General features: G+C 41.2%; 1 protein-coding gene across 1 annotated transcript; it reads right to left on the minus strand.

Annotated features, from left to right (window-relative positions):
- Positions 1 to 41912: 41912 nt before the first annotated feature.
- Positions 41913 to 112924, minus strand: GPAT3 (glycerol-3-phosphate acyltransferase 3). Its single transcript, XM_032147540.2, has 13 exons — positions 112782 to 112924; positions 112225 to 112484; positions 104209 to 104275; positions 66891 to 67161; positions 61373 to 61447; positions 60422 to 60511; positions 58429 to 58522; positions 53425 to 53540; positions 51159 to 51214; positions 50557 to 50642; positions 49878 to 50006; positions 49332 to 49411; positions 41913 to 43115 (listed from the first exon to the last, which is right to left on the minus strand). Exons 2-13 carry the CDS (start codon positions 112363 to 112365, stop codon positions 43016 to 43018), a joined length of 1305 nt encoding a protein of 434 aa, XP_032003431.1. The 5' UTR covers positions 112366 to 112484; positions 112782 to 112924; the 3' UTR covers positions 41913 to 43015.
- Positions 112925 to 131249: the final 18325 nt, after the last annotated feature.

A 131249-nucleotide genomic window follows, 5' to 3' on the forward strand; every position in this document is an offset into this window, starting at 1 on the left:
CTGTCCCACAAAATGCTCCCTTAGAAACGTCTGGCATCCCTCAGGGTCAAATGTGCACAACTTAGTGACCATTTCATCCTCTAAATCCGTAGGTGCCATCCTAGTCACACACTACACTATCACCCTTAACTTGGTCATTCTTCACTCTGCCTAGACCAGAGCAGGCTTTTAGAGAATCAAAAGTACAGCCCCACTGAAAATGAGTAAAACCCTACCCCCCAAATAAATGTTTGGTCAGATGGTGTTATCCATCAAGGCTGAAGGGACATGAGGCCAGTCAAGAGAAGACTCTGGGCTGTATGTTAATGCTGACCTTCTCTGGAGCAACGTGTTCTCTTTAGCTTCACACATGTCTAATCGCTAGGGAGTTGTCTAACTACACGAATTTTTCACATTTGTCAGCTAAATCAGCGCTCCAAATGCACAATGCAGCACTTAGAAACATTATGTGAATTTATTAAATTCTCTGGAGGACTTTGGGTCCATAAAGCAGTAAATTGATTACAGAGAACTGAGGCCATAATATTTTCATCAGCAGCAAAAGCTGCCGTGCTCCCATATTGTGCGTGGCATATGAAGAGAAACTGTTCCTCACTTCACTTGAGCTGGCAGGCTGAGAATCACACAGCAAACAAGGGGAAGGCTCTGGAATCCATCAAAATGATGCGTTATTTAATCAGTTTCTTTCAGAATGCCAGCTTTCAGGTACGCCTCTTGTAAGAAAACTAAGGAAAAATGTAAATAGCCTCTCCCTGCTTTGGATTTGCCTATGAATGCTTTCAGAATTAGCCCTCATGATCATAGCTGTTCATTGACTTTACCATGAAAGAGCATATTGACATTACTATCAAAATGAGGGGCATTAGTAGCAGGCCAGGAGGAGATGATGGGTCTATGTTGATGACATGGCTTGGATACTAAACGTGCTTACATGTGGTTTCACGGTCACATAACTGAATACCAATATCCCCTCCAAAGAAGGAAGGGAGAATTCTAACACTTTCTAGGATGCCCACCATGCCAGGAATTATTATAGGTGCTTTCCCATCGATTATCCTATTTCAAATTTTGCAATGATCTTAAGAGCTGGGAATGATAATTCCTGTTTTTAAGTGAGAAAGCCAAGGCTTAGTAAATTGCCCAAAATCACAGGGCTGAAAAATTAAGTTGGAATCCAAACCAGGACTGTATGTTTCCAAAGACACCCTTGTTCTTTGACCCCATTTCAAAATCTTTGATGTTCCTGTCTTCTAAAAGATTTCACTCCTCCAGAAAGTAATTGGATAGCCTTCTGCTGCTGCATGGGAAAACTTTTGTCGTCTCAAATGTTTCTGGAGGGAGAGGAAGGCACAAATCTGGGGGCAGTCATGTTAGTGTCCTGGCACTAGAGCTGTGATTTTAGAACCTGCTAGAAGACTAGAATATTCTAGGCTAGTCCTAGAATATTATTTTGGCCATTTCACTGTGTCTTTGAGCCTTCTTTGGGCATCCTGGAAAAGGGAGTGATTATGACATTTAGGTATGATGAATGATAATCTTTTTTAAATCTATTAACTGGATTTTGATAAACATCTAAAATGACCATAGTTCTTCCCTCTGCATTGAAAGGAGTGATGCAAGAGGAATAATCAGTGTTTTGGCAATTCTTACTTCTTGGTTGCCTCCAGACAAAACAAGGTCTTCGTATAGAGGAGCAGAGACCTTGCTACAGGAAGACCATGGAGGCAGGGAGCAACCACTCGTCTCCTTGCACCACAGCTCTTGGACTGAGTTCTTTGGCTGTGATGGAAAAGAAGCAGTGTCTCTATAAGGCCTAAAAACCCCTGGCTAAAGGCTAACCTCGAAGGGAGGGCTCTGTCTTACTAAAATCTGTGGATTCCCAGTGCTTGGCAGACTGCCTGGTACATAGTAGACCCCCAATAGGTGTTTATTAGATTCAATTGAAATATCAAGACAGCTCAGCAGTTTGTCAAGTTATAAATACAGGAGTATGAGAATTACTTTGTGAGCTGTTTTTAAATATAGTAATTTGTGAGCATAATTGTATTTCATATGTGGTAGTTCACAAAGTTAAGCCCAGCACTTCCCAGTTCATCTTAAAGCTATCTATTCAAGCAACTCTTGACTCTATAACAAAAACTATCCACTATCCATTATATCTGAATTTTTCTCAGCATATGTGCCCATCCAGATTAGTCTTTCAAAACTGGAATTATCCAGGCCACACTGGAGCATATAATCAACTCGGAATTAGCCCTTTTTTTCTATTTTATTATTTCTTCCCCATATTGGCTGCAGTTGTATGAATTACAGATTTTTATCTCCCTCAGACTTCTTTGCTTATGGAGTGGGGTGACTGATTTTGGCGCTTTCTCTTTTATTGCCTGTCTGACGTTAAAAATCCTATCAATCGTTCAGAAACTAATCTAATTCATTTCGAGAATAATGTTGTGAACTCTATTTACAGAATCCAAAGCCATAAAGCTTCTAATGCTACGTGAAACAGCACCACCTACTGGCAATATTGTCACATTACATCATCATATCCTCAGCCCTGAAATCCATCTCTCTCCTGTTGAGAAACTTTGACAAGTAACTTCACAAACAGAACCTATTTAAAATACTTCAGATAAAACAAATCTCTTACTCTGTTTTACCTTCATGGAAACTATTCCTTGCTAACAATTTTTTCTAAGAAAGGAAAATATCTGATCTCCCTTTTTCTAGGACCATAAAGTTGTAAAAGGCAAGTTTCCTTCAAACTTAACATCAGGTGGGTCCAAACCATGCACTTCATGTCTCTGTGTTAAATGGGTTCAGCAGTACAATTCTTTGTATAGCAAATGTACTTTCTTACAAAACACCAAAACTAGCTTTAAAAATAATTGCATATGATTTTTTCCACTGTGACCATTTATTCATTCCTGACCACAGCATTCATTCAACAAGTAATTTTTTTTTTTTTTTGAGATGGAGTCTCACTCTGTTGCCCAGGCTGGAATGCAGTGGTGTGATCTCAGCTCACTGCAACCTCCGCCTCCTGGGTTCAAGTGATTCTCTTGCCTCAGCTTCCCAAGTAGCTGGGATTACAGACACGTGCCACCACGCCCAGCTAAAATATATATATATATATTTGTATTTTTTGTGGAGACAGGGTTTCACCATGTTAGCCAGGCTGATCTTGAACTCCTGACCTCAAGTGATTCGCCTGCCTCCGCCTCCCAAATTGCTGGGGTTAGAGGCGTAAGCCCCTGCCCCCGGCTACATTTAACAAATATTTACTGATCACCTAGGCTTGAGAATACCACAGTGAATAGCATGCATCTGGTCCCTGCCCACATAGAGCTTACAGCTGAGGTGACAGAATAAACCCATCCAATGCTGGATTTGACTAAGGAAACAGCTGTGGAATCACAGAGCAAGGTACTAGCATAGCCAATGGGAATTCAGAGACAACCTTATCGCTGGCACTGTGAGTGCCCCAACCATTCCCCAGGACACACTGAGAGTTACTTGGCACTTCAGTAGATTGTTCTCATCTTACTCTTGGTTTCCCACATCAAACACCTGCATTTCTCTGGCTGAGGACTTCTGCTAGCCACAAAATGGGCAAGCTAAAAGTACCAGAGAATTAAGCAACCCTCAGCCAGTGAGGGACAGGAGTTGGTGGATAGACACCCTAACTCCCTTGCCCTTCAATAGATAATTCTGAAGTGTATTCCACTCAGGCTCTTAGAAAGTCCCCGGCCAGGCACGGTGGCTCACACCTGTAATCCCAGCCCTTTGGGAGGCCAAGGCAGGCAGATCATGAGGTCAGGAGTTTGAGACCAGTCTGGCCAACATAGTGAACGCCGTCTCTACTAAAAATACAAAAATTAGCTGGATGTGGTGGTGTGTGCCTGTAAACCCAGCTACTCAAGAGGATGAGACAGGAGAATCTCGTGAACCGGGAGGCGGAGGTTGCAGTGAGCTGAGATTGCGCCATTGCACTCCAGCCCAGGCGACAGTGCGAGACTCGGGAAAGAAAGAAAGAAAAAAGAAAAGAAAAGAGAAAGAGAGAGAAGGAAAGAAGGAAGGAAGGAAGGAAGGAAGGAAGGAAGGAAGGAAGGAAGGAAGGAAGGAAGGAAAAGGGAGGAAGGGAAGGAAAGGAAGGAAAGGAAGTCCCTAGTAGAACGTGCACAATTCATTGTTAACAGGACTGCTGGGATTTCAACAGGCTTGGTAAATGACATCCGTCTTTCTCACAAATGTTGTGAGGCAATTGAGAAATCCGACCAAAGAATAAAGCAGCTAGGAGAGTAGATATCACATTGTTAATATTGAAAAATGGGGCTAGGTCTCTAGGCAAGTAGATCACATTGCACTCAAGAATTAAACTGCTGGTCTTTTTAAATTTTTATTTATTTTTTTGAGACCTGGTTATAAGACTGGCTAATTTTTGTATTTTTCATAGAGATGGGGTTTCACCATGTTGCCCAAGCTGGTCTCAAACTCCTGAGCTCAAGCAATCCATCTGCCTCAGCTTCCCAAAGTGCTGAGATTACAGGCGTGAGCCACCGCGCCCCGCCACTGCTTATCTTTTGAATCCCAAGTAGCACTGGACTGGGGCAAGCATCTGAAAAACAGGGCCTGCCTGGTGCATTTATGTCAAGGAGGATCAGAGTGGAATGCAAGCTTCCAGAAGACAGGCTCCTCCCCAGAGAAAAAGGGAAGAAGCCGAGCCATTTGGTCACAGTTTTATTCCTTCCACATTCACCAGTCAGATGAGTGACTTATCTTCCAGAAAGGAGCAAGGAAGGGGCATAAAAACACCAAGGAAGGGACCTAGAGAAGACGCTGTGTCTGAGCCTAAGAGAAACACACATCATCCCGAAATCCTAGACTAGCGGAGCTCCCTCCCCCAGAATAAAACCTCAATAGTGGGGAAAAGGGTCCCCACCACCACACACTCCATCCCATGTCAAAACTTTAAGAGAGTTTTGCTAGTCCAGTGATTCCCTCATACCACCATTCAACATAGTAAATAAAAACAACATCTTTTGTAATTTCCATACTGTCAACACTCTTTCTGAGTGACATTGGTCCCCAATTAAGAGAGCAGTAATCAATTATATGAACAAACAATAATCAATTATATGAACAATAATCAAGTCTCCATAGCATTAATAAATGGATTTTAGCCATGTAGTGCCTACTTTTAAAAGGCACTTAAGAAAGGCTTCACTTTTTTCTAATTATTCTTTCAACATGTATATAGCCCTCACTATATGCTAATACTGTGACATATTTATTTAACACTCACAATGACCTTACAAGTTGAGTACTAGTACAAGCTGAGTACCACTACTTAAATGAGAAAACTAAGAAAGCTAAGACTCTTGCTGAAGGTCACAGAGCTAATAAGAGCAAAGTCAGGACTAAATATTGGTGGCTTTTTTTTTTTTTGAGACAGAGTTTCGCTCTTGTTGCCCAGCCTGGAGTGCAATGGCGCAATCTCAACTTACCACAACCTCTGCCTCCTGGGTTCAAGTGATTCTCCTGCCTCAGCCTCCCGAGTAGCTGAGATTACAGGCACCCACCACCACGCCCAGCTAATTTTGTATTTTTAGTAGAGATGAGGTTTCTCCACGTTGGTCAGGCTGGTCTTGAACTCCTGACCTCAGGTGATCCACTCGCCTCAGCCTCCCAAAGTGCTGGGATTACAGGTGTGAGCCACTGCGCCCGGCCCACCTTGGTGACACTTATGCCAAAACTCATGCTCTGAAATACTATCCAATCCTTCCCTCTAATCATTAAGCTAGATGTTTGTCTTAGGAGCTCATTCAATGTGTTTTAAACTAGAAATGCCAGTAGGACAACTAGTTAGTGAATAAAGCAAATTGATTCAAATATTCTGCTTCATGAGTAATTGGCCCTCAAGTGCACAAGCCAAAATTTGCTAGAACAAAAGTCCACATAAACTAGAAAAAGGAAGAAAATGGTTCCATCATTTTTGACAAACTGTTGCCAAGTATTTTCCAACTTAAAATTGGTCCTAATAATAACTCTAACTCTTTGAGGTTCTGTTTATCCCTATTCTCTGTATCAATGGGATTCTCTTATTTTTGTGGTTTCAATTTTTCATAAATACCACTTGTAAAATACATACAATTCTGTAAAAATGGTACAAATAGAACATACATGCAATTCATACTGCAATTACAGCCCCTTACTGCTTAGTTATTTGCTCATGTCTTTAAGTTCAGAGAAATGAGGGGCATACTCCTAGCACCTAAAATGATACCTGACAAATATTAGGGGCTCATATAAACACTTACTCAAAATACTGATTTAAAAGAATATATAGCTTTCAAGTGTTTAACTCAATAAAATACGACACAGGATTTGTCTCTTTTGGAAATCTTAAAAGGTATGTTAAGTGAATCTGAAATAGATTAAATAGCTGGCTTTGTGGTCAAGTTTTTTTCTTAATGGAAATAGATTATTGGACCTGGAGTAGACACTACCTGTAACCTAAGAGGAACACACATCATCCAGAAATCCTAGACGTGGTGTTGAACACATCAATTCAATGTATCTTTAATTCCTCTTGGGAAGAAAATGAGTTTGTACTGTGTCTACTCAGGAAAGTTACAGCATTTAGGCACTTTGGGAATTGCATGCATGGGGAGAAAGGTATGGATGTGTTCTGGTGTCTCAGTAGCAGAATGTAGTAGGTTGTGGTTGCTCTTTTTAGTTTGCTCATTTGCCCAGCAAGCCTTCCCACTCCCTTCCTAAGGTAACATATTCTGTCTCTTCTTCTCCACCCCCCAACCACTGAGGATGATCACCCAACTCAAGCTGGCTGTTCATAGTGTCCCATTCCCCAGAATACATGATTGGTACAAGGCTTGGCATGAGACCCAATCAGGCCAGGGTCCTTCCTTGAGATTCTTCTGCTTGTAGCTAGCTGAGTCATAATGTGGAAAATTATTCAAAATCTGGATTTCTGATCAACCTTCCTTGAAGCAAGATGGAATAAAACCAAAGGCCCTGGTTCCTACAGCAATTCCTTCTTTTGTGAGAAAACCCCTTCTTGCCGAAGCCAGTTTGAAATAGGTTTCTGTCACCTGAAGCTGAAAAAGACCTGACTAATATACCAGGTCTTTGCCATAGTAGGATAATGTAACCTCCCTTTGTGACATTGGTTCTATGGAGAGATGTATTCAAGTCTCAACAGCCCGAAAGCCGTCATGAACTTTGTAAACAGTCTCCAGCAAGTTGAGGATGAGTTGAATTCAATGCATTCATAATGCTGACCACAAGATGGCGCCTAAGGCATTCTTTCAAAGGCCACTCATGCCCTACGTAAAGATTCTATTAGGTTGCAAAATCCTTCCATTCTAGATTATTCTATAAGCACTCTGGTAGTTACAATGTAGCCTTCAGAGTATCATGCACATAATGGTCTTCAGTGAATGGTCAAATCACCAAAACACTGAACAAATATGAAAAGATGATGTCTGGTCTTTTCTTACAGGATAACAAATCAACCAGCAACATGTTCAGGAAATTTAGTCAAATAAAAATGCTCTATGACAGCTGAGATCAGCAAACCCCTATTATGCATTCATTAAATTAACCTGATTATCTTCCCTGTCTTCAAGGGTAAACAGAACTTTACACTATTTTTAAGTTGTTTTCCCTATTGACAACTTAAGGTCACAAGTTCATGTCCCTGTCTCTCAACCAGGTTTAATGTCCATCAACTGGCCCAAGAAGTCTCCTCAAAGCTTGCCTTCAGTTTCCAGATACAACCTACAACACATAAAGTCAAAACCAAAATACGTTACATCTTACAGATTCTTTGAATTACGTTTTAAGGTGAGCTCATGAAAACGGAAGGAAAAGGCCTCTTGGGTAAAGTACAAGGCTCCTACTACCATAATAAGTTTTTGAACTTTCTTTATGAAGAAAAGTTTTTCCCTCTTGTCTCTCCTTTGGTAGTAAAACACCATCACATGTTACATTCTATTCAAAGCCAGCAATTTTCCTTTTGAGCACTTGGCACACATTTTGTAATTATATATTTCTACTTAATTGTTTATTTTTCTCTCCTCCACAGTTATCTATCTCCATGAGGGAGGAACAATATTTTGTACTGCTATGTACTTAGCACCAACAACAATGACCAGCACTCAATAAATATTTATGTAGGCATCCAATAAAGTTATTGAATGAATAAACAAATGAGAGTGTCAAAAGTATGTCAATACAGAAAATTACTATAAAACAAGTGCAACTATTTATCAAGATACAATCCATGTCTTGATAAATAATGGAAGGTACAGAAAACAGTCTCACATGCCAACACTTTTGGGATGGTAGAAAAGCCTTAGTCAGTCTATTAGTCTGTTCTTGCATTGCTATAAAGAAATACCAGACAGTGGGTAATTTATAAAGAAAAGAGGTTTCACTTGCTCATGGCTCTGCAGGCTGTATAGGAAGCAAGACTGGGGAGGTCTCAGGAAACTTACAATCATGGCAAAAGGCAGAGGGGAAGCAGCATGTCTTACATGGCCAGACGAGGAGGAAGACACTGGGAGGTGCTACACACTTTTCAACAACCAGATCTCATAAGAACTCATTCCCTATCATGAGAACAGCACCCAGGGGAAATCCACCCCCGTGTTTCACTCACCTCCCACCAGGCCCCACCTCCAACACTGGGGATTACAATTCAACATGAGATTTGGGCAGGGACACCGACCCAGATCATATTGGTCAGACAGCCCAGGATCACTGGTATTCAACTCATCTCCAGCACATCCTCTCCTCTAACTAATACAGAGGCTGACTACGAACTTCTGGATCTATTTCTGTCCCCACCAGAGTTCTTCCTAAACTCTGAGGCATACATAGATGAAATCTACCCCGGTCTCCAACCCTAAACAGGGTTCTTGTCCAGTCAACATATTTCTAGCCACCCTCTCATTTGTCTTTTTCTCTCCTTGTTCTATTCACAGTTTCCTGGTCATCGCTCAGATTTTCCTATTTTTATTAACTGTTCAGCCAAGTTCCAGCTTGTCTTCTGTCTAAAAAGTCCTTTTTTCCCACAAATTAGTATACGTGCAGAAATATCTGCATAGAAGATGGAAACTGCCCACAACAAAGGGGATATTGAACAACGCTTTACTGCCTCTGTACCTGTTAGGGTTATTTAAGAAACAAAAATTAACTCTGGGTGATTTAAACTAGAAAGTAACAGAAGTAATTTATAGCATCAAAATTTTAAAAAAGGCTAAAAGTGGTGACTCACACCTGTAATCTCAGCACTTTTGGAGGCGCAGGCGGGTGGATTGCTTGAGCTCAGGAGTTCAAAACCAGCTTGGGTAACATAGCAAGAGCTTATCTCTACAAAAACAAAAACAAAAAATTAGCTGGGCATGGTGGCACACACCTGTGGTCCCAGCTACTCGGGCGGCTGAGGCAGGATGACGGCTTGAGCCCAGGAGGTCTTGGGTGCAGTGAGTGGAGATCGCACCACTGCACTCCTGCCTGGGCGACAGAGCGAGACCCTGTTTCAAAAAAAAAAAGAAAGAAAATGGAAGGAAAGGAAAGGAAATAAAAAGGCATAGAAGCAGGCTTCAGGGAGGATAGAAATGGCTGCTTTGAGGATCTGGGTAGCAGGAAATAATGAACAGGTTCTCTCTTCAAGATGCCTTCCACAAAGGCAATGAGTTCAGTCCATGTTCAGTCCTTATGGACAATTCACTCCAGATGCCAGTTTCAGAGAGAGTATCTGATTGGCCTAGAGTAGATCATTGGACCAACCCTTGACTGGAGGTGGGGCACCTAGATTGACAGGCATCCTGTACAGTGCAGACAGAACGACATCATGGGGCAGAATTGCTACCCCACCCTGCCCTGTCTGCCTTCACATTAAGTGAGCAGGGTATAAATTTTACCTTGTTTAATCCACCGTCATTTTAGGTCTCTGCCCTTTCCGGACGAAGCCTAACAGTGCACCCACCTGAACCTTACTTATGGTTAGAACACAGATAAGGATAGAAGACAGCTGTGTCAAAAGGAAAGTAATCCCTCCTGATGGAAATCAGGAGAGGAAAAGAGGCATTCTTCTCTAATTAGTAATAATTTCTGCCTGATCTGGCATAGGTATTGAATAATACCTACTTCATTCATTCTCTAGGGCCTAAGGACCATGGAATTCAAAGGATCCATTGTCTTACGCGTCCGTGTGAAGAGACGGCCAAACAGGCTTTTTGTGAGCAACAAGGCTGTTTATTTCACCTGGATGCAGGCCGGCTGAGTCCGAAAAGAGAGTCAGCAAAGGGTGGTGGATTATCATTAGTTCTTACAGGTTTTGGGATAGGCGGTGGAGTTAGGAGCAATGTTTTGCAGGCAGGGGGTGGATCTCACAAAGTACATTCTCAAGGGTGGGGAGAATTACAAAGAACCTTATTAAGGGTGGGGAAGATTACAAAGAACCTTCTTAAGGGTGGGGGAGATTACAAAGTACATTGATCAGTGAGGGTGGGGCAGAAACAAATCACAATGATGGAATGTCATCAGTTAAGGCTATTTTCACTTCTTTTGTGGATCTTCAGTTATTTCAGGCCATCTGGATGTGTACGTGCAGGTCACAGGGGATGCGATGGCTTAGCCTGGGCTCAGAAGCCTGATATCATGAACTTACATGGGGGAAAAAGTTACATCTTTATTTTCACTAACCTCTTAACTGAAATTTAAAATTTGTTTCAATTAAGAATTTACAGTCAGGCACAGTGTCTCACGCCTGTAATCCCAGCACTTTGAGAGGCCAAGGCAGGGGAGGATCACCTGAGATCAGGAGTTTGAGACCAGCCTGGCCAACATCGTGAAACCAGCTAACAAAAAATTAGCTGGGCGTGGTGGCAGGCACCTGTAATCCCAACCACTCAGGAAGCTGAGGCGGGAGAATCGCTTGAACCTGGGAGGCAGGGGTTGCAGTGAGCCGAGGTCATGCCACCGCACTTCAGCCTGGGTGACAAGAGCGAAACTCCGTCACAAAAAAAAAAAAAAAAAAGGGAATTTAGGCAACAGCCAGGACGGAGTGTTTACAACTAATTGATTACAGCCAGTTACAGATTTCTTTGTTTCTTCTCCACTCCCACTGCTTCCCTTGACGAGCCTTTATTTCTTTTTCTGCTTTTTTTAGACGGAGTCTCGCTGTCTCACCCAGGCAATCTTGGCTCACTGCAACCTCCACCTCCCAGGTTCAAGCAGTTCTCCTGCCTCAGCTTCCCAAGTAGCTAGGATTACAGGTGTGAGCCACCACACCCAGCTAATTTTTTGTATTTTTAGTACAGACAGGGTTTCACTGCACTGGCCAGGTTGGTCTCAAACTCCTGGCCTCACACGATCTGCCTGCCTCGGCCTCCCAAAGTGCTGGGATTACAGGCGTGAGCCACCACGCCCAGCTGACTAGACTTTAAAAAACAAAACCAAAACAAAGAATTTAGGCAATGAACCAAGTATTGTAGTACTGGCCAGAACCTGTTGCTTACTCAACCAAGTAATATCGTAGTTTTGTTTGTAATACTTTATAGTTGCTGCAGATATCATAAAATATATACACCCATCATTATTTTCAAATTACAGTAGTTCTTAGACCTACATGTATGGAGGTTAACATGTTACTAAGAAGCACACGTGTTACAAATTTTCTCTTTTAAAATAACTATTTCAATATAATTGGTTTCTTTAGTGATTCTATTTATTTTATGTTATGCATGGAAAAATATTTCTCTGAGCTTTACTGGACTAGTCTACGAACATGTGGCACAACAAAGGTTTCACCATGTTGCCCAGGCTGCTAATTTTTTATTGTGTAGAGACAAGGTCTCCCTAGATTGCCCAGGCTGGTCTAGAACTCCTGGGCTCAAGTGATCCACCAACCTTGGCCTCCCAATGTATTTCAATCCCTGTTCTACAAATCACCCCATAAAAAAGGAGCAAAGGACATGAACAGGTACTGCTCAAAAGAAGACATCCATGCAGCCAACAATCATATGAAAAAAAATATTCTCATTATCACTAATCACCATCTCACTAAACCACATGAGATAGTCTCTCACACCAGTCAGTGGCTATTATTAAAAAGTCAAATAATAACAGATGCTGGCAAGGCTGCAAAGAATAAAGAATGTTCATACTCTGTTGGTGAGAATATAAATTAGTTCAGCCACTGTGGAAAGCAGTTTGGAGATTTTCAAATAATTTAGAACTACCATTCAACCCAGCAATCCCATTACTGGGTATGTGCCCAAAAGAAAATAAATCATTCTACCAAAAAAAGACACATGTACTCACTCATATGTTTATTGCAGCACTACTCACATTAGCAGAGACATGGAATCAACAACCTAGGTGTCAATCAATGATGGATTGGATAAAGAAAATGTGGTACATGTACACCATGGAATACTTTGCAGCAACACAGATGCAGCTGGAGCCATTATCCTAAGTGACACAAGAACAGAAAACCAAATACTGGCAGGGAGTGGTGGCTCACGCCTGTAATCCCAGCAGTTTGAGAGGCTGAAGTGGGCAGATCATTTGAGGCCGGGAGTTCAAGATCAGCCTGGACACCATGACAAAACCCTGTCTCTACAAAAAAAAAAAAAAAAACACACACACATACACACAAAGTAGCCAGGCGTGGTTGTGTGCACCTATAGTCCTAGCTACTCAGGAGGCTGAGGTGGGAGGATTGCTTGAACCTAGGAGGTCAAGGCTGCAATAAGCCATGATTGCACCACTGCACTCTCCAGCCTGGGTGGCAGAGTGAGGCTCTGTCTCAGAAAACCACGCGCACACACACACACACCACATGTTCTCACTTATAAGTGGGTGCTAAACATGGGTACTCATGGACATAAAGATGAGAACAATAGACACCAGGGACTACTGGGCAGGGGAAGAAGGGGGGAAGTAGGGGGGAGGGGATGGGTTTTAAAAACTACCTACTGGGTACTGTGCTCACTACCTGTATGAATGATGGGATCATTTTCACCCCAAACCTCAGCATCACACAATATATCCATGTAACAAACCTGCCCATGTGCCCCCGTATCTAAAATAAAAGTTGAAAATATTAAAAACCCTTTAAGGAATAAAATACATTAACTATTTTTAAAAAAAAGAATTTCTGCTTTTGGTTTTTTTTTTTTTGAGACAAGCCCTCATTCTGTTGCCCTGATTGGAGTGCAGTGACACCGTCACAGCTCAGGCTCACTGTAGCCTCTATCTTCCAAGCCCAAGGGGTCCTCCCACCTCAGCTTCCAGAGTAGCTGGGACTACAAGCACCTGCCACCATGCCTGGTTACTTTCTTGTTTTGGGGTGTTTTTGTTTTTGTTTTTGTAGAGACAGGGTTTCTCCATGTTTCCCAGGCTGGTAATTTTTTATTTTGTAGAGATGAGGTCTCCCTATGTTGCCCAGGCTGGTCTGGAACTCCTGGGCTCAAGCAATCTACCCATGATGGCCACCCAATGTATTTCAATATATTTGGTTTCCTTTGTGATCTTATTTATTTTATGTTATGCATTGAAAAATATTTTTTCTGAGCCTGAGCCTCTGCACTCAGCCAAGAATCCCTGTTCTAAGGGCAGTCAATACAAGACTTTTAGCTAAATGACATGATCATATTTGTCTTTCATAAAGAGAACTCTGGAAACCTTCATAGAAAGATCTAGAGTTGGGGGAAATTAGAATGTCATACAAGGCTCTCTGCAGGCTGGCCTCCACATCCCTGTCCTGCCTCTTGTCCTGCCTTTCTCTCACTTGTATCTGACCTTCTGGACATCTGGGCTTCTCACTGTCTGCCATATGTTTCATGCTCTTGACCTCTCTGGGACTCTGAACATGTTCCCTCTCCTCCGAATGACTGCCTCCCTCTTTCCCACGGCATGAGCTTCTTTAAAACCCAGCGTACGTCATTCTCTCTTTGGGGCTGCTTACTCCCTCTGTCATATTCCCATAGCCACAGCACCTTGAACATAATCCAGAATAATACACAACACACGGTATCCCTTGTCATTCTGAATACCTGTCTCCCAGCTAAGCTGTTGCTTCTACTGTCCTGGGGTCTGCCCTCCTTGATCCATCTCCTCTCATGCTGGTTTTGTTGCTGACACAATTCATTCCCTCTTTCTTTGATTATCAAGACTCAGTCGCCACTGCATGCAGATGTATCATATCCCTGTCCCCTTTTGCTTCAGTCACCAAGCCCTAGCAAGACAGCCTGGGTCCTCCTCATTCTGACTGCAAGGTACCCCCACCCCAAGTTCTCTAGTCAGGGTCCCGGTCAATTTTATGCCCCTGTGGGGAACTCTTCTGTGCAGCTTCATGTGCAGGTGGGTGGATGGGCAGGGGGACATGCTTGCTACACCTGCCACACTACCACTTATGCCCTTCTTCAGCTGCATCATGTTGGCAAGTGGGCTAGGATAGAAGGGCTTCTCGTCCTTCTGCCATGTTTATGTTCATTTCATAAATAAGTAAGTGGGACTTACAGAGGCCAGTTTACTGGCCCAAGGTCATGTAGCTACTAAATGGAAAGCCAGTTTTCAGCCTAATGGTGTTTAAGGCCAAAGCCCAAGCTCCTAACATGGACCTACTATGTGTCAGACACCATGCCGTGGGCTGGGAATACAAGGAAAAATAAGATACAATAGCTGGTCCTGCGCTGCTGGGTCTGCTAATAATACAAACTACTGTTTGCTGCTGCTGCCTGCAGTGATATTTCTGTGAGGTGAGAAACAACGATTTATCCTTTGAAATCTGCTTGATAAATACTTACTCATCAGCAATGTCATTTACTGCAAAGATCACAGGACTTAGGGTCTAAAGCTTCTGGTTCTAGCCTCCTCTGCTACCTGTTAGTAATCAGTTCAGTGTGGGCCTCCATTTCCAATCTGAAAAAGAATAAAATATGTGCACTGATAAGCTCACAGGGATATTGTGAATTTCACAGACTTAAAAACATAAGGCCAGGCTCAGTAGCTCACCCCTGTAATCCCTTTTGTATCTCTACAAAAAATACAAAAATTAGCCGGGCATGATGGCACATGCCTGCAGTCTCACCTACTCGGGAGGCTGAGGTAGGAGGATCACTTGAGCCAGGGACGTTGAAGCTGCAGTGAGCCACGACTGCACCACTGCACTCCAGCCTGGGTGACAGTAAGACTGTATCTCAAAGAAGAAAAAAAAAAGAAGAAGAAAAAAGCAGACTTGAAAGCCTTCAATATAAGGTTGAGGATTATTGTTAATACCAATCTGAAGTCACATTGCATATTCTCCCACTAAGATTTTCAAACCTTTTCATAAATAGTTATAATCAGTTCATAATAATTTTTAAAAGTAAAGGGCAGTAGTGGTTCCTAGTGGGAGGGGAATGACAGGAGAAGCAAGGAACTGAGCAGATGAATACAATGCCACTGTTATTGTTCTGGCTCTTGAGTTGATCAGTGGTTCCACAGGTGTCCAATTGATTAGTATGCTTCTTAACTTATATCTGTGTTATAAGTATTCTTTTTCATATATTAAATATTGAATAATAAGTGTTTGGATTTTTAATTTTAAAAGTAAGGCCTTACTGGGGGGAAAAAGCTGCAAAGCAAGAGGTTAGAAATACGGAAACAATCTGCAGGGGAATTCTTGTGTCTGGGATTCTTGTATGAAGGGAACGTAAAATCACACAGATTTTATGGGTGGAGGGGAATGAAAGCAACACATCTACCTATTAATTTTTAAAATTCAGATCCTACCAAATTTCAGCCTTAGAACAGAGTTTCATGCCCACTTTACACTGAAAAATCTATCCCTCTTTGAATTGTAGGAAGCCATTTATTTCTTTTTCCAAAAAAGAACTCTCAGCTAGTCTAGAGAGATAACACATTTGTTGTAGCTATAAATTTATTTGGAAGAACAACTGGGCTTTATTTTACACAGGCCATCTGGAGAAGACAAATGTTTCATGGAAGCATGTGGGAAATTTCACTGACAACATATGTAGCTAAATGAACTGTCTTTGGCATCACCAAAAGGAGAAAATTCCATTACACACAAGGAAGGTATTTCAACAATCACATCAAACTAAATATACATTAATCTTCTAATTTAACCAAAACACATGTAAGGTGAAGCTATGTTTCTCTTCCAGGTACTGACAACTGAACACACAGCCTCTGCAGAGAGAGGATTTGGTTCAACTCCACAGGGACACTTTTGAAATCACTGTATTCATGTGCACATGTTTAAAGAAATGTGTCTTCCTGCAACTCCCCCTTCCTCTGCACACCTTCTACTCCCCTGAGCCCTTGTGTGATGTCATGGAAGTGTGGAAGAATATTAGGTAGGGAATCAAGAGAGATAGTCCTACCCCTGTCACTAATTCAGAGACCTCAAACCAGCCACATAGCCATTTCATGTAGTTTTATCACCTATAAAATGAAGGAATAATTCCTTCTCTAGTTACATCACAGGGGTTTTGTGAAGACACTATTAACACCTCATATTAGGATAATAGTTTACAATTTGATAAGTGTTTTAAACAGATTGTTTCATTCATGTCACAACAACTTTATCCCCATTTTATAGATAAGAAAATTAATGTTACATTAGGGAAACAGTAATTGCTACAATAAAAAAAACAGTCAGCACTTAACACAATAGGGTTATTTCCTGCTCATGTAACTGTGTACTGAGGGTGTTCCTGGTCAGGGCGCAGTTTTCCTCCATGAAGTAATTGAGCCCTGGCTCCTTCTGTCTTGTGGCCCCACCAGACCCTACAGCCTTGGAGTCTCCTGCCTCGAGCTGGCAGACAGGCAGAGAGGTTGGAGAAAGCACACCTGCTTTTTAACAACCTCATGCTGGAAGTGACCCAAATGACTTTCATTTACGTCTCATTGGTGAGAACAGTCAATGCCTCCACCCAGATGCAAGGGGTATTGCGAAATGTAGGCTCTCGATGGGTGGCTGCTTCCCAGTGATAATGCTGTTCTGTGGAAGAGGAAGCATAACTTTATGGTGAACAGTTAATCACCTCTGCCATGACAAAGCAGTTATGCTATTAACTCAAGGCCGCACAACTAGTAGATAGTCTATTAGCTATCTATTTCTGCATAGCAAATTACCATGAACTGAGTAACTTAAAATAACAAACAGTCTGATCCAGGAGTCTGGACATGGTTTAGCTGGGTTCTCTGCTTCAGAGTCTCACAAGGCTGTAGTCAAGGTGTTGGCCTGGGCTAAGGTCTCATCTGAAGGCTTGCCTGGAGAAGAATCCATTTTCCCACCCAAATAGTTCTTGGCAACATTAAGTTCCTTGGAGCTATAAGATTCATGACAACTTTCCTCTTCAAAATCAGCAATGGAGATGGTGGAGGGGGTAAGGGAGCAGGCGGTTCTGGAGTGATATATAATATAATGAAATTTTAAGGGCAGCATCTCCTCACCTTTGCTGTAGTCTACTGATTATCAGTAATTCACAGGTCTGCCTACATGCAAGAGAAGAGGATTATATAAAAACATAAACACCAGGAGAGGAATCACGGGAGCCACCTGAAAGTTTGCCCATCGCAATAAAAAACTCAAACCCAGACTTTCTGACTACAAACCCAGTGTCCTTTCCATTTAATCATTTGTCCATCTTTGGACTCCACAGTTCTAATCTGTAAAATGAAGATAATATTTGCATATAACATACCCAGTTATTATGAGGAACAAATAAAATAGTGGACATGAATTCATTCTATAAACTGTAAAGTACTCTGTAAATTTGATGGTTTTTTATTTTTATTTTATCCCCTGCCAATGATGTTTCCCTACGCTTCCTGACCATCTAAATCCTATTCTTCCCTCAAGGACCATCTCGATGCTACCTCCTCCATGAAGCATGTGTATCACTCGGGATGAGGTTCAAATTATGGCTCAAATAATTTTGAAGCCAGAGCTGATAATACAAATCCACAAAATCACTGAGGATCAAGACATCTTCCAGATCTCTAACCTAGAGTGTGGTCTCTATTCTCAAGACCCAAGATGGCTGCTAGAGCTCCAACCATCACATCCCCAAACCAGACAGCTAAAAAGAAAAAATACTTTCTATAGATACTTCCCAAAATTCCTGCTTAAGACTTGGATTCAAGTCCTTTTGACAAGAACTAAGTCCCATTCCTATACCTGGTTGCAACAGAGCCTGGGAAATACAGTTTCTAGTTGGGTATGCTAATATCTCGAGTAAATGTAGGGTTCTGTTACTAAGACAGAGGAAGAGAATGAATTTGGAGAGAGTAAATAGTCTCAGTCATAAGATGTTTATTATTTATTTATTTATTTATTTTTGAGACAGAGTCTTGCTCTGTCATCCAGGCTGGAGTACAATGGTGCGATCTCAGCTCACTGCAACCTCCGCCTCCCAGGTTCAAGCCATTCTCCTGTCTCAGCCTCCTGAGTAGCTGGAACTACAGGTGCACAACACCACGCCCAGCTAATTTTTGTATTTCTGGTAGAGTCGGAGTTTTACCATGTTGGCCAGGCTGGTTTCAAACTCCTGATCTCACGTGATCCACCTGCCCCGGCCTCCCAAAGTGCTAGGCATGAGCCACCATACCAGGCCTCATAAGATGTTTTAGAAATATCAAGTATACACATCTACTAGAGGAAAGGGAACAAATATGAATATCAATAATTTGGAAATACGTTTGTAGAGAGCTTAGAATTGCAAGCTAAGGAATTAGATTTCACTTGGTATCTAATAAGGAACAGTGACATGATGAAAGGGGTGAGTTAGGAAGCTGAATGTAACTGCGGCTTCAGGCTTAGGAATAGTAGTTCTAAGACTGTTACGATCTAGCAAGAGATGAAAAGATCTGAATGTTACCTGAATAGGGATGACAGGGAAGAATGAAATTAGAGAGCTATTTTAAAGAAAAAAATCCAATTATATATAAATGGCAGGAGAGAGGACAAAGAAGCCAAGTTGGTGGAGAGAAAATGAGACAGGAAAACCTAAGGAGGTACCATGTCAATAGAACAGGAGGAGCAAGGAGAACTCTCTGGCTGACTGCTAGAGTTAAGGAAGGAAAATGATAGGCCTGGTAGCAAATTTGAAAACCATAGTAGTGAAATATTTATAAGAGAAATAACTTAAGTGGCTCCATCCCCCACAACTTAGGCAAGCCTTGGCTGGGCAAGATGCTCAGGCTCTGTGGAACTCAATTCTCCTCATTTGAAAATGGGGATAATGATCCCTACCTTGCAAGATCAGAGTTCCTGGTATGCAGAGTAAACAATGGCCATTACACCTAATTTTGCAACTAGAAGGGGGAATAGAGGCATACCTGGCACTTCATGGCATGCCCAGCTGTGTGGCCTAAACACATCCACCTGTTAAAGCAGCAAGTAGATGAAGTTCCTTTCTCTTCCAGAAAATTACATGAATCTACTAGCTTTAATATAATAGAAAGCCCAATCATGGGGGATAAGCAAAAAGTTTCCTTATTTGAACTCAGTACTCTCGAAATGCCATCCACCTTTACCAGCCATCCGCCAATCTGAGACATGTGCATGCACCAGCCTGGGGCTGCATCCCACCTACCCATCACTCCTCTTGAGGAACACCAGTAGCCAGCCTCAGGAGCCAGCCTAACTCACCAGTTACGCCCCTGGCCTGGCCCCCTACCTCAAGAGGCTAGAGACAGCTAGTCCAAGACTACAGAAAGGTCTGCAGATAACAGATCCTGCCCCAAGACCACACCAGCAGACAATCTGAGGTTGCCCCAGACAAGCCATCATACAGATAGGCAAGGCACCCAACGTGGAAAAACAACATTCATTCCTGCCCAGATAGCAGGTTGTCGGGAAAGGCTCTGCTTCAATGAGCACTGATTAAATGAATGAATGAATATCCCTCAAGCTTTCATTAAGAAAGATGGGCTACAGAACAGATTTATCTGTGAAATATTTTGAACTGCTGCCAGCAGATCCACTCTCTTAATTTCATCCATAAATATAATGTGACAATAGCAGAACAAGATCCTCAGAATTGGAATTTATCAGAAAGCGTAGAGAAAGAAATTTAAATGTATCACCATGTAGCAATGCTTTGCAATTTCCCATTACAGAGAAAAGCTGCTAAGAGGACATTGTTTTACTTTGTTAGTAGAAGTTGAACTTCTTGCCTAAGACTTAGGTTTTATGAAAACCTAAGTTTTCATAAACTCAAAACTTTCCTAAAAATTTCAGTTTTTAGGAAAACTGAATTTTCCTTTAATGATGTAACCAATTACATGATGAGACCACTTTAGAAGGAAATAATATCAGAACTAGGAAAGAAAATGCTTCTTGCTCCAAAGTAAATCTGATAAGAATTCACAGATCTACTTGGAAATGCTACACTTAAAAAAAAAAAAAAAGTCTGATTTGGATGTCACCTCAGTGATGATTATGCCTTTGTTAGTTGAGTGACTTGTGCTGCCCAGATACATGACTTTGAACTCAAACTACCTCCACACAGTGTTTAAAAATAGCAAACCCAGATGAACTGAGCATAGGTAACCCGAGCCAGACATGCGCTAGAGCCACACTATAAATAGAAGGAAAGACAATCCAGAGAAAACAAGGTCAAAGAAACAATCAAAATGCTTTTTTAATACAGACCGATTCTCTTTCCCAGAGATAATGAGAAAATGGGTTACTTCCTACATTGTTTTATTGAAGGCTGACATGGTTTATGCAAGCTCCTAAATGCTAAGACTAGTGTTTCTGTGAAACAGTATCGCCTCCAAAAAGCAGTGTATGTTCACGGAAGAAATACGCTGCTGGAATTTTCACCTGCTCGCTTCCCCCTAAAAGAGGGACTGCAGCATTGCGGAACCTCTAACTACTAGTGTTTATAAATCCCTTCATAATTCTGTTAGAGTTAATTTTCCCTTTTATGTTCAGATTTGAGAGTGGTGTGTTCTATGTCAGAATTAACCACTCTGCAACATTAAACAAATGTGTGTGTTTAGCGTTGAATATGGGGATTTCTTTTGGGCTATAGGGAGTAGAATCAGATGTAAATTAGCAATAAGAGATACTGACAGCCTCAAATGCTCTGTTTTTCTCTATCTCACTCATAAATTGGGAAGGAGGACTTTTGGAAACTCTTCCTCCGGGTTCCTGTAAGTTTGCAATACTCTCCCCGGCTGTCTTTCCTGGCACTCACCAAAGAACGTGCGCTATACAGCTCCTGGAAGAACCCATGCACTTCTGAGGCCTCTATTGCCTGGGGAGCACCCAACAGTGGCTTCTCTGCCTCAGACATGAGTGTAGCAGCAGGTGGGAAACTTCCAAAGCCTTCTGCGCACAATTGCCTATCTCAGCTAGTGTCCAGTTTAATTAATATTTAATTTAGCTTAATAGACATTAGATTCAATAAGCATTCAACAAAGTCTGTTGTGAATATTTTATATTTAAATCATTAAAATTAGGTACTACAATAGAGAGGGGAAGAATCTCTTAAAGTAACATATTTCTTGCTCTAAGGCTATGTTTTAATGTTTGCTTTGCAGAGCCTCAGGGTTTAATAAAGTGCATTAGAGACTATCAATAGAAGCAGAAGGATGAGGTCAGGCGTTCGAGACCAGCCTGGCCAACATGGTGAAATCCCATCTTTACTAAAATACAAAATTAGCCAGGTATGATGGCGGGCGCCTGTAATCCCAGCTACTCGGGAGGCTGAGGCAGGAGAATTGCTTAAACCTGGGAGGTTGCAGTGAGCAGAGATCACGCCACTGCACTCCAGCCTGGGCGACAGACCAAGACTCCATCTCAAAAATAAGAAAGAAAAGAAAAAAAAAAAAAAAGAAACAGAAGGAGACCAAGGGAATGGGGCTCTGAGTCTTTGGAACCTCATCACTGATTCAATCAAAGCATTATGTAAGATTTCATTGAGGAAAAACTTCTATAGTGAAAAAAGAAAACGTATGCGTGTGTGTGTGCACACACATGGAGACATAACACACTTACGTATGTATAGATATGCACACATATATACTATACATACATGCTTATAAAACTCTTCATTTTAGGACTATTTCATTTGCAACTCACTATAGCTGTAAATTCAATTAACTAATTGCAAACCCAATTCTCTCTAGCTGAAGTATGTGGAAAAGATTGGATTAACTATTATATCTGGAAAGTCAAAGGGTTTTCTGGCTTCAAGCATTGATGAATGAAGGGTATCAAGCTATATCATCAGCATGGGTCTCTCTCTTTTTTCTCCACTTTCCTCTGTGCTGGCTTCATTCTCAGAAGGTACTTTCCTTGTGGCAGCAAAGATGACGCCCATGATCTCTGGATCTGCATAGTTCTTACTATTTGCAGTCTAAGAACCTATCTCTTTGTGTCCTTATTGCTCTTTCAGGACTCTGCTTGACACTCTTAGATAATGTGTCCACGCTTGAGTCAAAAGAAGTTCTCTAACCAGCCAGTGTGGGGGCATGTGCCGACCTCTATGGAAGGAGAAGATGCTTGCCCAATAATATAACATACCAACAAAAGAAAAGAATACATGGAAGATAAAAGGTAACACCCCTTATATCACTGAAATAAGGTAGGATGACCTTGTTTCATGGTAATATCAGACCTCCATTTTCAAAATGAAATTTGAAGGCATAGCCCAAAATATACTAATATTCTTTGTTTATTAAAGCCAAATTGAAATTCACTCAGTGTATTAGTTCTGCTCTCACACTGCTATGAAGAAACACCCAAGACTGGGCAATTTATAAAGGAAAGAGCTTTAATTGACTTACAGTTCTGCAGGGCTGGGGAAGCTTAGGAAACTTATAATCATGGTGTAAGGGGAAGCATGGTGGCAGCTTCACAGGGTGGCAACAAGGAGAAGTACAGAGCAAAGTAGGGGGGAAGTCCTAATAAAACCATCAGATCTCAGCCAGGCTTGGTGGCTCATGCCTGTAATCCCAGCACTTTGGGAGGCTGAGGTCAGGAGTTGGAGAACAGCCTGGCCAAAATGGTGAAATGGTGAAATGCTGTCTCTACTAAAAATACAAAATTAGCCAGGTGTGGTGGCACACACCTCTAATCCCAGCTACTTGGGAGGCTGAGGCAGGAGAATCACTTGAGCCCAGGAGCAGAGGTTGCAGTGAGATGAGATCACACCATTGCACTCCAGCCTGTGCAACAAGAGCAAAACTCTGTCTCAAAAAAAGATAATAAAATAAAAAATAAAACCATCAGATCTCATAAGAAGTAATTAATCACGAGAATAGCATAGGGGTAACCATCCCCACAATTCAATTACCTCCCACTGTGTCGTTCCCATGACACATGTGGATTGCAAGATGAGATTTGGGTGGGGACACAGTCAGACCATATTATTCTATACCTGGCCCTCCCAAATCTTATGTCCTCACATTTCAAAACACGATCATGCCTTTCCAACAGTCCCTGAAAGTTTGAACTCATTCCAGCATTAACTTAAGAGTCTTAGTCCAAAGTTTCATCTGAGACAAGGCAAGTCCCTTCCACCTATGAGCCTGTAAAATTAAAAGCAAGTTAGTTTCTTCCTAGATACAATAGGGGTACAGGCATTGGGTAAATACACCCATTCCAAATGGGAGAAATTGGTCAAAACAAAGGGACTACAGACCCCATGCAAGTCCAAAATCCAACAAGGCAGTAATTAAATCTTAAAGCTATTTCCTCTCCTTTGACTCCATGTCTCACATCCAGGTCATGCTGATGCAAGAGACGGGTTCCCACAGCCTTGGGCAGCTCTGCCTCTGTGGTTTTGTAGGGTACAGCCCCTGTCCTGGCTGCTTTCACAGGCTGTTTTTGAGTGCCTGTGCCTTTTCCAGGTGCATAGTGCAAGCTGTCGGTGGATCTGCCATTCTGGCTTGTGGGGGATGGTGGCCCTCTTCTCACAGCTCCACAAGGTAGTGCCCCAGTGGGGACTTTGTGTGGGGGCTCCAAACTCACATTTCCCCTCCACACTGCCCTAGCAGAGGTTCTCCATGAGGGCTCCACCCCTGCAGCAAACTCCTGCCTGGACATCCAGGCATTTCCATACATCCTCTGAAATCGAGGCCGAGGTTCCCAAACCTCAATTCTTGACTTCTGAATACCTGCGGGCCCAACACCACATGGAAGCTGCCAAGCATCGGGGCTTGCACTCTCTGAAGCCATAGCCTGAGATCTACCTTGATCCCTTTTAGCCACAGCTGGAGAGGCTGGACACAAGGCACCAAGTCCCTAGGTTGCACACAGCAGAGGAGCCCTGGGCCCAGCCCATGAAATCATTTTCTCCTCCTAGGTCTCTGGGCCTGTGATGAGAGGGGCTGCCAGGAAGTTCTCTGACATGCCCTGGAGACATTTTCCCCATTGTCTTGGTGATTAACATTCAGCTCCTTGTTACTTATGCAAATTTCTGCAGTAGGCTTGAATTTATCCCCAGAAAATGGTTTTCTTCTTTCTATTGTATTGTCAGCCTGCAAATTTTCCAAACTTTTATGTTCTGCTTCCTCTTGAACACTTTGCTGCTCAGAAATTTCTTCCACCAGATACACTAAATCATCTCTCTTAAGTTCAAAGTTCCACAGATCTCTAAGGCAGGGGCAAAACATGCCAGTTTGCCAGTCTCTTTGCTAAAGTATAACCAGAGTCACCTGTGCTCCAGTTCCCAAAACTTTCCTCATCTCCATCTGAGACCACCTCAGCCCAGACTTTATTGTCCATATCACTATCAGCATTTTGGTTAAAGCCATTCGACAAGTTTTTAGGAAGTCCCAAACTTTCCCACATCTTCCTGTCTTCTGAGCCCTCCAAGTCTCTAGGAAGTTTCAAACTTTCCCACATTTTCCTGTCTTCTTCTGAGCCCTCCAAACTGTTCCAGCCTCTGCCTGTTACCCAGTTCCAAAGTTACTTTTACATTTTCAGGTATCTTTATAGCAGCACCCCACTCCTGGTACCAAGTTACTGTGTCAGTTCCGTTCTCATGCTGCTATGAAGAAATACCCAAGACTGGGTAATTTACAAAGGAAAAATGTTTAATTGACTTACAGTCAATTACAGGGCTTGGGAGGCTTCAGGAAACTTACAATCATGGCAAAACGGGAAGCAAACGTTATTCTTCACATGGCAGCAGCAAGGAGAAGTGCAGAGTAAAGGAGGGTGGGAGAAACCCCTTATAAAATTATCAGATCTCGTGAGAACTCACTCACTAGCAAAAGAACAGCATGGAGGTAACTGTCCCCACGATTTAATTACCTCCCACTTGGTCTCTCCCACAACACACTATAGGCACTACAGTTATAGGCACTACAGTTCTAGGCACTACAGTTCAAGATGAGATTTGGGTAGGGACATAGCCAAACTATATCATTCAGGAAAGTGAACTGGTTATTAAAAGAGACTATGTCTTAAATATGCGTGCTTATCTATGTGTAATTTAAAGAAACATGTACAATTGAAAGTAAAGGTTGAATAAAAGATATACTCTGCAACCACAAATCAAAAAGAAAAATAAAAGCCATACGTGGTGGCTCCCACCTGCAATCTCAGCACTTTGGGAGGCTGAGGCAGGCAGATCACTTAAGCCCAGGAGTTCAAGACCAGCCTGGGCAACAGAGTGAGACCCCATCTCTACAAAAAATACAAAAATTAGCCAGGCATGGCAGCACATGCCTGTGGTCCCAATTACTCAGGAGGCTGAGGCAGGAGGATTACCTGAGCCCAAGAAGTTAAGGCTGCAAGTGAGCCAAGACAGTGCCAGTGCCCACTCCAGACTGGGCAACAGCCAGTGGCATGATCTCTTTTTCCCCTTCCTTGAATACTTCAGTCCTAAAGCCATAGGTGGGCAGAGCAAGATGGGCCTCCACACTGGTGATGGGAAGCACTGGTGGCCCAGAGCAGGATCTGTGCATGGTGGAGCCTGTGCATGGTGAGAACATCCTCAGAGGAGGGCTGCCCAATGCAGGGCATTGGAACCCAAACAGGTGAGGTGACACAGCCTGCACTAAGTGAGGAGGATATCTTCATTGGGAGGGGAAAGCCTGGTGTGGGGAGGCAAGCCTAGAGCAGTAATGGGAGGATCCACAGGAGGGAGTGGCCCCTCCTATGCAGAGTAAGAAAGGCGTTCATGGAAGGGGATGGTCCTCCATACAGTAGACACTAAGTGAGGTGAGGAAGGCATCTACATGGGGAGAGTGCAAAGCCACTGAGACTGGTTACAAATAAGTAAATATATCAAAGATAGGGAACCAGGCTCCTCACTGTTTGACAGGGGACTTACAAATATAAAGAGAGAGAAAATTAAAATGAACCTGTAATATTGGACTGGAAATGGACAGTATGGGGGAAACCACTCCCATGATTAAATTATCTCCCACCAGGTCCCTCCCACAACACGCGAAAATTATGGGAGCTAGAATTCAAGATGAGATTTGGGCAGGGACGCAGCCAAACCATATCAGATACTTGTGTAGTTTCAAAGTATCTCCCTCCAAAAGACTCATTCACTAATGAATGAGAAAAGAGTAAGTTTACCATGGAAAAGCCAGGCAGATACCCCCTATTATGTGCTGGATTGTGTACCCCCAAAAATTTGTATGTTGAGGTCCTAACTCCCAGTACCTCAAACTGTCACTGTTTGGAGATAGGGCCTTTAAGATGGTGATTAAGGTAGAATGAGGTCATATGCATGGGCCCTAATCCAATATGACTGGTGTTCTTGTAGAGATTAGGACCCAGAAAACACACAGACTGGGGGACAACCGTGTGAGGACACAGCAAGAAGATGAAGTGAAAGGGAAAACCCTTTTTAAAACCATAAGATCTCAAGAGACTTACTACCAATCCAATCACCTCCCACCAGACCCCACCTCCAACATTGAGGATTACAACTGAATATGAGATTTGGGGTAGGGGACACAGCTCCAAACCATATCACCACCTTAATCAAGCACCCAGAGTACTATGCTTCAGTCATGGGGCAAATCAAAAGTATGCACCTCCTGATAGGAAACAATGAAAAGGACACTGAGCATCAATCACTTCTTGTTTTTCCTGTCAAAGATGCATAATCTGGAACTAACCATGAGAAAACATCAGAAACATCAAATTAAAGGAACTACTAAAAAAATGCCTTGGCCTGTAATTCTCAAAATTGTTAAGGGCATGAAAGTCAAGGAAGAATTGAGGAATGATAACAAATTTTCCTGTTCTTTGGCAAATATTGATCAAGCTTATAGTGTGGCGGGGGTGTGTAAAACTAACAAATAATGTTCAAAAATAAGTACTAATGGGAAAAAGACAGGATGGGGGATAGGGAGTGGCAGGGGCTGTTCTTTTAGGTGGGATGGCCAGGGAAGTCCTGTGAGGAGAGGGTATTTTGGCAGACAAATGAAGAAAAAGGAGTTTTGCAAATATCTAGGAGATCATTCCAAGCTGAAGTAGCAAGTGCCAAGGCCCTGAGCATAAAAATTCATAGTGGTTTCAAAAAAAGAACAAAAAGGCCAGAGTACTGCAGAAAGTTGAGCCAGGGAAAGCATGATAGAAATCAGGCTAGAAGACTGATCAGTGGTCAGATTGTTTCAAGGCTTCAAATACTGGGGTAAGGAATTTAATCTTTATCCTCTGTGTAATGGGAAGCTACTGAAGAGTTCTGAAAGTGGGAGCAAAATGATTCAATTTATGAGTTGAAATTATCACACTAGCTTCTATTTACCAAATAGACTATTTGGGGAACAAGAGAAGAGACAGGGAGATCCATTAGAAGAGTTACTATAGCCCAGTAAGAAATGATGATGGCTTGGGCTAGGGTGGTGATGCTGGGGAAGTGGTAAATGGCTCCAAAATAAGAACATGGGGTATTTAGGAGTCAAAAAGGTCTGCGATTATAAACGACCCTCTCCTATTTGGTTTTGTTTTGTTTTGTTTTGTTTTCTCCAGGGTATGGGGATTGGGAAGGACAGTACATGTACAGAACAAGGAACCACCTGCACGTTTCCTGACTTCACTGGAGAGCACTTAGTCATTCTCCAAGGCACACTCACGTCCTCCCTTCTACATATCTTCCACCCAACATTAATCACTTCTCCACACTCCCACAGCACTTTGTTCTTGGGCTGGAAAACAGGGCCTCGCCACTTCCTCTTGTGGTTAGTGGTGTTTGTCTCCACTTCCAGATTTTTCTAAGCTCCTGAACGGCAAGTTCCTGTCTTGGGCAACAAAGAGCCTCAGGACTAACAGAGCCTGAATTATAGTATGCATTTTATAAAATATGTGTAAATGTCTAAAGAGGATAACTGTTAAACAGAAGCAGTTTCCAAAGAGAGCTATTGGACCAAGGAATTTACTAGGTGAAGCTATGGTATTTCATTCATCACTCCATTGGTTAACCAAAAATCTGGAGAACTGACTGGATAGAACATGATTTCCAAAGTCGTTTCTCTGCCTATCCTAAAAAAAATTGTGGTTCTGCAGGAATAGTTTCAGAACCTGCCTTACAAACAACAGCACTGAAAATTCCTTCCAGTTAGGAAGCTTGACAGGTTCACTTGTGCTTAATTTAGCAACAGACATCAGGGCTGCCTGTATCAAAGAATGATTGCAATGAGAAACAGGCTTTGAACCAAGGTCAACCCCACAGGTGACTCAGCACATGAGCACTGTCACGTGTGCATTCCATAGATGTCAGCTCCACTCCTGGCTCCTAGTCACAGAGCTTGATTCCATTGACACTATACTTCAGTTGTAAAGGAAGTATACTTTTCTGTAAACTCTTTCAAAAGAATGCTTAGGCATTTACTATCCCATACTTACATGAAAAATGTTCAAAGCCACTCTAAATCCCCTATGATGTTTTCATCCAAACATGTTTCTTGATTTTGTTTTTATTTTCCACCTGCTTCAGTGGATTTCCATAGCCCGGAGTTTTTGTCTTTGTCATTGCTGTGTCCTCAGACCGAGAACAGTATAGGAATTGTAAGCACCAAATACAGGTGTTTTCCTTTATAAAGCTAGAGAAACAATGATTTGAAAACTTGCCCAACTCTAACCTGTGATCCCTAATTTATTTGTGTAATCAGCAAGGATATATCTTAACTGAGCCAAGACATACAATTGTCAAAGGTTCTCAAAAAAGTTTAAATTCACCTATTTGTATAAGAAATATATATATTTCACCTTGAGAGGAGACTAACTGGTTCTGCTCTTTCAGCTATCCACTCCCTGATCACAGCTTAGAGGGCAAACAGATTTGAAATGTTTTAGGTCACCAAGATAGAGTATACATTTTTTATTCTCAGAGTTCCCCAAGACATCTTTTCCAGACATACAGCCAAGAGGCCAGCAAGTAGCCAGAATTACTATTTGCATCTCACAACAGCAGGGAGTGCTCATAACAGGAATTTATGACCATGGAGGGCCATCGAAAGCCTTGATGGGATCCTCAGCCTAGGCTGTAACATGTGCAGCCTGAAAACTCACCACCCACCCACAATGCCAAGAACACCACTGACCTGGTAGCTTCTTTCAGCTGACTTCCTGCTGTCGGGTTTTTGTATTCTCTACCGACACCAAAATCTTCCAGTTTTCCCTGTTAGTCCAGATCTCCTATAAATCACTTTATCTTACAAAAACTTTCAGCAAAACATTTAATTTGCAAATGAACAGTAATGATTCTAAAGGAGAGGCTTTTCTCCTTATATTTAAATAATGGCTTTAATCTAGAGTAAAACACTCAGAGAAACTTCTTTTTAAATTTAAAGTTGTCTCCTTCTAGAACTTTTATTTTTAGCAACAAGTACTCACTCTCTTCCTATATGATAAAAGAAAATGATTTTGAATGCTTCCGTAACTAGCAAGAAAGTTAGGACTACTCAAGTCAAAGACTAAAGGAAGATCAGTTCCCAGAGAAAAAAGCAAAGCAGAGAGCCCAGAAGTTGTCATTTACTTTGCAGGCATTGGCTGAACCAGGCAAACTCTAGCATTGGTTTCTAGAGCCTTAAGGGCCTAAGGGACAAAAAACAAAATTGAAGTCCTGCTCAAGATGGAAAGTCTAACTAGAGTCTTCCTTTGAAGGTGAAATATCTGTGTAAGGGTAAAGTAGAAAGGGCCAGGTGCAGTGGCTCATGCCTGTAATCCCAGCACTTTGAGAGGCCGAGGCAGGCAGACCAGCTGAGGTCAAGAGTTCAAGACCAGCCTGATCCACATGGAGAAACCCCGTCTCTACCCCCAAAAAATACAAAATTAGCCGGGCATGGTAGCGCACGCCTGTAATCCCAGCTACTCTGGAGGCTGAGGCAGGAGAATCGCTTGAACCTGGGAGGCATAGGTTCCGGTGAGCCGAGATCATGCCATTGCACTGTAGCCTGGGGAACAAGAGCAAAACTCCATCTCAAAAAAAAAAGAAATCATCCATCCTCCACTCTCAAATGGAAGCAAGGTAAATTGCTTGTGTCAAACCTTACTGCTAAGTGAAAGAGAAAAATAACTTTCCCCTAAAGGTTTAAAACCAATTGGCAATTAAAAAGAATGAATTACTTATAAACACAACATGGATTTATCTAAAAATAGTACACAGATCATTCAAAACCACAATGGCTCACATTTGGATCTACAGGCTAAATTCTCACTATTTCCATAGCCCAATAACCTCAAGCCAATAATACAGTTTAAAGTAGTACCAGACTGATAGTGCCCTAGAGCTGGGGTGAGCAAACCATATCAGGTGAAGAAACAGATAGTAAACATTTCAGGCTTTGTGGGCCATGCAGGTCACTATAGTAACTACTCAACTTTGCTTTTGTCATGCAAAAGCAGCTATAGGCAATATATAAACAAATGCTGTCTTCCAATAAAATTGTATTTACAAAAACAGACAGAGGGCAGGATTTGGCCTACAAGCTTTGGTTTGCTGATCCCTGCTCTCCAGGTCTAAGAGAGGATAAAATTCCAAAGATGATAATTACGAAAATTCTCTAAACACAAAAAGACTGTATGAACAAGAAGCAGCAGAAAAGATAGACCCAGACCCTCAAAAGATATAAGATTTTGGAGTTCTTGGGAAAAACATAAAATCAATAAGCATAAGGTACTTCAAAACTATGTGAGAGTAATCACATTTGAAAAAGAATTAGTTATAACTCTTACAAATGAGAAATAAGGCTGGGCGCAGTGGCTAACGCCTGTAATCCCAACACTTTGGGAGGCTGAGGCAGGCGGATAACCTGAGGTCAGGAGTTCGAGACCAGTCTGGTCAACATGGTGAAACCCTGTCTCTACTAAAAATACAAAAAAAAATTAGCTGGAGGTGGTGGTGCATGCCTGTAACCCCAGCTACTCAGGAGGCTGAGGCAGGAGAATCGCTTGAACCCAGGAGGCGGAGGTTGCAGTGAGCAAGATTGTGCCACTGCACCCCAGCCTGGGTGACAGACAGAGACTCAGTCTCATAAAAAAAAAAAAAAGGGAACTAAAGGACATCAACAAAATGGCTGACTAGAGTTGCCTGCACATATCCCTCCCAAAAAAAACAACCAAAACAACAAATAAACAACTAACATTCAACTGTAGTGTCTGAGGGACAGCACTGGAGTGCAGAAAGGGACTGGTGAAATCCCTGTGGAGCACAGAAGCCCAGGATGTCAGCAAAAAGAGGGCAGCAAGGCACCCCGCCCCTGCCACCCCATCTCTCCCATTGAGATTGGCTCAGATCCAGCAGGGACTTCCCCATATGGGGAAAAGGTAAGCAGAAGGCCCTCACCTGCCCAAACTGCCACTGCAGATTCCTGTAGTACTTACTATAGGAGAATCCCACAGTCCTTAAAAGCCCTTAGCCCAGTTTGGGGAGCTGCTTGGAATTAACTGCATTACTCCAGAGTAGGAACACAAGGTCCCCACCCCAATCAACCCCTGTGAGCCAAGCTACTGCAGCACTGTGCCATCTTGAAATTGGAATCACTGCTAGAGTCTACCCTGCTCTGGGGTCCAGCAGCCACTGAATGTCTCCAGCCTTGAGTCTCTGCCATTATTTTACTAAGTCCACACAAGTGGCTGCAATACCACAATGCTGTGTGCATGGGACCAGGAACAGCCATGACTTCAGCACTGCACAGCAGGAAAGCCAACCCTTGGCTGGCTGAACTAAATAGTCCAATGGACCTTCCCCCAGAAAGTCCCCCTTCTTGGCACTCCCTACCAAAGAAACAGCCTGACAAACCTGCCCCTGAGACAAGCCACCGAACTACTGCACACCCATGTCCCAGCTGGAGAAGCAACAAGGTGAACCCACCTCCAGCAGAAACATTCCTGGTGGACCCACCCCCAGGTCCACCAAGCATCTGTGTCCCCGCACCCATGGCCAGCAAAACTGCATGGAAAATTCACCCCCAGCAAGCCAGTCACCAAACCAACCAACCCACTGCACACTTATTCCTCTGGCCAGAGAAAAAGCTCAATGGTCCCATCCCCGCAAAGATGCACCACTGCCACCATAGATTCTCACAGCCTAGGCCACTGAGGTACTCGCAAAGATCATTAACGTGGATTATAGCCAAAGAATCTTAACAGATTAACAGACTACACTACTGTGTCCACCCAGAACCAAGGCCAACTCAACTTACCCATTGACACCATATGACTCACCTACAGGAATGACTCTCCTTACCAAAGGTACTCCATAAAATTGGAAGAGGCAATTGTTTCAGCAGATACACAGGTATCAACATAGAGATACAAGAAAATGAAAATGCAAGGAAACATTATGCCTCCAAAGGAACATAATAATTCTCCAATACCAGCCGCCCCCCCCCCCGGCAAAAAAAAGTACAAGATGCCAACAAAGAAATTCAAAAAAATGAGTTTAAGATAACTTGGTGAGATGCAAGTGGTTACATATAGACAATTCAACAAAATCAGGAAAACACTTCGTGATTTGAATAAGAAATTTAACAAAGAGATAGATAGAATAAAAGAAACAAACAGAAATCATAGAGCTTAAGAATTCAGTGAATGAAATAAAAAATACAACTGAGACCTTCAACAAAAGAACAGAGCAAGCAGAAGAATTTCTGAACTTGAAGACGGTCTTTTGATATGACCCAGGCAGACAACAACAAAAACAAAAGAATAAAACAGAATAAAGAAAGACTACAGGATTTACAGGGCATCATAAAGCAAAATAAAAATTCACATTATGAGAATTTCAAAAGGAGAAGCATATAAGTCCATTTTGCATTGCTATAAAGAAATACCTGAGGCTGGGTCATTTATAAAGAAAAGGGGTTTATTGCTGTAAAAGAAGCATGATGCCTGCATCTACTTCTGGTGACAACCTCAAGAAGCTTTTACTCATGGTGGAAGGCAAGGGGAGCCAGCACGTCACATGGTGAGAGAGGAAGCAAGACAGCAATGGGAAGAGTGCCATGCCTTAAACAACCAGCTCTTGTATGAACTAATAGAGTAAGAACTCGTTCATTACCATGGGAAGGAGACCAAGCCATCATTCATTACCACGGGAAGGGAACGAAGCCATACATGAGGGATCACCCCCACTAACCAGACACCTTCCAATAGGCCCCACCTCCAACATTAGTGGGGATGGGTCACATTTCAACATGAAATTTGGGAAAGACAAATATCCAAACTATAGCAAGAAGAGATGGGAAAATACATAGAAAACCTATTTCATAAATTAATAGCTCAAAACTTCCAAGGTCTTGGGAGGGATAGACACATCCAGATCCAAGGAACTCAGAGATTCCCAAATAGATTCAACCCAAAAAGGTCCTCTGCAAGGTGCATATAGTCAAATTGTCAGAAGTCAAAGACAAAGAGAATTCTAAAAACAGCAAGAGAAAAATGTCAAGTCACATATAAGGGAATTTCCATCAGACTAATAGCATAGTTATCGGCAGAAACCTTACAGGGCAAAGAAAATAAGGCAACATAGTTAAAGTGCATTAAGAAAAAAAAAAAAAAACTTCCAGCCAAGAATACTATACCCAGGAAAGCTATCCTTGAAAAATGAAGTCCACAAACCCTTTCCCAGACAAGCAAAAACTGAGGGAATTCATTAACACCAGGCTTGCCCTTAAAGTAAATGCTTAAGGGAGTTCTACATCTGGAAGCAAAAGAACAGTAACTACCATCATGAAAACACATGAAAGAACGTGAAAGCATAAAACTCACTGATACACCAGATATACAAAGGAGAAAGAGAAATAAATCAAATCTTATCACCACATAAAACCACCAAACTTCGAAGATAAATGATAAAAGAGAAAGAAAAGAACTATACAAAGGGGCTATACAAAGCAATTAGAAAACAATGGACAAGATAACAGGAATAAAGTCCTCACCTGTCAATAATAATCTTGAACTTAAACAGATTAAATCCCCTGATCAAAAGATATAAACTGGCTGAATGGATTTTTTAAATGGCCCAACCATATACTGTCTACAAGAAACTCACTTCACCTGTAAAATACACATAAACCAAAAGTGAAGGGATAGAAAAAGATATTCCACACAGAAACCAAAAGTGGGCAGGAATAGCTGTAGTTATATCTGATAAAAAAGGCATTAGGTAAAAAAACTATTTTTAAAAAAGGGACAAAGGGCCAGCCATGATGGCTCACTCATGTAATCTCAGCACTTTGGGAGGCTGAGGCAGGTGGATCACGAGGTCAAGAGATCAAGATCATCCTGGCCAACATGGTAAAACCCTGTCTCTACTAAAAATACAAAAATTAGCTGGGCATGGTGGTGCGTGCCTGTAATCCCAGCTACTCAGGAAGCTGAGGCAGGAGAATCACTTGAATCCGGGAGTCAAAGGTTGCAATGAGCCAAGCGCAACTGCTACACAACAGCCTGGCAACAGAGCGAGACTCCATCTAAAAAAAAAAAAAAAAAAGACAAGGTTATTATTTACTGATAAATGGATAAATTTTGCAACAGGATATAACAATTATAAATGTATATGTACCCAACACTAGAGTACCCAGATATATACACCAAATATTATTAGATCTAAAAGGAGAGGTAGACTCCAATAAAATAATAGTTGGGGACTTCAAGACCCCACTCTCAGCGTTGAAGAGATCATCTAGGCAGAAAATCAACAAAGAAACATCCAATTTAAACATACTACAACCAAAAGACTTAACAGACATTAACAACATTTCATTCAACAGCTGTAAAATACATATTCTTCTCATCAGCACATGGAACATTCTCTATGACTGACCATATATTAGGCCACAAAAAAAGTATCAACAAACTTTTAAAAACCAAATCTCATCTAGTATCTTTTCTAACCACAATGGAACAAAACTAAAAATCAATAACAAGAGGAACTTTAGAAGCTGTACAAATACATGGAAATTAAACAACATGCACCTGAATGACCAATGAGTGAATGATGAAATTAAGGAGAAAATTTAAAAATTTATTTAAAAATTAAAAATGGAAACACAACACCCAAAACCTATAGGATACAGCAAAAGCAGTATTAAGAGGGAAGTTTACATCAGTAAACACATACATCAAAAAAAGTAGAAAGATTTCAAATAAATAACAATGCACCCCAAGGAACTAGAAAAGCAAGAACAAACCAAACCCAAAATTAGTAGAAGAAAATAAATAATAATATCAGAGCAAATATAAATGAAATTGAGACCAAGAAATGCAAAAAAAAATTGATGAAACAAAGAGCTGCTTTTTTGAAACAATAAACAAAATTTGAAAAGGAATAGCTAGACTAAGAAAAAAGAGAAAAAACCCAAATATATAAAATCAGAAGTGAAAAAAATAGACATTACAACTGATAGCACAGAAATACAAAGGATCATTAGAGACCATTATGAACAACTCTACTTCCTAACTTCTGTTAGAAAAACCTAATGGAAATGGATAAATTTCTGGACACATACCACCTACCAAGACTGAACTAAGAAGAAATGAAAAACCTGAACAGAATAATTACAAGTAATCAGATTGAACCAGCAATAAAACATCTCCCAATAAAGAAAAGACCAGGCGCAAATGACTTCACTCCTGAATCCTACAAAATTATTTAAAAAGAACTAGTATCAATGCTTCTCAAACTATTCCAAAAAGTTGAAATGGAGAGAATTCTTCCAAAATCATTGTATGAGGCCAGCATTGCTCTGATAATAAAGCCAAAGTCACAATAAAAAATAGAAAAGTATAGGCCAAAATATCTGATGAACAAAAATCCAAAAATCCTCAACAAATACTAGCAAACCAAATTCAACAGCACATAAAAAATATATACCATGATCAAGTAGGATTTATCCCAGGAATGCAAAGATGGCTCAATATATGCAAATTCATAAATGTGATACATCACATCAACAGAATGAAAAACAAAAACCATATGATTTTTGAGGAAAAAGAACAAAGCTGTAGGCATCACACTACCTGACTTCAAAATATGCTACAAAACTATATTGACCAAAACAGCATGATACTGACATAAAAAGAAAAATAGACCAATGAAACAGAATAGACAATGCAGAAATAAATCCATGTGCTTAAAGCCAACTGATTTTTTATAAAGATGCCAGAAACATTCAATGAGAAAAAGACAGTATCTTCAATAAATGGTACTGGAAAAACTAGATATCCATGTGCAGAAAAATGAGACTAGATCCTTAGTATAAAAATCAACTCAACACAGATTAAAGACTTAAATGAAAAACCCAAAACAATGAAACCACTAGAAGAAAATAGAGGGAATGTTTCAGGACATTGGTCTTCTTTAAAAACCCAAAACTATGAAACTACTAGAAGAAAATAGGAGAAATGCTTCAGGACATTGTTCTGAGCAAAAAATTTACGAATTAGACCTTAAAAGCACAGGAAACAAACGCAAAAATAAACAAATGGAATCATATATAAATAAAATGCTTCTGCACAATACAGAAAACAATAAATGGATTAAAGAGACAACCTGCAGAATGGGAAAAGATTTTTGCAGACTAATCATCTGACAAGGGATTTTTTTTTTTTTTTTTTTGAGCAGGGTCTCACTGTCACCCAGGCTAGAGTGCAGTGATCATAGCTCACTGCATCTTCAAACTTCTGAGCTCAAGTGATCCTTCTGCTTCAGCCTTACAAGTAGCTAGAACTACAGATATGCACCACCACACCCAGCTGATATAAAAAAAAAATTGTAGAGATGAGGTCTCACTGTGTTGCCTAGGCTGATCTCAAATTCCTGGCCTCAAGCTATTCTCTCACCTCCACCTCTCAAAATGCGATTACAGGCGTGAGCCACTGCACCTAGCCACTGACAAGAGATTAATATCCAGAACATACAAGGAACTAAAAAACTCAATAGCAAAATAATAATAATAATCTGATTTTAAAATGGGCAAATGATCTGAATAGACATCTCTCAAAAGAAGACATGCAAATGATCAAGTTTACAAAAGATGTTCAACATCATTAATCATCAAGGAAATGCAAATCAAACCCACAATGAGATAGCATCTCACCCCAGTTAGAATGGCTATTATCAAAAAGACAAAAAATAACAAATGCTGGCAAAGGTCCAGAGAAAGGGGGACTCTTATACACTGTTGGTGAAGATGTAAATTAGGACAGCTATTATAGGAAACAGTATGGATGTTCCTCAAAAACTAAAAATAGCACCACCATATGACATGGCAATCCCAGTACTGAGTATTTATCCATAGGAAAGAAAATCAGAATGTCAAAGAGATATCTGCATTGTCGTGTTTATTACAGCACTATTCACAGTAGCCAAGATATGGAATAAACCTGTGTCTATCAACAGATGGATGGATAAAGTAAATGTGGTGTATATACACAATGGAATACTATTCTGCCATAAAAAGAATGAAATCCTGTCACTCACAGCAACATGGCTGAGGCTGTAGGACATTAATGGTTAGTGAAATTAGCCAAGCACAGAAAGATAAATACCACATGTTCTCACTCATATGTCGACGCTAAAAAAGTTGATCTCATAGGAGTAGAAAGTAGAATAGTGATTACTAAAGGCTGAGAAGGATAGGAGGGAGGGGAGTATAGGGAGAGATTGGTTCACAGATACAAAATTATAGACAGATAAGTGGAATAAATTCTAGTGTTCTATATAGCATTGTAGGTGGCTAGAGTTAACAATTTATTATATATTTTCTTTTCTTTTCTTTTCTTTTTTTTTTTTGAGACAGTCTCACTCTGTTGCCCAGGCTGGAGTGCAGTGGTGCGATCTCGGCTCACTGCAACCTCCGCCTCCCGGGTTCAAGTGATTCTCCTGCCTCAGCCTCCCAAGTAACTGGAATTACAGGTGTACGGCATCATGCCCAGCTAATTTTTGTATTTTTAGTAGAGACGGCGTTTCACCATGTTGGCCAGGCTGGTCTCGAACTCCTGATCTCCAGTGATCTGCCCACCTCAGCCTCCCAAAGTGCTATGGTTACAGGCATGAGCCACCATGCCCGGCTTATTGTATATTTTCAAATCGCTGGAAGACAGGATTTTGAATGTTTCCAATATAAAGAAACGGTAAATGTTTAAGGTGATGGATTTGCTAATTATCTTGATCACTACACATTGTACACATGTATCAAAATACCACACTGTACCTCATAAATATGTACAATTATCTATCAATTAAGAATAATTTAAAAGTAGGTATGCTAAGGCTGATGTTGCAAATATCAACAGAGTCTAATTAAAACTTTCAGAAATTATGTGCCATTTGTTCATTATATAAGCTCCCAAGCTTTCACAAGCCACAAATTAACTTAAATATTACTTAATGTTCCACATTTAATATGAATAGCCTGATGATATATTTTGCAATTTCTTGATTTTCCTTACATTTTGGGCACAGCCACCATACATGAGGAAAGAAAACAACAAAACCAGAGGAAAGCCCTTTCCCTAGATTGTCCAATTTTGAAAAATAGGCCTGCAGGACAGTGTTGTGGATGACTTAAATTATTTTATTTGGGAACAAGTGCTGATTCTGAAGGAAAAGACACAGGATTGAGAAGTTACAATCTATCACCTATAAAAAGGGGTATGAGTATAAAGGATTATAAATCATGCTGCTATAAAGACACATGCACACGTATGTTTATTGTGGCACTATTCACAATAGCAAAGACTTGGAACCAACCCAAATGTCCAACAATGATAGACTGGATTAACAAAATGTGGCATATATACACCATGGAATACTATGCAGCCATAAAAAATGATGAGTTCATGTCCTTTGTAGGGACATGGATGAAGCTGGAAACCATCATTCTCAGTAAACTATCGCAAGGACAAAAAACCAAACACCGCATGTTCTCACTCATAGGTGGGAATTGAACAATGGGAACACATGGACACAGGAAGGGGAACATCACACACTGGGGCCTGTTGTGGGGTGGGGGGAGGGGGGAGGGATAGCATTAGGAGATATACCTAATGCTAAATGACGAGTTAATGGGTGCAGCACACCAACATGGCACATGTATACATATGTAACAAACCTGCACGTTGTGCACATGTACCCTAAAACTTAAAGTATAATAAAAAAAGGGGGTATGAATATGAACTGAGCTAATAAAGACACATGGCAAGTAGAAGACATTATGAGCCAATCACCAATGCTTGCTTACAGCAGCAGTAATAATAATAAATATTTACTGAGCATTAAAAAAGGAATGTGTAATAAAAAAAATAGAATTGGCCAGGTGCAGTGGCTCACACCTGTAATCCCAGTACTTTGGGAGGCCAAGACGGGCGGATCACCTGAGGTCAGGGATTTGAGACCAGCTTGGCCAACATGGTGAAACCTCGTCTCTATTAAAACTACAAAAATTAGCTGGGCATGGTGGCGCATGTCTGTAATCCCAGCTACTTGGGAGGCCGAGGCAGGAGAATCACTTGAACCTGGAAGGCGGAGTTTGCAGTGAGCCAAGATTGCACCACTGCACCCCAGACTGAACAACAGAGTGAGAGTCCATCTCAAAAAATAAAGAAAATGTTTTGCTTTATGACTCTGTATCCCATTAATCCCATTATCTTAACTTTTTTTTTTTTTAAATCATAGCTAGTATCAATCCACTAGAAACAGCTGTCAAAAAACAAAAGCAAACACACAGCTTTTGTGAAGATACTTATTAGGGCCCCTAGCAGTATCAATCCCAGATCCCAGCCTTGCCCCCCACAGCCCCCACAGCCCCCACAACACCCTTCCCCACTTCCCTCCACCCCACCTCCAGCCCCAGCCTATCCTCCTATCATAACCTACCCTTTTCTATCATGAAGCAGTTTAGGTTAAAAGTGCCACATTGAAGGAAAAAAAAAAAAAAACCCGAGGGCAGCTTTGGCCAAGAAGCAGTCCTCATGACTACAATACATTATTTGTACTCACAAGAAACCAACAACCCTTATCATGTAGGTTAAAATACCAACACGGCACATGTATACATATGTAACAAACCTGCACGTTGTGCACATGTACCCTATAACTTAAAGTACAATAAAAAATCAACAGAAAGTGCAAACTGCAACATATGCACTGGGGTCATGCAAATCACCAAGCAAAGATGGCTACGCCTTGGAAAGTCTGTTGACGCAAGAAAACTTCCCCTGAGACTGTTCTTTGCCCCAGAGTGGTATCTGAAACTATTTCCCCTGCGCTCCGGGTATTTTTACTGTTTCACATATGGCTGCTCATCCAGTCCCAGAATGTGGCATATTTTAGAAACCCTTGGCATTCCTAGAACCTGCTGTCTATAAATATGACCGCAGGACAAAGAATTGAAATAAAAATAGGGCAACCTCGAGGCTCAATTAATGAATGCATGCAAGAGTTCGATGAAAGGTCTTACTTATCTGATGAGATTTTTCTACCAAATCCTGCCTTCCCTTCATATTGCCTTACATACAATTAGGGAAGACTCAGGAAAACTAAACTCTGGACACAGTATTTCTAAAGTGGGTACGGAATAATATTAGGGAAAGCAAACATAAAAGGAGTTCTAAGGAGCATACGCTAAATCTGAGCAATATCAGCTTTCCAAAAACATGGTTTCAACAACATGGCAATTCCTCAAGCAACCTGAAACCTAGTTGTGTAAATCAGACCTACAAGACAAAAGTTCAGATTGAGACATTATTAGGTTATCTAGTGAATACACGATAGCATTATTATTTTTACAGTGCTCTTGGAAAGATACACTTGTCTGAGAACTGGGCTAATGAAATATATTTGTTAATTCAAGGCATAATTAACATAGAATTTAAAAAAAAAATTGCACTCCTTTTTCTGAGGAAAAAAATTAAGACAAAAAGTCACCCAACATACATATTTGGATTTGCTAATTTTCAGTCAAGATCACTCCTAATAGAGTTTGTGGGGCAAAATTTCACCAAACAACAAAGGGAAAGTGGGGAGAGTGAGAACAGAGAGGTGGATGGCCATGAGAGTAACCTATCTGCAAGTTTTCTTTTGGGATGAAATCCAACTAGCTAGATAGATAAGAAGAGTATATACTGATAGTGCTATGCCAGGCCTACCTAGATAGTTAGATATAATTGCCTTAATTCACCTGCAAAATAACTGTAGTCTGCGACATTGCTCAAGGTGGAGTTCACAGGGCCAGAGTCCAAATAACTAGACTGAAAAAAAGATTTAAGCGGGGGGAGGGGAGGGGGAGAATCAGTGGCTCATGTTCTTGTTTCCCATTTGTTCCAGTCCAATAAAATCTAACTATGTCACTGAAATGAAAAACAAACAACCCTTGTTTGTAATAAGAAAGAATTTAACTTACTCAAAACCAGAAAAGGGGGGAAGAGAAGGGGGGATAATGCAACACACAATTAGAAATATAGAATTTATTTACATTCATAAGACAGTTTCACATTCTGTACATGGTTACCAGAACAGATACAATACTCTCAGTAGTTTACAACGGTATTATATTGCTGTCAAACATTGCTTACGCTGTGTGAGTTGGGGAAAACTTTTTTCCCCCTCTAAAAAAAATTAAGGCTCAGTTTCCAAAAAGTAATTATATCAGTCATTTTTCTGTTTAAGAGACTGGGAAACTTTGGGAATAAACCACAAAGGGATGGAGGGTGAGGGGTAACTCCACACATTCTCATTCATTCATACTGTAGTTACTCAATGTGATTTCTTTTTTTAAGGCTCCTTCTATCTGAAAATGTGTTTGGTTACAAAAACAAACAAGTCAGTAGATGGGAGGGGTACTAGGTATAGATCTACAGCATTCACACAAGGAAAACTAAGCTCTTTGTTACCAGTCGCTGGCTAAAATGTGGTCTACGAGCTGCCTACATATAAATGCACACACATATTAACTTTGACTCACTTTTCTCTGGCAAAGCTTACTGAATAGTATTTCTCTTCCAACACACTAATAACATTAATTTACATTTCCTTTTGACTTTCAGAGCAGGTGGCCACAAAGTTGTCCCTTTTCCTAAATACAATCCTCCATTTTTCCTTTCAACCTTGCAGTAGACCATAACCATAATGGTCATCTTGCACTGATGTGTAATCCCACCATTTAAGTGACTGAAGAAAGTGGCAAGACTAATTACAGAAAGAGAGTTTGGGCATTTTTGGAGAATTACCCCATCAATGAGTTCCAAACACACTTTACAAGCGCTTTTTTCTATACAAATATTTCATTCGGTCCACAGTGACGCCGTCATTTTACAAAAGCAGAATCTGTTTTAACTCAGTAAACCACCTTAAAATCCATGGGGCTAATGTTACAACAACAACAAAAGCCAAAAAGGGCACCTGTAGGTTCTGCCTCTGGCATAAAGAGGTAGAGACAATCATTCTGTAGAAAAGATTAACAATAATAAAAACAAAACAAAAAATAAAGCCATTCCATTTCTAAGGGCTAGTTCTAGATCTAAAAGCTGTCATCTATCCTCTTAGCTGAGAGATCCATTGCCCACAATCATCTTGCTGTAATTTTTCTGCTGCTCTTCCTTAAAGATGTCCTTCACCTTTGCTCTCTTTAGTCCTCCATCCCTGCGAACAGAAAGACAAATACATAAAAGATACTTTACAGCGGTGATTTAAAAGAGTTAACTTAATAATTACATGCTGCACGATACCATGATGCTTAGGCAGCTGGGATGAAACAAGGGAAAGAACACTGGATTTGGAAACAGGAAGACCCAGGTTTCAGTCTCTGCCCTACCACTTGCCAAATATACATTACTTTGAGGAAGGAACAATCTCTCTGATGTTTGGTTAAAATAAGTAACAATATCCCCAACTCAGTTTCTTTAGAAGTTAAGGGGTGGTGTATTAAATATTTGGATTGGCCAGGCACAGTGGCTCACATCTGTAATCCCAGCACTTTGGGAGGCCATGGCAGGTGGATCACCTGAGATCAGGAGTTCGAGACCAGCCTGGCCAACATGGTGAAACCCTGTTTCTACTAAAAATACAAAATTAGCTGGGCATGGTGGTGCATGCCTATAATCCCAGCTACTTGGGAGGCTGAGGCAGGAGAATCACTTGAACCTGGGAGGCGGAGGTTGCAGCGAGCCGAGATCACGCCATTGCACTCCAGCCTGGGCAACAAGAGCGAAACTTCGTCTCAAAAACAAACAAACAAACAAACAAAAATTGGATTGAAACAAGGATTATTAAAACTAGGATTATTTCTCTATATGGTTCCTTAAGGAAAACAAAATACTGGTTTTCCATCTACCTATGTCTTACTAGAAAACCACAGGAAAATTTAAAATATACACAGAAGAAACGGTAAGGGTACTGTATATGTGTGGGTAAATTTCTTACAGATAAATGATTATTCAAAAAAGATAAATCATTGTTCAAATATAACCCTATCTATGTTTAACAAGTTGTATTTTTTTTTTTTTTTTTTTTTTGAGACAGAGTTTTGCTCTTGTTGTCCAGGCTGGAGTGCAATGGCAATCTTGGCTCACCGCAACCTCCACTTCCCGAGTTTAAGTGATTCTCCTGTCTCAGCATCCCGAGTAGCTGGGATTACAGGCATGCACCACCACGCCCGGCTAATTTTGTATTTTTAGTAGAGACGGGTTTTTCCATGTTTGCCAGGCTGGTCTCGAACTCCCAACCCCAGGTGATCTGCCTGCCTCGGCCTCCCAAAGTGCTGGGATTACAGGCGTGAGCCACCGTGCCCGGTCTAACAAGTTGTATTTTCATTCAAAGCACTATATTTCCAGCATTTATAATCTTTTATATTCCAAAACAGACTCAGAATAAAACACCAAAATCATAAGTTGCATTCAACCAGAAGTGCCTGTGTAAGCAGCATTTCGTCATTCAGAGCCTGTAAATCTTTGAACTCTCTGCAGGGTGCCTGCCTGGGTATAAGAACTCTGCATGCTTTTCCTTCTTTGGACTACACATAAAGAAACAACAAACTGGAGTTACTGGGAGTAGTTTGGACTATCATAGGTCACTATCTGGCTCCTAATCTAAAGTTTTAGATTTTAACTGCTAGGAGAGCATGGATTAAGAACTTGCTTACTTTATACTCTGACTGTTTAATTTTAACCCAGTTAAGCAGACATGTTTACCAAATGCTTTCTGATGATGATGAATGATCATAGGTTAGCCAGTGAACTCAATGCCATGTGGATAGAACTTGACCTCCATAGAGACACCGGCTTGAGACAAATGCAATGTTCTGGCATCTAGAGTCAAATCTAAGACACAGCAATAAGTCCTCAACTTAAAAACAGACTGTGATCCACAAATCATCCAGGGGGTCAGTTGTGGGAGGTTTTCATGAAACAAGATTATAAACTGTTGTTAGGTCCACAGAATTGTCCACATAAGCCTCTTTTATCCAATGAGCTTCTTCTATTAACAGCACTTACCTGAATTCTGAATAGTGAGAACTAAGAAAACTAAAGAAATAAGAAAAGCCTTTCTCCTTTCACGAGATCCAAGCCCAAAACAGGCAAAAATTTAAGTCTTGAGCAATCTGACATCATTTTGTACAATTCTCCTTCCCAAGCACCCAGTAAACCTCATGCTGTTCTAAGCACTTAAACTGTGACTTGCCACCCCTAGAGACTTCAAAATTTTATCCAATTCCCATTTGCAATGGCAGCAGGTCTTAGTTCTTAAGAAAGGGAGCAGCCATATATAAGAGCCAGTTTAAGATCATAAAATTATATTTTCACTCAATCTATGAAAAAACAATCTAGATATGTTAATTCATAACCAATAGGTACATGACAAACATATCTAGAAAGGCAATGAGGCCACTTTCTTTTTTTTAAGAGGCTAGGTAATTAAAAGTAATTTTATTATACAATTGCATATGGCCTGAAAAAAGGAAACTGGACTATTCCGAGGATCATTTTTGACGGATTTAGTTCAGCCTCTCTGATGGAGAGTCAGTACTTGGCTGACTCCCCTAGGTTGTTCTTGTCCCTCAAGGCTTTCTTCCCTTCCTCTGTGTCTGAGACTACAGACACTGACTTCAGGGTAGGAGCAGGAGGGCTGAGTGTCAGGTAAGATAAAGAGTGAGTAAAGAGATTTTTTTTGTTTTTGTTTTTGTTTTTTTTTTGAGACGGAGTCTTGCTCTGTCATCCAGGCTGGAGTGCGGTGGCGCGATCTCGGCTCACTGCAAGCTCCGCCTCCCGGGTTCAAGCAACTCTCCTGCCTCAGCCTCCCAAGTAGCTGGGACTACAGGCGCCCGCCACCACGCCCGGCTAATTTTTTGTATTTTTAGTAGAGACAGGGTTTCACCATGTTAGCCAGGATGGTCTCGATCTCCTGACCTCGTGATCTGCCCGCCTCAGCCTCCCAAAGTGCTGGGATTACAGGCGTGAGCCACTGCGCCCGGCCAAGTAAAGAGTTTTAAATAAGGAAAAGGAACCCAGTTGCACATATGACCACGGGTTATAGGACATTTGTGGACCAAGGTCATTTTATATAGTTTTGTGATGCTATCATTCTGTCATTTAGTTTAACATATTCCAATGTAGACAGTGTAATACAAATGTTTAGTCTTAACCTATACCTTAGGACTAGTCAGTTTCATACTCCAGGGTGTATGGAACTCAAGTCATACACCTTGTTAGTCAAGAACTCATACTCCAGGGTGGTCAGCTAGCATTTAATCAGAAGGCCGCCTTTCAGAGACGCCACTAATGGCTTCAGCTATCTTTATCTTTATTGCCCATCGATTTCTCAAGCTTTGTTAATTAGCATAACAAATTTTATTTATTTGTTTATTTATTTATTTGAGACAGAGTCTCGCTCTGTCACCCAGGCTGCAGTGCAGTGGCACGATCTCAGCTCACTGCAGCCTTGACCTCCTGGGTTCAAGGATTCTCCGGCCTCAGCCTCCCGAGTAGCTGGGACTACAGGTACGTGCCATGGCGCCCAGCTAATTTTTGTATTCTTTTTGTAGAGACAGGGTTTCTCCATGTTGCCCAGGCTGGTCTCGAACTCTTAAACTCAGGTGATCTACCCACCTCAGCCTCCCAAAGTGCTGGGATTACAGGCATGAGCCACTGCACCAGGACGTTGCATAACAAATTTTAGAAATGAGTTTTCACTGTAGAAATTAGTGGTTTGTTAATTTGCATAATGGATATCAGAAACTGGTTTACCTGGACGCAATTAGTTGTATTCATGCTACGTGAATGGATAAATATTTTAGTGATATTCCCCACCCTTGCATAACGGAGTACAGTAAGTCCTCCCTGAACATTGTTGATAGGTTCTTAGAAACTGCAACTTTAAACAAAATGATGTAAAACAAAACTCAATATTTTTTCTCATCAACATTATAAAGAAACAACATTGAACAAAATGATGTTATTTATTCAAGAACCTACTATAAAGTCATTTTGCTTAAGGTCACAGCCTACAAGAACCTATCAATGATGTGAAGTGAATGCTTACTGTATCGTATCTAGCCAGCCCTTCTTCGAGAGGCAGACACCTTAAACCATCTTCTGCTGGTTCAGGAGGGTCCTTGGTTTCCTGGCTGACAGCCTAACTCAGTTGGCCAAATCCTGCTCCTAGAAACATTGCTACAATTGCCTCAAATAAACTGTTCATGCAAAGTGTTTTTGAAACACCAAAAAAGACAGCAGGGACTTTATTAACTGTATAGGGCTTGAAGTATAGACTGTTTTGTAACAGCCTGCTAATTTAACATCCTGTATGTAAGTAAGAATCCAATCTCCCGGCCAGGCTCGGTGGCTCACGCCTGTAATCCTAGCACTCTGGGAGGCTGAGGCAGATCACCTGAGGTCAGGAGTTGGAGGGCAGCCTGGCCAGCATAGTGAAACTCCATCTCTACTAAAAATACAAAAAAAATTGGCCGGGCATGGTGGTGCATGCCTGTAGTCCCAGCTACTCAGGAGGCTGAGGCAGGAGAATTGCTTGAACCCAGGAGGCAGAAGATGCAGTGACCCAGATTGCAGCACTGCACTCCAGCCTGGGTGACAGAGAGGACTCCATCTCAAAAAATAATAATAATAATTCAATCCCCCATTATAATGTAGGTATAGTTAACCTTCACTGATATAGACTGAATGTTTTTGTCCCCCCCAAAATTCATATGTTAAAGCCCTAACTACCAATGTGGTGCTATCTGGAGATGGATCCTTTGGGAGGTAATTAGGGTTAGATGAGCTCATGAGGGTGGGGCACTCATGATGGGATTAGTGCCCTTAGAAAAAGAAACACTAGAGAACTTGCACTCTCTCTTCATGTCTGCACAAAGAAGAGATCATGTAAGCACACAGGAGAATGCAGCTATCTGCAACACAAGAGGAGAGCACTTATCAAAAACTGACCATGCTGCACCCTGATCTCAAACTTCCAGCCTTTAGAACGGTGGGAAAATAAATTTCTGCTGTTTAAGCCACCCATCTGTGGTACAATAACTCCCCCCTTATCCAAGGTTTTGCTTTCCATAGTTTCAGCTACCCACAGTCAACCATGGTCTGAAAATATTAAGATATTTTGAGAAAGAGACAGACCACATTCACATAACTTTTATTAGTCAGTGTACTATTATAATTGTTCTATTTTATCAGTTGTTATTGTTGTTAATCTCTATTACTAATTTATAAATTAAGCTTTATCATAGCTATGTACATATAGAAAAAACATAGTCTATATAGGATTTGTACTATCCATAGTATTAGGAATTTACTAGGGCACTTGGAACATATCCCCCATTATCCAGAGGGGACTACTGTATTTTGTCTGGCAGCCCAAGCGGACTAATACATTCACCTACATTCAATCTTCCTCAAACAAACAAAAACTAAAGCCATAGCGATCCATAACTAAAATATTTCACTTATTTCCCTTTTCAAGTTGTTCAGTTTTCTTAAAATATAGTTATAGCTAGAGTTAAATATGAATGAGCCTGTAAGTAGCCCCCTGCCTCCCAATGCCCACCCCACTCGCAAATCCATTCCCCCTTTCTTCATCAGAAAAAGAACCCTAAATGTGAGATAGGCATATGGCCACCCAGAACAAAGACTACATTCTCCAGCTTCCTTTGCAGCTAGGTGTTATCACATGACTTGAGTATAGCCAATGGATACAAGTATAAGTGGGATATACAACTCTCAGCTTGTGCTCTTAGAGATGGGTGTGTCCTTTTTAAAATTCCTTCCTCATAGCCATTTGCTGTACACACTGAGTAGAGTTGGAACAGCCATCTTAGACCATAAGAGAAGCACAAATTGAGGAGAGTAAAGCAACACAGACTGAGCCGTTACCAGCCTTGACTGGTTATGTTTAAGTGAGAAATAAACTTCTATCTTACTTAAGCCATTGTTATATATAAACCATTATTACTTTCAGCTAAACCTATAACTGACTAGAATAATAAATGACATTATTACCAGTGATTTTTTTAATTAAAAAAAAAAAAAAGGCCAGGAACAGTAGCTCATGACTGTAATCCCAGCACTTTGGGAGGCTTAGGCAGGAGTTCAAGCCTGGGAGTTTGAGACCAGCCTGAGCAACACAGGGACACCCCATCTCTACAAACAATTTTAAAATAGCTGGGCATGGTGGCAAGCACTTGTAGTCCCAGCTACTCAGGAGGCTGATATGGGAGGATCCCTTGAGCCCAGGCGGTCAAGGCTACAGTGAACTACGATCATGCTACTGCACTCCAGCCTGGGTAAAAGAGTGAGGCATTCTCTCAAAAAAAAAAAAAAAAAAAAGTGATAGTACTTCTGAAAGATCTCTTACCAGGGAAGTTCAGTCAGGCCTCCTTGTATAGCAATAGCAGACTTAACCCTGTTAGCAAACTGGACTGCATCTTCTCCTTCCTGGTTTAAAAAAAAAAAAAAATTGCAAGAATATCTTAGTTATCAAGTTTTTAATACCATCTCATAATCATTTGTATTTGTTTTAAAATATAAGATTCATATTTCAGCTCAAATGCTTTCTATTCTTAATCAATCATGGCAAATATCATTTGTTCTATCAAGAAAATGCAGTGCTGTATTGTTTAATTTTTTTACCATGTGCATATATTTATTACGCTCTTTATTAGTCTTACCCAAGATAATATCTATAGGTTCAATAAACCAACAGCAATTATAAAACCATCATGGAAAATAATCTCTAAATATAAAATGGTCTGATTTAAAGTGAGCTAAATACATTATTAAAAAAATGACTCATTTGCTGAGAAAGCAGAAAAGCATGACATGGAGAAGGGAGACACCCAGATTTTCAGGTGAAGGTCTCCTTGCCTCTACCTGATTAGATAAAGTATTAGCTAAGGAATACCTCTCTGGTCATGGGGGGCATGTACCACACGTCACAGACGATGGCCCAGCTGGTCATCATTCGAAGCAGGTAGCTCACCATGTTGTATTTACTACTGTTCCAAAATGCATCACCAAACTGAGGGTTATACTGAGAAAAAAGAAAAGAAAATACATCTCAGTTATGAACTAAGGGTGGTTTCTCATCCATGCCCAATGTTTTAAAGGTGGTAGGCCAAACAGCTTTATCAGACTCTAAGGAAAAGAGAAGTTATTTCACTTGATAGAATTTATCAAAAAAAAAGAAAAAAGAAAGTAAACTGGGCCAGCTAACACGTCTGACTAGAGCTGACTGCTTTTCTAAATAGAACCAAAGAGCGCACCAACAAGAGTTATTTACATGACTATTAAATATCTGTCTCCACACTTAACTAGAAGGCTGATGAAAGCAGGAACAGAGAATCTGTTTCACTTAACACTAGAAGCAAATACAACGCCTGGCACAGAGTCACCCAGTACACGTCTATCTGCGGATAGAGAGCGAGTGCATGAGAAAGAGGGGAGGCAAAGTGCGGAGGACTGGTGCATCCGAAAACTGGTGTTCCTCGTTCTTGCAAATTTTAAGTTTGAAATGCTACCAAAATAAAATTACCAATCAAATATCTTTATAATAATTATTATTCTTATGGTATCTGTTTTACCTTAATTGCAACTGGATGTATGGTTCCTCCAATTTCAAAGCTCCCCTTTTTAAACATCATGACTGAAGTATTGTTGATGCAAGTTCCTGCAAGGGGGTGAGGGTAGGAGCGTGAATATTTTTAAAGGCAGTCATTTTAAAAATAAATTTTTAAAGAAATTGTTTTGATATAAAATAATTTAAAATATCAAAATTACAGGCATCGTACTACCATATCACAAACGAACCCCTGCCAAGGTAGTAATCCGATAGTTCTAACTAAGCAGGTTTAACAACAAGCTTTTACTTTTCTACTGAACACTCTATGGGCCTATGGGAACAACTCCTCAACAGGTGAAATTTCAATACATGCAACCCTTAAAGTCATGGACAATTCTGCTCTCAGTTCACTACCCAGAAATGACTTTTGAATTAAAAAGGTAACATGACTTCTATCAAGTCTCAAAAGAAAGCAAGGAATTAATAACTCAGAGAATGCCATCTCATTCCTCTAAAGGCAGAGATCTGGGCTAAGGTTGCCAATTCCATGGCGGTTCTATTCCTCACACACTTTTGATGGTTTGTTGTTATCAACTACAGCTCGGTAGGCAGGCCCATTCTTACCTTCAGGAAAAATTAGTATGGGTAATTTCTTCTTATCAGCAATATGTTCTTTTAGTCTATGGAAAAAAAAAAGGATCAAAATTCTGCCTTTATAAAGAGAGAGATGGATGTCCTTTTTGATATTCTTTGCACTTTACTGACACAATTGTGAAGCAACAAGGAGAAAATAATTGAGATACAGGTAAAAGAAATACATTTGAGTTGTTTCCTTTCCAAAAAAGTATAAGAAGATCTGCACCATTATAATTTCTCTAATTTCAAAGTAAGTCTTTTTTTTTTTTTTTTTTTTTTTTTTTTGAGATGGGGTCTCATTCTTTCATCCAGACTGGAGTGCAGTGGCATGATCTCAGCTCACTGCAGCCTCCACACCCTGAGCTCAAGCAATCCTCCCTCCTCAGCCTCCCAAGTAGCTGGAACCACAGATATGCACCACCACGCCCTGCTAAGTTTTTGTATTTTTTGTAGTGATGGCATTTCACCATGTTGCCCAGGCTGGTCTCAAACTCCTGAGCCAAAGCGATCTACCCGCCTCAACCTCCCCAAGTGCTGGGATTACAGGCATGAGCCAATGTGCCTGGACTAAAGTAAGTGATTTTCAGTGTCTTCGCCTATTCTTAAAAAAGAATATTAGACAGTCATTTGACATGGACTCTGGAGCCTCTCTGTCATGAGCTTTGTGCTCTTCTCCATGTACTTAGGTTTCCTCATCTGAAAAATGGGAATATTGGGTTGCTGGACCTACCTGCATTATGGCCATTAAGTACAAGACAATCCTTAAATGATTCAGGTTGAACTTTCCATTTGCACACCATGAAGCTGAGAAAGACTGACATTCTTCCAGGCTTAGGTCCTGTCCTCCCTGCAACCAACCCTGTATTCCCAACTGTTCTCTCCAGAGCTGGTAAGGGCTGAGGGAGCCAGACTGCAGCTGCCAGAGTGTCCCACTGCCAAATGATCTCAAGATAGGGAATCATTTTTATAATTTGAAGCAGATTCAGCAAGTACTTTTCATTATATTCTTAAGAGTAATGGACCACCTTTGTGTTTATAGAAGCGATAACCAACGTGCCTTCAGTTAAAGGCCTCGGGCCAAAAGCTGTTTCCTAATAAAGGTTTCTGGTAGTTCATCTCTACCGTAAACCCCAGAGGTTCCTTCTCCCATTCCTCTGCCTCTAGCTGGATCTTCTTTTTTTTTTTTTTTTTTTTTTAAGACAAGGTTTCCCCATGTTGCCCAGGCTGGAGGGCAGTAGTGTAATCTCAGCTCACTGCAGCCTCAACCTCATGGTCTCAAGTGATCCTTCCTCCCAAGTAGCTGGGACCACAGGCATATGCCACCACATTTGGCTAATTTTATTTATTTTTTGTAGAGATGAGGTTTCACTATATTGCCCAGGCTGGTCTTGAACTCCTGGGTTCAAGCCATTCTCCTACCTTGGCCTCCCAAAGTGCTAGGATTACAGATGTCAGCCACCATGCCCAGCTTCTAGCTGGATTTAAGTGATAACAATCATTCAGCAAACACTTAATCAATCATATATTTAGCAAGTAGTTATCAAATATTTAACCTTCAAGGTGGTTTTTTTTTCTTTTTTATATATTTTTTATTGAGGTAAAGTATACATATCTAATTTTTTTTTTAATTGTTCATACTCAAGTGAGATCATATCTAATTTAAAGGTGGTAATTTTTATCTTTGAAAATTCAGTGACTGGACTATATCTAAGTCACAGCAATATAAATACATTGGCCTTCTAATCCCATCATATATCCCACCATGACTACAGAATTACATTTTTAAAAAATCTGGCTAAGACAGGTGATTTGCCAGAAAAATCCAACAGCAAACAGAGCTGTGTTTTAGTTTTTTGTTGTTGTTGTTGTTGTTTTGAGATGGAATCTCGCTCTGTCGCCCAGGCTGGAGTGCAGTGGCGCGATCTCGGCTCACTGCAAGCTCCGCCTCCCGGGTTCACGCCATTCTCCTGCCTCAGCCTCCCGAGTAGCTGGGACTACAGGCGCCCGCCACCACGCCCGGCTAATTTTTTTTGTATTTTTAGTAGAGACGGGGTTTCACCGTGGTCTCCATCTCCTGACCTCGTGATCCGCCCGCCTCGGCCTCCCAAAGTGCTGGGATTACAAGCGTGAGCCACTGCGCCTGGCCCTGTTTTAGTTTTGAGACTCAGTGCTGCTCGGTCCTCTTTGGTAGCAAGGCCAAGATTGATCAGCTTTTATGCTACTCCAGTGAATGCTGAGTAATTCCACTGCTTACCTCTTAGTAACCAGGTGTCGATCCTTCATTTCTGAGCGTTCAAACCAGACGTGAGGACAAGCCTTGACCATAGCTCTCTGAATAATTCCCATCAAGCCGCCATGAACCTGGCCAACCTAGAAGTACCATAAGAAAATGAAAAAATGTAAAAGGCACAGTTGTCCAAAGAAAGTTTTTTAAGTACCAACAAATTTCTATTCTCCACTCAAAAATAAGATTGGCCTTCTACTGACTGAAGTTCTTAGTCTGATCAAATAGTCTGAAAGGCCAAATGTAAGCAAAAAGGTATTCTTTAGTAGCACCTTTGAATTTTAAGTTATGTTGCTGTGCTAGCAATCCTCTAACTTCAAAAAGTAGAGGTTTTTCAACTTGGTCAAGATTAGAGAAATGCAAATTAAAACTACACTGAAATACCTTTTCAAACCCATCAAAACACTGACAAAGATTTAAAAGCTTGACAGTACACTCTGACGTAAGTCTATGGATAACTTTCATACATTGCTTGGTGGAAGGGAACAGATTACAACACAAATGGAAAGAAATTTGGCAACATCTACAAAATTGCATGCACACTCGGCCGGGTGCGGTGGCTCAAGCCTGTAATCCCAGCACTTTGGGAGGCCGAGGCGGACGGATCACAAGGTCAGGAGATCGAGACCATCCTGGCTAACACGGTGAAACCCCGTCTCTACTAAAAATACAAAAAATTAGCCGGGCGTGGTGGCGGGCGCCTGTAGTCCCTGGTACTCGGGAGGCTGAGGCAGGAGAATGGCGTGAACCCGGGAGGCGGAGCTTGCAGTGAGCCGAGATCACGCCACTACACTCCAGCCTGGGGGACAGAGAAAGACTCCGTCTCAAAAAAAAAAAAAAATTGCACGCACACTCATCTTTCATTTCAATAATTCCTCTCCTAGAAATTTACCCTGAAGATATACTTCCAACAAAATGAAAATATATATGCACAAGGCTATTAACTACAGCATTACTTGTTAGGGCAAAATATTAGAAACTACCTAAATGTCCAAATATAAGAAATTAGATAAATAGATAATGGCACATACAAATAATGGAGCACTATGCAGCTGGGAACAGAGCAAGGTTGATCTCTATGACTGATAAAGAGTAATTTCCAGGAGATATTGTTAAATGAAAAAGACAAAAGAACAAATACAGTATGCTACCTTTTGTATAAGACTAAAGGGGAAATAATACGCATACATGTGTTTATCTCTACAAAAAGAAATACAGAAAGGATAACCAAAGTCAATGAACCTACAAGAGTAGGAAGGAATGGGATGGAATGAACATGGAAGGTAGTGGCACTTCAATGAGTATACCTTTTCTGTTTAGTTTTGACATTTGGAAGCATATTGATACCCTACATATTCAAAAAAAATTAAATCAGTAAGGAGCGAATGACAAACTAAAGCAAACTGAAGCCATGAAGCCAATGAATCCAATTGTATTTTAAATGAATAAAAGAACAGCAGTAAAGGAAGGAGGAAACATCCAAAAAACTTACAAAGACGGTATCTAACCACATACCCTCCATCTCGGATGGCATTGTATGAACTGCAAAACATCCTGAACTCTTTTTACTACCTTTTTTTTTGTAGTAGTGAAGCAATTCTGAAATAATTTTAGATGTATCATAGAACTGAGAAAATGAGTAAACATATTGATATTGTTGGGAAACAGGATTTTCACTATGAAAACGGGAGATACAAATATGAATTGAAGGAAAGCAAGAAAGAACCTTAAGAGTTGGATGTATTCAGATTTCCAATGTAAATATTAGAAATAAATAGTAAATATAGGCCAGACGTGGTGGTTCACACCTGTATTCCCAGCACTTTGGGAGGCTGAGGTGGGAGGATTACTTGAGGTCAGGAGTTCAAGGCCAGCCTGGCCAACATGGTGAACCCCCATCCCTACCATAAACTACAAAAATTAGCTGGGTGTGGTGATGGGCACCTGTAATCCCAGCTACTTGGGAGGCTGAGGCAGGAGAATCACTTGAACCTGGGAGGCGGAGGTTGCAGTGAGCCGAGATCACACCACTGCACTCCAGCCTGGACGACACATGAGGACTATGTTTCAAAAAAAAAGAAAAAAAAAAGGCCTGGCTCAGTGGCTCACACCTGTAATCCCAGCACTTTGGGAGGCCAAGGTGGGTGGATCACCTGAGGTCAGGAGTTTGAGACCAGCCTGGCCAACATGGCGAAACCCCATCTCTACTAAAACTACAAAAATTAGCTGGGCATGGTGGTGGGCACCTGTAATCCCAGTTACTAGGGAGGCTAAGGCAGGAGAATCACTTGAACCTGGGAGGCGGAGGTTGCAGTGAGCCGAGATCACGCCACTGCACTCCAGCCTGGGCAACAGAGTGAGGTGCTATCTCAAAAAAAAAGAAATTTTAAATATACATATATTAAAAATACAAACATTTTACCCACATTTTTATAGGGAGAGACAGAAGAAGAGAGCTTTTCCCAGTACCTGAGAAAGCAAATGACAAAGCAAATGAGGCACAATGTTACCAATAGGTAAATGTGGATAAAGGGCATAAGGGTGTTCTAATGTGATTTCCTTATTATTACAACTTTTCTGAAAGCTTGAAAATATTTCTAAATTTAAAAAAGTAGAGGTCTTTGTCTAGAAGGAAAAACAAGACTAGAAAAGTCACTGAGTGAGGTAATGGATATGTTAATTAGCTTGATTTAGCCATTCTACGATGTATACATCTATCGAAACACCTGTTGTATACTATAAATATATATAATTTTTATTTGTCAATTAAACAATATATTTCTTTTAATAAAAGGAGAGTCACTGAGAAGAGATCTTTGATGTTCTTTCAATACAGTGTTTATGTTTAGTCAAAAGAGGCCAATTATGATGTCTGGAGGCTAATGGCATGGTATCATCACACATCTGCCTTACGCCACCTCCAATTTAAATTCAATCAGCTTTAGTTTTCTACACTCAACCCACCGGCCAGTTTACAGTTACTATGCTTTTCTAAATTTTGGCTAATATATTGTAATTGCAGTTATACATGATCCAAAAGTAAAGAAAATGCCAACAAAGTTCTGAGGTCCTTGGTTACAAATGGGTTATACTCAACTCTCTGTTGACCAGAATACAGGAGGAATATGATTTCTGAAACACAAAACCATGACCAAGGAGTGTTATGGTTTGCAATGGTTTTGGGAGGTGAGGCATAATGGGAGATACTGAGGCCATGAGGGTGCTTTCCTCATGGATGGATTAATACCCTTATAAAATGGCTCTGGGAGTAGGTTTGCTTTCTTGGGCTTTTGGCCCTTCTGCCTTATACCATCTGATGACTCAGCAAGAAGACCATGGCCAGATGCTGGCACCTTGATATTGGACTTCCCAGCCTCCAGAACTGTTAGTAAATATATTTCTGTTCATTATAAGTTACAGTCTGTGGTATTCTGTTATAGCAGCACAAAATCAACTTAGACAGGCAGATTGGTTGCCTAAGCCTCTGCTTCCTCATCTGTAATAAAATCTCAGACCTAACCTGATTGGATTACAGGGAAGGTCAAATATAATGCATGAAAGTGTCCACATAAATACAAGGATTATTACATACACTCAGAAATGTGCTGGGGGGTCTAGGGTATTAACATGAGGGTCCTTGGATGGTCTTTAAGGAGACCCACAAACATCTTGAAATTATACATAAAATTGTTGTTTGTATGATGCAGATATGGTTAGTTTTTTCTTTAAAAAGGTACATAACTATCAACTAATTCCTAACCTAAGAAAAGATTAAGAACTACCAATTCCCATAAGTCTTTTCATAAAGGTGGCTAATGCTTTCTTAGATTCAGAAAGAGCTCCATTATTTAGAGAAATTTAATAACGTGTTAAAATGTAGTATCCAAGAGTTGTATATCTGACCATGTATTTTAGACAGATTAAACACATGGCAATAAGGAGAAATTTTTGCAAAGGCCTTCAAAATCCCGTTAATGATCGTGTAACCCATGCAGAGTCAAATACTTGCACATATGCCAATACTCTCCACCTTCCTACTTGCAGCGACATTTAATAAAAAATGGCTCCCTTCAAATGCCTTCTCAGAAAAACACACCAAACCATGACTATCAATCCCTGGAACTGGTAAGTGAAATAAAACCCATCTACTCTCCCTGAAGCCCAACGCACCACCATGAAAATATGGAAAGGCAATCCCCTAGGACACTTGTCCAGACATTCTATGCCAAACACCAACTGAAGGCATATTTAACCACCATGCAGCTTCAATTATCCTGCAGAATTTACCTGACACAGAAAGGAGATGCAGGAAATCTTGACAAATTTGCAAGGGCAACAGAAAACACAGATTTGAAAAAAAAAAAAAAAAAAAAAAAAAAAGAATATGATTCCTGTATTCATCCCCAAGAAAGGCTATTTTGAGGTGTACAGTTTTACTGTGGGCTTTGTAGTTTGTTCTTGGGTTTGTTTCATTTTCTTTTCTTTTGGGGCTGTGGGCAAGGACTGAGGAAGACAACTTGATATAAATATTTGCCTTTCTTGCTAGATCCTCATTAAAGAGCCAGATTTCTTTTAATTGCATATAAGTCCCTGAAGGAAGAAAGAACTAATTGGCTGGCTAGGGGATATGTGCAACTGTAAAAAGAAAGAATTTAATATTGCAAATATTATTAAACACTGGCAGGGATTTTACAAGGAAAATGGAATCAACTTTACAAGGTCCTATTAAGCTCAAGAATGTCTGCATTTCAGTAAGTTAATTTTTTACCATCTTAAATATAATGGCTATTTTTCCTTCCTTTTCTTGCACTACATATTCCTCATGTAAATATATTACATAACTTATATAGCTACAATAGTATAACACAGTCAAATTTCTAACATAAAACCAACTTGCAAATTTGTGCCAAAATAAAAAGTTTGATCAATCCATAAAACATGCAACTACTTGAAATATCAATGAGCTGCTCTTACCATAGCATAACATCCATCCGTTGTCAAGATTAAAACATCAATTGGGGAAGTATGGTTGGCAACACAAATGCCTCCCTTCTGGGGTCTGTACTGCCTGCAATTACAAACAATGGAAAATTCGAAGTCTTCTAAAATAGCCACAGCATATAAATACTCATCTTATTTTTTTAAGTGTGTGGGTGTACATATATATAATTTTTTTTTCACGTCTCACTCTGTTGCCCAGGCTGGAGTGCATTGGTGCCATCTTGGCTCACTGCAACCTCCGCCTCCGGGAGTTCAAGCAATTCTCCTGCCTCAGCCTCCCAAGTAGCTGGAATTACAGGTATGTGCCATCAGGCCCGGCTAATTTTTATATTTTTAGCAGAGACAGGGTTTCGCCATGTTGGCCAGGCTGGTCTCGAACTCCTGACCTCAAGTGATCTGCCCCACTTGGCCTCCCAAAGTGCTAGGATCACAGGCATGAGCCACCGTGCCTGGTCTTTTTTAAGTATATTTTTAAAAATTAAGTTTGGAGGTACACGGGCCCATCTTTAAAAGATGATCTCTAGGTAGTATGATGAGAGTGTGGTAGAGGGCCCATGATTTTTCCATTGATAATACCTAGCTTTCACTTATTTAATCTAAAGTATTTTCATATTATTTTGATCTTCATATACATCACTTTTAGTGGTTTCATGGTAATCCACAGAGAAAATTCACCATAATTTCCTCCCTCCTATCCTCCTAGAGCAGAGATTGGCAAACTTTTCTTATCAAGGGCCAGACAGCAAATACTGTAAGTTTTGCAAGCCAGACAATGCCTATCACAATTACTTGACTCTACTGTTGTGACACAAAAGCAGCCACGGCTGTGAATGAGCACGGCTGTGTTCCAACAAAACTTTATTTACAGAAAACAGCTGGTGGGCCAGATTTGGTCTATGGGCTCCCAGTTCAGTTTGTTGATCTCTACCCTAGAGTGAAACCAGTATTTGACACCAATAAAGCAAAGTAGTTTTGTTTGGGCCTATACAGAGAAGAAAGAGAACCAAATACACAATTATTTAGCATATTTTCTTCAAAATGAGAAGCAATTCTATAAGAAGTTAGGAACTCCTCTTTATGTAATAAGTGTGCCTTTTCTACAGGTGTTTCTTCTGACTGCACCTCTGCCAGTGTTTTCTTTTACTCTTCACTTTAAAACTCACAGTCCAATTGCAACATCATATAATTTAAAATGTTTAAAGGGTCTTTTATGTTGGTACCACACGGTAAAGCCAAATGGCAAAATGTTTCTCTTCTACAAATGAGAAAGAAAGACCAAATCAGTAAAAAAGAGAGGCTTGGCCTAGAACTTTTAAAATGATGTTAAATCTAAAAAAAATTAAGATAATAGAAAGGTAGTTCAAATGCAATCAAAATCACTTTCACTTAGCTAATTACTTTCCTTTGCTACCTTCATTCTCTACAATTCTGGGCGAGAAAAGCGCAATTTTGTTTTAAGGCTCAATTATGGAATTTTAGAAGTAGCAGGACTAAGAATAGAGACCACATTTCCAGACTCCACGTCTAGTCCTATTTCCACCACAGTAGAGACCTGTCAACTTCATTGTTTTTAAAATCAGAGAGACATGGCTCAAAACCTGATTCCATTGTTTATTCACTGTGACCCTAAACAACAAATCCCAAAGCTTACATTTCTTCCCCTATAAAATGGGTTAACAGTGCCTATCTCATAGGGATGACCTACAAGAAACATAGGGTCTGGCCTGCACACCATAAATGCCCAATTATTGAGCACAACTACATGTTTATTATTATATTCTTTCTGCAAACACTGCTATTTAGTGTTTTTGTGCATTATGCCTGTGCCACACTGAGAAGTAGAGATGAACACACTGGAAGCACTCTGACTCCCCCCACTTCCTCCCAACCACTTCCAATGCTTCCTTGTCAATCTCATGCTGAATTGACCTAGAAAAAGACAGGCACATTGGCAGCAGATACTCACTTGTTATGATAATGAATGGTACCAGAGAGGGCTCGCACACAGATCCGGCAGCAAGTCAGATGGACCAGTTCACTCAGCCAGTTTTTGAGGCTGAAGGAAATAGAAACATTTTATTGTGCCATTCTGGGCACTCTTAAGAAACAATATAATAAAGTTTTAATGTGCTTTTTCACAACAGCATACCACATTCTATTCTGGTGAACCAGTACAGTTCAATTCTTATAGTCTCATTGGTGCATTTAGTATTAGATCACAAAAGTCTACCAAAAAAACTGGACATAACTCTAATGAAAAGTAGCTCAAAACCACTAGGCTATTATGACAAATTCCTGAACAAGATAAAGTGAAGCTTCTTTGGTCTTGGTCTTATGAGCTTGCCAATATATAAGACTCTCTTAGGTAACTCAGTTCATTTTCTTTCTTCAATTCTCCTTTGAAAAAACAACTTCTTTCAATTAATATGGAAGTATGATTTAAAAAAATCAAAGACTATGAAGATGAAGTGAGCAGGATTCTAATAAATGAGTAGAGAACATAAATTTAATGCAATGCGGCCTGGTGTGGTGGCTCACACCTGTAATCCCAGCACTTTGGGAGGCCGAGGCAGGCAAATCACAAGGTCAGGAGTTCAAGACCCCCCTGGCCAACATGGTGAAACCCTGTCTCTACTACAAATACAAAGAATTAGCTGGGCATGGTGGTGGGTGACTGTAATCCCAGCTACTCAGGAGGCTGAGGCAGGAGAATCTCTTGAATCCAGGAGGCAGAGGTGGCAGTGAGCCAAGATCGCACTACTGCACTCCAGCCCGGGTGACAGTACGAGACTCCATCTCAGTAATAATAATAATAATAATAATGCAATACATAGGAATCAAACAAATATTCTCTTTGTGGACACAGCTAAGAAAAAAGACAGTCCTATGTATGGCTGGATGGAAGGAAATATTTCACCTGCTGTCTGGCAGCTGCCCAACCAGTGTAGTTCCTACAACCAGCAAACTGATCCCAATGAAAGCCAAGGTAACCCTGAAAAAGAAAAGAGAGGGTCATATAAGATTTTGACACATAGTATGGAAGTAACCAAAAAGTTCATAAATAATAAAACTGTAAATAAGTTGTAGAGTATCCACATGATGAAATATGATGCAGCCACTAAAATAACTGGGTAAATCTATATAGATCTAACATGGAAGAATGTCCCACGACACATTTTAAGAGGCAAAAAACAAAGTAAGTTTCAAAATAAAGTACAGAATATGATGCCATCTGCAAAACAACAACAAACACATGTGTAACAAGTCTGTATATGCATAGCGAAGGCCTGGAAATTTTCACAAAACTATCAAGTTAAATCTATATAATCACCAAAGGGTTAACAGGGCTAGTGAAGGGAATATATTTAAAGGTGCTTTCATAATAAGAACACCAAAATATATCACCATTAGACATCTTTTAATGCAAATCTAACTGTTGTCCTTTTGCATGGTTCAAGATAACTCAGAAGTTAGCAAACAAGGTGACTGAAAGTACCTCTAACCTCCATATAGACATTGCCTTCTTTTTGAAAAGTGCTTTTAATATACATTCCAATGACTTCAAAAGGAAAGTAGTAATTTCTAGAAATGTAAATAGAATTATTCAAAAAGGAAATTTAAGACTTAAAATCTTTCAAAATAAATAGGATTTAGTTAAAAGAGAAGAAAAATCAATAGTTTAATCACATTTTACTAATAAGATTCTTTAAATCATCTTACTTTGTCAAATGGAGAAAGCAGAAACTTTAGATTATCTCATTACTCTCTCAAATCAAACCAGAGGCCTATCTATGTCTTCCTGTTCCCAGAAGAGCACACACGTGTTGCTGAATGCGTGAGGTATTCAGTAAGCAGACCGAAGGGGACCACCACTGCAGTATCAGAAGGACCTTGTGTGTCTGAGGAAGCTACAGTGGCTGCCTAAGGTCAAGGGTCAGGAACAGTAACCCTCTCCAGGGTGAAGCTCATTTACTGCTGACATGTAGCTATCTTTACTTTCTGATCAGATATTTGGAGCATAAAATCGTTTGTCTTAACCAATCCCAGGTTTTACATTAGATGATGATGAAGCAACAGCTAACACTATATGCCAGGCAATATTCTAAGTACCTTTTATATTTAACATATTTAATCATCCCCAAGACTCTATGAGTCAATAATATTATCATTATCCCCATTCTACAGATGAAAAAATTGGAGCATAGAAAGGCTAAATAACTTACCCAAAGTTACACAGAAAATAAGCAGCAGAGCCAGGATTTGAACCCAGGGAGTCTGGCCTCAGAATTCATTTTCATAAGCATTATGTTATTCTGTCTTTCAGGAGATTATTATTTAACATAGCAGTTTAGCATTATTTAAAACAAGAGAAATAAGCAGTGTCTCACGGCTATAATCCCAGCAGTTTGGGAGGCCCAGGCGAGTGGATCACTTGAGGTGAGGAGTTCGAGACCAGCCTGGCCAAATGGTGAAACCCTGTCTCTATTAAAAATACAAAAATTAGGAAGGCATGGTGACACATTCCTGTAACGAGAATCGCTTGAACCCAGGAGGCAGGGGTTGGTTGCAGTGAGCCAAGATTGTGCCACTGCACTTCAGCCTGGGCAACAAAGTGAGACTGTCTCAAAAAAAAAAAGGAAACAGCGTAAAAGGCAGCAGTCTTAACCCAGTTGGAGAAACACTCCATCAATAACACATCTGAACATGCACCCCAATATGTTTAAAATAATGTGCATATGCTGTACCGATATAATGTACATTATAAAACATCTGGAAACATAAAGAATGTAAAAAAAATTATAAATATTTTTATTTAAAAATATAGTATTTTCAAATTATATTAATGTTGCAATTTGTCCTCACTCAAAATACGATAATATAGTAATACATTAATATATATTATTAATTTTATAATTATAATTATCAATTGTATAATTATAACTTAATAACATGATATATTACTACAGCTAATAAATATAATTAATACTATTATAATTTTGAGCAAGAAGAAAGCTTTTTGAATATGCTTTCCTATAAATACCTTGATAAATAAGGTGTTAAATCTTGTTAAAGATTTGACATAGCAATTTGAAGGTCAGGTTCTTTTTTCTTGTCAGTTACTGATGCAATAACTAAATTATTGTTTAATCTCATCATCAATTATGCAAAACTTTTAAAATAATGTTTTGCCATCTTGCCCCAATGAGAATCACTTGTTCCTGTCCATTAACTCAGAAGGAGTTTCATTTTAACATGTTTAACAATTGGGTTCAAAACTACTGAAACTTTTTATTTGCTAGATTAACAGGCCAGAACATTATGTATCCCAGCTTAAGTGAGCCAATGTTAGAGTTCTCATAGATGACATAAGTTTTCAGCCACAGTCTGTTTTTTAAGAGCTTTATTGACATACAATTCACATGCTATACAATTCAACCCATTAAAATGTGCAATTCAGTTCAGGCACTGGCTCACGCCTGTAATCCCAGCACTTTGGGAAGCCAAGGCAGGCGGATCACTTCAGGTCAGGAGTTTGAGACCAGCCTGGCCAACATGGCAAAACTCCATCTCTATTAAAAATACAAAAATTAGCCAGGCATGGAGGCACATGCCTCTAATTCCAGCTACTCGAGAGGCTGAGGCATAAGAATCGCTTGAACTCAGCGGGCAGAGGTTGCAGTGACCCAAGATTGCGCCTGAGTGATGGAGTGAGACTCTATCTCATCATAAAAATAAATAAATAAAATAAAGTATGCAATTCAATAGTTTTTGGCATATTCACAGAGTTGTGCAACCATCACCACAATGTATCTTAATACAATCTGGTTTTTGAAAAGCTCATTTTGTAGTAGGTGCCTCTTTTAAAAATCATTTACAAAGCAATTCTTCCACAGTGAAGAGTATCTACTAAGAGTAGGAGTCTGAACTCTGCATTTTCTTTTTGTTCTTGGATGCTTATATCACTGCACTTGATCTTAGCCCAAAGGCCAAGAAGTAATAAATGTTTACATTGCTTTATTATCTTAAATCATAGTTTCTTTGCAAAAATATTTTAAGTCATTTATCTATTTTGTGAGCATTTGTTTAGTAGATAAGGGAATCATAACAGCATTTTCTGGGCCCCCACAGCATGGTGAAAGCTAACCAACAACAAACAAGGGCATCTCAAGCACTGTGCTGTAGAATTCCTCATTCTTCCTTCAGGTTACCTTGGATACGAACCAATCCATATATTAAACTTGACTAAAGCTTCATGTGCTTTTTGGTGTTGTTTTTTTTTTTTTTTTTTTTTTTTTTTTTTTTGAAATAGAGCCTCACCTCACCCTGTCACCCAGGCTGGAATACAGTGTCTCACTGCAACCTCCGCCTCCTGGGTTCAAGTGATTTCTCCTGCTTCAGCCTCCCAAGTAGCTGGGACTACAGGCATGCGCCACCACACCTGGCTAATTTTTGTATTTTTAGTACAGATGGAGTTTAACCATGTTGGCCAGGCTGATATAGAACTCCTGACCTCAACTGATCTACCCACCTTGGCCTCCCAAAGGGCTGGGATTACAGGCAAGAGTCACTATGCCTGGCCAAGCTTCATTTTCTTTTTTCTTTTTTTTATTTTGAGACAAGAGTCTCGTTCTGTCACCCAGGCTGGAGTGTAGTGGCGTGATCCTGGTTCACTGCAACCTCTGCCTCCTGGGTTCAAACAATTCTCTGCCTCAGCCTCCCAAGTAGCTGGGACTACAGGTGCGCATCACCACACCTGGCTAATTTTTGTGTTTTTGGTAGAGATGGGGTTTCGCATGTTGTCCAGGCCAGTCGAACTCCTGGCCTCAAGTGATCTGCCCACCTCAGCCTCCCAAAGTGCTAGTATTACAGGTGTGAGCCACCACGCCCCTGGCCTTTTTCTTTTTAAGAATGAAAACAGAATAAATGGAAGCTCTAGTTATAAAGCGAACAGAAGCTTTTTTCTTTTTTTTTTTTTTTGATACAGAGTCTCGCTCTTTTGCCAGGCTAGAGTACAGTGGCGTGATCACAGCTCACTGCAACCTCTGCCTCCCAGGTTCTAGCGATTCTCCCGCCTCAGCCTCCCGAGTAGCTGAGACTAGGTGTGCTCCACCACGCCCAGTTAACTTTTGTATTTTTAGTAGAGACGAGGTTTCACCATGTTGGCCAGGATGGTCTCGATCTCTTGATCTCGTGATCCGCCCTCCTCGGCCTCCCAAAGTGTTGGGATTACAGGCGTGAGCCACTGCACCCAGCCAGAACAGAAGCTTTTAGTAAATAAGAGCTCCAATATTTCCTTCCTGCATGCCAATGGATAGTCTTGTACACTCCCAGAGTACACAAACCCTGCTTTGGGGGCACTAGTTTAAGGTTCAAGCCAAAGTGTATGTGAAACCTTGAATTTCGCTTCATTATCACAGCTGAAATGATTCCCAAAAGACATACTATGCCTCAATGTCTGAACTAGCAATATGGGCAAAAAAAAAAAAAACAACTCCGGAAATAATTTCTTAGAAATCTGCATTTCCCTGTAGTTAAGCAATACTTTCCCTGGTAATAAATCTGAATGAGGCAAGCATAGGCCACCCTGGGGGTGGTAAAAAGATTTCAATTCATGTGCCAAGTTTAGTTGGCAGGTAGCCACTGCCTGGAAAGCTCTGCTGAGAGGATGCCAAGGCCATGCCCAGGGAAATGAAGCAAGATGATCAACAATAATGTTGTGGCTGGTATACGTGCCTACTACTGCTACCACCATGCTAATCAGATCTCAGCCACTTACAGCTTCATCCCACCACACAGTGCCTTCTACTCATGTTCCACACCATGCTTTCCATAAACTAGGCTTGACACTGCCTCCTCACCAGGTGGCACTCAAGCTCAGAAGCAGAAGGGGACCCAGGTGGGGACCCTTTAATAAGAGCAGTCCGTGATCACAATGAATTGGATGGAACAAACACACTTCGAAATGGCTCTCTCCCACGTGTAACCACACTCAAGAATTTTTTCTCTCTTATGCAATTATGAAGTGCTATGGACTGACAAAGAAAGGCAGTGGGTTCCGGTCAGCTCTTACAGTTTGGTTGATGCTCTAGTGAATATGAAACTGTTAATGATCTCTCTTTTTCTTCTTCCTCTTCCTCTTCGTCTTCTTCACTTCCCTTTTCTCTCCATCCTCAAGTTAGCTCAGACTCTAATAGCAAAGTGGATCCAGATTCTAAGATATACATTGGATTCTGAATATACAACTTCATTTGGGGAAAAATTGTGAAAGAAAAGTGGATACTTCATACATTCCTGCAGAGGTCATGTTTGGTGGCATTTCCTACGTGGGAATGGGTGGAATAAGCACCACAGAACACTTACGTGGCCATTATGTACATGATTCAAAAAGAAAGCTGAGTCAAGCGTATCATCAAATTACCAGGCATATGACTTACCTCAGAGGCAGTAGGACACAATAGCGCACTATGACGCCCAGCACCCACACCATAGTGAGCCGCAGACTGATGTACTGGAAATTTACATTGGTTCTTGTGAGGAGATTCCATGACACTAGCTCCTCTGAGGAAAACCTCTGGGTCACTTCATCTTCCACAATGGCTTCCAATCCCTTCTTGGAGAAATAAAACACGTCAGACAGCTCAAAGTCCCTTCCTCGTAGACCAGAGAGCCCTTTTTCCATGGGTGACTCATCTCTTTGGATAATACCTTAAAAGAAAGCATCAGGACATGAGAAAATGCCATAGGACAGAAGAATTGACCAAAGGGGCAACTTTAACTGTGTAGAAGTTAAATATGCCAAACACGTAAATAAGTTTAATGGGTGACATCAGCCATCTTCAGAAGTAAAGGACAAACAATTGCAGTGGGAAAAGAGGTGAAATCACTGTGTCTGCATGAAATGGCCTCTACCCCATGATCTTTGTTAATTATAAAGAGGAGTTTTTGGTCCTCCATAATCCTCTTGTTTGGATTTCTTCCCTGCATACCATTAGACAAAGAACTCACACACACACACACACACACACACACACACACACACACATCTATCTCCTAGAGCTATCTCCCCAAGGATAGCTCTAGATTGTGTAAAAACAAAGACTTCTGTTCTCCCTGACAAAAACCATAAAATCAAAAAGCAAGCAAAATGGCAAAAGATTCACCATAAATGGCAAAAAGTTGATTTTTTTTTTTTTTTTTTTTTTTGAGACGGAGTCTTGCTCAGTCGCCCAGGCTGGAGTGCAGTGGCATGATCTCAGCTCACTGCAAGCTCCACCTCTTGGGTTCACGCCAATCTCCTGCCTCAGCCTCCCAAGCAGCTGGGACTATAGGCACCCCCCACCATGCTCGGCTAATTTTTTGTATTTTTAATAGAGACAGGGTTTCACCGTGTTAGCCAGGATGGTCTCGATCTCCTGACCTCGTGATCTGCCTGCCTCGGCCTCCCAAAGTGCTGGGATTACAGGCGTGAGCCACCGCGCCCAGCCGATTTTTTAATATATGAAAATTATTTAATAAGAAAAACACAGCCTCCTGCATAAAAGTAAGCAAAGTTCACAGAAACAACATGAATATTTATAGTTCATATCATACAACTTTTCACTAGTGAAAAAAGAAATGTGAATTAGACAAAGGCCTATTTACAGTATCAAATCAGCAGCATTTTATTCAATGATAAAATTCAATGACTTGAAATGACACAGGTACTCTCATATTCAACTTGTACAAGTACGGAAGTAGTAGCAATTTTGTCAAAGTTGGTTTGGCATGAAAAGACTGAAGATAGTTTTGCTGATGATCAATAACTCCAATTCCAGGAATCTGTCATCAGAAAATAATTAGAAATGTAGGCAAATGTAGGCAAGGGTGTTCACTGTAGAATTCTTCATTATAATTAATCCAAACAATGATATAAAATGCATCCATTGATAAATGTTAATCAAGAAAAGACAGAATCTAAAACTATAGTTTCGCTCTATGAAATACATATACATAGAAACAATGTCAAAATGAAAACATTAAGTGGCTATTTCTAGACAATAGGATTAGGTTTTCTGCTCTGTGCTGTTATTGTATTTTCCATCAAGAAAATAATTCAATAATTTTTAAAGCAGCATAAATTTTTATGAATTGAAAAATGACTACTGTCATTCAATTCTAACTACTGAATACAAAAAATGAGAAAGTCTTCAAAGAATAAAGAGTAGCTATACACACAGTCATATGATCATTCACTGGTTCCTTCTGGGTGTATCACAAAAGGTTACTTCTGACATTAGACTACAAAGAAAAATATTTTCTTTTGAGATAGTGATTAAGATGTTAAATTCCCTGAAAGAAGATCTTTTTTGATCACCTCATTTTCCAGTTTACTAGGAAATCAATGAAGAAAATGGACAGTGCTGTATTACCTATCCCAGGAAGAGTTACACGTGTATTAGTAGAAAGAGCTGTAATAGTTCAGTTTTTGGAAGGACTAATACTACACTAGGGGAGAAAGGAAAGAGGACCTGGAGTCAAAAGCCAAGTCCTGTTTAGGACAACCACCAGCTCCATGACTGACGTCTTTTATAAACTGAGAGAATGGAAACAATTTAGTTTTCTTACAGGGCTAATGTTTTATGATTTTAGGTTTGGGATATATGGGTATTTTGGAGTTTGTTTTTGTCCCACATGCAAAGTTTATACCTAGTCACCTTAAGAATTAAAGCAATAGGGGCTGGGCATGGGGGCTTATGCCTGTAATCTCAACACTTTGGGAGGTCAAGGTGAGCGGATCACTTGAGCCCAAGAGTTTGAGACCAACCTGGGTAACATGGTGAAACCCCTCTCCACAAAAAATACAAAAATTAGCTGGGCATGGTGGCATGTGCCTGTAGTCCCAGCTACTTGGGAGGCTGAGGCAGGGGTATCACCTGAGCCCAGAAGATGGAGGCTGCAGTGAGCCATGATCATGCCACTGCACTCCAGCCTGGGTGACAAAATGAGATGGAAAGGGAAGAGGAGAGGAGGGGAGGGGAGGGGAGGGGAATGGAGGGGAGGGGTGGGAAGGGAAGGGAAGGGAAAGGGAGACAAGAGGGAGAGATGGAAGGAAGGAAGCAAGCAAGGAAGGAAGGAAGGGGAGAGAGAGAGAGAAAGAAAAAGAAAGGAAAAAAGAAAAAGAAAGAAAGAAGAGAGAGAGGGAGGGAGGAGGGCGGAGAGAGAAAGAAAGAAAGAAAGAAAGAGAAAGAAAGAAAGAAAGAAAGAAAGGAAGAAGAAAAGAAAAAAAAAGAGGGAGGGAGGGAGGGAAGGAAGGGAAGGAAGGAAGGATGGAAGGGAGGAAGGGAAGGAAGGAAGGAAGGGAGGAAGGGAGGAAGGAAGGAAGGAAGGGAGGGAGGAAGGGAGGAAGGGAGGGAGGGAGGAAGGAAGGAAGGAAGGAAGGAAGGAAGGAAGGAAAAAAGTAAGTTCTTGAATGATTATTAGGTTCTCTTTTTCAGAAGTCAAGTCTAAGTGGTTTAACCTTTTTTCACCATCTCCAAAAGAGGTTTAATTAGTATTAGAGGATGAACCATGATAGTGTGCCTACTGAATTACCCTTTTGCTCTACAGGCACTGCAATACCACTCAAAGCCCATTACTCAATCCAAGTACTGGCCAGTATTTAGCAGTGCAACAGTTTCATTACAGCAGGAGGGAAGAATACCTTCTTCAGCAAATTTCTGAATGAAATACACTGGGGACAACAGACAGCCTTCCTAAAAATAACCTTTTTCAGAGGGGCCAGAGATAAGAATGCAAGTTCAAGTTGCCCCATACTATTTGACTGAGCCAAGAGAGAAGAGATCTGCAAACGATGCCAGCCCTCCAGCCCCTACACACTTGTTGTGCAATGTTTTCTCTGCCTTCTTACCTAGTTTATTCTGTGTAACTTAAATAAAATATAACTAAATTTTATATTTTAGTTAAGCATCTTTCAAAAGTACGTAGGTAACTGCAATGTATCTAGCCGACAAAAGATTAATTTCCCAAAGGATTAATTTCCAGAATATATTAAGTCATACAAAAAATTAATTTAAAAATGTCAAAGAACTGTTTTAAAAATGGCTAAGAATATAGCAAGCAATTCATAAAAGAGTAGCCTTATTGATGAAACATTTGAAAAGATGTTCTGCTTCACTGTAATGAAAGAAATGCAAACTCAAACCACAGTGAGGCCGGGCATGGTGGCTCACACCTGTAATCACAGCACTTTGGGACGCCGAGGTGGGCAGATCACTTGAGGCCAGGAGTTTGAGACCAGCCTGGCCAACATGGTGAAACCCCCGTCTCTACTAAAAACACAAAAAATTAGCCAGGTGTGGTGGCACACGCCTGTAATCCCGGCTACTGGGGAGGCTGAGGCAGTAGAATCACTCGAATCTGGGAGGTGAGGGTTGCAGTGAGCTGAGATTGCGCCACTGCACTACTCCAGCCTGGGCGACAGAATGAGACCCTGTCTCAAAAAAAAAAAAAAAGCCACAATGACATACTCCTTCATACCCATAAGCCTGATAAAGATGTTTAATCTGATAATGTGAAGTACTGGTAAAGATGTGGAACAGTGGAATAGAATTAGTCAACCATACTGGAAAACCACTTGGCACTATCTAGTAAATTCAAAGACATTCAGAGCCTGTGACCTAGCAATTCCACTCCCAGGTATAACTTAGGAAGATCTTTTTAAAAAATAATTTCAAACGTGCAGAGAAGTTGCAACAATAGGTCACTTCACCCAGATTCACTAATTGCCAACATCTTGCCACATTCGCTTTATTGTTCTATCTTTATATGTATATAAAAAAATTTTCCTGAGCCACTTAGAATATGTAGTAAACATCATACCCATTACCCCCAAATACTTCAGCATATGTTTCCTTAGGACACAGTGATTCACTTATTTAACCAAATTATAATTATCAAAATCAAGGAGGTTGACATTAATGCAATACGAGCATCTAATCTACAGACTTTATTCAAATTTTGACAATTGTCTCACTAACATCCTTTACAGAATTTTTTTTTTTCTGGTCCAGGATTGCACCTTACATTTACATGTCAAGTCTTTTTAGTTTCTTTAAATGTGGAAAGGTTCCTCAGTCTTCCTTTGTCTTTCAAGATATTGACATTTCTTAAAAGTATGAGCCATTTATTTGATAGAGTAGCTCTTAATTTGGATTTGCCTAATGTTTCTTCATGATTAGATGCAGATTGTATACTTTTGGAAGTAATACAATGTAAGGAATGTGGTGTTCTCAGTGCATCCCATCAGGAGACAGTTTGTCATGACTGGTGATGTGACTTTGATCACTTGGCTGAAAGTGGTGCTTCCAGGTTTCTCCATGTAACATTAGTATTTTTTCTCTTTATGACCAATAAGTAAGTACTTAACATGTACAAGCATCTATAAAGGGGAGATACTTTGAAACTATGTAAATAACCTGCTCCCCATGGATATTTAGTGTATCAAACTTTGTATATTCAAACTTTCACCCATTGTATTACCATCTATTGATGATTCTGGCCTTAATGAGTAAGTACCACGTGTCTTTTAAAATGACATTTTCTCACTCTGTTGGGCATAGTGGTTCACACCTGTAATGCCAGTACTTTGGGAGGCAGAGGCGGGCAGATCACTTGAGGTCAGGAGTTCAAGACCAGCCTGGCCAACATGCGAAATCCCATCTCTACTAAAAATACAAAAAAATTAGCTGGGCATGGTGCCACACACCTGTAATCCCAGCTACTGGGGAGGCTGAGGCATGAGAATTGCTTGGAAGCAGAGGTTACAATGAGCCAAGATCACACCACTGCACTCCAGCCTGGGTGACAGAGTGAGACTCTGTCTCAAAAGAAAATAAATAAGTAAATAAATAAAACGAATTTTCTCACTCCTTCAATCCTTCCATATTTATTGTTCGGCATTCCACCTTAATGAGCTTTTTCTCTTATTCTCCAGAGAGATTCTTATAAAACTGTGCACAAAGAGACATATACAAGAACACTGCCACATTGTTTGCTTTAGCAAAATATTGGAAACAATCTAAAGTCCGTTAAGGAGAGACTAGATAAGAGACTTGATAGATATATACAGTAAATACTATATAAGGGTTAAAATAAATTAGCTAGAACATGTACTAATTTAGATAATTCTGAAACATCAGAATGAGCAAAAGTCAGAATGAACACAAAACAATATGTGGAAGACAACATTTTTATCATTTGAATAATGCAAAACAATAAATACTAAGTATGAAGGATATATACATATGTAAGGGAAGTATGAAAATATGCATCAAGATGAGCATGAAAGTCAGAGTAGTAGTTCCAAGGAGTAGCAGGGTAAGGGATCAGGAAAGGATACCCAGGAGAATTCCATTGTTTCTGTAATGTTGTATTTATTAAGTGAGGTGGCAAGTACACATGTGATATAACTAAAAAATAAAGTGATACATGGAACTGACAGTTGTCCCTAAGACGAAAATCTGTACTGTAAAGAGCAGGTACCAGACTATGAGTGCTCTAATATTAGGCACACAATATCTGAAAATGGGTACTATTATAAAATTAGGTGTTGGCCGGGTGCAGTGGCTCATGCCTGCAATCTCAGCACTTTGGGAGGCCAAGGCAGGTGGATCACGAGGTCAGGAGATCGAGACCATCCTGGCTAACACAGTGAAACCCCGTCTCTTTAGCCAGGCGTGGTGGTGGGCCCCTGTAGTCCCAGCTACTCAGGAGGCTGAGGCAGGAGAGTGGCGTGAACCTGGGAGGCAGAGCTTGCAGTGAGCCGAGATCGTGCCACTGCACTCCAGCCTGGGTGACAGAGTGAGACTCCTTCTCAAAAAAATAAAATAAAATAAAATAAGGTGTCAAAAGGAGCATGACTGAAAACATAATGTTACTTTCTCCTGAGATATGTTGACTATTGAGGGTCTGAGTTACAGATCCAATTTACCTAAATATAGGCTCTGACAGGAAAAAATATTCAATTCAATCAACATATAGGGGACATTCACTATGCGTCGGGCCTCAAATTACAGATTAGAAAGGAAGAGAGGAAATATTTGTTCTGGCACCAAGAAATGTTCGTAAGTAGACCAAAAGTCTTCCAAATACACAGAAATAAACACATCAGATTAGCTAACACAGATTCAATTATTATATTAGTTTTGTTATCATTAAAGCAATCTCATTATTTTTAATAAGTTAATCCTGATCCTTCAAAGCAGCCCACAGTTCTTAAATTGGTAAAACTCTAATTCTAAAAAAAAAAAAAAAAAAAAAAAAATCCTTTTACTTTACAAGTCAGCTTTAAAAGGGTAAAGCCATAAACATTTGACCTTTGTTCTTACACCAAATGCTTTCACCAAGCCAACACAGTCCATGCTTGGATGAAGATAAAATTACAACTGTCTCTCTATCTCACGCAAGCGATTAATTGCACAAGCTGCCCTGTGCCCCTGTGCCTTTAGCAACTCACTTGTACATAAATAATACCAGATATGAAAGGCCTGTGGAAATTAAGGCAGAAGTTGAAACCATCTCAAACATAATTAACTCTAAATTAGGTGAGTGAACTCTTAGAATAACAGTCCATTTATAAATCACACTAGTTTATCTGTCCTCCAGTTGTAAAGCAAACTCTCTAAGCAAGCAGTTAAGAAAATCAGGGTCTACTGCAGACCAAAGAAGATACAGCAGCTTATATACAGAAGTAGACCCTTAATCTACCAATGGCCTGTGTTCCAAACACAGCAGCAAAACATTCAGCATTCAAAACACTTTCTCATGGAAGCCTTGATTGAAGTGGTCTGTGTGAGCAAGAACCCTGCCCAGTCATAAGCCTAACTCACTTAAAAACAGGTGATCACAGAGCAGTAATAACATGAAATAGAAAGTTTCTCTTAACACTGTTTCTATAGGAAATTTTTAAATTAAATCTAGTTTGGAATTGACAAAAATATACTCCTAAATCCCACAGAGACTGGAAGGGGGCCTTGGGGGAATGTTCTGGGGTACTGGTAATGTTCTGGGTACTGGTAATATTCAATTTATTGACCTAGATGAGAGGTATATGAGCAAGTTCATTTTGGAAAATGCATGAAGTTGTATACTCATTTCACACCCCTGTCTAGGTATGTTATTATTTTAAAATTGGGCAGGGAGGAGTTTACCTGTTCCAGCACCAATTATTGGTGGTAGTGTCCTTTTCCAGGCATGAGAAGCTCCTCTGAGGGGCTCAGATCCTTGGTAAAGAAGCCAGGCCTAGATCCTTCCCTACCATCCCCAACTTCCTTCCTAACCCATAAATGTGATTAGTGTGATTAAAGAAGAGACCACAATAAGGTAGTATAATGACCAACTGTATGTATACATTGGGGAATGAGATGGACCAGTGCTACTGGGATTAAAGAACAGAAATATTCAATGTCAAGGAAGAGGCCTGGCCCATGCTCAAGCAATTACCTAGATGTAAAGACTAAAAAGATCATTAAGGCCAGGTGCAGTGGCTCATGCCTGTAATCCTAGCACTTTGGGAGGCTGAGGCGGGCGGATCACCTGAGGTGAGGCACTTAGACCCAGCCTGGCCAATGTAGTGAAACCCCATCTCTACTAAAAATACAAATATTAGCCAGGCATAGTGGCATGCACCTGTAGTCCCAGCTACTCAGGAGGCTGAGGTAGGGAATCACTTGAACCCAGGAAGAGGAGGTTGCAGTGAACCAAATGAAGATCATGCCACTGCACTCCAGCCTGGGTGACAGAGTGAAACTCCATCTCAAAATAAATAAATAAATAAAATAAAATAAAAATAAAAGATCATTATACCATCTTAACAAGCTAGTACCAAGGACAGATCCCAGGAATATACAACCGATCTCCATCTTGTCCTTCTACAGTTCATTAATGACTAGATATATTAATATGTTAATTACTGCATCAACAACATAGTCACCTAACTGCACAGATTTCCAGTCCACGTTTTGCCACCTTTTCTCACAATAATGTAGCTGTAACACTGCAAGGCTAACCTCTAGATATACCAAATCCAAACCATTCCCTGAGCCATTAGTCAAGTTAGGATTTCCAGGACATAAGTTAGGCCACTTGGCTAAGCTCATTTCACAGTGACTCCTTTGTGATCCTGATTATCACTGCTTCCCTTCCCAAACATTTTAAAATATTTTTATTGTTATTAATTTAGTTAAGTGTAATAATGGCATTAGGGTTATATTTTTCAAAAAGTCTGTTTTTTGAGATGTATCCTGAAGTATATAAAAGGATATGATATCTGGAATTAACTTTAAAATACTTTCATAAAAGGATATACATGAAGATGAGACTATGGTATTTCTAATTACTTATTGGTGTTCTCCACCTTTCTGCATTGCTCATATATTGCCTCTGTAATTAATTTTTTTAATTGAAAAATACTTACACAAAGGAAAACCTGAAAAAAAAGGACAGATGTAGCAAATCCTTGGTAACTGTTGAATTTGGGTGATGGGTATAAGGTGACTAATCGTACTATTCTTTCTACTTTTAAAAAATTAATACTATGCTTAAAAATGCACTCAAGAAATTTGTTGGAGATATCCGCTTAGCTGAGGATCAATTTCCTCATCTAAATTTAAAAAAATCATTCACTCATTCATTCAGTCAATATATAAAGTGTGACAGGCACCAGACAAGACACTAAGTTATAAGGGAAAGGGAGAAAAAAGGGTTGAGCTAACTCAGTGGTTCTCAAGCATGGCTGCCTTCCATAATTCTCTGTGGAATCTTTTAAAAAACAGACACCAGGGCCCACTCCCAGATATAGCAAACTAAAATGTCAGTTACATTTTAAAATATCTATATGAAGCCAAGCACAGGGGCTCACGTCTATAATCCCAGCACTTTGGGAGGCCAAAGGGGGTGGATTACCTGAGGTCAGGAGTCTGAGACTAGCCTGGCCAACATAGTGAAACACTGTCTCTATGAAAAACACAAAAATTAGTCGGTGTGGTGGCAGGCATGTGTACTCACAGCTACTTGGGAGGCTGACACAGGAGAATTGCTTGAACCCGGGAGGCAGAGATTGCAGTGAACCAAGATGGCACCACTGCACTCCAGCCTGGATAAAAGAGGGAGACTACATCTCAAACAACAACAACAACAACAAAACTATATATATATATACATATATATATGAGTGGGGGAAACTATAAGGAAACATTAAAATATTAGGCTTTTTCTGATTAATAAGTATTTCATATGGCTGATTTTTAACTTTATACTTCTGCAATGTCTAATTTTTCAATAAAGTATATAGATTAATTTACATTGAGAAAAATACTTAAGATGTTATTTTTAAAACTATAATGGGATACTACTACACACCCACAAAAATGGCTAAAATTTTAAAAGGCCAAAAATACCAAGTGCTGGAGATGCTAGGGACCAACTAGAACTCTCAAACATTGCTGCTGAGAGTGTACAAACATTTTAGAATACCATGTAGCAGTTTCTAATAAAGTTCAACAAATACTTGCTTACCCTATGGCACAAACAGTCATAAGAATGTCTGTACAATGTTTATAGCAGCTTTATTCCTAATGGCTAAAAACTGGAATTAACCCAATTATCAATCGACATCATAATAAATAAACAAACTATTGGTATTATATAAAGGAATACTCCATAGCAATTTTTTTTAAAGATCCACTGATTCATGCAACATGGAGAAATCTCACAAATATTATACAGAGTGGGAACAAAAACAGACACAAAGAATATATAATGTATGATTTCATTTATATAAATGTCAAAAACAGGAAAAACAGATGATGACAGAAATCAGAAAAGAGAGTACCACTGGGACACAGAGATGAAGGGCAGATACTGAGCAGGGGCTTAAGAGAACTTTGAGATCATAAATGTGTTCTTTAGTTCGATTGGGGTAATCACATGAGCCTACAAATACGTAAAAAATCATGTACCTGAACACTTAATATGTGCATTGTAACAGATGTAAATTATACCTCAATTTTTTTTTAATCAGAAAAAAAAGGTTACCTTTAAGAGTTCTCCCAAGCCGGGCACAGTGGCTCACGCCTGTAATCCCAACACTTTGGGAGGCCAAGGCAGGTGGATCACCTGAGATCAGGAGTTCGAGACCACCCTGGCCAACATAGTAAAACCCTGTCTCCACTAAAAATATGAAAATTAGCCAGGCGTGGTGGTGCACATCTGTACTGCCGGCTACTCAGGAAGCTGAGGCAGGAGAATCGCTTGAACCCAGGAGGTGGAGGTTGCAGTGAGCCGAGATTGTGCCGCTGCACTCCAGCCTGAGTGACTGAGCAAGACTCCGTCTCAAAAAAAGAAAAAAAAAAAAAGAGTGCTCCCAAATTTCTAGCTATAGTTTCAATTGAAGGCTCTAGCCAATCCTATCTTCCCATGTATATTTTAAAATCTCCCTTCCTAAACTAGAAGGCAGCTGACATTGACTGAGTGTTTCCTGATGCCAGGCTGTATATAAAACCCTTGACACCTACACTTTTGCAGCCTTCACAATCCTATGAGGTATTCTGTATTACCTCCAACTTATACATGAGGAAATTAAAGTTCAGAGGGTTTGAGTAACTTGCCTGGGGCCAGAGAGAAGAAGGAACTGAGCCAGGATTTGCAACCAAGTCAGTGACTCCAAAACCAAGTGCTTCCTCATATGTTATTGCCTCAAGTTTCACATCACTCTGTCCAATACCTGCCCACTGACGAATCCCAAATATGTAAGATATTTCCCGTCAATACCACACCACCCCCAGTTCTTCCTTGCTAAACAGAAAGCCCTGAGTAGCAGCTCTTCCTAGCATTTCTCCTACCTTTGAGGGAAGAAAGAGAACTTTAATTGATAGAAGAAAATCTATATATGGCCCCTATCTAACATTAATCTAGAGATGCACTTACAATTCACTTACACGTGATCATTCTTCCCAGAAAGTTGTGACTCAATTCATCCTTTTTTTTTTTTTAACTGAGGCAGGAATCTTTTACAGCTTGGAACCCACTTAAATTCTTTTCATTTAGAATCTCTGGGCCATCCTACAATAAGCCAGAGAAACAAACAAAACCATGCCCTGGGCAGTGGTGCACCCAGTGGTCCCCCAGTGCAGTAGTTCGGCCAGGTCCACGTTGTCCAAGGAGACTGTTCTGCCCTGCGTTAAGACTCGGTAACATCAGTGCACAGGCATCCTGCCAGTATCCTTACTCTTCAAGCCCTCTACACGGCAGAAGCAGATTCCCTACACTTCTTACAGATTAGTCAAGGTTTAGAAAGGATAATCACCATTGATTTGTTGTTGGTGTTATTGTTGTTAAATATATTCTCACACCTTCTACCATTTTTACATCTTTATTAACCTGGACTGTTAGCCAGGCAAGGTTTATAGAAAATGGTCTCTCTGTTTTGGTCCAAAGAGCCAAGCAGCCCTGCTATACTCTCAGCCATCACTCCAGGTTTGAGTTCAAGGTCTTTGAGCAAAAGACAGATTGACTGTGAAGCCAGTAAGGTTAAACTTCAGGGTCCAAACTTGCACAGGCTCCTTCCAAGGTCTTGTACTTACTTTTGCATGGATCACTTTGTATTCCTTATTAAAGAAGGCCTCCAAATTGCATAAGCTTTAAGCCCCCACAAGACCTGGACTTGCCCCTATCTCTGAATAACATTATCATTTTGTTGATAGAAACAACAGATCTATGTTAAACCATTCACCTTACAAATGAAGCTGATCTAGGAAAAATACTTAAGATGACAGAACCAACTTATTACCAATAAGTATTAGAACACCGGGAGGTCACAGACACACATAATGTCTTTCCACTTAATTTTACTTATTATGAATAGTATTTTATCTATTTAATGGTTACATTAGCAATGTACTAGTAAGAGGGGTTGCTCCTTGTTAGGCAGTTTTGTTGTTATTTTAAGGTTTTAAGTTTCTCAGTTATTGGAAGTGGGGGAATTTAAGAGGATGACAAATGAAAAATGTGAATACAGGCCGGGCGTGGTGGCTCATACCTGTAATCCCAGCACTTTGGAGGCTGAGGTGGGTGGATCACCTGTCAGGAGATCGAGCCCATCCTGGCTAACACAGTGAAACCCCGTCTCTAGTAAAAATACAAAAAGTTAGCCGGGCGTGGTGGCGGGTGCCTGTAGTCCCAGCTACTCGGGAGGCTGAGGCTGGAGAATGGCGTGAACATGGGAGGCGGAGCTTGCAGTGAGCCTAGATGGCGCCACAGCACTCCAGCCTGGGCAACAGAGCGAGACTCTTGTCTCAAAAAAAAAGGAAGTGAATACAAATGAAAAATGAAAAAACACTACATAAAAGTTTCATAGGTTTCCTGGTAGCAATAACCCTGCCTTAGAAGAAATAGATGATGATATAACATACAATAGGTCCATAAAATGAAAAGGGGAAGAAGTCATCACAACTATGATGACCTTTAATATACATGAAATGTGCTCAAAATAAATGCATCTCCTTTGGTTTTCCTAAGCACTACTCAATCATGATGACTCAATCACAACTGCCTATTTTTGAAAAAAGCATTTGAGTTATGAAACTACTCACGCTCCCCCTAGTAACGTGGCCTGGGTTGGCACATTTAAAGATACAAGTTACAATCAATTTTTTTTTAATGTGAAAAAGGGTAAAGTTTAAGCCCTGTACACCCCACTACTTAATCCAATTAAGAAAAATAAAATAAGGGCAGGAGAGAAAGCCTGCATATAATACAAAATAAAAATGTGCAAAGAAAAAAACAGAAAATCATAAAAACCATAAGAAAGAATTCTACACAAAGTCTTATGCAAATAACTTTACTAAAAATCTGGGCAAATAGGTAACTTTCTATTTAAAAAAAATTGTTCAAAGCTTTACTGACACCAAGAGATGAAAATGCTAAAGAGAACCATTTGCACAGATGAAATAATGTTGCAGGCAGCAAAAAAATACCTACATATGCACCCCTAACCAACCAATAAGCACCAGATCCAGGCTTTTTTTGTTGTTGTTTTTAAATAGAGACAGGATTTTGCCATGTTGCCCAGGCTGGTCTTGAACTCCCAAGCTCAATGATCCACCCACCTCAGCCTTCCAAAGTGCTAGGATTACAGGCATAAGCCACCACTCCTGGCCCAGACCTTTTTTTAAGGAATTCTACCAAACATTTAAACTGACAAGGGAGGGAGAAATAAAGGAAGAAAGGTAAGTAATACACTAATCACAAGTATAAGAATCAACTGTAAAAATCCTAACTTCGATTTTGGCAGACAACTTCCAGCATCATATTATGACCAGGTAATGTTTATTCCATAAATGCAAAGATAATTCAAATATTTTTAAAGTTATTAATAAAATTCACTACAGTGGGTCTAAGGGGGGTAATCTATCTTCACCATCAGACATGCCTTAAAAGCATGAAAATTCAACATTCATTCTTAATTTAAAGTAACAAAACAAGAATCAGCAACTATTTAACATGAGATGGAAAAATAGATCAAAGCTGACATGATCCTTATTGGGAAGACCCTAAAGGCACTGAAAACCATCCACATAGGAATGCCAACCAGCACCACTACTGTTTAGCACTGCAGGGAGTATCAGCCAGCACAACCAGACAAGAGAAAAAAAATGAAGTACAAACTGGGAAAGAAATAAAATGCAAACCAAAGTTGAATAAGAAATAGCAAGCCTATAAATATCTGAAAATAAAATAATTATATATCTGAACAAAAGGAAATTCCTGAAAACCATATACAGTATGAGAATTCTTAATTTTATATTATTCTACCTTACTAAAGTAGAAAGTTTTCCTATACATGAACAACAATTATTTAGAAAATATAATGGAAGAACACACCCTATTTATAATAGCAACTAAAATATAAAACTAAGAGGAAATGTGCAATACCTATCTGAGGAAAATTTTAAAACATCTCTTAAGGATACAAAAGAAAACCTAACAAATGGGAAAAAAAAAAGAAAGAAAAGAAAAGCTAAACAAATGTGAAAAAGAAATAAGAAAATCTAAACAAATGGAAAGATATAATGTCCTCAGAAAGTAAGACCCAACATAGATAATGTCAAACCTTCCTCAATAAATTTACAAACTTAATACAACTCCAGTAAAAATGGGTTGTTGTATTTCCTTGTATCATAGAAAGCTGAATCTCAAGATCATATGGAAAAATAAGTAAACAAGAATAAACAGGAGGCCGGGCGTGGTGGCTCACTCCTGTAACCCCAGTACTTTAGGAGGCTGAGGCAGGTGGATCACTTAAGGTCAGGACTTCCAGATCAGCCTGGCCAACCTGGTGAAACCCTGTCTCTATTAAAAAAAATAAACAAAAATAATAATAATAATAAATTAATTTTTTTTTAAAAAAAGAATAAATAGGAAAAGCAATAAGAACAACTATTCCTACCAGACACTAAAACAACTATTGGCCAGGTTTGGTGGCTCACGCCTATAATTCCAGTACTTTGGGAGGCCAAGGCAGGTGGGTCACCTGAGGTCAGGAGTTCCAGACCAGCCTGGCCAACATGGTGAAATCCCATCTCTACAAAAATACAAAAACGTGAGAAAGAGAGTTTCTGGGATGCCAGATGAGTTGGTCTCCCCTGTGTGAGACAGCCATGGGGAGCCATGAGTGGCCTCTGAGGAGAAAAGTCTCCTTATTGCCTTCATGTCTTTATGCCCCGAGAGCATAACAGCTCGGCAACATTCCACAGCTTGCTGGCGGAAATAACACTCCCTTGAAGCAGTGGAGTATAATCAAACATCTTGGTTTTTCCTGAAACCCACTCCCACCCATGTCAGTTAAAGATCTTAAGTAGTTTAGACACACGCCTTTGCTTGAGGAAATTCACAGAGTTCTCCTTCACTGATGAATCCTTTTCTTCATCCCTTCCTACCCCTCCCATTTGCCCTAAGAACAAAGAGCTTGTAAACCAATAAATTGGGTGGAGGCCGAGAGCTCGGGGCATGAGCAAGCCTCCGATGCTCCGGTCCCCTGGACCCACCTTTTAAACTCTTATTCTGTCTCTTTCTAATTCCTTTGTCTCCGCTGGACTCGGGGTACCCACCGGGTGGTGTGGGGCTGGTTCCCCAACACAAAAATTAGCCTGGCATGATGGCAGGTGCCTGTAATCCCAGCTACTAGGGAGGCTGAGGCAGGAGAATTGTTTGAGCCCTAGAGGCGGAGGTTGTGGTGAGCCGAGAGCGCACTGCTGCACTCCACCCTGGGCGACAGAGCGAGATTCTGTCTCAAAAAAAAAAAAAAAAAAATCAATAATTAAGATAATATGATAACAGTGCATGAGAAGACAAGTACACAAATGAAATAAAATAGCTCAGAAACAGATCCAAATGTATAAACTGGAGGCTGGGCGTGGTGGCTCACACCTGTAATCCCAGCAATTTGGGAGGCTGAGACGGGAGGATCACTTGAGGTCAGGAGTTCGAGACCAGCCTGGTCAACATGGTGAAACCCCGTCTCTACTAAAAATAGAAAAATTAGCCAGGCATAGTGGTGGGCACCTGTAATTCCAGCTACTTTGGAGGCTGAGGCAGGAGAATCACTTGAACCCAGGAGGCGGAGGTTGCAGTGAGTTGAGATTGTGCCACTGTGCTCCAGCCTGGGCAACACAGCAAGACTCCATCTCAAAAAAATAAAAATAAATAAATAAATAAATACATATAATGGAATTCTGGACATTATTGAAGATGCATCTCAAATCAGTTGGTTAAAGGATTTTTTCACAGAGTGTTGAGACAACTAGATAGACATCTGGAAAAACACATAAGAATAAATGAATCAAAGATTTTAACATAAAAAAGAAAACCATAAAAGTAATCAAAGAAAACTTTGGAGAGTTCCCTTAAAACTTGGCAGAGGAAAAAAAAAAATGTTTCTACTAAATCCAGAAGTTAGAAAAAGAAAATATTGATAAATCAGACTATATATAAATGAAAAATGTCTGCACAGTAAGAAGTATGATAAGTAAAGGTAAAAATACAAATTGCAAACTGAAACAAATATTTGTCTCTCACACAGACAAAAGCTAATCCTTTTTTTTTCTTCTTTTGTGACAGAGTCTTGCTCTGTTGCCCAGGCTAGAGTTCAGTGGTGTGATCGCAGCTCACTGTAGCCACAACCACCTGAGCTCATGTGATCCACCCACCTCAGCCTGCCAAGTAGCCGGGACCGCAGGTATGCACCACCATGCCTGGCTAATTTTTTGAGTTTTTGTAGAGAGAAGGTCTTGCTATATTGTCCAGGCTGGTCTTGAACTCTTGGGGTCTAGCTATCCTCCCGCCTCAGCCTCCCAAACTGCTAGGATTATGGGCATGAACTACCACACCCACCATTAATCATTTTAATACATGAGAGGGTCCTAGAAAACAAACAGAATAGCCTGACAGAATAATGGTCAAAAAACATGAGTAGATAGTTCTCGGAAAAATTAATGCAACTGACCCTTAAACATGAAAACACGTTCAAATGCTTTATCAGAGAAATACGAATTAGAACCAAACTGCATTTCCACTTCTTGTCTATCGGATTGGCACAAATCCAAAAGTTAGACATATATTTACAACATTGGTGAAGCTGTGGGGAGACAGGCACTTGCATACACTCCTAGTGGGAACTCATAGCCCCACTAGCCTCCATAATAGAGGCCATTATGGAGGGCAGTTTGACACCATCAATCCAAATCACACATGTTCTCTGACAGAGCAGTCCTATTACTAAGAATTCATGTTACAGATATACTTACTTCAGCATTATTTTTTTAGCAGCAAAGGTTGGGAACTACAGGTAAATTGAACTATTTGCATTCATATAATGAAACTTCTTACAACTCTTAAAAAAGAAGAAACTTTCTAAGTAATAATAGAGAAAGGTTTATGGGATCTATTATAAGTGAAGAACACAAGGTTCAGAATACTGTTTATAGGACATCATGTTTGGTGTTAGCAAGTCAAGAAAATAATAAATACTTGGCCTGGCACAGTGGCTCACGCCTGTAATCCTAACACTTTGGGAGGCCAAGGCGGGTGGGTCACCTGAAGTCAGGAGTTCGAGACCAGCCTGGCCAACATGGCAAAACCCGTCTCTACTAAAAACACAAAAATTAGCTGGGTGTGGTGGTGCATGCCTGTAATCCCAACTATTCAGGAGGCTAAGGCAGGAGAATCGCTTGGACCTGGGAGGAGGAGGCTGCAGTGAGCTGAGATCGCACCATTGTATTCCAGCCTGGGAGACAGAGTGAGACTCCATCTCAAAAAAAAAAAAAGAAAGAAAAAATAAAATAATAAAGACCTGCATTAGAATAACATATTTGTAATGTAATAGCATAAAGAAACAAGGGAGAGATATATAAGAAACTAACTTGGGATAGAGGTAGGCAGTAACAGGAGTGGAAGCTACATTTATTAAAGCATATGTTTTTAAATTGCTATAATTTTGACCCATGTGAGTTTATTACTTATGCAAAAAATTAAAACGTTTATAAAACGATGAGTAAAACCCAAATTTAAAGTGTTTACACAATAACTTGCACACACATATCCTTTGCGTGTTTGTCCACTAGCACTAGCCTTCCCAGAATAACATCAGTCTGATGGTTCAGCATGTCCTCAGAATTGTAAAGATGAAACAAAGTAAAACTAGATTATGGTGCTTTCCACATAACTAATGTTACCCTTTCATTCCAAATCTTACATAAAATACTTAATTTCTGTGTTAGCTTTAGAAGTCCCTAATAATCTCCCACTCATGTGTGTTATCAATTCACAGAAAAGCACAGTTTACAGATAACACATTCAATGCTTTTGTTTCTGAAGAGGAGTTGGTAGACAAATTCTATTATTCTTGGGAGAAAAATATAGCCCACAAGAGTAGCAGTGGACAGAAGAATGAGGAGAGAGAGAATATATATATAGTTAGAAGTATCTATCTATCTATCTATCTATCTATCTATCTATATATCTTTCTTCCTTTCTTTCTTTCTTTCTCTCTGTTTCCATTTTCTCTGCTCTTATTCTCTTACCTGGTTGATCTTTGTCTTGTTCATTCATCTCTTCCTGCCTTTTTTCTATGAATTTTTCTCCAGCCCTTGTAAATGTCTTTCACTTTCTGTGAGTTCATTAAATCTACTATTTCAACTTTCACCCTCTGCAAAGAATTCCCAAATATGCATCTATAGTCCTGACTTCTTCCCCAGGCTCACATTATTATATGGCTGCTAGGAACTCCACCAATCCCACTGCTCTGGTTCAAGCCCCCATTACCTTCCAGAATGGCCTCCTGTCTACTACGCCTCCTTTCTCCACTTCCCCCACACACATCCTGTCTAATCCCACTCATAAAACTGCCAGATTCATCTTTTCAAAACTTTGAGATCTCCTCCTCTAAGGAATGAATTTCCTAGCCTGGCATTCACTTAAAGCCTTTTAGGATTTGATGTAAACCTGCATATTCGCTCTCAAGTCCATCCATGCCCAACTCATCTTCATGCATTCTAGCTGCAGCCAAACTATATAATATATATTTATAATAACTAGAAATCAGTTATTGGGTGCCTAATATCTCCTAGGCTCTCCTAACCTCCTGCCTTTGCTTACAATTTCTTCTACCAGATGCCCCTTTTCCTGAAATCATTCTGAGTTTTCACATCAGTAGAACTCCGTTTCCTTGTTTCTTATTTTCCTTGAGCTCATGACTCCATTCATTACATAAGGCGTTGTCTTAAATGATTACAAGCAAAGATCAAAAAATGACCAATTATATCAAACTTATGAAATATTTCCAAATTTCTAAAATTAAATCAGGCTTGTACTAAAGAACATGATAGATGCTTGTCCTATGGAGATAAGGATGGAATGGCAAGGCAATTCTCTCTCTTTTTTTTTTTTTTTACCCAAAAAGGGGGGAAAAAGGACATTAGTTTGTTATCTTCCTCAATTACAAAATGCCTGTTTTTTACTCTCCGTCACACAAACCCTGATACACATGCTTCTTTATTGATTAGCACTGTTGGGCTTATACTTTTTGTACAGGATGCCAGTGGAACATCAGATGCTGAACACCAGCACATGCTGTAATTTTGCAATCCCTGCCCACATCACACACTTGATATCATTTGTGGGAGGTCATGTGGGTTGGCCTACACACTGGCAAGTAAACTCATTGATTTGGACAATGAGTCACTGAAAATGAGGACGTTATTTTAGCGGATTTGTGCCAACGTCATTGCAGAGGCAAGGAGAAGGGATATGAATGATACACTGACAGATACCAACTTACTAAATAAAAAGTTTGCCAATCTTGAGAAAAAAGAAACATGGACTTACACCTTGCAAAGATTTTAAGTACTTTACATATTCTACCAAGCATGTTATTAATTACACACAGCCAAAGCCTGTAATCTTTTTCTGGCATTAATCTCCTTTTTTAAAAAATTCTGTTTTGTTTTTGTTAAATGACGGCCTCTGGAATTCATTATCAGTTTCTCTCCACTTAAACCAAGAGAAAACTGCTGGTTATGAAAGGATGTTAGAAATCATCCCCCATTGTGCTGTTTTCTCTAATAACTTGAAGAAGGGTGTCATTTGCTATGTGTATACACTGTCTCCAAAATACATTAACTCCTTATAAAGGCCTGATGCCAGTTGTATTAATCTGTTCTCACATTGTTATAAAAAAATACCTGAGATTGGGTAATTTATAAGAAAAGAGGTTTAATTGTCTCGCGGGTCTGCAGGTTGTACAGGAAGCATGGCAGCATCTGCTTCTGGGGAGGCCTGGGGAAACTTACAATCATGGCAGAAGGCAAAAGTGGGGACAGGCACACCACATGGCCAGAGCAGGAGCAAGAGAGAGAGAGGGAGGGGAGGTACCACACTCTTAAATAACTACATCTTACGAGAACTCATTCATTGTCATGAGGACAGTGCCATGGGGATGGTGCTGAACCATTCATAATAACCTACCCCTGTGATCTAATCACCTCCCTGCAGGCCCCACCTCCAACACTGGGAATTATATTTCAACATGAGATTTGAGCAGGAGGACACATCCAAACTGTATCACCAGTATTCCTCCAAGTTGCTGTCATCTGCATAGAGTGCTTTTTTCCCAGATACTTAAAGGTAAAGGGGCCAAAGTATCCCACCCACAAAATCTGTCCTCAGTATCCCCTGCATCATCATGCTTCAGAGTCACTCCTATTTCTCAGGTGAAATGAGCAGGTACGTACGACTGTGATGTCACTTAAATACAAAAAAAAAAACGAAAACAAAATTCAAACAAAAATAAATAAGAAACGAGCAGGTACGGCTGCCTGGGCACCATAGCAGAGAAGCTCGGAGGCAAGGTCCACCCACCCCAGGGAGAAACGCTGAGGCTCAAACTGGTGAAAAGCAGGCCACATCGCACTTTCCTCTTGCTCTTGTTCACCAGCTGTTCCTCAGAAATTACAGGAGATGTAAAGGTCTACTGGTTTGCTCCCTGAGGGACCTTCTGGAAACTTCATGGGCCTCCAGGCAATCAAAGCTCTTCTTTCACCAGCCCAATCTTTGGAGAAAACAGAGCTTTGAGGAACAGAAGCAGGAAAGCCAGGCACCTGGTCTAGAAAAGTCAGTGAAGGGGGTCCACAGTGGAGCTTCCACAATACTATTCTGAGGCTGCCTGACAAAGACCAAAGCTCCTGCTTAAAGGTTTTGCCTGCTCCCCGGGCATCCAGACATCACTGGCTTTTTCCTACTCCAACCCAGGAAAAGGATTCTGTCTAATCACAAGTCCAATTGGCTGTCTCTCTTCTCTGAGCCCAAAATCCTGTACTCGCCAAACAGAAGCACTGCTATCTACTTCCATCTCCCCAGCCTTCTGTGTACAAAGCATGCCTTGCCACCTGCCCCCCTCATGTTTTTGTTCATGTGAGAATGCATGGGTCCCAGGAGCTTCAGTGAGAGGACAGAGAAAAATGGGAAATTCTATTACCAAAACATTTTAGAGAAAGAAGAAAAGGCAAAAGAGAATGGAAGGATTGTTGCTACTTGCTGGCAGATTAAAAGAACTGATGAAGAACTTTCCTGCTTTCTCTGGGTGCGCTGGCTCACGCTTGTAATCCCGCACTTTGGGGGGCCGAGGCGAGCAGATTGCCTGAGGTCAGGAGTTCGAGACCAGCCAGGGCAACACAGTGAAACCCCATCTCTACTAAAATACAAAAAATTAGCCAGGCATGGCAGCATGCCCCTGTAATCCCAGCTACTCGGGAGGCTGAGGCAGGAGAATTGCTTGAACCTGGGAGGCAGAGGTTGCAGTGAGCAGAGACTGGGTCACTGCACTCTAGCCTGGGTGACAGAGCAAGACTCCAACTCCAAAAAAAAAAAACAAAAAACAAAAAAACCTTTCCTGCTTTCTCTGCCTATATACTAAGTAATCCACCTAAGATAGTCCCACGATTATAAGCATTGCCTAAAGAAGGATTTAAAAATAAACAGACATTTAAAATTTTTATAGAGAACTTTTTACAACCAAGATGACCAGGCACTGTTAAGAAAATGAAAAGAGCTTTGTTATATAAGTTATACCTCTCCCAAAATTCTAAACTATTTATCCTACTTGTAAAAGATCTCATATAATCTACCTGCTAGTCTGGTCCAGTTTTCTAATCATTTTTTGCTAACAAGAAGTATTTTCTTATATACAATATAATTCTTTTATTTCCATTTAAGCCAATCTTTTTATTCCATCTCTTAAGAATTTGAGAAAACGTGGGTTTGCTTCCTCTTTCCAACTTGGTTAACCAACTTAATATGAGTCATCCCTTGGTTTTTCTCTAAATTCAGTAATCGGCCTTCACAGATCTCATTTAACAGATTCACAGATCTTTTAACCGTTTTCAGGCTTCAGAATTTCCTCTTTACCACCCTTCATATGAACAGTTAACGTGGGTTTATCTATGCTTTTACATCAAATCCAAACTGCTTTGTTTTTAGGGCCTCCAGAACCCAATCTTGCTTTCCTACAACCTTATTTCTATGTTTTGTCCCTTCTATAAACTAAATACACTCCCATTGCTAATTAAGCTATTCCCTCATCCCTCCAGTTTAGACAGTCTTCTCACTTTATTTAATCCCAATCCATCTCCACATGGCCGCTTCAACACCAATATATCCACCAAAAAACATCTGCCAATGTCCCCCATCCAGAATGATCTCCTTTCATATTGCAGGCAGAAACCAGGGTGAGCGGTTCAGTCATGGCTGTGTAGTTGAATGTGCTGGTTCTGTTAGCATTGCAGCATCTTTTTAGGTTCTGTTTTGCCTTGTTTTTTACTGGTTGTCTAAACCTCTGCCTCTGCCATTCTGTGGCACACCTTTATCACATAACCCAGCCCAGTTTTTTTAATCCCATTTTAGAGCATCATCTATGGGTAAACAATCTCGAAAGTAGTCCCGCTCTCTGATGGCTCATTCATCAAAACTGTCGAGATGACTTTTTTTTTTTTTTGAGACAGAGGCTTGCTCTGTCACCTAGGCTGGAGTGCAGTGGTATGATCTTGGCTCACTGCAACCTCCGCCTCCCCAATTCAAGTGATTCTCCTGCCTCAGTCTCCCTAGTAGCTACTGGATTACAGGCATGCACCACGATGCCCGGCTAATTTTGTGTATTTTTAGTAGAGATGGGATTTCACCATGTTGGCCAGGCTGGTCTCGAACTCCCGACCTCAGGTGATCCACCCGCCTCGGCCTCCCAAAGTGCTGGGATCACAGGCATGAGCCACCACACCCAGTCAAGATGACTTTAAATTCTATTCCGGTTTCCTACATTGTTTAAAACTCTGAGTCTCCAATCAACTTCATTGCCCTTTACATTATGTCAAATTCATCAATACTACCTCAAACAATAAAATCAAATGCATGCCAAAACCCAGCTACTCAACATGTTCCCCAACTCTCAGTTAGTGACCCTCTCTGGTACACAGAGTGAGAACCCCTATCTATCCTCCAGGTCAGAGGTGGCGCAAAGGCCAACTCCAAAACAGGGAGATGTGAGTAGCTGTCTGCTGGATTGGAAGAAAGAGTTCTGAGGACATATCATGGTTTAGGGCATCTTGTCCAACCCATGGCCTGTGGGCTGCATATAAATTTGTGTTGGGCCACATTCAACATTAAAACATTATGAAATTTTTTTGCAATTTTTTTAAGCTCATCAGCTATTGTTAGTGTTAGTGTATTTTATGTGTGGCCCAAGACAATGCTTCTTCCAATGTGGCCCAGGGAAGCCAAAAGACTGGATACCCCTGAGTTAGAGTCAGACTTCATCGACTAGTGATGTCTGCCAGGATGATGGCAAGGGAACAGGCAGAATGGATTTGCTGACCCTGTTATTTGGTATTAGAATAGAATCAAAACTTTACTAAAATAAAGGTAACTTCAATACTCCCATTTCTACATGGTTTGCATATTTGTAATAGAATAATTTGTACCCCTCCCCTTTTTTATAACTGAGTAATTTTCTGCTAGCATCTCTCAGTTATCAAAACCAAGTTAAATGTACTGCCATAGGCTAAATGTTTGCATCTGCCAAGACTAATGTGTTGAAATCTAACCCCCAATGTCAGAGTATTTGGAGGTGGGACCCCTGGGAGGTAATTAGATCATGAGGGTGGAGCCCTCATGAATGGGACTATTGCCCTTATAAGAAAGGTCCTAAAAAGATCCCTCAATCCTCCCATCATGTGAGGTTACAGCAAAAGGACAGCCTTGTACAAACCAGGAAGCTGGGCCTTGATCTTGGGCTTTCCAGCCTCTGGAACTGTGAAAAATCAATGTTTGTTGTTTATAAGCCACCCACTCTATGGTATTTTGTTATAGCAGCCTGAGTGGACTAAGACAAATACTAGGCTAGAAGCAATAGATTTACTTTTTTTTTTTTTGAGAAAGGTAGATGAGAAAATCTATTTCTTTTTTCATCATTACATATTCCAGTAGTCCTCCAAAACCTTACAAAATAATCAATGCTGATTACAAAATAGGAAAATTTTAACCCCAAACATAAATATTAGCCACATAATTAACTGTGAATTTTAATGCATAAATGGGGATGGGGTGGAGTTGAGGACACTAATCAGTTGTCAGTTAGCACTGAAAAAAAAACAGTGTTGAGAATAACAGGCAGAGTTCCCTTTTTTGTTTGTTTGTTTCTTTTTCTTTTTTTTTTTCCCTTGAGACTGAGTCTCACTGTGTCACCCAGGCTGGAGTGCAGTGGTGCAATCTCAACTCACTGCAACCTCCACCTCCTGGGTTGAAGTAATGCTCATGCCTAAGCCTCCCAAGTAGCTGGGATTACAGCTGTGCACCACCATATCAGGCTATTTTTTTGTATTTTAGTCAAGACAGGGTTTCACCATGTTGGCCAGAATGGTCTTAACAGAGTTCCATTTTAACGACTAACATTTTAACAACTCAACACACAGTTGACACACAGTTGACCCACATCTTGGCTGGCAGCCCACATTAACTCTGTTGATTTGGATATAGCTAATTTGATTAAACAAGAAATCCCACAACACAGAAGCATTTATAAAACTCCACTGTCGAATGAACCATTAATTCACTTAAAATGTCAGCCTTGTGGTTTGGCATTTACGAATGGTATCTTTGATTGAAACGCTAAATATTCTTAATAGATTTGTTTCTTCAAAAATTTCATTGATGACTTGAGGACAAACTGTTAGGAGCTTCCTGGTAAGTGACTATATAATAAGAAAAAAACATACTGACTTTTGGCCGGGCACGGTGGCTCACGCTTATAATCCCAGCACTTTGGGAGGCCGAGGCGGGCGGATCACGAGGTCAGGAGATCAAGACCACGGTGAAACCCCGTCTCTACTAAAAATACAAAAAAATTAGCCGGGCGCGGTGGCGGGCGCCTGTAGTCCCAGCTACTCGGAGAGGCTGAGGCAGGAGAATGGTGTGAACCTGGGACGCGGAGCTTGCAGTGAGCCGAGATTGCGCCACTGCACTCCAGCCTGGGCGACAGAGCGAGACTCCGTCTCAAAAAAAAAAAAAAAAAAAAAAAATACTGACTTTTCTTCTACTATACTCTCACCAAAACACAGAACACTCCTGTGACCCCAGATGTGTGGGTTTTTCTCCCACACCAAACAATTCTTCAACGCCAGCTAGATGTCCCATAATTGAATTAAATTTTGACACTATCTACCTGGAGTTAGAGTCAAATTCCACAGATGAAGGGCTCAGTTCTACAAGACCTCCTCCACTTCAGGTGCCAATTGCAAGTCCAAGCCTTTAGTACTCCTGATCTACCAGCTATAAATTGGGCATTCCCATAGTCCCTTCCTCAGGTTCAGTCATTTGCTAGAATGGTTCACAGAACTCAGGGAAACACTTTACTTACTAGTGCTGATGTATTACAAAGGATATTTTAAAGCACACAAATGAACAGCCAGATGAAGACTGCACAGACGACAAGGTTCAGAAGGGTCCCTAGCACAGAAGCCTCTGTTCCCATGAAGCTGGGGTGCACCTCCCACCAGGCACCTGGGTGTGTTCAACAACCTGGAAGTTCTCTAAACCGTGTCTTTTTGAGTTTTTATGGAAGCTTCATGACATCAGCATGATCGATTAAATCATTGCCCTTTGGAGAGCAATATGGAGGGGAGCTGAAAGTTCCAACCCTGTAATCACATGTTTAGCTCCCCTGGCAATCAGCCACCATCCTGAGGCTATCCAGGAGCTCCCAGCCACCAGTCATCTCATCAGCATACACAAAGACACTATCACTTATCACTGCAGAGGTGCCAAAGGTTTTAGGACCTATGTGCCAGGAAAGGGAGAGGGAGCAGAAGTCCAATACATATTTCTTATTATGTCACAGTGACAAAGCCAACTCTCAGAAGAGGCCAGGCGCAGTGGCTCACACCTGTAATCCCAGCACTTTGGGAGGCCAAGGCAGGTGGATCACCTGAGGTCAGGAGTTCGAGACCAGCCTGGCCAACATGGCAAAACCCAGTCTCTACTAAAAATACAAAAATTAGCCAGGCATGGTGGCGTACACTTATAGTCCTGGCTACTCAGGAGGTTGAGGCTGGAGAATCACTTGAACCCCGGAGGCAAAGGTTGCAGTGATCCAAGATTATGCCACTGAACTCCAGCCTAGGTGACAGAGCAAGACTCCATCTCAAAAAAAAAAAAAAAAAAAGAGGGAGCTTCCATTCCATTCCATGTGTAGAAGAGGAGTCACCTTAAACATCAAGAGGAGAATCAGAAAGTATGGACCAGAGGAGCTAGTAAGGAAGGCATAGTAAGAGAGTAGTAGAAAGTGGTAACAGGGGCTTTTGAGTAGAACAGACAAACTGGGATTCTTTTCAATCTGCCTTTGACCAGCCATGCAATGTAGAGCAAGTAAAATCATGATTAACAAGACCCCCTCATATATAATAAATAATTTGGAACAGTGGGGCCAATGTTTGACAAATGGTGGTGACTATGATTATTATTATTGACAGGTTCTTGCCTAAAAGAAACAAAAGAAAGAAGCTTTGGGGTTTTGATTGGGATTTTTCTCTGGGGAATAAAGAGACCAAGAGATATGCAGAGGGTGGGGAGCCTGGTTTGGGGAATACTTCTAAAATGACAAGCTGGATTTTCAATGTGGTAGATACTGGCTAAAAGGTCTGCTCCTATCAACAGTGAAGAGAACTTCCCTAAATAAATAAGGCAGCCAGCCTTTAATCTGAGCACTCTGGGAGGCCAAGGCAAGAGGATCACTTGAGCCCAGGAGTTTGAGACCAGGCTGGACAACATAATGAGACTCCGCCTCTACAAAAAGGAAAAAATTAGCCAGGCTTGGTAGTGCATACCTGTAGTCTCCCAGCTATTTAGGAGGATGAGGTGGGAGGACAGCTTGAGCCTGGGAGGTCAAGGCTACAGTGAGCAGTGATCCTTACCACTGCACTCTAGCCTAGGCAACAGAGGGAGACCCTGTCTCCCTAAATAAATAAATAAAAGGCTATGTATTCTTGAATTGACTATAAGGGACTATTGTCTGATCCTATTATCTTCTCCCTCTCAAATAATTTATTTTATTTTACTTTATTTATTCTTTTTTTTATTTTATTTATTTATTTTGAGACAGGCTCTGACTCCGTCGCCTAGACTGGAGTGCAGTGGTGCAATCTCAGCTCTCTGTACCCTTGACCTCCTGGGCTCAAGAGATCTTCCCACCTCAGACTCCTGAGTCACCATGTCTGACTATTTTTTGTAGTTTTTGTAGAGACAGGGTTTCACCATGTTGCCCAGGCTGGTCTTGAACCCCTGGGCTCAAGCAATCCATCTGCCTCGGCCTCCCAAAGTGTTGAGATTACAGGTGTGAGCCACCGTGCCCGGCCTCAAATAATCTTTGAATCTCAGTCCTCACTCAAGTTTTTCAAACCTCCACAACTCTGAGATGCAGGTACCCTCTTCCAAGCTGCTGAGGGGTTTTGGACTAATGCAGCTAAATCACCAGCCAAACCTTCAGCAGTTAGTGCTAGAGACAGAAAATTTTAAAACTGCTTAGTTACATTTTTTTTAACTAGTTTCACTGAAAATAGAGGTAAGGCATAGGAATACTATCCACGTTGTTACTACTATTTGAAAAGAAAAATAATCTAAAAAATAATTCAAGACATTTTATGAATGTCCTAGCTAGTTTCCTTAGATGGGAGCCTTCCTTTCTGTGATTCAAGGCTTAATTCCCTCTCTTCACACCCATCACTTCACAATGCAGTTACAAGACCATAGCTCTGATCTGACCTTTTACCTTCTCATTTCCTGCCAGAACCACTTCATCCTGCTCATTCATCAGTGGTCAAAGTTAAATGCTAAGTCATTTACTTTCAGAGGTTTAGAGCACTGCCTTAGTCACTTCAGGCTGCGATAACAAAGTGCCATAGCCTGGGTAGCTTACAAAAAACAGAAATTTCTTTTCCCACAGGTCTGGAGGCTGGAAGTCCAACATCGGGGGCCAGTGGGGTCAGGTTCTGGTGAGGGCTCTCTTTCCGATTTCCAGATGGCTATATTCTCACTGTGTCCTGACATGGTGGAAGGGGCTAGACAACTCCCTGGGGCCCCTATTTATAAGGGCACTAATCCCACTCATTATGGTTCTACCTTCATGACTTAATTAGCTCCCAAAGGCCCCACCTCCTAATACCATCACTTTGGGTGTTAGGATATCAACATATCAACATATCAATTTGGGAAGGGGGGGACATAGACATTCAGTCCATAAAGCACAGTTATATGCCAGTCTCTAATCCACTTTAAAGTAAAGCTCCCTCCAAAATAGACCAGTATATTCTCATTAGATTATGAGGTAAAGTTTGAAGGAAGATTTCTTTGTCTGCTTTCTACCTTTCCTTAAGGAACCTGCCTCCTCTTCCACCATCTGCTAACCCTGCTGCTCATCTAACCACCCCCACCTATGCCTTACTTTGTCATTCCATTCTTCCCCAAATCAACCACCAAAAACTGTAGAATCAAATTCTGCTCCTTCAAGGGCCTATTTGTTAGAAAACTAAAATCATGCTAATGATAGTGGGGGCCAATACACTAATGCATTCTTCTCTAGGAGCAGTGATTCAAAAATGAGCAGGGGTAGGGTGAGGAAAAGAGAGAGAAGTGCCCCCGGGGGACAGCTGGCAATGTCTGCACACATTGTTGGTTGTCACGAATGGGAATGTGCTACTGTCTGTTATCTACTGGGTAGACGCCAGAGATGTTGCTAAACATCTCACATTGTACAGGACTGTTGCCCATGACAAAGAATTACCCAATCCAAAGTATCAGTAGTGCTGAGGTTGAGAAAGCTAGCTCTAAGAGGTAATGTATTTTTATTAAAAACTCCTTTGTTCCATAGGTTTAAGTTTAAATTCCAGGTACTGGTCAGGCTGAATGGAGCTGTGTTTTGGAGCAGATAACCATCAAATCACACCCCAAGAAGGTACCTATCTTCCATTCATATATAACTAGTTCTATTTGTCAGAATAAACATTAGCTGAATGACTACTGATGTTTTATTTGGTTGGGGTTTTCTATTTTTTAAGTTTACAATATAAATTTAACCCCCAAAAATGAGTTTAACAAGAAAAAAAAATACTCATTGCCATATTTGCTTCAGATAGATAGAGAGATAAATAAATAGATTTTTTTTTTTTTTGAGATGGAGTCTCACTCTGTCTCCCAGGCTGGAGTGCAGTGGCACAATCTCGGCTCACTACAACCTCTGCCTCCCAGGTTCAAGTGATTCTCCTGCCTCAGCCTCCCGAGTAGCTGGGACTATAGGTGCGCACCACCACGCCCAGCTAATTTTTTTATTTTTAGTAGAGACCGGGTTTCACTATGTTGGCCAGGATGGTCTCGATCTCTTGACCTTGTGACCCGCCCGCCTCAGCCTCCCAAAGTGCTGGGATTACAGGCGTGAGCCACTGTGCCCAGCCCAGGTATATTTTAAAGAAAAAAATTATAAATACAGTTAAAGCCCCTCCTCACCACCTCTTGCCTTCCCTCCTGAAGATAACCTGTCCCAGCCAGGCGCAATATACTGCCCTATAGTATATATAATTTCCATGCATATATTATATATTCACATAAATGTATAGTATCTACTTGTGATTCTAAATTTTAAATAAATGTTATTATACTATATATTTTATTTTCTCTCAATATGGTTTGAAATTCATCTCCTTTTTCTTTCCACATAAGTCCAGTTAATTCAGTTTAACTGCTGTACAGTATAAATAAACCAGCTTACATATTAACTTTCCTCCTGATAGATTGTCTCCACATTTTCACTGGTTGTAAACACTTGTAACACGTCACCTAATACATACATGCTGAGGCTCTGGGTACATTTGGTATTTTAGGAGGTGTAGAATTGTGGGGTTGTTGTGTAATTTTCTGGTCTTTAACTTTCCTAGGTATTGCCAAATTGCTCTCCAAAGTGATTGAACTAAATTTTTATAATATTGTATATAAAAGAAACACAGATGACTAACCTAACAATCAAACTTTTGCCTTCTACGGAGCTACATTAAGATGTAAAGATTAAAATGCACGGTACTCTAGTGAGTTTTATCAGAATCAGTTGCTATTAAGTAATTTTTCTTCCAAGAAATAAAACTGCACCCCTGCCCCCACAAAAACTTTCATATTTCCAACTTAAAGCACTGCAAAAAATTAAAAAACAAATGTTTTTGTGAACCATGACTGAAATTCATTTCAAACAAATCAATTATAAAAACATTTTGAGACTGTTAGGGAAATCTAAATATGGATAATATATTAGATGATATTAAGAAATTATTGTTTGCTAAAGGGATAATAGCATTGTGGTTATTTGAAAAAGTCCTTTATGCATTAAAAGACATGAGATTTTGTGTCTAAATTTTAAAACTTTAGCAAAAAAATGAGAGGGTTGATAAATGAATCAAGCATGGCAAAATCTTGACAAATGTCGAATCTCGTGATATGGGGCTCATTGACTATTTTCTCTACTTTTGTGTGTGTTCGAAAATTGTCATCATCATCATCATCATCATCATCATCAGACACAATATTCACAAATAGGGATAGACTAATGCAAGCAGGGGGACATTTGGCCATGCTAAAGAAAAACTCAGCTGGGTGTGGGGGCTCATGGCTGTAATCCCAGCACTTTGGGAGACGGATGCAGATGGATTGCTTGAGCCCAGGAGTTCCAAGACAGCCTGGGCAACATGATGAAACCCTATCTGTACATTTTTTTAATTCTTTAAAATATATTTGAAAAAAAAGAAAAAGAAAAACTCAGCTGGGCATGGTGGCTCACACCTATAATCCTAGCACCCAGAGGGGGGCGAGGCAGGAGAATCACTTAAGACCATCCTGAGGAGTTCAAGACCATCCTGGGCAATATAGTGAGACCACATTTCTATTTAAAAATTTAAAAATGGGCTGGGTGTGGTGGCTCACACCTCCCAATACTTTGGGAGGCCGAGGCAGGTGGATCATTTGAGGTCAGGAGTTTGAGACCAGCCTGGCCAACATGGTGAAACCCCATCTCTACTAAAAATACAAAAATTAGCCAGGTGTGGTGGGGCATGCCTATAAACCCAGATACTTAGGAGACTGAGATGGGAGAATCTCTTGAACCTGGGAGGCAGAGGGTGCAGTGAGCCGAAATCACACCATTGCACTCCAGCCTCGGCAACAGAGCCAGACTCCATCTCAAAAATAATAATAATAATAATAAATATATACAAAAATTAGCCAGGTGTGGTGGCACACCCCTGTAATTCCAGCTACTCAGGAGGCTGAGGCAGGAGAATTACTGGAACCTGGGAGGCAGAGGTTGCAGTGAGCCAAGATTGCACCATTGCACTCTAGCCTGGGTGATAGAGTGAGACCCTGTCTTAATAATAATAATATATATTATGTATTAATACTATATATTTCTCATACTAATACATAATATTTCATATATATATACATACATATACACACACACATGCAAAATAAAAAAGAAAGCCTCAGCCTATAATCCTTCCAACCCCATAACTGGATTATGTTGCTCTCTACAAGTAGCTAGACAATTTCCTGTATTTTATCAATAAGATAACCCCATTAGATGCATTATACTTCATATTATTGAGGGCAACACATATCGGTTTGTATTCACAGAGTTTACACCATTAAATCAAGTTAGCTAATTTAAACTATCAAAAATGGCCTGTCCAAAACAAAATAAGTATATAAAATATTCCTCAAATTTCTTTTTTTTTTTTTTTTAGATAGGTCTCACTATTTTGCCCTGGCTACGCTCAAACTCCAGATCCTCCCCCTTCAGCCTCTCAAGTATCTGGGAGTACAGGCATGCATGACCCCACCTGACTTGATATTTCTCAAACTTCTGTCACAAAATATGATCCCATATTTTCTGTGAACATATAAGATTTTATTAATGTTCATATAGCCAATGCATACAGGATTTCAAGTAGTTAGTCAATTGCCTCACAGAAAACAATTCCCAAAGTAAAATTAGAGTGCCATGTTAGGCAACCTGAATTCTCTCCAAATAGGTATAGCAACCGAAATTTCACCTTAGTACCTTCTCCTTTTTGAGTGTTTAGGTAGGCAAAGGGGCAGAGACTTGGGGGCATGAGATATAAGGCAGAGAGAAATTTAACACTGGGGCTAAATCAACAGCAGGCCATGCGACCACAGTCTTCATGTGTGGTGCTGCTGGAGCAGGGCACGGTGTAAGCCTTGCAGTGGTTCCATGCACTTTGTGGCCAACAATGCTGAGTCATGCCAGCATCACCCTCGAAGGGAACAATGCCAAAAGGACAAGCCACCGCCTCTATGTATTTATGGTGTTTATGACTCACTCCCAGGTAAATGCAGGCCTTTATTCATGCTTGCTGACTTTTCATGGTAATCATTCGAAATGTCCTAGTGTCATAATGCAATTAGAGTAGAATTCATCTTGAGTCACTGAAATTACATAATTACTAATATTAATCACAATTACTATCAAAGCTATGAACCGATTCAAACTCAGACCTAACAGCATCATAATCCCTGGAAATCAGATGCCCAATGAGGAAGGCTGGTGCCTCTTAAAAGTCAAACGATCCTTTGTATATTTAAAACAGGCTAAAATAAAAGTTGCTAAGATCTCAGTCAGACCAAGTCCCAGGGTCCAAGGAGATGCATTTGTCCTATGGCTGGAGCAACCAAAGCACAACTGATAAAAAGAAGCAAACAAGCTATTATTCCTGTATTTTCTTGTCCTAGCCTTCTATGCTGTGGCTCTAGCACTTCTGCTTTCAGGGGACAAAACCAAGGTAGAAGGGTAACTATATTCTCCACTGAAGTTTAATGCTCAGAATAACAGTTACTTGAAGTGGGGAAAAAGATTTACTTTTTTCTTTGTGTTAACAATGACGAAAAGTCCTTAAGCTTAGAAGAGTAAGGTATGGCCCGGCACTATGGCTCATGGCTGTAATCCCAGCACTTTGGGAGGCTGAGGCAGGAGGATTGCTTGAGGCCAGGAATTTGGCACAATACAGCCAGACCCCATCTCAAAAAAAAAAAAGGAAGAAGAAGAAGAGGAAGGTGAAAGTGCAATAACAGAGCTTCTTAATGAGATTTACCAATAATCATATCTGAAGCTCAATAAATTAAATAGCTTTTAAATAAAAGACACAGCAGAATATGGCTAAAGACAGAAGAGAATTATTTAACCACAAAGATAATAATTTTCCTAGGCTCAGCTTTCAGCTGGCTTATTCAATAAAAGCACAGAAGAAATACAATGCAAGAGGGATTTAACTGGGAAGGGAGACTTGAAATGCATTTCAAAAAAAAAAAATGTGTTTCACTAAATGAAAGAGCAGCAGAGGCCAGGCACGGTGGCTCATGCCTGTAATCCCAGCACTTTGGGAGGCCAAGGCGGGCAGATCACGAGGTCAGAAGATCGAGACCATCCTGGCTAACATGCTGAAACCCCATCTCTACTAAAAATACAAAAAATTAGCTGGGAGTGGTGGCGGGCACCTGTAGTCCCAGCTACTTGGGAGGCTGAGAGGAGAATGGCGTGAACTCAGGGGGCGGAGCTTGCAATGAGCTGAGATCCTGCCACTGCACTCCAGCCTAGACGACAGAGCAAGACTCCATCTCAAAAAAAAAAAAAAAAAAGAGCAGCAGAAGGAAGTTTTTCAGTGCAGAAAATAAGCATAACTCTCCCTCTCAGCTCCTCAAAATCTATTTTCAGGACTATATCATTCAGACACATCTCAAAATTGTACCCACACTCCTGGGGTCCTTGGCCTGCCTGTGACCCTTGCCTAAACTTTGGTACAGAGACGTGGTGCTCTCAAGGCCAAAAACTGCACCAGCCAAGCACACAAGTACTCAATGTTTCATCATCACCCGCTATCAGTCTGTCTAGGATTGTAACACTACTTCTCAGATGACTCCAAATACTAGTATTTATCAACAGGGCACACACCCCTTACTTAATACCCCTGGTACTAAGTACCCCTGGATACCCAAGCACGAAGTCAGGAGGGGAGCAGACTTGCATACCATGCACAGTTGTGGGATTAGCAGAGATGAAAGCAGTACATATCAGAGCCGAAATTAGATCTCACACTGTCCTTTGCTTATGCACCTATTTCAGTATTTATCACAGTGGTCTGTCCAATGCCTATCTCCCCACAGGGACCATGTCTTAATCAACTTTGGTTCCTTTGTCAACCCTACATGTTGCAGTTGTTCAATAACTGTGAGAGTCAATTTCCAATTTCACAGGCTACAAGGAAGGGTAGACACTCTGAATGAAATATGACAAATTTTGCGGGCATCAGCATTACTCTAAAATATTATGATTTCTATTTTCTCCTCCCGTTCACTTCCATTCTTTCCTGGAGACACCATGGAAAAAACAAAGATCAAAAACAGAAAAAGCAGATATTTGACAAAGATTACAATAAAAATAGTAATCCAACAAGTGTAAATATTCAAAAAGTTCTCATTTCTGTATAGGCCAAAAAAAAAAAAAAAACTAGGCCAGGCACCGTGGCTCACGCCTGTAATCCCAGCACTTTCAGAGGCCGAGGTGGGTGGATCACGAGGTCAGGAGATCAAAACCATCCTGGCTAACACGGTGAAACCCTGTCTCTACTAAAAATACAAAAAAATTAGCCAGGCGTGGTGGCGGACGCCTGTAGTCCCAGCTACTTGAGAGGCTGGGGCAGGAGAATGGCATGAACCCAGGAGGCGGGGCTTGCAGTGAGCCCAGATCACGCCACTGCACTCCAGCCTGGGTGACAGAGCGAGACTCCATCTCAAAAAAAAAAACTAAACCCATGCTACTGGACCCTCTCATCTACTGATTTTTTAATCCCATCACCTGCCAAATTAAAATCGTTTGTGTCCTTTAAAACTCATGGCCCGGCCAGGTGCAATGGCTGATGCCTGTAATTCCAGCACTTTGGGAGGCCAAAGTGGGAGGATCGCTTGAGGTCAGAATTTGAGACCAGCGTGGCCAACATGGTGAAACCCCGTCTCTACTAAAAATACAAAAATTAGCCAGGCATGGTGGCGCACGCATGTAGTCCCAGCTACTCAGGAGGCTGAGGCAGGAAAATCACTTGAACCTGGGAGGCAGAGGTTACAGTGAGCTGAGATCTCGCCACTGCACTCCAGCCTGGGGGACAGAGTGAGACTTTGTCTCAAAAGCAGAAAATTTAATTAATTTAATTTAATTTAAATAAGAAAATTAAATTAAATTAAAATTCATGGCCCAAAACGTACCACAATCACCCCAATCTATTAAGGCCCACTGATTTTCTCTCCAGATCAACAGCTCAAAGTCTCACCAAGCACAACAGAAAACCAGCAACAAAGTTTGTTCTTTCCTTAAATCATAAGGACATACATTTTTAAATGAACCCAGAATAATTTTTTTAAATGATAGATCTGCTATATCTCAGAGAAGGTATCTGGCAATGAAAAAAAAGGATAAAATACAGCCAGAAATATCCAGACTTGGTAAAAATGTGATTGGTGATAATATTTTGGTGTTTAAGTATACACCATGAAGCTCTACTAGTTGCTTCAATCATTTGAAAATCATAATCCGATTATACAAAAATACTTCAATGTTTTCAGTCAAATATTTTGTTATTTCCAAAACTCATTATAGAACACAATTTCTACAATTCCTTTTAGAAAAGCTTCCAGAAGATAAATTTCTTCCAATAAAGTATTTGATAGTTTGACTTTAAAAAAAAAAAAAATGAGGTCTCACTGTATTGCCCAGGCCAGAGTGCAGTGGCCATGATCACAGCTCACTATAGCCTCAACTTCCAGCGTTCAAGCGATCCTCCCACCTCAGCCCCACTCTGAGTAGCTAGGACTACAGGTGCGCACTACCACACTCAGCTAATTTTTGCATTTTTTGTAGAGACGAGGTTTCGTCATGTTGCCCAGGCTGGTCTTGAACTCCTGAGCCCAAGCAATCTACCCGCCTCAGCCTCCCACAGTGCTGGGATTACAGGCGTGAGCCGCTGCACCTGGTCAAGCACGTTTCTTTATTGCAGGACTTTTCTGAGCCTTTATTAGTATGCAATAGTATTCTCCAAAAGGAAAGTATAGTATGTGATGATTCCTAAGCTTATTTCACAAGAAAATTATTTGTTATTTCATGTATTACCAATTAGCCTTCAGCAGAAGAGAGTATTTTGAGGAACATACTTTGAGAATCACAAGCTGGTTAACGAAACCTCAATAATACGTTTTAACTCCCAGGGACTCCCATTAGCCTTTTTCTTTTTCTTTTTCTGGCCATTGACTACGTCTTTAAAACCATGGACAGCCATCTTCAAACACATGCCCTTAGAAAGGAAAACAATATCTATAAGGACACATAGATGAGCTAACACATATTACCACCTTTACAATAAAAAGTCCATGAAAACTCTGGCAGCTGCTATTTTACACTGACAGAATTATGAAAGATCCAAACCCTATAGAACACACTGCTCTCTGCATATTTCAAGTTCAAATTGGGTAGGTTTACATCTACCCAATTTGAATATGGTAACAATCATAATGAAAAGGAAAACTCACCAACAGAAGCAGAGTTTTTAAGAATCGACTCCTCTGGGGTTCCTTTTTCAATTCGTATTGTGGCCCACTGTTCAAAAACAAGAAATATTAATTTAAACTGACCCATAGACACAACATAAAAATACTTCAACCATGATTATACAGAAGTGAAATTACACATCAAGCTCTGGCAGTATCTGAACTAAAGAGATAACCCCAGGGAATCTCTGATACAGCAATATTCCAAGTCCCAAGTATACTTTTATATCACTTACTGATAATGCCCTAATAAAATGTGGAAAGGACTCTATTTACCCTTTCTCAACCGCCTCACATGCACTGGTGCCCTGAAAAAATTATTCCTTGAAAAGGCTATGAAGCATGTGGGGCATGAGTACAGGTCACGGCATCAAGAACGTCTGGGTTTGAAATTACTTATTCCCTATAGGCCTCTGTTTCCTCATTGTAAAATAAGGATAATAGATCCTATCCCACAAGGTTGCCGTCACATTAAACAAGATGACACATGTAAGGGCCTAAACATAGGGCATAAAGTGTAACAATTATTTTCACAACAAATTAGACATTCAGGGGTAGGACACACTCAAAGATGTATCAGAAATAAGCTTGCAGAAAGAGGCAGCACAGACTTGGAAAGCTGGAAAGGACTCAATGAAATCAATAACTAAGGCACGATTGGCTCACGCCTGTAATCCCAGCACTTTGGGAGGCCGATGAGAGTGGATCATTTGAGGTCAGGAGTTCAAGACTAGCCTGGCCAACATGGCGAAACCCCATCTCTACTAAAAATACAAAAATTAGCCAGGCATGGTGATGCATGCCTGTAATCCTAGCTACTCTGGAGGCTGAAACAGAATTGCTTGAACCAGGGAGGAAGAAGGTGAAGTGAGCAGAGATCGGGCACCTGCACTCCAGCCTAGGCAACACAGAGTGAGACTCTCTCAAAAAAATAAATAAATAAATAAAGAGAATGAAAAAGAAATCATTAACTACAGAAAATCATCTGTCCACATGGTTACTTATGAAGATGCATAGGAAAATGTTATAATTATAAAGATCTACAGATTTGAGGGAATTTAAGAACAGGAAAACAACTCTCACTTTGTTTTGAATGTACCTAGGAGTATAAAGAAATATACCCAGATGTGATATTTTTTATTTTTTTCTTTATACATTTTTTACACATATCCCAAATTATTCACTATTAACTTCATAGTTCAAAAACTGCTAGTGAACTTATCAAGTCTCTCATTCTAGAGAATCCCAAGGGCTCTTATATTAAAAAGTATTGTAATAATTATAATTGAACATAAGCACCCTTGAAGGGGCAGAGACAAAAAAAATTTTTTTTTTGAGACAGGGGCTTGCTGCAGCCTTGACCTCCTGGGCTCAAGCAATCCTCCCACCTCAGCCTCCTGAGTAGCTGGGACCACAGGCCTGCATCATCACTCCCAGCTAATTTTTGTATTTTTTGTAAAAACCAGGTTTCACCTTGTTGACCAGACTGTACTCGAACTCCTGAGCTCAGCAATCTACTGGCCCCAGCCTCCCAAAGTGCTGGGATTACAGGCGTGAGCTACCATTTTACCTTATTTTATTTTATTTATTTTACTTTTTGAGAAGGAGTTTTTGCTCTTGTTGCCCAGGCTGGAGTCCAGTGGCGTAATCTTGGCTCACTGCAATCTCCACCTCCCAGGTTCAAGCAATTCTCCTGCCTCAGCCTCCCAAGTAGCTGGGACAACAGGCACCCACCACCACGCCCGGCTAATTTTTTTATTTTTAGTAGAGATGGGGTTTCACTATGTTGGCCAGTGTGGTCTCGAACTGCTGACCTCAGGTGAGCCATCTGCCTCGGCCTCCCAAAGTGCTGGGATTATAGGTGTGACCCACTGCACCCAGCCCAGAGACAGATTTATTAATATGCCAAGTCAAAAACCTCAGTTATTGCTAGGCTCAAAAGAGTTTGTTGACTAGAGAGGTTAAAAAATTTTTCAAATAACTAAGAACATAACTGATAGAGAATAAATAACCTAAAACGTACATCAAGGTCAGGGAGTAACACATGATATCTGACTACGTCAGGACCCCTTCAAAACAACCCACAGAGCCAAACAAGAACATGCCATTTGCACTTAGAGAACAGCCTATAAATAGATGCCAATCTCCCAGCTTCCAGTGACAAGTGACTAAATCATAAGACTCGGTCTTAATCTGATTGCATCCTGTTATCTTTCACGGATTTAGTGCAGGAATTCTCAAACTCTGGACTAACACCACTCAGCTTTTCTCAACTGAGGTAACTGTTTCCATAGTTTTCTACTTACAGCTTTAGTGCCTATTATCATTTGTAAGTAAACCAAAGATATGATTAAAACAAAATTTTGTAAACAATCAATCATTGTTAATCTCAGACTCACTTTTTTTCATTGTGGGCGAGTGATTTTATATTTTATACAAATAGTAGTTATCTTAGACTAGACCTATTATTCCATGCTCACATGATGGAAAATGCTGGTATTCTGCGCCTGTTATGGGCTGAATTATGTCGCTCTGAAATTCATATGTTGAAGCTCTAACCCCCAGTACCTCAGAATGTGACTATATTTACAGATAAGGTTTTTAAAGAGTGACTAAGTTAAAAAGAAGCCCTTAGGGTGGGCCCTAATCCAATCTGACTGATGTCCTTGTAAGAAGAGAAAACTTGGACATACAAATAGACACAAGGATGTGAGCACAGAGAGAAAGGGCCACGTGAGGATACTACACCTTCTTGCTGGAAGGCAGCCACATCCAAGCCTAGGAGAGAGGCCTCAGAATGAGGCCAAACCTGCCGACATCTAGATCTTGAACCTCTAGCTACAAGAACTGAGAAAATAAATTTCTGTTGTTTAGGCCACCAGTCTGTGGTACTTTGTTATGGCAGCTCTAGCAAACTAATACAGTGACATTCCTCAAATAGCATGATCTGCTCAAAAGCACTCCATGTTTTGGCACCAGACAAGTTTCAGAATGCATTCCATCTCCTGAAATGATAGCTCTAAAGGTCTACCATGCATAACACAATTACTGTGTTAAGATAAGCAAATTTTAGGCCAGACACTGTGGCTCATGCCTATAATCACAATACTTTGGGAGGCCAAGGCAGGAAAATTGCTTGAGTCCAGGAGTTCGAACCAAACTGGGCATCAGGGTGAAACCTTGTCTCTACAAAAAAAAAAAAAAAAAAGTTTTAAATTAGTTGGGCATGGTGATACACATCTGTGGGCCCCACCACTCAGGAGGATTGCTTGAGCCCAGGAGGTCGAGGCTACAGTGAGCTGTGATCATGACACTGTACTCCAGGCTGGGTGACAGGGAGACCCTGCCTCAAAAAAAAAAAAAAAAAAGATATGCAAAGTTTAAGTTTAAGGTTGAAAAAGCAGACATTTAGTGCCTAAGGGAATTTGCACTAGAAAACCCTTTTCTTCTGTAGGTTGATCCCCCGCTGAAAGTAAAAACATGCCTGTGCCTTGCAGCTAGATAGATATACATTTGAATTGCAGTTCTGCCACTTCCTCACTGTAATCATCTCAGACATCAGACAAGAGACTTTAACGTCTTGGGGCATCCCTTTCATCATCTCTAAAACAGGCACAGGGCCAGGCGCGGTGGCTCCTGCCTGGAATCCCAGCACTTTAGGAGGCCAGGGCGGGCAGATCACTTGAGGACAAGAGTCGGAGACCAGCCTGACCAACATAGTGAAACTCCATCTCTATTGAAAACACAAAAATTAGCCAGGCATGGTGGCTCACGCCTGTAATCCCAGCTACTTAGGAGGCTGAGGCAGGAGAATTGCTTGAATCCGGGAGGGGGAGGTTGCAGTGAGCCGAGATTGTGCCACTGCACTCCATCCAGCCTGGGTGACAGAGCGAGGCTCTGTCTCACAAAAAGAAATAAAATAAAATAAAAATAAAACAGGGACAATACCAGGGGTGGCCATAAAGGCTAAAAGAGATAATGTAGCTGCTGCCTACCACACAGTAGGCCACAAAGTAGCCTCCTCTTCCCTATATTCCATATTTTAGGCCTCTGAAATGGCCAGTTTTTTCCAGACTGTCCAGTGCTTCTCCCCATAAATAGCTATTTCTCTTTTACCATGCCAGCTTCTCTAGCCAATCAGATCAACCCAAATACAAAGACAGAATATCTCTTTCAGATGTTCTGAATCTCTTACAGGGGTATCTCAGAACATGTCTGTCTCAAGGCATCACAAAAGAGGCAGCTCTGTCAGCAAAATGGTCCTAAAGTACAAAAGTGGCTTCTAACAACCCACATTCTCTGCCCCCCAAGGAAAGTTGAAAGATACTTATCAATCAAGTTCTCTTTCCACCTAATTTCCAAATCCTCTTGGAGGGAAAAAGGTAGCTGTCCAAAATTAACCAAAAAGAAATGGCTTTAAGTCTGATTTTTTTTTTTTTTTCAGATGGAGTCTTGCTCTGTCACCCAGGCTGGAGTGCAGTGGCGCGATCTTGGCTCACTGTAGCCTCTGCCTCCTGGGTTCAAGTGATTCTCGGCCTCAGCCTCCTGAGCTGCTGGGATTACAGGTGCACACCACCATGCTTGGCTAATTTTTGTATTTTTAGTAGAGATGGGGTTTTACCATGTTGGCCAGGCTGGTCTCAAATTCCTGATCTCAAGTGATCCACCCGCCTCGGCTTCCCAAAGTGCTGGGATTACAGGCGTGAGCCACCACACCTGGCCAAGTTTTACTTTTCATAATTTGTATTCCTAAAACAATTTTCTCGAATATAAAGCTGTAATATTAACATACGTATCCAACAAATTATCATATATCCCTTGAAAATCACTGGGTTGGAGAATCACTAAACTTATTCCAAGCCAAGTATTCAGGCTTATCCTCAAGTATCTTGCCATATCAGTGACTTATGCATACATCTAGAGATACCCAGCAATGCAGAAGAAAATAGAAGTAGGTGCTCAATAAATGATTATTACTTGAACCAGTGGGTTAAGAAGGGGTCAGAGAAGAGCATAAAGCTCAGTGAGTTAACAAGTAACAATTACCAAAATCAGCAATTTACAGGGTACCCTACACACATTTCAGCTTCTAGAATTTGAGTTTATTGTCATGAGAAAGTCACCCATTGACAGTAAAACTTGTCAAAGTAAACATAGACAAAACTAAATGATCTTTTTAAATGGTACATAAATTATAAGCAAAGAAACTTGAGAAATATCCAATTTATGATCAGAGCCCAAAGAATATCCTTGGGAATGAAATGTAAAGAAAGAAACAACTAAATCAATTAAGAATTTACCAAGGAGTGATACAAGGGCTGGGCCTTGAATGCAATCTACAGAAAGGCAGGGTATTTGTCCAGCACTGAAGATGTTCTAATGCTAAACATCAGCATAATCCCTTAAGGAAGTATTCCTATAGTTGAGAAAAGCAATCCACCGTATTAACCCCAGTCTAACAGAAATGTCTTTGAAACATCTAACACTGTTCTAGTTGAAGGATGGAGGATCCTGGGTTACTGCTCTCCTGCACCTAAAGCAGAAATCACTATGGGATCACAGCTCTCTTTCCTGATGAGTTCAGATGCTCCCAAACATAGGAGTTCCAGGCAGCCGCAACCAACAAATCAGAGCTGGCTCACACAATGAATCTGTATTCAAATTCCACATATATCAAGCATCTCTTTGACCTAATAACTTAGTCTCAGCAGACAGCATGGGTTCCTGATGTGTCACCTACCTGGTTTCCAAGCTATCTGGTTTCTCCCACCAGAATTAGAAAACTGGCATTCTTGACAGTTAGATTGACAAGGAGTTCAGCTCTGGAATTGTCCAGAAGGACAAAAATTAAAATCTCTGGCCTGTCAAACTGAAAGTCAGATCCTGGACTGGAGATCATCCTATCAGGTACAATAATTTGCCAGGCTGACAGCAACTAGCTGAGCACCGTCCTTGCTGACCTTGAGTTACTAAAGAAAAACAGACAGGAGTGAGCCCCTGGAAGCCAGTGGGTGTGATTTACCTTTACACCATTCTTACACAGGGTATAAATTCCAAAAGACATTGCTGTATGGGAGAGCAGTTCAATCATTCCAGAATTCAGAGAAAGAGGGAACACCAGCTGGAGAGGATCATCTGCTATGGGAGAGGATTCTGAAGGTCTAACAGTAGGAAGCAGTTAAGAAATTCACAGCATAATGTGACCAAGCTCAGAATGTAAAGTCAATAAGAAGAGTTCAAAACTGAGAAACAGCTCCCAAGTAGAAACAATAGAACTTTAAAAACATGAGCACTGAGGATGAAGAATCACATACAACTTCAAAGTCTAGGCAAAGAAATAGCCACAAACAAGAGTCTAGCGCAATACAGGAGGCTAGCAAGTACAAGACAATGTCCAGTGGGTTAGAGATGTATACCTGGGAGCCACCCAATTAGCTGAGAAAGAGGAGCAGATAAAGCCACATCCTGAGGGCAGAGAGAAAATAGGTCACAAAAATGGGAACCAAACTTATTAGAAGGCACTGTGGAATGCTAGAATCTCAGTAATCGTATTATTCTTTTAATAGCAACAAGCATTCATATAGTAGGTGCAGGTAGCCTTCTAAGGTGCTTGATACATTTTAACTCATTTGGACAACCCTATGGAAATAGGACTTATTGTTACTCCTATTTTATAGATACAGAAAATGAGGCACAAGAGTAGATGACCTCCCTAAGGTCACATTTTGAGAAACAGAGCTACAATTTTGGTACCAAATCTAAGCACACCTGTATCCAGGGTCTCTACTCCTAACGACTAGGCTGCAGGGCCTCTTCTCAGTTGAGATGCCTGTTTCTGGCCAGGCGTGGGGCTCACACCTGTAATCTCAGCACTTTGGGAGGTAACGGCAGGAAGATTGCTTGAGGCCAGGAGTTCAAGACCAGCCTAGCCAAGATAGCAAGTCCCTGTCTCTTATGTTAAATATATATATATTTATATATTTATATATTTTTATATATATTTATATATTTATATATATTTATATATGTATATATTTATATATATTTATATATATTTATATATGTATATATTTATATATTTATATATGTATATATTTATATATGTATATATATTTATATGTGTATATATATTTATATATGTATATATACACACACACAAACACACACACACGCACATATATTATATATAATAAAATTTTTTTTAAAAAAGACTCCTGCTTCTAACACTTAATTCAAACAAACCACTGATCTCTGACTCTCAGTTTCCCTTTCTGTAAAAGGGGGATAGCACTTGCCCTCCCTACCCTACCCAGCCTTTTGACACTTAATAAAACCCTAAGAGTAAGCTGCAGTTGTTCTCTACCAGGCCCACTTCCATCTAACATTTTTCTTTGCAGAATTTGGAAACGGGAGGGTAGGGAGACCTGAGGTCAAAGAATATATATCTTTTCAATGGCATTTCAAGTGCTGTTGGTTAGATAAAATTTCCATGACTCCACTAAAATAAAATGAGATTTCTTTCTGCCATCCAGCAATTGGTGTCTTATCTTGGGCATAAAGAAGAACATGATGCCTTTCTGAACAGGATGCCTTAGTACACAAAAGGACCTCTGAAACCTGGGGCTGTAAAAATAAGTGGGTGAAGCGGAAACTGCACTGCATAATGGATATAAGCAAATCCTCTGATACAAAAAGTTGGTCGCATTGTTATTGTAATCAGTAAAATAATAACGATGCTCAGGGAGTGGAGTGATTTTTTGCCTTCGACCAGAGAAACAACAGAGTGGTCCAGTGGTTCCAGCCTAGATCCCTCCAGCTCCGCGAAAGAAGCCGAGATGCTGACTTTCGCACTGCTGTGGGCAAGAAACAGAAATGCACGCACGCAGGCACACGCGCGCACACACACCCCTGACCCACGACCACTGACCTTGAGAACTGGACCCCCAGGTTCTCAGCCCGCAGCGGTGTGGGGCTGGCTGCATCCCTCCCGGCACTCACCTCCAAAGTTTTCACTAGGATCTTCATGTAGATCTCGGAGATGCCCAGAGACACTCCGAAGACCGAAGGTAGAAGGATGAAGCCCAGAACCAGCGTCAGCCAGGTGGAAAGGATCTTCCCGGCCAGCTCTGCGCCCTCCATGACTCGGCGCACCCACTCAGGAGAGGTCCGCAGTGGAGGGCCGAGCGCCACAGCAGTCCCTGTCCCCAGGCAGTCCCGCGGGAGCTTCAGGAGCAGAGCGCCGAGCCCGGCACTCACCTCTGCGAAGGGAAGAGAGGAAGGAAAAAAACTTTCAGAATTACGGCAATATCCTTCCTTCCTCCCTGGGCTCCTCCTCGCCCCTGCCAGTTAACTCTTTCTCCGCTGGCGGCCCAGGTCTGGGCTGAAGCCACCGCGGCGTGCGGAGAGCTGGGTAGCGCGAGCCAGTGGTCGGAGCTGCGGGTAAGCGGAGGCACACCGCCGCGCGGGCAGAGCGCGCGAGCGCAGCCAGAAACCCGCCCCGCCCGGTGCCTGATTTCCTCTGGGTGGCGATTGCGACAACTCAGCAGATGACTCACGGAGGCCCTCCCCGAGCCAGGTTCCCTGCGGGAGCACCGCACTTTGGCACACCGGTCGCCGGCGGAGCTGGCACCGGGCCGCGGGCTGTGCTGGAAGCTGGCTGCGCTCGGGCGCCCAGCGCCCTATTTCTGCGCGCTGCCCTCGCCCCACCTCCTCCGTCACCCAACGGGGGAGCTCCCTGGCAGGACTTAGCCCAGGAGTGCCGCAGCCTCCTGGGCGGTCTCCGTTCTTCCCCGCGCCCCGCCTCCCCCAGCACTCAGCAAAGGTCCTTTCAGGAGGAGAGTTTTCATCTGAAAAATGTCAATATTTTCTTCACCCGCAGAATGAACTGCTGACGTATCTGGGACGCTTGAGGTCTTTGTGTGTGTGGGTGTAAAACGAACTCTTGGAAAGGGCTTCCAAGGACAGGAAAACGCAGAGCGCACCAGGCAGCCGTGTACGCCGCTTCAGGCTTCCACACCTCCTTCCCCACATGGCCTACAGCTGTGGGGCTCAATCTTGCTTATCCCGAGAGTAGGAAGCTCTCTCCACGCGTTGCCTAGCCCACTGAGCCGCCATCTCCCTGGCACAGAAACCCTGCGGCTAAGTATCTGTCACTCCCTTCCTGGAGGAAGATTCCAACCACACCTTCCCCTACCATTCAGCCAACACTATCCGCGCTTAGGCGTAGCAGAAATGCCAGGCCAGCGCAAGCCTTCATTCACCAAGCTGACGCGTGTCTCCTGGGCGTTCAGGCTCCGCGCTTCTACCGCGCCAGCCCTTATCAGAGCAACGAAGGGCAAAACCTTGTATGTTATTTACTGCATTGCTGTTCTCTTCGAGACCTGGACTATTTTTAAGAATGAGCAGAAGGGTTTTTGAGAAGGGATTTTCCAGATTGCCGCTGAATTCGACCAAAATCTCTTACAGGTACTTTTCAGGTGTTGTTTCAAGCTGGAAAAAACTGAGAGGGCCAGCAAACTAAACTGAAACAGCGCTGATAGCAAATATTGCAGAGAAAATGGTCCCTGCCCAGGGTGTGGAGGAAGTGGGGGGCCGAGGAAGTGAGAAGCCCCTCTGTAAAGAATGTAGATGTCTGCCTTAAGTACTTACTGCCAGGTAGCTGTCACAAGCCCCCTCCCACACTAAGAACGGAAAATATTATAACTTGATGATTAAAACCAGGTTATGGACCAGGCACAGTGGCTCATGCTTGTAATCCCAGTGAGAGGTGACAGCGTGCTGGCAGTCCTCACAGCCCTTGCTCGCTCTTGGCGCCTCCTCTGCCTGGGCTCCCACTTTGGCGGCACTTGAGGAGCCCTTCAGCCCACCGCTGCACTGTAGGAGCCCCTTTCTGGGCTGGCCAAGGCCAGAGCAGGCTCCCTCAGCTTGCAGGGAGATGTGGAGGGAGATGCACAAGTGGGAACCAGGGCTGCGCACGGCGCTTGCAGGCCAGCTGGAGTTCCAGGTGGGCGTGGGCTTGACAGGCCCTGCACTCGGAGCAGCCGGCTGGCCCTGCCGGCCCCGGGCAATGAGGGCTTAGCACCCAGGCCAGCGGCTGCACAGGGTGTACTGGGTCCCCCAGCAGTGCCAACCCACCAGCACTGGGCTCGATTTCTCACCGGACCTTAGCTGCCTTCCCGCGGGGCAGGGCTCCGGACCTGCAGCCTGCCATGCGTGAGCCTCCCACCCCCTCCGTGGGCTCCTGTGCCGCCCGAGCCTCCCCAACGAGCACCACCGCCTGCTCCACAGCGCCCAGTCCCATCAACCACCCAAAGGCTGAGGAGTGCGGGCACACAGCGCAGGATTGGCAGGCAGCTCCACCTGCAGCCCCGGTGCAGGATCCACTGGGTGAAGCCAGCTGGGCTCCTGAGTCTGGTGGCGATGTGGAGAACCTTTATGTCTAGCTCAGGGATTGTAAACACACCAATCAGCACCCTGTGTCTAGCTTGAGGTTTGTGAGTGCACCAATCGACACTCTTGTGTCTGGCTGCTCTGGTGGGGCCTTGGAGAACCTTTGTGTCGATACTCTGTATCTAACTGATCTGATGGGGACGTGAAGAACTTTTATGTCTAGCTCAGGGATGGTAAACGCACCAATCAGCGCCCTGTCAGAACAGACCACTCGGCTCTACCAATCAGCAGGACGTGGGTGGGGCCAGATAAGAGAATAAAAGCAGGCTGCCCGAGCAAGCAGTGGCAACCCGCTCGGTTCCCCTTCCACACTGTGGGAGCTTTGTTCCTTCGCTCTTTGCAATAAATGTTGCTACTGCTCACTCTTTGGGTCCATGAGCTGTAACACTCACCGCGAAGGTCTGCAGCTTCACTCCTGAAGCCAGCGAGACCACGAGCCCATCGGGAGGAACAAACAACTCCAGACTCGCTGCCTTAAGAGCTGTAACACTCACCGTGAAGGTCTGCAGCTTCACTCCTGAGCCAGCGAGACCGCCAGCCCACCAGGAGGAACAAACAACTCCAGATGTGCCGCCTTAAGAGCTGTAACACTCACAGTGAAGGTCTGCAGCTTCACTCCTGAGCCAGCGAGATCACGAACCCACCAGAAGGAAGAAACTGAACACATCTGAACGTCAGAAGGAACAAACTCCAGACATGCTGCCTTCAAGAACTGTAACACTCACCGCGAGGGTCCGCGGCTTCATTCTTGAAGTCAGTGAGACCAAGAACCCATCAATTCTGGACACACCAGCACTCTGGGAGGCGAGGCAGGCAGATCATCTGAGGTCAGGGGTTCAAGACCAGCCTGGCCAACATGGCGACACCCCCGTCTCTACTCAAAACTATTAAACAAAAAAACTAGCCCCGCGTGGTGTTGCACGCCTGTAGTCCCAGCTACTCAGGAGGCTGAGGCAGGAGAATCACTTGAACCCGGGAGGCGGAGGTTGCAGTGAGTGGAGATCGTGCCACTGCACTGCAGCCTGGGAGACAGAGACTCAGTAAAACAGGTTATAAATGAAGAAGTGTTAGGAGCTTGGTTTCTCAAAATTAAACCTCTGTATGGTTGGCTAGTTTAGAAAAACACGGAAAACACAACTACCGAAAGCTGCCCAAAGTCCTTGCTTTCAAAAACTATATATATTGAGTGCAAAACTTCAAATATTATATTGGCATATTTAATACCATATGTTCAGGCAAAACTCTTATTTTCCTTTTATTTCCTCAAACCAGGATAACTAATGAAGGCTAAATCCTTGTACCAAAGTTTACCCCACAAGGGAGATAATACACACAACTTTGCGTGTGCTGAGTGCACACACTCTCCAATAATTACAAACTCCACAAAATGGTTTTGGTTTGGTTTTGTTTTAACTGTTACGGAAGAATTATTCGTCCACAGCTGTATGGTGCAATGGTAATAAAATGGAATTTGGAGTCTTCGACTGACAGCAGCGCAAACACATATAAGTTTGAGCAAGTGCTTCTGTGCTTCACCTTTCTCATCAGTAAGATGGGTTCTTCTCAGGGTTGAAAGTGATTGTGAGCATGAAACTGCATGGTAAATGACAAAGCTCTGTGCAGAGATCAGCAGGCAGCCTGGTGCAAGGGCAAAAACTCTTTATCTTTTTCTTGCCTAAATGGCAGGAGAGCCAACACAGGCTCCCCAGTGTAACAAAGGCTCATCTTTGCAGTGATGGAGGAGGGTGAGGGAAGAGAAGAAATGTAGGGTGATCCTGACCCTGTCTCAAGTCGGGGAAAGGTGGTCCCGACTTGCCGCTCTCCTTGTCTCTCTTTCACTCTCCTCACCTCTCCTCCCTCCTCCATTCCTTGAGACTTAAACCTAGGTAGGAACCTACTTACTCCATCCCTGAAGTCAAGACCCCCTTTACTTACTGTGTTTGTTTCCTAGGGATGCCTTAACAAATCACCACAAATTTAAGGACTTAACACAACAGAAATTGATTCTCTCAGTTCTGGAGACCAGAAGTGTGAAATCAAGGTGTCTGTCTGTAAGGCCACACTCCCTCCAAAAACTGTAGAGGAGAATCTTCCAGCTTCTAGTGGATCCCAGCATTCTTTGGTTTGTGGCAGCACACACATCTCTGACTCAGTCTTCACGTTGCCTTCCTGTGTCTCTTCGTCCCTTCTTTTCTTTTACAAAGACACATTATTCTGGATTTAGGGCCCACCCTCATCCAGGATGATCTAATCTTGAGATTCTTCCCTGAATTAAACTTAATCTGCAAAGACCCATTTTCCAAATGAGGTCATATCCATAGTTAGGGGTGTTAGGACTTGGACATATCTTTTGGGGAAGGTGCAATTCAACCCATTATAATTACCATTTCTGTAAAATGAGGATAATAACACCTACCTGGAGAGGTTGTTATTGGGATTGGAGAATATGTATTAAATGGTAGTTGATAGTCAATGCTCAATAATGAAGTTATCCATAATCCTGTTTTTTTACCTACTAATCCAGGAATGTATATATATACATGCCTCCCCAAAGGATATGTCCAAGTCCTAACACCAGTAACTATGAATATATATACACACCTGTATATATATACACTTACACACCTGTGTGTATATATGTATACACATATATACATGTGTATATATGTGTGTATATATATACACACACACACAGCTGATCTCTACATATATATGTATATACAGGTGTATATGTATATATAGATATACAGGAGTGTGCATATATATATACACCTATACATATATACATATATAATACACACATATTATATATATTATATATACACACATATACTATATATACAGTATATACATACAGTATAATACATACTTTGTGTATATACATACAGTATAATACATACTTTGTGTATATACATACAGTATAATACATACTTTGTATATATACTGTATATATAGTATGTATGTATATATACACTTACATGTAGTGTGTATATATACATTTATATATAGTGTATGTGTATGGACATATACACTTATATAGTGTATAGTGTATATATAAGTGTATATATAGTGTATATATATGCAGTATACTGTCTATATATACCTACTGTATAGATGCAAAGCTCTATGCAGAGATCAGCAGGCAGCCTGGTGCAAGGGCAAAAACTCCCCATCTTTTTTTTGCCTTAATCTGCAAAGACCCTTTTTCCAAATAAGGTCATATCCATAGGTCATATCCATAGCGGGGAGAGCACCCACCTCAGCCTCCCAAAGTGCTAGGATTATAGGCTACGTGTGTGTGTATGTGTGTGTGTGTGTGTATACATACTATATATATATATATATATATTTTTTTTTTTTTTCCATGACAGCCTCAGGAGGTCCTGACGACATGTACCCTACTGCACTCCAGCCTGGGCAACAGAAGAAGACCTTGTCTAAAAAGAAAAAAAAAACCCATTGAGGTCCAGCTAAGTGTATGGATATCAAAGCAAAAATAATTTATTCCAAACAGCTGCCCTTACCTATTAACTCATTGTGTTATTCAAGTCTTCTTAAGCCTCTGCTTTTACAGCAATTGTGGCCAATGTGAACAGAATTTAGGCTAAAAAACTTTGAGCAATTGTCAATACTGTCATGAGTAGAAGCCTATGGCAAATAATACGTCATAGCTGAAGCCAAACGAAGACTATTCATTCAATTTAAAAGGTATGGTAGAACTCAGAAGTCTGGGGGTGAAGCAGACTTTTGAAGTACTTTATTCAACAGACAAGTTGCATTGCTTATCTCCAGTATCTTTATAAAATCTTTCTTTTCTCTGGTTTTATTTCACACGTTTCTTGAGCTTTCATTATATCCTGCCTTGGTTTGTGTATTAGATGAATTTTCCCACTGTGAACTCATTGCTTGATATCAGAAGCTACAGCATTCATCATACCTTTCTGCCCGTTATTCTACCCCTTTTTCACCTGCACAGAATTTCACTTCTTGACACACTCTTGTTCAAAGCCAGCAGCAACTTCTGTAAAAGAAAAACTTCAGCCAAATTAAATTTAAAGGAGTTTAATTGAGCAATGAACAATTCACGAATCGGGAAGCTCCCAGAATCACAGCAGATTCACAGAGACTCCAGGGGTGCCTCATGGTCAGAACAAATTTATAGACAAAAAAAGTAAAGTGATGTACAGGAACAGAACAGCTAGATTGGTTACAGGTTGGTGTTTGCCTTATTTGAACACAGTTTGAACACTCAGCAGTCTATGAGTGATTGAAGTATGACTCCTGGGATTGGCCAACACTCAGCTATTGTTACAGGCACATACTTTTTTTTTTTTTTTTTTTAGAGACGGTGTCTTGCTCTGTTGCCCAGGGTGGAGTGCAGTGGCATGATCTCAGCTCACTGCAGCCTCCGCCTCCCAGGTTCCAATGATTCTCCTGCCTCAGCCTCCCAGGTAGCTGGGACTACAGGCAGGCTCCACCACGCCCAGCTAATTTTTATATTTTTGATAGAGACGGGGGTTTCACCATGTTGGTCAGGCTGGTCTCAAACTCCTGACCTCAGGTGATCTGCCTGCCTTAGCCTCCCAAAGTGCTGGGATTACAGGTGTGAGCCACCGCGCTGGCCAGGTGAATACTCTTAAGTTAGGTTTTTTGATCTTGTCTGCCTATTAAGTTAGGTTGCAGTTCATCCACAAGGACTCAAATATAGAAGCACAGAGTCCTTCTCAGACCACATTTAGTTACTTTAACACTCTCTAATAGCCAGAAGTTAAAGCTGAAATACTGAACATCTTAGGTTAGATCTGGAAGCATTCCACAGTTTGCATCCAACCCAATTTTCATCACATGCCAAAAAAAATCTTTCCCACCTTCTGGTTTATGCAGGGTTTCTTCTTCTCTGGGTCTTTGGTCACATCCCAGTGCTTCCCCCAGTGCACATACACACACACCTGTCTCCTGTCCTCATCCACATCCCTCACTTCACAGGTCAGGGATCCATCGTGGAGATCCTACCAGTTGCTGAGTATGTCTATTCCAATTTTGCATTCCAGGACTGGGAAAATAACCACAGGATGGGTTCAAAGATTCACTGGGCCCAATATAAGATGGACCTGAGATAAAACTCCATTGATCACCTGCCCTACATAAGCTCCTAGTTTTACTTGTGAACCAGGATGACATGCTCCCACTTCCTTCACGTCATTCCCACACAATGCTACAGATTTCTTTCAGCATACATTGCAAAAAATATGCAGTTCTTTGGCCAGGCACAGTGGCTCACCGCTGTAATCCCAGCACTTTGGGAGGCCAAGGTGGGTGGATCACCTGAGGTCAGGAGTTCGAGACCAGCCTGACCAACAGGCATAACCCTGTCTCTACTAAAAATACAAAAATTAGCTGGGCGTGGTAGCACATGCCTGTAGTCCCAGCTACTTGGGAGGCTGAGGCAGAGAATCACTTAAACCCAGAAGGCAGAGGTTGCAATGAGCCGAGATCATACCACTGCACTCCAGCCTGGGCGACAGAGCGAGAAACTGTCTCAAAAAAAAAAAAAAAAAAAAAAAAAGCACTTCTTTTGGAGTATAGTATACCTTCTCCTAGGACATACTTTGGAGTATAGTATACCTCACCTTTCATGACCTGCTAGGACTGGAGTCTAGTTCTAGTCTAGAACCAGACAACAGTGATGGAGGCAGGTCCTGAGGAGAATGAGCAAGGTAAATGCCTCAGGGAAGGCCATGACACATTCTTCAGGCAAAGGAGGGCTAACTTCTTCAGGCAGTGGTGGAAAGCACCTACAACTGGCAAAGGAGATGCATCAGAACTTAGGGATTCTGAAGCTTCAGCTTCATCAAGATCTGCCTTGTTCCCATACCAAATTTCAGGATCCTGTTCCTTCTCAATCAAGGACTCACTTTTGTATTTAACTTAGCCCTTGGCAGAGGGAGACTCGGGGGTTGGTTTTCAGAAATCTTTGCCATGTGGCTACAGGAGATGAGGGTTTATTTCAGGGCAGACATAGAAGCTTTCAGGTTTTTTATGTGGAGTACGACCTGAGAATTTGAAGGCTTGAGCTCATCCTTTTCTTTTCCTACTACTCAGTGAAGTTAGGAACAATCAGCCAATCTCATTATATTCCGTAGTTTGACTAAAAGCAAATACTTGGCCACCCAGAACCTTGCCTCCGGTAGATATTTTATTAGAAGTATCCAGTGGCTATGCCTTGCATATCTCTTACCATATCATAATGTGGACTACCAGTGCCCTCTTTACCACTGAAAATAGAGGCATTGGTGCCTTCAAATCTAATCAGATTAGAAAACCAACTCCAAAAACTCATTCTTATGGTTCTGTTTCTCTATAACCACTTCCACTACCAATATTTCTATCAGTCAAAATCTTTTTTTTTTTTTTTTTTTGAGATGGAATCTCACTTTGTCACCTAGGCTGGTATGCAGTGGCACGATGTCCACTCACTGCAACCTCCACCTCCCAGATTCAAACTATTCTCATGCCTCAGCCTCCCAAGTAGTTAGGATTACAGGTGCGTGCCACCACTCCCAGCTAATTTTTGTATTTTTAGTAGAGACGGGGTTTCACCATGTTGGCCAAGCTGGTCTCAAACTCCTGACCTCAAGTGATCCACCTGCCTCGGCCTCCCAAAGTGCTGGAATTACAGGTGTGAGCCACCATGCCTGGCCTCTATCAGTGAAAATCTTAATCGGAACAGAAGGAAATATGTATTAAGAGATTTACTGTAAACAATCATTTATGCAATTGTGGGGACAGGCAAGGCAAGTCTGAAATCCACAGGACAGGCTGTCAGATGGAGCTGACTGAAATTCTAAGGCACAAGAAGCTATCAATAAAATATCAATATCAATAAAATAACTTCACAGTAACACCTAGATTGTAACTAGAGAACTATAGCCCCTGAATAACTGGAGACTATATCCTGGCCAGGTTGATGCATCAAAAATATAATAAATCACATGTACGAGAGAATGAGGCTAAAAAAGGAAAATAACATCTCAGTATTAAAAAAAAGATAGTTTTGACCTCATGGACCCTCTGAAAGATTTTTTTTTTCCAAACAGGGTCTCACTTTGTCACCCAGGCTGGAGCACAGTAGCATGACCACAGCTCACTACAGCCTTAACCTACCGGTCTCAAACGATCCTCCCACTTCAGCCTCCAGAGTAGCTGGACTACAGATGCACACCACCATACCCAGCTAAATTTTTAATTTTTCTATACAAATGGAGTTTCTTTATTCCCAGGCTGGTCTTGAACTTCCAGGCTAAAGCAATCCTGCTGCCTCAACTTCCCAAAGTGTTGGGATTACAGGGATGAGCCACAGTGCCCAGTCCCCCTGAAAGGTGGCAAAGACTTCCAGGAGTAGCTGGGCTACACTTGGAAAAATGCTGGATTACATGAAAGTAAGTATCCAACAAAAAATAATGCTACTTGGAGGTACATTGTTTACAGTGGAATTGCCTAATACCCCGTGCCCTATTTAACATATGTGAATTAAATTATATGACTAAAATAATGTAAAGAACAAAAATTAAAATAGTGGTCATTCCACTCAGAGAGCTTTTTGAAATGGGGAATATAAATGTGCTTTCCCTTCTAGAACTCTCAGTTCCTGGGGGAGGGTCTCTCAAAATGTGAACATTTTCTCCATGGAGTACAATCCTAGTGTTTAAAGCTATAGTTTATATTTTCAAACTACTCAGCCCTAAAAGCCACATAAGTACTTCATTTGTGCTCAGCCCAAGGAGCAATGAATCTATTCCAATAATGGAAGCATAACTGCCCAACAGATTCTTCTTGCCCACTGCCCAAATAAAGCCAATTTATTAAGACGAGAATTGCAATAGAGAGTTTAGGCCAGACGCAGTGGCTCACACCTATAATCCCTGCACTTTGGAAGGTCAAGGTGGGTGGATCACCTGAGATCAGGAGTTTGAGAGCAGCCTGGCCAACATGGTGAAACCCAATCTCTACTAAAAATGCAAAATTTAGCCGGGCATAGTGGCAGGCACCTGTAATTCCAGCTACTCAGGAGGATGAGGCAGGAGAATCGCTTGAACCTTTGTTACCCCAGCTATCGTCTTTGTTTCAAAGTTAAATGATAAGCTAAATTCCTCCTGTAGTTAGCTTGGCCTACACCCAGGAATGGACAAGGGCAGCTTGGAGGTTAAAGGCAAGATGGAGTCAGTTAGGTCAGATTTCTTTCACTGTCATAATTTTTCTATGTCAGATTTTTTTTTACTGTCATAATTTTTGCAAAAGGCAGTTTCAGAAGGAAAACTAACATGGTGAGAGGTGGTCTGAAATGGTCGCCATGATGGAGAATTTCTAGGGAACTTTTCAAGGATGATATTGATACATCCAACTTTTTCTTTATGAGTGGGCTTAGAGCCTAATCCTTGGATCTACTGTTAAAAACTTAGACAAATTAAACAGAGTTTAAATGAGCAAAGAATGATTCATGAATCAGACAACCCACCTTCCAAAACCAGAAATAGATTCAGAGCAACTCTGGCACTACTGTCTGGTCAGAGAAGATTTATAGACAGAAAAAAGAGTGACACACAGAAAATGGAAGTGAGGTACAGAAAGAGCTGGATTGGTTACAGCTCAGTGTTTGTCTTGTTTAAATAGTTGGCCACCTGTGAATGATTGAAGTATGGCTGCTGTCTTGAGAGCTGGCTTCTTGCTCTTGTTACAAGAGTAAGTTATAGTCTGTTTACACATCCATTTACACATCCAGTTTGCTATGTACAGATAAACCTTTAGGCCAAACTTAAAATATGTAGGGAGGTAGCTTTAGGCTAAACTTTATTTATTTGTTTCTTTATTTATTTAAAGAGAAACTCGCTCTGTTGCCCAGGCTTGAGTGCAGTGGTGCCGTCTCAGCTCACTGCAACCTCTGCCTCGAGGGTTCAAATGACTCTCCTGCCTCAGCCTCCCAAGTAGCTGGGATTACAGGCATGCGCCACCACACCTGGTTAATTTTTGTATTTTTAGTAGAGACTGGGTTTCACCATGTTAGCCAGGCTGGTCTTGAACTCCTGACCTCAGGTGATCTGCCCGCCTCGGCCTCCCAAAGTGCTGGGACTTAATCTAGTCTTATTGGAACCACTGTCATAGTATCTTATACCTGAACCTACTACATCAAGTCTTCAAAGTAGTAGTGAGAGCTAGAGGTGAGAATTTTCATCCCAGGGCAAATGATGTTGTCATTACACACTTGCTAAATTGAATGGATGGTCTCACAGGGGCAAGTATGAAGCTTGAAGGAGTGGGTACACAGGGGAAGAGAAACCTCTGAAGAGAAAGCCCAGGCTCTCCTCTTCCCAACTCATTTATACACTGGTTATATGTAAATCAGCAGTCACAAGCCAGAGAACCACAGGCCAGATGCCCTTTACAAAGGTCTCTTAAAATGTTCCCTAAAAACTTTGAATTGTCTGGGCAGTGTTTCCCACCTGCAATCCCCGCACTTTGAGAGGCTGAGGTGGGAAGATTGCTTGAGCCCAGGAGTTTGGACCAGCCTGGGCAACACAATGAGACCCCATCTCTACAAAAACTAAATTTTAAAAATTAGCCAGGCCAAGTGTTATACACCTGTAGTCCCCACTGCTCAGGAGGCTGGGGTGAGAGGATTGCTTGAGCCTGGGAGATAGAGGGTGCAGTTGAAAAATTGCCATTGCAAAATTATGACAGTAAGAGAAATCTGACATAGTTGACTCCATCTTGCTACTAACCTCCAAGCTATCCTTGCTCATTCCTGGGTGCAGGCCAAGCTAACTTTGGGAGAAATTTAGTTTATAGTTTAAATGATAGTAACCCTTCCCAAAACTAAACTGCCTTTCTAAAACTAAAGAAAGTCCACCAGGTTAGAAGGATGACAGGGGCCCAAATTCTGCTAAAATGTAGGCTTAAACAATTACCAGCCATTATTCTGGAGGTCACAAGACTTGCAACTTCCCCAATTCACTATTTTAGAACCTAAGATTGGCCTTTTGGGACGTCTCTTTAGACTTTTGCATTTCTGACAACTAGATGGCTCCACCCAGACCCTCAACTCTTAGTTCAACTGGTCCTGTAGCCCCTACCCAGAAACAGACTCAGTGCGCAAGGACCATTGTCCACAGCCCTATGATTGCATCTCCAACCAATCAGCAGCACCCTTTCCCCTAGCCCACTGTGCACCAAACTATCCCTGAAAGACCCTAGCATCTGAATTGTCAGGGAGATTGATTTGAGTAATAACTCCATCTCCCTATGTGGTGTGGCCAGCCTTATGTCAATTAAACTCTTTCCTTACTACAATGTCATGGTCTCAGTGAATTGATTTCGTCTGTGCAGCCCATAGGAAGAACCTGTTAGGTGATTACACAGTAAGCCATGATCATGTCACCGCACCCCAGCCTGGGCAACAGAGCGACATCCTGTTTCAATAAATAAATGGCCAGGCTCAGTGGCTCATGCCTATAATCCCAGCACTTTGGGAAGCCAAGGCAGGTGGATCACTTGAGGTCAGGAGTTCGAGACCAGAGTGGCCAACATGGTGAAACCCCATCTCTACTAAAAATACAAAAATTAGCCAGGCATGGTGGTGGGTGCCTGTAATGCCAGCTAATTGGGAGGCTGAGGCAGGAGAATCACTTGAACCCAGAAGGCAGAGGCTGCAGTGAGCTGAGATCACACCACTGCACTCCAGCTTGGGTGACAGAGCAAGACTTCGTCTCAAAAAAGTAAATAAATACATTTTAAAAATTTGAATTGATTGCCCACATATTAAAATGTTGGCACTAAAATTAAAATGCCTATATTATTCTAAAATCCGGTGTTGGAGAGGGAAAAAAATGACTTCCCTCCACCCTTCTCGGTTCTCTTATATCTCTTTTGGCTGGGCTATAAATTAAATTGACATAAAGCAGATTAACAGGAGAAAAAACATACTGAATTACATATATATGTACAAGAGTCCCACAAAATATGGAACTTGAAAAGGGGCTGGGTGATTGAAGCTTTCATAGCACTCTGAGCTATTGAAGGGAATACGGGCTTGGAGCTTCTGGGGTGTGGTAAAGACAAGTTACGAGAGGGTGAGGGGAGGAAATGCATGGTAGATAAAAGCTGTCTTGTTTTGGGGCGTCTTGTTTGTTTGTTTGTTTTGTTTTTGTTTTTGAGACGGAGTCTCGCTCTGTCACCCAGGCTGGAGTGCAGTGGCACGATCTCGGCTCACTGCAACCTCTGCCTTCCGGGTTCAAGCAATTCTCCCACCTTAGCCTCCCAAGTAACTAGGACTATAGGCGTGCACCACCACACCTGGCTAATTTTTGTATTTTTAGTAGAGACAGGGTTTCACTGCATTGGCCAGGCTAGTCTCAAACTCCTAACATCAGGTGATCTGCCTGCCTCAGCCTCCCAAAATGCTGGGATTACAAGCATGAGTAAACACACCCAGCCGAAAGCTATCTTGTTATGCAGATGAAGTCTCTCAGGTAATAAAAGTAATCTGAAGTAGCCCTCTTCCTGATACAGATAGTTTTACTAATGTAGATTTCCTTTATAGATCTAAATTTCTTTTATAAAACGAGTTTTTCAGAGCTTCCTGATACAGATACTTTTACCAATGTAGACTTCCTTTATAGATCTAAATTTCTTTTATAAAACAAGATTTTTTTCAGAGTTCCCTGATACAGACACTTTTACTAATATAGATTTCATTTATAGATCTAAATTTCTTTTACAAAACAAGAGCTTTTCAGAGCTACTCCTGTGTCTGCAGTTCCTTAGAATAACCAGCTTGAAATACGCCAAAGAAGTATATTTTGAGGTGTCATAGTCTGGTCTCCTATAGTCATATTTTGGGTGGTAGGTCCTGAGCCCCAACAAAGGCAACCCTGAGCTCACGTCTGCAGAATGCAACCTCTTCAGTGTGTCCTCTCTCCATCTCTCCCACAGTCTTTTGTCATCACCCTGGCATTGATATATCTCTTATATCAAGCAGTGGCTCACACCTGTAATCCCAGCACTTTGGGAGGCCGAGGTGGGTGGATCACCTGAGGTCAGGGGTTCAAGACCAGCCTGGCCAACACAGTGAAACCCAATCGCTACTAAAAATAGAAAAATCAGCCAGATGTGGTGCACCTGTAACCCCAGCTACTGAGGAGGCTGAGGCAAGAGAATTGCTTGAACCCGGGACGCAGAGGTTGCAGTGAGCTGAGATCACAGCACTGCACTCCAACCTGGGTGACAGAGTGAGACTCTTGTCTCCAAAAAAAAAAACAAAATGACATGTACTTTGTACCTAAGTACTTATCAAAATGTGTCTTAACCCCAGCTTACTTTCTGCTTTTCATCACCTGTCCAGCCTCTTTCAGTAGGCATTTGAATTTAACTGTAGATAAACTTCAGTTAGTGCCAGTTAATCAGAACCTCTTCCCCTGGGACTTCTAATACCCCATCACTACAAAGCTTTAGATTTTCAGTATTCCTAAGGAAAGGCATGATACCTTTCCTCACTCATCACCAGGGTCACAGCCAACAGCCCTATAACAAAAGACAGGTTAACAAGAGAAAAGAATGACAAATTTATTCAATCAAAGTTTAACACGACATAGGAGACTTCAGAAATGAAGACCTCAAGCCCCAAGGAAAACTGTCTATTTTTATGCTTCACTTCGATGAAGAATGGAGAGGTACGTGGAACTGTGATTGGACAAAAGGCTATGGCCTAATGGTAATAGTCTGAGGGCAGACACCCAGCAAGGCCTATCCATTTAGATTCTTCTTGGTCTCTCTGTGTAGCATTCTTTCCTCCCAGGTAAGGCAGGACTGTTACAGGAAAGGGGTACAGATCCAGACCTCAAGAGAGGGTTCCTGGATCTCACGCAAGAAAGAATTCAGGATGAGTCCCGTAAAGTGAAAGCAAGTTATTAGGAAAGTAAAGGAATAAAAGAATGGCAACTCCATAGACACGGCAACCCTGAGAGCTCCTGGTTGCCCATTTTTATGGTTATTTCTTGATGATATGCTCAACAAGGAGTGGATTATTCATACCTCCCCTTTTCAGACCATATAGGGTAACTTCCTGATGTTGCCACGTCATTTGTAAATTGTCACAGTGCTGGTGGGAGTGTAGCAGTGAGGATGACCAGAGCTCACTATTGTTGCCATCCTGGTTTTGGTGTGTCTTAACCGGCTTCTTTACTGCAACCTGTTTTATCAGCAAGGTCTTCACGACCTTGTGCTGACCTCCTGTCTCATCCTGTGACTTAGAATGCCTAACCATCTGGGAATGCAGTCCATAAATAAGTCTCAGCCTCATTTCACCTAGCCCCTATTCAAGATGGAGTTGCTCTGGTTCAAATGCCTCTCACAGAATCCCTCTGGAATAACGGTGTTCAAGGAAGAAAGGTAAAGGAATAGAGAGTGAATGTTCTAGGTTCTATGGCTTGCTTTGGGGCAGAGAGGTTCTAGTGTCTATGACCCACCTTGGAAAAGAGGAATTGCTTCCGGGGAGAAAGACAGGCAGAGCGGGGAGACAGGAGAATTGGGGAAAGTCAGAAAGACCTTGCTTCTGGCTGGGCATGGTGGCTCACGCCTGTAATCCCAGCACTTTGGGAGGCCGAGGCGGGCTGATCACCTGAGGTTGGGAGTTCAAGACCAGCCTGGCCAACATGGAGAAACCCTGTCTCTACTAAAAACACAAAAACTAGCCAGGTGTGGTGGCAGGCCCCTGTAATCCCAGCTACTCAGGAGACTGAGGCTGGAGAATCACCTGAACCCAGGAGGCAGAGGTTGCAGTGAGCTGAGATTGCACCACTGCACTCTAGTGTGGGCGACGACAGCAAAACTCCACGTCAAAATAAATAAATAAATAAACAAAGTCCTTGATTCTGAGGCCTTCCAATATCCTTTAGTTCAATGTACTCAAAATGCCAAAGCTGGGCACAGTGGCTCACGCCTGTAATCCCAACACTTTGGGAGTCCAAGGTGGAAGGATTGCTTGAGGCCAGGAGTTCCAGACTATCCTGGGACTAGTGAGACCCCATCACTACAAAAATTTAAAAATTAGCTGGGCATGGTGGTACATGCCTATAGTACCAGCTACTCGGATGTCTGGGATGGGAGGATCCCTTGGGCCCAAGAGTTCAAGGCTGCAGTCAGCCATGATTGCACCAACACATTCCAGCCTGGGCAACAGATCAAGACCCTATCTCTAAAAAGGAAAGAGGGCCAAGCGAGGTGGCTTACGTCTATAATCCCAGCACTTTGCAGCCCTTTGGGAGGCCAAGGCGGGCGGATCACTTGAGGTCAGGAGTTCGAGACCAGCCTGGCCAACATAGTGAAACCCCATCTCTACCAAAAATACAAAAATTAGCCGGGCGTGGTGGAGAGCACCTGTAATCCCAGCTACTTGGGAGGCTGAGGCACGAGAATTTCTTGAACCTGGGAGACAGAGGTTGCAATGAGCCAGGAGCATGCCACTACACTCCAGCCTGGGCAATAGAGCGAGACTCAGTCAAAAAAAAAGAAAGAGAGAGAGAGAGAAAGAGAGAAAGAAAGAAGAAAGAGAGAGAGTGAGTTGTATGTGTGGGAGAGAAGAGGAAGGAAGGAAGGAAGGAAGGAAGGAAGGAAGGAAGGAAGGAAGGAAGGAAGGAAGAAAGAGGAAGAAAGAAAGAAAGGAAGAAAGAAAGAGAAGGAAGGAAGGAAGGAAGGAAGGAAGAAAAGAAAGAAAAGAAAAGAAAAGAAAAGAAAAGAAAAGAAAAGAAAAGAAAAAGACAATACTCGGCATGCTGGCCAGGCACAGTGGCTCATGTCTGTAATCCCAGCACTTTGGGAGGCTGAAGAGGGTGGATCACCTGAGGTCAGGAGTTTGAGACCAGCCTGGCCAACATGGTGAAACCCCGTCTCTACTAGAAATACAAACATTATCTGGGAGTGGTGGTGAGCACCTGTAATCCCAGCTGTTTGGGAGGTTGAGGCAGAGAATCACTTGAACCCAGGAGGCGGAGGTGATAGTGAGCCGAGATCATGCCATTGCACTTCAGCTGGGACAACAGAGTGAGACTCTGTCTCAAAACAACAACAACAAAAAACCATTACTCAGCATGCCCTTCCTTTGGGTATCATGTTCTGAGCCCCAATAGCCGATTCCCATGAAGAAGTAAGTTTTTCCTTTTCTTTTCTTCCTTCCTTTCTTTTCTTCTTTCTTTCCTTCTTTCCTTCTTTCTTTTAAAGAAAGATTAGAGAAGGAATTTGAGGGCCAAGTACCTTGTGTTGCCAGGATAATACTAGGACCAAAAACTCCACGATAGACTTTGACACCTCTGGGAAGTGAAGAAAGGTGATGAAGGAGAATAAAATGGAAAGATGATAAAAATGTTGTTAAAAGTTTCCACTAAAAAAAAACACTCACTCAGGGAGGGGCTTCTTCCTCAGGAAGTTTTAGCTACATTATCCCCAATAATATCCACCCAGAATAGTTCTCTGATTTTAGAATTATTGTTATTATTATAACCATGAAAACCTTTAACAGGCTTTTTAAATTTGGCTTTATATTAGAATTTTCTGGATGATAGCAACATTTTATTTAGAAGGCTGATACAATATCTAGCCTTCTGACCCTACCTGAGTGGGTAAGGCCCTCACCTCTTTAGAGAGAGTATTGCAACCACATCTACACACACACATGCACACATACACATAGGCATATACATAATGTCCTGATGATTTGGTGACATCGAGCATGATTTATAAATCTCTAATGGTATAATCACACACCACCAAGAGACATTCATGATAGAAAAGTCATAGAGATTGACTTTTCTGTCTTCAGTCCTTAAAGTATTCACAGTTCAGGGAAAATAAAAATCTTTAAATCTTTTACTTTTTTTTTTTTTAAACAAGGTCTCACCCAATCGCCCAGGCTGGAGTGCAGTGATGCGATCACGGCTCATGGCAGCCTCAACTTCCCAGGCTCAAGCAATCCTCCCATATCAGCCTCCCAAGTAGCTGGGACTACAGGCACATGCTACCATGTCTGGCTAATTTTTTAAAAATTTTTGTAAAGATGGAGTTTCACTATGTTGCCCACACTGATCTCAAACTCCTGAACTCAAGCAATACTCCCAAAGTGCTGGGATTATAGGCATGAGCCACCATGCCTGGCTTAAAAAACTTAAAAATTAGATTAAAAAAAACAACAAAATGCAGCTGTGAATTAATTATTTAGACAGGCGGCCCAAACTGGAAACTGATATTTTAAATGTTATTAAGAGGCATATTCTCCCTTTACTAAAGCAGGATAAAAATAAGTAGATTGATAAAGAGAACAAATTTTTCCCAGAATTAGTCTTGAACTCTTTTATTCTACAAGTTCATAAGCTAAAAATCTGTTCAAATCAAGAGAGTTGTCTTTAATTAATGGACTGCTGTCACCACCCTGTAATATAAAGTGCTAAAGTTTATTTCTGCACTTTGAGCAGAGAGCAACTAGCTGATGGCAACAATTAAAAAGAAAACAATTTGCTGACTAATTAGTAGCT

Source organism: Hylobates moloch, unplaced genomic scaffold (genome assembly GCF_009828535.3).
Source record: "Hylobates moloch isolate HMO894 unplaced genomic scaffold, HMol_V3 SCAFFOLD_2, whole genome shotgun sequence".
NCBI classification, from domain to species: domain Eukaryota; kingdom Metazoa; phylum Chordata; class Mammalia; order Primates; family Hylobatidae; genus Hylobates; species Hylobates moloch.

Bases quoted from the DNA above. Each gene is read 5' to 3' on its own strand.
- GPAT3 (XM_032147540.2), bottom strand. From the start codon at position 112,365: ATGGAGGGCGCAGAGCTGGCCGGGAAGATCCTTTCCACCTGGCTGACG. The intron at 67,162-104,208 runs GTGAGTTTTCCT...CTTTCTTTTAAG, and splicing joins TAAAAACTCTGCTTCTGTTG to GTATTATCCAAAGAGATGAG. The intron at 43,116-49,331 runs GTAAGAGATCTT...TTCTGTTCGCAG, and splicing joins GGCCTGACTGAACTTCCCTG to GGATGGAGGACTAAAGAGAG.